The 144,179-nt window shown below is 40.8% G+C and overlaps 2 protein-coding genes across 2 annotated transcripts in view; one reads left to right on the top strand and one right to left on the bottom strand.

The window, feature by feature from the left end:
- LOC136873857 (ankyrin repeat, PH and SEC7 domain containing protein secG) overlaps nucleotides 1–12,294 on the bottom strand; it is a 72,461-nt gene extending 60,167 nt beyond the window's left edge. Inside the window, exons 1-2 of the mRNA XM_067147143.2 lie at nucleotides 12,244–12,294; nucleotides 5,631–5,836 (exon numbers count right to left, since the gene is read on the bottom strand). The gene's annotated coding sequence lies outside the window, so the exon portion shown is untranslated. The remainder of the gene's footprint in view (nucleotides 1–5,630; nucleotides 5,837–12,243) is intronic.
- A 46,387-nt stretch (nucleotides 12,295–58,681) lies between these two features.
- Nucleotides 58,682–114,269, top strand: LOC136874405 (ankyrin-1). Its single transcript, XM_067148038.2, has 3 exons — nucleotides 58,682–58,839; nucleotides 88,087–88,207; nucleotides 112,146–114,269. The coding sequence occupies exons 1-3, from the start codon at nucleotides 58,682–58,684 to the stop codon at nucleotides 113,667–113,669; spliced, it is 1,803 nt and encodes a 600-aa protein (XP_067004139.2). The 3' UTR covers nucleotides 113,670–114,269.
- Nucleotides 114,270–144,179: the final 29,910 nt, after the last annotated feature.

The raw sequence follows: 144,179 nt of genomic DNA, 5'->3' as shown, positions 1-144,179 counted from the left end.
ATCTCAAACTGGGAGAAATTGTTTTGGTTGGCAATGATGACACTAGAAGAATGGATTGGCCATTGGGACGAGTTGTCGAGCTTGTTAAGGGAAAGGATGGCAATGTTAGAGTAGTTCGTGTCGTCACTGCTTCAGGCGAGCTTATAAGGCCAGTTCAAAGAATATACCCACTAGAACTCGAGTTTCAACCACCTGAGGATACCCAGGAAATCCGAAACCACCTAAGGAAAGACTTTGTTCCAAGTGAGGAAAATATAAAGGATAATCACGAGGCCGGAACATGTGACTCTTCTACTCCTGCTGAAGATGGTCCTCAAGTTTCAAAGCAGACAGTGAAAATAACTCGTCTAGGACGATTGATTCACAAGCCAGAAAAGTTAAATTTGTGATATGTGTCAATTAACATATTTATTTGTGTTTATATTATTGAATTTTATCATTTTGTAATTGTTTCAGGACTATTTTATGAAAGTGGCAATTTGTGCATAAAGGGTGTAAGTCAATTCATGTTAACATTCATTTGACTTAGGTGGGAGGATGTTGTGTGAGATCAGTTAGTGTAACCTCTTTGATTCTTGTTACTCCTGAGATTTGTTTACGAGAGCTTTGAAATAAGCAAAGAAACACACTTCAAGTTTTAGTTTGGTATCATTTTTGTAGTTCGCAAGATGGCTTCCATGTATATGTGTGTGTTAAAATAAATGTGTTCGATTATTGTGGAATAGTACCCTTGTTTTATCGTTTTCGAAGTGCATTCCCAACACTGGTATTATACACTGTTGTCTAATAAATGTGTGACAAAAGTTAAATGTTCACCTAAAATTGTGCATAGTACGATCTCAGGTGCACTACACTTCAACAAAGGTATAACTACAATACGATATTTTGTTTCATTTCTCATTACTGTAATTCATTTTCAATAATTTGGTCAAGGTCTTTTTGTGAGGAGCATGTTGCGGTGTTGCGAGTGATGGTGAAGCCAAGCACTGTTTATAGCTGTGCTGTGTTACACTCAGTACAATAAACTTCTGCCTGATGCAACCAAGTGGCAATTCCTCTAGGTACAAATTGTAAAAAACCAACAACTATTTCGACAGATTGTACAAATGATACAGATGTTCATTCCCATAGGGAACCTGAAATATTTGTTCCGAATATCATTTCCGTCCGGAGTGACACTGGGCTAAATATGTTGTGTTCAGCCTGAAGGCTGGTTTGATCCTCCACAGCTCCACCAACAGCGGTCATATATAGGCTAGACGTCACTGAAGAGGCATACTAGGGAAATGAGGAGTGAGGTAGTTTCCTGTTGCTTTCCTCACCGAGCCAGAAGTTGGTATTACATATCAGTCTGCCAAGCCCATTGAAATACGTGCACCAACCGACCCTATGAGCGATATTTTCATATCATTTATAACGGGGACTGGCTCCATACGGAATGGTATTACTGGATTAGCATCGCTCAAACCATGGTCACTTTCATATTTTCAAAGCCAAGGATGAGACTGAGACAGATCAATGAAAGTAACAAATTTATTCTAGCTCATACCAGAAGACAATGAAACAAAATGGTGGATGGCTTTTAGTGCCAGGAGTGTCCGAGGACATGTTCGGCTCGCCAGGTGCAGGTCTTTTAATCTGATGCCCACAGGAAACCTGCATGCCGTGATGAGGATGAAATGATGATGAAGACAGCGAAATTAACCAATGATGGTTAAAATTCCCGATCCTGGCGGGAATCGAACCCACGACCCCTCTGACCAAAGGCCAACACGCTAACCATTTAGCCATGGAGCCAGACCCAGAAGGCACAGTGCAAGGTAAACACTATATCTCACCAGCAATATTTTTTTCCCGATAAGTCTGTGGGCCCCCTTAAAGGCCCAGTCCCGCCTGCATTGCTGGCCCTAAAGCCCCCAACGTTACGCCCCTGCAAATGGGTCAAACGTGTATAACATGTTCTTGTGTTGTAAGTAAGCCTAATTCAGTGCTGTCGTTTGAAGATCAACCTAAGTTAAATAGTTTAGGCTGGGCTGAGTGGCTCAGACAGTTGAGGCACTGGCCTTCTGACTCCAACTCGGCAGGTTTGATCCTGGCTCCGTCCGGTGGTAATTGAAGGTGGTCAAATACGTCAACCTCGATTGGTAGATTTACTGACATGTGAAAGAACTCCTGTGGAACTAAGCTCTGGCACTTTAGCGTCTCCAGAAACCATAAAAGTAGTTAGTTGGGCATTAAAGCAAATAACAAGAGTATTATTAAAAACCTAGGAAGGCGTACACCTGACTGAAATAAACTTTACCATCAGAAAGGTAGCAAAGAGGTGCAAAACGTTTCATAAACAGTGATATACTCAGAGAAAAAATTCGCAGAAGTGACTGAATTACTGGCATGTGCAGCAATTTTGTTTGATAATCAGCAATGGTGGCTGATAATTTGGAAATGTGGTGGTGCATGATGTTGAATATACTTTGTACCTGAGAACTTAGTAACTACAAGCATATCGGTACCTGTTCATCATGCACTATCACTCTAAAGCACCAAAATGTTTGGCTCAACAGCTCTGTATTGTGGAAATGGAGGAGCAAGTCCCCAACGTCAGCTGTCCTGAGGATGATTTTTCCGTGGTTTTCCATTCTCCTGCACTTAGCCGAATGTCGGGATACTTCCTTTATAGGCCTTTCACCTTCCTCTCCACCTACCGGCATGAAAGAGGCCGACCCAGTCTGGGTACGGAATGAAAGCTTTTACCCACCTACCAGGGAAAACGCTAATTAGGGCGTACTGGAGATGTGAGGGATTCTTCGAACCTGTCCCCTATCTCTTGAACTATTTTTAACGAAATATTAGCTTATAGGTTTCAACATGCTTATTGCAGCTGTAGACTTCCATCGTTGAGTAGCTTTCATTGTTATGAGCGCGCTTGCTTATGACTTGGAGTTTATTGAGACAACTAAAGGCAAGCCTTGCCTATATATAAAATAAGAGTTTTGTCTCTACATTGCTCAAAATTTTAAAAGAATGGTATTTTTGTATTGGTTGTGTACACAGCAACAAGGAAATGGACTTTTTAATTTTCCATAATTTTCAACATCACGTAGGCTTGTCAACTTATCCATCCTTAGTGATAAGACGTCCGACTCGTTGGCTGAATGGTCAGCGTACTGGCCTTCGGTTCAGAGGGTCCCGGGTTTGATTCCCGGCCGGGTCAGGGATTTTAACCTTCATTGGTTAATTCCAATGGCCTGCGGGCTGGGTGTTTGTGCTGTCCCCAACATCCCTGCAACTCACACACCACACATAACATTATCCTCCACCACAATAACACGCAGTTACCTAAAAATGACAGATGCCGCCAACCCTCATCGGAGGGTCTGCCTTACAAGGTCTGCACTTGGCTAGAAATACCCACACAAAATTAATTAGTGACAAGAACATTGGGGTGGATTTGTTAGGTTCGGGGAGTGACAAGCCCATTGGGCTGGATTGGTTAGGTTTAGCTAGTGACTAGACCATTGGCTTGGAGTCAAGCATAGGTGGTCTGGGGGTGTAAGCTCCCAAGTTAGAGCCGTGAAGCGGCTCTTAGGCCTCTAGTATCCCACGTGACACCACCATTGGTCTGGACAGGTTAGGGTAGGTTAATGACAAAAGAATTGGTCTGGATAAGTTAGGGTAGGTTAGTGACAAAACAATTGGTTTGGATAGGTTAGGGTAGGTTAGTGACAAAACCATTGGTCTGGATAGGTTAGGGTAGGTTAGTGACAAAACCATTGCTCTGGATATGGTTCTCTTTTAGCGAATATGGCAGCCCAGTATGTGCACACGATGCGAGCTCTGTCAGAGACAATACGAAGCTTGTCAGGCAAAATAGGAACACATCGTGAACATTGGCCCGCCAATAGGAACAAAGCACATGGTTGCATTCAGCTGATTTACACAGTCTGTTTTAATTCTGCTATATAAGTAATAATACTTCTTGCAGCAGGATGGTGGGTTTGTAGCAAGCATAAAGGAAGGATCTCACCTTTCTGCTACTTAAAGTATCGTTGCACATCATTTTTATATGATTTTTATCATCCCTAAGTCTGCACACCGGGTACGGAAGTGGCACCAACACTACTACCCCGAGACAAGGACAATGGCTTGTTTCATCACCTTTAAATAGCTGGACCTAGCAGCAGCAGACATTACAATGAGAGTCTACCGACAATAACAAAGTGGCAGGGAGCTGTGACAGAAAATGACATACGGTATTTCCCCGTTAATATTAGTCGTGTTGAAAAATCTGTTGAGCAAAACATTATTTACAATTTTTTTTGTCTACTAACGGTAGAAATTCAGTATGACTTACCACACTTTTATAGCATGATAAGGATGCAATATGTTAGAAATCTTAACTGGAATACCTTGTAGAGCAGAGATGTGTTCAGTGCGACAACCAAGAACCCACCCGCCATCCCCCAGAAATAATTTTGCTTTTATAACAACTTATCACGCGCCATACTCCATTGCCTAACTACGTACCAGCATTTCCATTGGGTGAGACACAATGTGATATGACGTCACTCCCAGCAATGAAGTAAAATGAATTCCGTTACCAGCCCGCGCACAAGAAATACACAACTGCACAATAAACACCCGAGTGAATGCAAACTGTCATGAGGAATACTAGAGGCCTAGGGTCGCTTCGCGGCATTTAACCTGGGGGCTTAAGGGCTTGGCTTAAGCCCCCAGATCCCTTTGCTTGATCAAGACCATTGGTCTAACCAATCCAGACCAATGGCTTTGTCACTAACCTACCCTAACCAATCCAGACTTACGCTCCCAGATCCCTTATGCTTGATCAAGACCAATGGCTTTGTCACTAATGTAGGTGTCACGCAGGATACTAGAGGCCTAGGGCCGCTTCGCGGCTTCTAACCTGGGGGCTTATGCCCCAGATCCCCTTTGCTTGATCCAGACCAATGGTCTAACCAATCCAGACCAATGGCTTTGTCACTAACCTACCCTAACCAATCCAGACTTACGCTCCCAGATCCCTTATGCTTGATCAAAATCAATGGCTTTGTCACTAATGGAGGTGTCACGCAGGATACTAGAGGCCTAGGGCCGCTTCTGACATGGGGTCTTACGCCCCCACACTCCCTTTGCTTGATCCAGACCAATGGTCTAACCAATTCAGACCAATGGCTTTGTCACTAACCTATCCTAACCAATCCAGATCATGGAGGTGTCACTCGGGATACCAGATGCCTAGGGCCGCTTCACGGCTTCTAACCTGGGGGCTCACGCTCCCAGACCCCCTTTGCTTGATCCAGATTAATGGCCTAAGCAATCCAGACCAACGGCTTTGTCACGAGATTCGTAAATTCAAAAGTAGCGCCTTTATATGAACAATTGGCAACTCTGTCCACCGCATGAGGAAGCGCTTCGCAAGACGCGAGCGAGAGAGAAACAAATGACTGTGCAATCGCGCCTAGATGCGTGCGCTGGAAAACGGTAAGTTATTCTGAACTTTTGCCGATCTCGGTCCTAACAGAACAAGTAGCCTAACCGCTTGCAGTGGAGATGACTCCAAAAGAAATCATACATATATTTGTGCACACCTCTCTAATTAAAAATACACTTACCTCGTTCCTCCTGTCAAGATGCCCAGAGCTGGAATGATTCCACTGGCAGCAGGAAGTGATGGTTGATAACACAGTGGTGGTTGAATCTGACCTGGCCACAATTTACAGCAAATCACTTCTCTCGCACTACCTGTTGTATTCAAAAGTACCTTGTGTATGTCCGAGTTCCAGCCTCAAATAAGACTGAAGGGGTATCAGCATCAAACCTTAAGCAAACATGTCCCCAGCAGAAAATTACATTTTTATTCCATTTTAGGCAGCTGAAACTAGGAAGTATAGAAATTATTCTAACAAGCAATTTGTGCAAGCCCTGTTGTCTTATCATCACTTAATTATTTCCTTTATTTTCTTTAATTATTAGCGAACATAAGCACAAAATGTTGTTTGTCGTGGCTAGCTGATTAGTATAGGACCACAGCAAGTAGTGGAGACTTGGCATGAGGAGTGAGAGGTACATTTTTTTGCCAAGGTCATGGACACTGAGGTATGATTCACCCACTTGCTGAGCGCATTGGTCAGTCTGGCAGTCCCTTTAGTGTGTGTTGTTTCTTAGTGTGTAGTAAAATACTAAATGATTTTAAATTGTTTAATCATGCCATAATTCTGTTTAATTAATACATATGTAATATCGTTCCTTTGGTAAAACTTTTATTGTATAGTATTGAATCAAAATTTCAAAAAACTATTATTACTGCACTTAAATTGGTAAAATGTCAACATTTACCTCTCTGTTGAAATTTGTTCACAGAGCATCAACTTATCATTTTGCAGCTTTTTTTCTTTTGGTTTTGGTGTATTTAATCCTCCTTCCCCCCGGTATTACCCACAAACACAGGTGCATTTTATTGCCTGTACATCTTTATGCGTGCCCCCCCTTCTAACTCCCAATCGCCACTACTGGACCTACTCATACTAATAGTAGAAGCAGTGAGGAGCGTAGTATCGTCCTTGATTTGAGTTACAAAACTTTACATTAAAAGGTTTATACAAAGGGCACTAGGATAGTTTAGCAATGTGAGTGAACGCTTTAGACTTCTTCAAAATAATTTCCACCACACTCAATACACTTCTCCATACGTCGAAACCAGTCACTGAACCAACTCTGCCATTTTTCTTCGGTTACATTTTCACACTCTTGATCCCATGCTGCCAGAAGCTCCTCGTCGGATGCAAAATGCCGCCCTTTCAACTTCACTTCACTTCTGCGAAGAGTGCGAAGTCACATGGGACAAGATCAGGACTGCATGGAGGGTGATCAAGCACAGTCAACCCTGATCTGGCAAGAAAATCCATTGTTACATTAGCACGATGTGCTGGAATATTGTCATGATGCAAGAGCCAAGTGTTGAGCCGTGAACTTGGACGGAGCTGCTTGAGAGCCTGGATGACCTGAGGCAGACAAGTCTCACTGTACCACTTAGCAGTAACTGTCCTTTGTGTTTCTAGCACAACCCGAGTCAGGATGCCCTGTTTAGTGAAGAATACTGCAATCATCCTTTTCTTCAGTGACCTTGACTTTCGCACTGTCACAGGAGTACCCTCTTCTTCAAACAGCCACACCTTGTGGGATTTTGTTGGGACATAGTAATAATAAAGCCAAATTTCATCACCTGTAATGATGCTATTGACGTTATGCGAAGTCCCATTTTCAAACTGTTTTAGCATTTTTGGCACCATTTCACTCGATGTGCCCTTTGTTCCTCTGAAAGTGAATGGGCCACCCAAAGGGAACAAACCTTTCTAACATGGAGATGGTCATGTAGAATTCAATGAATAGCTGGTGTAGGGATGTGGAGGATCTCTTCTACCTGCCGATATGCCAAACCGCCTCTCTTGCTGCAACATTTTCCTCACAGCTTCAATGTTTCCCTCAGTCACTGATTCAGACGGTTGCCCAGAACGAGGATCGTCTTCAACCCCCAAAATTTCCTCTCTTGAACTCTTTGTACCAGCAGAAAATTGTTATCCGATGCGGACAGTCTCTCCCCAGCACAGGAGTCATTTCCTCCAGGCACTGGTCAACAGTTAATCCACGAGCAAAATTGTAGCGGATAATTCACCTTCAGACCATACTGACATCTTAACTTGCTTTCAATCCCACAGCTTGGTAATAACTGGTGTGAAGGTCGATCCTTACTGTCTTCTAGACCGGTTTTCACCCCTCTTTCCATCCCTCACCATAACAGGGGTGCCCAGCCAACCATTTTTGCATACTGCAAAACTTTCCTAGTGCCCTTTGTATATTTATAGCCATTCCCATCATTTTTCAATCAGATTAAAATCATTCTACTCAAGTAAACAATTTATGACCAAAAATTCTCACAGCTGCAGTATTAAAATGCAGGCAGCTTAAATGGGGTGAAATGAAAATGCATGCACACAGTAGCCGAGCCCATCCAATTGCTGAAGAAGTGAACAACTGTCGCTCATTCCATGTTAATTTTTTTTTTTTTTTTTTGCTAGTGGCTTTATGTCGCACCAACACAGACAGGTCTTATGGCGATGATGGGATAGCAAAGAGCTAGAAGTGGGAAAGAAGCGGTCATGGCCTTAATTAAGGTACAGCCCCAGCATTTGCCTGGTGTGAAAATGAGAAACCATGGAAAACCATCTTCTGGGCTGCCAACAGTGGGATTTGAACCCACTATCTCCTGGATGCAAGCTCACAGCTGCACACCTCTAACCGCACGGCCAACTCGCCCGGTATTCCATGTTAAGAAAAGAGTATTGCTCTTATGACAACAGTGTAGCTATATCGAACGGTTCTGATCAACACCATCACGGGAAAACGGTGGCACATAAATTTGTGAAATTCAGTATTTAAGTTCAAGACAAGAAGCTGAAGATCATTACTTCAGCCCGATCGACAAGACTTTCACACACGCTCGCGGCCTCCTCGGGGAGGATGTTGTCAAGCGGTGCTCAAAGCTGCTAACCTCTGTACTTAGGAACTAAGTGAGTGGTGCTTCGGTAGCTGGTGGTGGTGATTATCGTTACATGATTGGTGAGTTGTTCTTGCCGTGCGGACGTTAGGATAGGACCTGGGAAAAACCAGTGATATAGGGACAAGTAAACGGGGTGTGGGGGCGTAAGCCCCCAGGTTAGAAGCCGCAAGGTGGCCCTAGGTCTCTAGTTTCCTGTGGAAATACGAATGTTACATTTTCTTGCGCTTTTATTATGCTGGGGTTGGTAAGGAATCATAATTAACATTATCGACAGGAACGACATCACATGCAACTTTACATTGGCCAATATGAATGCAAGTAGCTACTTCAGAAATGAAAATGGCATGTAATATTCTTCAATAGGTTATAAAAGTAAATGTGCTTCGTGGGTCAGGATGGTGGGTTCCTGGACATCACAATGAACACATCTCTCCTCTGAGATGCTCTCGAAGTAAGATTTCATTAATTTCCACTTACTTATAATATTAGAAATATGATGTCGACCGGGCTGAATTAATACCTTGCTTTGTACAGAATCAGAGGTAAACTGTGGCACATAAAAACCTCGGCATTGAAGTGTAAGGTAAACTGGGAAAGAAATAATTTTTATGGGTTCAAAGGGCGAGGGATGCATTCAATTGCATTTAATAAATTTATCCAGACAATAAAGGCTAGAAAACAGACGCTACAAATAAATACTGCAGATGATTCTACAAATGATCACAGTATTAATGTTAAAGAAAGAAATCACACATCGGCTTTTCGCATAACTCTCACTTAACATAACACAATCACGCACTGATTTAAAGCCTAAAACACACACACGCAACAAATAAATACTGTAGTTTACTACAGAAGTGAGCTGCCGGCGGTTCACAGAGTGAGGCACTAAACGAGGCTTGTACTAGAGCAACACAGAAGGAAGCAACGCAACGAAGGCTTCCTGCCTACGAATGTATTTATGAAAAAGAAAATGTTATAAAGTTATTTTAACAATTCACGGGCAAAAATGTCACATCCTTTTTATCTATTTTTCATAATACCCTTAAACATGAGAAATTATGGGTGTCTAAGATAGGGTGTGTTCTCTCCTTGAAGGTCAGTAAGAGCAATACTGTTTTCTTAATGGGGAATGAGCTATAGGCTACTTAAAACCTACCTACAGCCCAGAACATCAGAACATACTGTCATAAAAGGACACAATTCCATCTTCACTGGTACTACATGGCATTTTACAATGCAGGAACTTACAGGAAGTCTAGTTGTAATACAAATAAAACTAACAAATTTCCATGAAATCTGGGATAAGAAAGAATGTAATTAGGTAAAGTTCGAGGTTCACCTGTCAAAAGGGGAATCAAGATTCCAATTTACCTCTAATTATAAGGACTAATACTACTAGTCTAAACCTTTTCAGTCTGGGAATTGTATTCAGTGAACTTCTTAACCAAAAAGGACCATCATTGTAGCAACCCTCTGGCAGTCAAAGTGTGCTGGTGCTATGCAACTCTTGATACGATGATTATAGCCACGGAACCAAATTTTAGGTGGAATCAAGACAAGGACGTGGCTTTTTATTTCGCAACTCACGCATACATTGGCAGGGATATGAACTACAGTCTCTTTGGTGAGACATAAGCAGGGGTGTAGCCAGGGAGGGCTTTACTGGGGTTGGATACCACCCCACCCCCACATGGAATTTTTACAAAAGAAAATAAATCCCCCTGTGGGTGGGGGCAGTAGAATAACACCCACGGTATCCCCTGCCTGTCGTAAGAGGTGACTGAAATGGGCCTCAGGGGCTCTGAACTATGGAGCGTGGGTTGGCGACCATGGGGCCCTCAGCTGAGTCCTGGCATTGCTTCCACTTACTTGTGTCAGGCTCCTCACTTTCATCTATACTATCCGACCTCTCTTGGTCAACTCTTGTTCTTTTCCGACACCGACACTATTAGGTTTGCGAGGGCTAGGGAGACTTTCATTTTCACGCCCTTCGTGGCCCTTGTCTTCCTTTGGGTGATACCTTCATTTTTCGAAGTGTCGGACCCCTTCTATTTTTTCTCTGTGATTAGTGTTATATAGAGGATGGTTGCCCAGTTGTACTTCCTCTTAAAACAATAATCACCACCACCACCACCACCACCAAAAGAAAATAAACAGAAAACGGCAATAAACAAGTGAAAGTTGAATCAATAGGTTGGGTCTTTAGAATATTCACAGAGATATAACTGTACAACCAACAGATCTCTTGAATGTATTTCCTCAGAAAGCTCAAAAGTTGGATTTTAGATTGTAATGTGAACATACCACTCGATGTAAAACTTTTCACCTTGATCATATTGTTCTTGTTCTGTATTTTAATGTAAGATTTTGTGATGCATTTGTACTGCAATCTGAATATCAACAAGATTTATTTGTATCAGTGACCTTATAATGACAGTCGTGACATGCACAAGCACTTCAATTCTGCTCATAATTTTGTAACTACTTTCTTGCCCCATTGCTCGATCCTGCATTCGGTAGCGGATGCCAGCGAGTATAAAATAACATCAGGCAAACTTAACACAAGCCTTGTTCTATGAAAGATGAAAGCATTTAAAGGTAGCTTGTACACCATTGTGCAGTTCAGATCACTGTAAGCTCACAGAAGACTCCATGGATGCCGAAACTGGTTAAGCTTACAGGTAGTAGGGAAACACCTTTCGAATTCAACTCAGAACAAGATCGGTAGGTTAGAGAGTCCTTATATCAACGGAAACAATTACCCATGGTTACAACGGTCGCAGAAAAGACAAATTTCAACATTTTTAAGGGTCAATCTCCAGGTGGACAAGGGCGGTGAGATGCCTTCACGAGGATCTGAAATTTCTACTAGCGAAACCACGGTAGGTACATCTCAAGGACATTTGATTTGAATTTAGGAGTCAGTGTGGTGTAGTGGTTAGTGTGATTAGCTGCCACCTCCAGACGCCCGGGTTTGATTCCCGGCTCTGCCAAAAAATTTGAAAAGTGGTACAAGGACTGGAACAGGGTCCACTCAGCCTTGGAAGGTCAACCGAGTAAAGGTGGGTTCGATTCCCACCTCTGCCATCCTGGAAGTGGTTTTCCGTGGTTTCCCACTTCTCCAGGCAAATGCCAGGATGGTGCCTAACTTAAGGCCACGGCCGCTTCCTTCCCTCTTCCTTGTCTATCCCTTCCAATCTTCCCATCCCCCCGCAAGGCCCCTGTTCATCATAGCAGGTGAGGCCGGCTGGGCGAGGTCCTGCTCATCCTCCCCAGTTGTATCCCCCGACCCAGAGTCTGAAGCTCCAGGACACTGCCCTTGAGGCGGTAGAGGTGGGATCCCTCGCTGAGTCCGAGGGAAAAACCGACCCTGGAGGTAAACAGATTAAGAAAGGAAGAAATTTACAGTCAGTAAAAATTGGGACTAAGTTACCGTACTTTAACACAGGGTCCTCGTACCTGCCATCGTAAGTTCAATATCATGATCATCATCAGCATAAATAATAATAATAATAATAATAATAATAATAATAATAATAATAATAATAATAATAATAATAACCTCGTCACGGCTCCGAACGTAACCCGTGTTTTTCCAAATGAGAATCACCTCTCCTTTTGACTTAAAGCATTGTGTGTAGATAAGACAGTGGAAGCAAACGTACCTTATTACAGGCCCAAGTCGGAGACGACTCTAACTAACTAGCAAAGGGGATGAGTGGAGAGGACTGTGCCAGCAGGAACAAAGAGAATAAGCAGGAAGGAAGTGTGCCGTGAAGTAAGCGCGAAGCGAATTACGCTTGTTCACGTGTCACAGCTTATCGGGCAGCGTTGCCAAAGACTCCGCTCTAGAAAACCACCAGAACTGAATAATTCCTTCGGATATTAATATTAAATAAATCCAAGTTTGACAGTAAATACTATTTCTTGAAGTATCATTGCTATAAACTGATTGCTCAAATCTCAGAAAACGTAATCGTATTAACATCCTTGAGCGAGGGGTATTCCCCGTGATCGTTTCTCACTTCTCAGTGTTGCGCAATGGAAAGTTATCTACAGTTCTCGCTCTCATACTTGGGAGAAGTCCTACTTCAACAGTTCAATTAAATAATAATAATAATAATAATAATAATAATAATAATAATAATAATAATAATAATAATAATTCTTTCTTTCTTTCTTTTTCTTTCTTTCTTAATCTGTTTACCCTCCACTGTTGTTGTTTTTTCATCGGACTCAGCGAAGGATCCCACCTCTACCGCCTCAAGGGCAGTGTCATGGGGCGGGAGACTTTGGGTCGGGGTATACAACAGGAGAAGAGGATCAGTACCTCGCCCAGGCTGCCTCGCCTGCTATGCTGAACAGGGGCCTTGTGAGGGGGATGGGAGGATTGGAAGGGATAGACAAGGAAGAGGTAACGAGGCGACCGTGGCCTGAAGTTTGATACCATCCACGGCATTTGCCTGGAGGAGAAGCGGGAAACCACGGAAAACCACTTTCAGGCTGGCTGAGGTGGGAATCGAACCCACCTCTATTCAACTGACCTCCCGAGGCTAAGTACAGTAGACCCCGTTCAACCTCTCGTACCACTTTTCAAATTTGGTAGCAGAACCGGTAATCGAACCCGGGCCTCCGTGGGTGGCAACTAATCACACTAACCACTACACCACAGAGGTGAATAATAATAATAATAATAATAATAATAATAATAATAATAATAATAATAATAATAATAATAATAATAATCTGCTGTCACTTTTCCCTTGCCCTGGTGGGATCGCGAGTGCCACACATGAGAACTGCGCCCTGTTTTACGGCCGAATGCCCTTCCTGACACCACTCCTATGTGGAAGTATGTATTGTGGTGTGCTGTGTGGAGTAAGATGAGAGTGTTGGGACAAATATAAACACCCAGTCTGCGAATCAGATGAATTAATCAGACTGATTAAATACTCGACCGGTCGGGAATCGAAGACGGGACTACGGAATCTGAACCGAAGGCCTCGATGCTGACCATTCAGCCAAGGAGCCGGACGATAATACACTGACTGACAGAGCAAATGCAACACCAAGAAGGAGTGGTCAGAACTTTATGCCAATTGCAGGGTAGACTGACGTCACTGAGGTATGCTCATGATGTGAAATGCGCCGCTGTGCTGCGCACGTAGCGAACGATAAATGGGACACGGCGTTGGCGAATGGCCCACTTCGTACTGTGATTTCTCAGCCGACAGTCATTGTAGAACGTGTTGTCGTGTGCCACAGGACACGTGTATAGCTAAGAATGCCAGGCCGCCGTCAACGGAGGCATTTTCAGCAGACAGACGACTTTACGAGGGGTATGGTGATCGGGCTGAGAAGGGCAGGTTGGTCGCTTCGTCAAATCGCAGCCGATACCCATAGGGATGTGTCCACGGTGCAGCGCCTGTGGCGAAGATGGTTGGCGCAGGGACATGTGGCAAGTGCGAGGGGTCCAGGCGCAGCCCGAGTGACGTCAGCACGCGAGGATCGGCGCATCCGCCGCCAAGCGGTGGCAGCCCCGCACGCCACGTCAACCGCCATTCTTCAGCATGTGCAAGACACCCTGGCTGTTCTAATATCGACCAGAACAATTTCCCGTCGATTGGTTGAAGGAGGCCTGCACTCCCGGCGTCCGCTCAGAACACTACCATTGACTCCACAGCATAGACGTGCACGCCTGGCATGGTGCCGGGCTAGAGCGACTTGGATGAGGGAATGGCGGAACGTCGTGTTCTCCGATGAGTCACGCTTCTGTTCTGTCAGTGATAGTCACCGCAGACGAGTGTGGCGTCGGCGTGGAGAAAGGTCAAATCCGGCAGTAACTGTGGAGCGCCCTACCGCTAGACAACGCGGCATCATGATTTGGGGCGCTATTGCGTATGATTCCACGTCACCTCTAGTGCGTATTCAAGGCACGTTAAATGCCCACCGCTACGTGCAGCATGTGCAGCGGCCGGTGGCACTCCCGTACCTTCAGGGGCTGCCCAGTGCTCTGTTTCAGCAGGATAATGCCCGCCCACACACTGCTCGCATCTCCCAACAGGCTCTACGAGGTGTACAGATGCTTCCGTGGCCAGCGTACTCTCCGGATCTCTCACCAATCGAACACGTGTGGGATCTCATTGGACGCCGTTTGCAAACTCTGCCCCAGCCTCGTACGGACGACCAACTGTGGCAAATGGTTGACAGAGAATGGAGAACCATCCCTCAGGACACCATCCGCACTCTTATTGACTCTGTACCTCGACGTGTTTCTGCGTGCATCGCCGCTCGCGGTGGTCCTACATCCTACTGAGTCGATGCCGTGCGCATTGTGTAACCTGCATATCGGTTTGAAATAAACATCAATTATTCGTCCGTGCCGTCTCTGTTTTTTCCCCAACTTTCATCCCTTTCGAACCACTCCTCCTTGGTGTTGCATTGTCACTGTCAGTCAGTGTAATAATAATAATAATAATAATAATAATAATAATAATAATAATAATAATAATAATAATAATAATAATAATAATAATAATAATAATAATAATAATCATCATCATCATCATGAAAAATGGAAACTTACGGAACCTGTTTTCCAGTCAGTGACCGGGTCAGGGATGGATAGAATGAAGTCCCCATCCTGCGGCGAGGATAGGAATTGTGTCGGCTGCCGAAACCTGTCTTACTCCTCTGGGACAATGAATTAATGACTGACAGATGAAATGAAATGGTAGTGGAGAGTATTACTGGAATTAAAGGAAAAGCGGAGTACCCGGAGAAAAACCTGTCCCACCGTCGCTTCGTCCAGCACAAATCTCGCATGGAGTGACCGGGATTTGAACGACGGAACCCAGCGGTGAGAGGCCGACGCGCTGCCGCCTGAGCCACGGAGGCTTCATTAATAATAATAATAATAATAATAATAATAATAATAATAATAATAATAATAATAATCGGGCGTATAACAATCAAATACTCCGCTAAATTGATCTGTGTATTGATTTTAACGCAAATGTCATTCTACGAAAGATGAAAGGTGGCTTATACTGTAGTTCAGACCCCTGTAAGCTCACATAAGACCAGATGGGTGCTGAAACGGGGTAGACTTACAGGTAGTAGGGAAACACCTTGCGGATTCACTCTTAGAACAAGACTTCGCCCGGTTCCTTGTCTAAATGGTTAGCGATTTAGCGAATTATTTCTTGGCATCACGCTGATGAGTTTAGTTTGCCGCACATTACGAGTGATCAGAGGTGTAACGAATGCTATACGGGCCCGCATGCCGGACACCGGGCGAGTTGGCCGTGCGCTTAGGGGCACGCAGCTGTGAGTTTGCATGCGGGAGATACTGGGTTTGAACCCCACTGTCGGCAGCCCTGAAGATGGTTTTCCGTAGTTTCCCATTTTCACAGCAGGCAATGCTGGGGCTGTACCTTATTTAAGGCCACGACCGCTCCCTTCCCATTCCTAAGCCTTTCCTATCACATCGTCGCCATAAGACCTATCTGTGTCAGGCCCTGGCCTGCCCGCATTGCTGGCCCTAAAGACTCCAACGTTGCGCCCCTGCAAATGGGTTGAACGAGTTATTAGCGGCGCAGTGAATTACCTTCAACAGTGCTTTATGTGGTAAGTAAGAAAGCCTTTTTCAGTGCTGTCGTATGAAGACCAACCTAAGTTATAGTTAGGCCAGGCTGATTGGTTCAGAAGGTCGAGGCGCTGGCCTTCTGACCCCAACTTGGCAGGTTCGATCCTGGCTCCGTCCCATGGTAATTGAAGGTGCTCAAATACGTCGACCACGCTCGGTACTCGGTAGATTTACTGGCACATAGAAGTATTATAATTGGATGGTTCTGCGGCCGCCACCGCCACCGGGCTCCCAGAGGCCACCTCCACCACCACCAAAGCCAGAGGCCTCCCAGATGCCTCCTCCACCACCACAGCCAGAGGCCTCCCAGAGGTCTCCTCCACCACCCGCGGGAAATTTGAATTTGTAAACAAAGCCACGTGCTTTTCGACGGCTGTCATCGACAACAACGCATCGCTAACCTCAGTACTGCCATCTTGACGGGCCTAAACCTCAGTAGTACCAACTTAACCTAACTAGCGCGAGGTAAACAAAGCCACGTGTTTTTTGACAGCCACGTGCTTTTGACAGACAACAACGCATCGCTAACCTCAGTACTGCCATCTTGACGGGCCTAAACCTCAGTAGTACCAACTTAACCTCACTAGCGCGTGGTAAACAAAGCCACATGCTTTTTTGACAGCTGTCATCCACCATCTTTAAACTACAGAGCACTGTGCTGCCCTCTTTATCGCAGTAGCTGCAAATTCGTCACCTGTCATCGGCAGTGCTGCCATCTTGGCGGACCTAAACCTTAGTGCTACCAACTTGACCTCACTAGCGTGAGATAAACAAATCCACGTGCTTTTTGGACAGCTGTCATCCGCCATCTTGAATCCAGAGAGCCCCGTGCTGCCCTCTTTAGCTACTTACCTTTGAAATGTGGTACGTCACAGCTGTCATCCGCCATCTTGCATCCGAAACCTCAGTGCTGCACTGTTTAGCTAGATACCTTTGAAATGTAGTGGTGGCAAATTCCACGTGCTCTTGTTTGGAAACAAATCAACATGCTTTTTTGACAGCTGTCATCCGCCATCTTTAATCACCGTGCTGCCCTCCCCCCTCTTTAGCTACTCACCTTTGAAATGTGGTGGCGCTAAATTCCACGTGCTTTACAAACCTATATGCTTTTCTGACAGCTGTCATCCGCCATCTTTAATAAAGAGAGAACAGTGCTGCAATCTTTAGTTGAAATGTGGTGGCGGCAAATTCCACGTGCTCTTGTTTGGAAACAAATCAACATGCTTTTTTGACAGCTGTCATCCGCCATCTTTAATCACCGTGCTGCCCCCTCTTTAGCTACGCTTTGAAATGTGGTGGCGGTAAATTCCACGTGCTTTACAAACATATATGCTTTTCTGACAGCTGTCATCCGCCATCTTTAATCAACTGAGAACAGTGCTGCAATCTTTAGTTGAAATGTGGTGGCGGCAAATTCTACGTGCTCTTGTTTGGAAACAAACCTATGCGCTTTTCTGACAGCTGTCATCCGCCATCTTTAATCCAGAGAGAACAGTGCCGCACTCTTTAGTTGAAATGTGGTAGCGGCAAATTCCACGTGCTCTTGTTTGGAAACAAATCAACATGCTCTTTTGACAGCTGTCATCCGCTATCTTTAATCACCGTGCTGCCCCCCTCTTTAGCTACTCACCTTTGAAATGTGGTGGCGGTAAATTCCACGTGCTTTACAAACCTATATGCTTTTCTGACAGCTGTCATCCGCCATCTTTAATCCAGAGAGAACAGTGCTGCAATCTTTAGTTGAAATGTGGTGGCGGCAAATTCCACGTGCTCTTGTTTGGAAACAAATCAACATGCTTTTTTGACAGCTGTCAACCGCTATCTTTTAACTACAGAGCACCGTACTGCACTCTTGCGTTAGCTGTCATCCGCCCAGCAATTCTCTTTCCATATAATAATTTCGTGTGGCTATTTCTAGCTAAGTGCAGTCTAAAAAAATAAATCCTAGTCTTGTTGTATCAGGAAGGGTAACTGGCTAAATCCTGGTCTTTCAGCGTCAGGAAGGGCAACCGGCCATACCGTGAAACAATAGTGCATGATGTAAGAGGCTAGATACTGCTTTTTAAAATCTAAGAAGAGCATCTAGCTGTAAAACCCCGATTCTCGTGTTAAAAAGAGCATCTAGTTGTAAAACAGATTCTTAATCCCAGTTCTTTGACGTCAGGAAGGGCAACCGGTCGAAAACAATAGTGTATGATGTAAGAGGCTAGATACTGCTAGTTTTGTGTCAGGGAGGGCAACTAGTCTTAAAACAAATTCTTGCGAATTAAAATCTTAGTTTTGCGTCAGGAAGGGCATCCGACTGTAAAACAATAGTTCGTGATACAGCGATTTAAAATCTAAGAAGAGCATCTAGCTGTAAATCCCCGATTCTCGTGTTAAAAAGAGCATCTAGTTGTAAAACAGATTCTTAATCCGAGTTCTTTGACGTCAGGAAGGGCAACCGGTCGAAAACAATAGTGTATGATGTAACAGGCGAGATACTACCAGTTTTGCATCAGGAATGACATCTAGTCTTAAAACAAATTCTTGCGATTTAAAATCTTAGTTTTGCGTTAGGAAGGGCATCCGGCTGTAAAACAATAGTTCGTGATACAGCGATTTAAAATCTAAGAAGTGCATCTAGCTGTAAAACCCCGATTCTCGTGTTAAAAAGAGCATCTAGTTGTAAAACAGATTCTTAATCCGAGTTCTTTGACGTCAGGAAGGGCAACCGGTCGAAAACAATAGTGTATGATGTAAGAGGCTGGATACTGCCAGTTTTGCATCAGGAAGGGTAACTAGTCTTAAAACAAATTCTTGCGATTTAAAATCTTAGTTTTGCGTCAGGAAGGGCATCCGGCTGTAAAACAATAGTTCGTGATACAACGATTTAAAATCTAAGAAGTGCATCTAGCTGTAAAACCCCGATTCTCGTGTTAAAAAGAGCATCTAGTTGTAAAACAGATTCTTAATCCTAGTTCTTTGACGTCAGGAAGGGCAACCGGTCTAAAACAATAGTGTATGATGTAAGAGGCTAGATACTGCCAGTTTTGCGTCAGGAAGGGCAACTAGTCTTAAAACAAATTCTTGCGATTTAAAATCTGTAAAACATATTTTTAATCCCAAGAGAATCGAACCCGAGACTGCCGGGTGAGAGGCATGCACACTAAACCAAACTGTAGGCTATAGGTTACATTTTTTTGTTCCACAGTCTTTGAAGCTGTATCGGCGCAGTCATTCAGAGCGTGTGTTGGCTGAAATTGTACACTCATCTTCCGGCTGTAGTAACCTTGAACGAAGACACTGCGTGGTGATAAGCTACTTGTAACTCGCGGAACGTCTTGTTAGCTGAGTAGCATTCAGCCCGTGTAAGCTCCTAACATAAAATATCATGATTGTATGGAGAGGTTAAAACACAGTGCCAGCATATAGCCCACTCCTATCGAAAGAGCCTGCACGGCGCCGGCATGTAGACTACTCCTGTTGAAGGAGCCTGTACAAGGTTTAACACCCCTCTATCAACAGCCCTTACTTAATGCTGGCTTTTTTTTGCACGCCCCCGAAACTACCTAATAATGTAATATACAATAGTAGGGAAAGGGTAAAACCCAGTGCCGGCACATAGCCTACTCCTACCGAAGAAGCCTGCACACAGCTTAACGCCTCCATCCGACAAATGAATCACCATCAAGGTCTTGTACTCAAAATCATTTTCGAAGGAGTCTGCACAAGGTTTAACGCCCCCTATCAACAGCCCTTACTTAATGCTGGCTTTTTTGCACACCCCGCCTCTTAGATCATACACCATAGTTTTACGACCGGTTACCCTTCCTGACTAGGATTTTAAATCGCAGTATACGCGATAAATTTGTTGTAGCGGGTTTTATAACTAGATGGCCCGGTACCGGCACATAGCCTACTCCTCCCGAAGAAGCCTGCACACAGCTTAACGCCTCCATCCGACAAATGAATCACCCTCAAACATTCCAGTACTCGCAATCATTCTCGCTACTTCGGAAGATAGCGGGTTCGAACTCCTACTGTTGGAAGCCGTAAAAAATAGCAAATCCTAGGCGAGGGACCTGCGCGATTGTCATAACGTGTAATTACATGATCTCGCTAAATGTAGTTTTAGCTCAATACCTCTAAGTGCCTACAGATAAGGAATACCGCGGATGTAGCTTAGTACCCTCCTGTTTAAGTCCAGAGGTCGAGGATCGCGCGCTAACTTTCCAAGGCTCGATCCGCGGCAGAACTCTTAAATTCTGACACCTCGGCATCAACAGCAGGTTCGATCCCGGCTTAAATATGTTAGCCTGCGGGACTCAGTGTAAGACCTTCAGGAGAGCTCTTGTTGCATAAATATTTAGTTCCGACTGTACTGCAGTTGTCAGCGATTTTCACATCCGCTTGGTAACAAGCAGCATATTGACTCGCTGCAGTCTGCGTGAAGCGCTCACAGTTCTCTGTATGCGTTTATTACGTACACATCTCCCGTCTAAGTACTGTCTGCTGTGAATAATATTCTTCAGCCTTTATCTTAAGGTAAGCTAGAACTGTTAGTTACTGTTTGCAAAGCAACTTCTACGCTAGGTAATAGACATCTACATTCATTTATGTTTGTTCTTTTCTTTTTTTAGGTACCGTTCGAGTTACAGGCTTGAAAGTACGCATTTTATTCATCCGAGTAACAGTCTGCAGCACGTGCATTTTTTTAAGGTATATTTTCGAACTTTGAGTTGTAAAGATAGCTAGGCTAGCTGATACTCCCTACACTACATTCATATATGTTTGTTCTTTTCTTTTTAGATTCGACCAGAATATTATCATTCGAGTTTCAGGCTTGAATGTACGCATTTTATTTATCCGAGTAACATTCTGCAGCACATGCATTTTTAAGGTATGTTTTCGAACTTTAGTTGTAAAGATAGCTAGGCTAACTGATGTACCCTACACTACATTCATATATGTTTGTTCTTTTCTTTTAGGTACGACCAGAATATTATCATTCGAGTTTCAGGCTTGAACGCACGCATTTTATTCATCCGAGTAACAGTTTGCAGCGCGAAGATTTTAAGGTATGTCTGACCTCTATTCGTTGAAACTTGGTTTCTTCCGAACATCGTAACTTTAAGCTAATCATAAATAGTTGTTCTCTTCAATCCTCATGCTATAGACGAGGTTAAATTTATAATTTCAAACACACACATAGCTATGTCTGTCCTCAACAGGCTAAAACTTGGTTTCTTCTAAAACATCGTAACTTTAGTCTATTGATAAATAGTCGTTCTCTTCAATCCTCATGCTATAGACGAGGTTAATTTTATAATTTCAAACACACACATAGCTATGTCTGAGCTCAACAGGCTGAACCTTGGTTTCTTCTAAAACATCGTAACTTTAGTCTATTGATAAATAGTTGTTCTCTTCAATCCTCATGCTATAGACAAGGTTAATCTTATAATTTCAAACTCACAGCAATGTCCGACCTCTATACGTTGAAACTTGGTTTCTTCCGAACATCTTAACTTTAAGCTAATCATAAATAGTTGTTCTCTTCAATCCTCATGCTATAGACGAGGTTAATCTTATAATTTCAAACTCACAGCAATGTCCGTCCTCTATACGTTGAAACTTGGTTTCTTCCGAACATCGAAGTAGTAGTAGTAGTAGTATTTATTTATTCATTCATCATGTCGTTTACATATTTACAGGACTCTGTTTTATATATACATAACTCTTCTAATAACATTATTACTTGAGAAATATTAATCTTATAACTAAACCACATATATTACAGAAGTAGTAGTATTATTATCAACATATTAATACTTAAAATAAATTGAACTTCTAACTATCTCTTGCACACATTAAATATATTATTATTATTATTATTATTATTATTATTATTATTATTATTATTATTATTATTATTATTATTATTATTATTATTATTATTATACAAAATCACACCAACCTCAACAGAGTCGAGTAGATATCAGTAAAATACCACGTAAGGTGAAACCTTGTGTGTGGTAATTTAGAATATTAATTACATAGTGAGAAATATATTTTAAATGATGCCTGAAATACGAGTATGGGTATGAGTGAATGACGGATATGATCAACAGCACATGGTGGAGCATTGAATAGAAATTGGATATGGTGACGTGATATTCTCATTTAGTTATTTCTTCCATAACAGTTTTATTATCCCTGACAAAAGATTTAAGACACTTCAGACTCATTTTCTGACCTAAGAAAGTAGTTTGTAAAGAACCGGGAAGGACATTAAAGAATTTTGGAATGAAGTACAAGAAATTGCGCTTTGTTATGCTAAGTTTGGGTTTGTATAACATACAACGGTGGTTCATCTTACTGCGTGTTGAATATTCATGTTTAATGTTCTCAATTATATTTTTGTTTTTGTTAATATATTTGTATATTTCAAGGGCATAGAGCTGTTTTACATTAAATATATTTGCTTCAGCATATAATTGACTACTTGGGTATAATCTTCCTTTCTGGTACATTATTCGTAATATAAGGTTTTGAACAACCTGTATTTTATTGATTACATTTTTGTAGGCTCCTCCCCATGCCAAAATTCCGTAGCTAAGAATAGACTGAACTAAAGCGTAATAAACCTCTCTTAACAATTTTATACTGGATATGTATTTTAAGTTATGAAATATATAAACAGTTCTTCTGATTTTCTTTCTTAAATCGGTAATGTGACTTTTCCATTTCATGTTCGAATCAATTAATAATCCCAAATACTTAACATTATTTACTTTATAAATTTTGTAGCAGTTACAATTAAATTTACAGTTGATGTTGTGTACAATTAATTCATTAAAATCGTTTCGTGTATCTGTTACAGAAAAATTCATAAATTTTGTCTTTTTAATGTTTAGAAATAATTCATTATTATCTAACCATGCTTGAACTTTAAGCAGTGCTCGAGTTGCTCTCTGTCTGACGAGATTCCAGCTATCACCCTCAACATAAATGACTGTATCATCTGCATATGTTACGACGTGCGTATGTTCGGCATTTGCTATTGTTTTCTCTAGATCATTAATAAATATAATAAACAATAAAGGACCTAATACTGTGCCTTGTGGGACACCCTTTATTATCCTCATTGGTGTGCTTAGATGTTGATTAATTTTGACATACTGTACTCGATCTGTCAAGTAACTCTCAAGCAAATCCAGCACATTACCCCTAAAGCCGTATTTTTCCAATTTCTGGAGGAGCAAGCGGTGTGACACACTATCGAATGCCTTTTCAAGGTCGAGAAATATCCCTGTGGAGAGCAGAGAAGAATTAAGATTTTCGTATATTCTCTTTGTTAAGGGGATATAGCATCAGTCGTTCCGAGATTTTTAATGAATCCAAACTGTCTGGGCGAAAGTATTTGGTGTTTTTCTAAAAATTGGTAAATATTGTTCTTTAAGCATTTCTCGAATATTTTTGATATTGTTGTAGTTATCGAAATGGGTCTGTAATTTCTAATGTCACAAATATTTCCAGACTTGTGAAGAGGTTTTACTATTGTTGTTTTAAGCTGTTTTGGAAAGTAACCTAAGGTGAAGGAATCATTGATAATATTCAGCAACGGTTCCTTTAATGACTCTATATTTTCTTTAATAATTCGAGCCGAAATATTGTCTATTCCTACAGCTTTGTTTTCATGTACTTCACTCAAACATCTCTTCAGATCGTATTCTGTTACCGGTGCAAGGAAGCAAGTATGAGGGTTGCGAGCGATATTTAATGTGGAGTCGGAAATCTGTCTGTGATGCTTTGCTTTCTCAGTGGTTTCGTTAATGAAATAATTGTTAAATTTATTAGAAATATTTATGTCATCTTTCCAGATTTCACCTTTATATCTGATTTCCTTGATCTCTTCTTTTCTAACTGACCTTTGTGTTATTTCATTGACTATGCCCCAGACCTTACCCCGGTTATTTGAATTGCGATTGATCAGATTCCTATAGTACTCAGTTTTCGTTTTCATAATTAGATCATTTAGTTTGTTCCTATATTTCCTGTACTGTTCTTTAATTTCCAAGTTATCCTTATTTTTTAAATATTGTTGATAAAGTCGGTCTCTTGTGTGAATAGATTTTACCAAACCGTAAGAAATCCATTCTGTTCTTTTGACTTCCTTTGATTTCAATTTAACAGTGGACAGGCTCATGCAGCTTTTAATTGTATTCACGAATTTATCAAGTTTGATATCTAAATCACTGCTGTTTAAGATGTCTCCCCAATTTATTTTGCTTAACCCTTTATAGGGCAAAAGACTGGGGGTATTAAAAAATATATTTTATGGTTAATTTGTACATGAAATGTATGTAAGACTATGGATGTACAACTAGTTTATGGATTTACACCTTATTTCGTAAAATATGGGGTGGGAAATTATTATCCCACTGACCGTTCCAGATAGGTAACGTCTGTATGTGGGCAGTGGGATAATAATTTCCCACTTAAAAATATTTATGATAATGCTCTCATTACGTAGTAATTACTTTATTGACATCAATATAATACAATAACATTACATACTACATGGCCTATGGATTAAAAAATGATAATGAAATCTCTCAAACCTAATTTACTTTGGTTATAGAAAAATTTGAAAATACTGTCTATGATTTGTGAAATGGTTCCAAGCATGATTTACATAATGCAACATTACATTTCATGTTACTTCTCTTACTCGATATTACACTGTGCAAAGCGACGATATGCTTTTATTAGCTCAGGTAGATGGCTACCGATATCTGATTATCTCGCCGTATTTTCGATGGTTGCTTGTCCATCGGACCTGTTTCTCTTCCTTCTACGCCGTTCGCTAAGGTATAGCCAGGGCGTTTCTTGCTCGAAAATGACTGTATCAGTTCGTTCACTAGTTGTGACCTTACCTTCAGGCGTGATGTACCTTTTGTCTTCTTTCATTTCCGCTTTGTACACTGTGTATGAATTGACAATCACAATATCCAGGAAGTAATAAAAATCTTGAGCCACCATCTTCTTGACTTCTTGACCTGCCAATAAAAGATAACATGAACCTATACGACACTATGTATAGGAATTCCAATCGTAGTAGGTTGCGTGGGTTGAACATTGTTTTTTCTTACCTACCAGAGTACTGGACACGATCTTCAGCATCAGAATTTCCACCTTCCTCCGAGTCCACAGCTTGTTCTTCCGATATTTCATCCAGCCAGACTTCAATCTTTGCTTCCATATTCAGAGCAGTAGTAATCACCCTACAAATAGTTCCAAGATAATACTGTATTAACATTATTATTATTATTATTATTATTATTATTATTATTATTATTATTATTATTATTATTATTATTATTATTATTACCAAGCTACTATTAGAGGAAACATGCTTTACCTATGTTCATGATTTGAAACCACTTATTAGAAGAACTAAATAACACAAATACAGTCCAAGCAAAATTAGGCCTAGATCTTGCATAAAATCCAAGTACTGACTAAGTGCAAATGACAATAACATCTTTGTCCGTCGTCATAAGGGGAAACTTAAAACAGTTTTAGAATAAGGAATTATAGTAAGTTTGAAAAATATGTAAATAATTTTGAAGTAGCATCTTACTAAGTTGCTGAGAAACTATGAAATTATCATTGATTCTGTTAGTAGTATTCCAAATGACACAACGGATGGATCATTATGATATTCATGGCACAAATACATTTGCTCCTTGAATAAAACATGATAAACTGAATCTCTGAAGTATATACTAACCTTTAGAAATCTTCTGTCTTGAGTATTCCACACCTTCTTACTACAAACACCGTTTCACTGCAACTGAACACAAAGTGACAGCCACTGTACACGCACTAGGAACCACTGGGATATATACTTCCCACCTAGTGATTTAGGTCACAGTAGCGATCAGGTTATTAAGTTTGAAATGAAACTGTGCAGCCCTCTTACATTAGCAAGTGGAACTGCATGCTCTGAAACAACTTGGAAGATAATCTCCCTAAACCCGTTACGTATATACGAGGTGGGAAGATAATATCCCAAAGACCTATAAAGAGTTAAATGATTTTTAAGCTCAAAATGATCTATTTTAAAACAGTTACGTCGAAAATTTGGTATATTACTAGGGACCGAGGCATTTTGAATGTTGAGACTTACTATTATAGGATAATGATCTGAAATTTTACTTTGAGAGATGATAGACAGAATGTCGTCATTTCTCAACCTACTTTTAATCAAAGCATGATCAATACAGGATTTACTAGTACCAGATACTCTAGTAGGATTGTTTATTAAGGACTGAAAATTTCTTTCTTGTACCATGTTGAGATATTCGTCACAGTCGTGTTCATTTAAAAGGTCTATATTTGTGTCCCCTATTATCAGTTCGGTTTCAACATGACATCTTTCTTGGATATAATGGTCTAACGCATTGAGAAACCGCTGTTTGTGATATTCATGTGACCGATATACTCCTGTAATAGCTACTTTCTTGTTGTCATAGTTAATTACTACTCTGAGAAATTTAAAGTCATCGTACTCAATAATTTCCATTTCGTGCTCCAAACCATTTTTTACCATTAATACAACACCATCACATTTGTTAACTGAACCCTCATTGTAATAAGATTTATACAAGGCATGGTTGCTTATATTTACATTACTCAGTGACCAACTTTCTGTTAAAATTACGACATCAAACCTATGATCATATGCTTTCAAAACAACGTCTAAAATGTTCTTATTTTTCCTTATGCTTCTAATATTAGTATGAAAAATTTGTAATGTACTTTTCCCTTCCGCATGCTTCTGCAATCTACTCGTGCAATCTTTGATGCCCCTTCTCGTCTCTGAAAGAGGTTGGTATGTTACATAATCATCTTCTAGGTCTATTCTGACTATTTACAGGAAAAGGTTAAAGTCAGCTGTTAGTTATTACTAAGAAGGAAGTTACTGTAAGTACGGAGTTTGTACAGAGGGTTGGGACAAGGTCAGTGTCCAGTGGAGAACCGTAATTAACGAGCTAGTGAAGGTCAAGCAGGTAGACTATAGCCGTTCAGCCAAGCAGGGTGGAATGCAAGAGCAGTGAAGGGGAGAGAGAGAGAGAGAGAGAGATAGCGAGAGGAAGATGTGTCCTAGAAGAGGAAACAAAACTTAATACAAAGGGTTACCAACTTATGGGTTAGTAAACTAAACACAGGTTAGATATGAGTAAGCTCATGGAATGTCACTCATCTGCGTAGCGCGGTGCATGCTGCCATCAGCGGTCTTAAACAGGATAACTCCATCACTGGTCCAGACATTTCTGACGCCGAACTTGGAGATAGCCGCCTTCAGAACCGTCAGTCTGGCAGACGTAAGGTCCTCCCGGATCGTGACACGAGATCCTTTTAAATGCCTTTTCTTTGCGAATATCTCCTTCCTGCTGCGATAACTTGTCATCTTCACGATAATAGGCCGGGGTTTATTACCGATTTTAAGCCCGACTCTGTGGCTCCTGTCGATATCAGTCAATTTTATGTCGGCACCAATGTCACGTGCAACATTTAATACTAAATTGTCCGTGTCCTCATTCGACTCTTCCGGAATGCCAAATATGCGGAGGTTATTTCTACGCTGATATTGTTCCAAATTATCATAATTTGACTTCACTTCCGCTTTAAGTTCTGCGAGTTCCTTGTCTCTCTTGGCAATCTGATTCTTTAGGTCCTCACATGCATTTATATTGAACTGAACAGATTCCTCTAGTCTCTTTAACACACACTCCGTAATTTTGTCCACTATGGTACTCACAATTAATTCCACGAATACCTTAGACTGAAGTGTCTCTTCTATTATTTTCCTCAAGTCTGTTGATAAATAGTTGTTCTCTTCAATCCTCATGCTATGTCTGTTAGGTCATCAGCCCAGAGGCTGGTTGGATCCTCAAATAGCACCACCAAAGGTTATGCGGTTATAAGGAAACCCCAAAAACCAATGGCAGCGCCAAAATGAGGCGTACTAGGCAATATGAGGAGTGAGGTAGTTTGCCATTGCTTTCCTCACTGGGTCAGAAAGTACTATTGCAGCACGACTGACCCTATGAGCAGCACCTTTCACAACACTCAGATGCACTAGTCATGCTCTGAATGTCATTACTCAGCACTACCCATACTCCAGCAACTTCCATATTGTCACAGCCATGGATGTTGACTGGGACTTTGGTGGAAGCTACACTTTACTCTGGCCTGTGCCAAGAGATGGATGCAAAAGTACTGTATCCGTCAAGAAATGACAGCAGGCAGCCTCATGCTATAGACGAGGTTAATTTTATAGTTTCAAACACACACATAGCTATGTCTGACCTCAACAAGCTGAAACTTGGTTTCTTCTAAAACATCGTAACTTTAGTCTATTGATAAATAGTCGTTCTCTTCAATCCTCATGCTATAGAAGAGGTTAATTTTATAATTTCAAACACATACATAGCTATGTCTGACCTCAACAAGCTGAAACTTGGTTTCTTCTAAAACATCGTAACTTTAGTCTATTGATAAATAGTTATTTTCTTTAATCCGCATGCCATAGAAGAGGTTAATCGTATAATTTCAAACTCACAATCATGTCCGACCTCTATAGGTTGAACATCCTAACTTTAGGCTAATCTCTATTGGTTGTTCTCTTTTCAGATGTTCCCCTGCTCGCAGTGCGATGTAACTTTTACAAGACGAGATACCCTCACGCGTCATGTAAAATCGAAACATCGTGAGGTGTCTGATACGTTCACTTGCGAGCAGTGTGAGGCATCGTTTACGAGGGTAGATGCCCTTACGCGACATAAAAAAGTAAAACACCCTAGCATAACATCCGCTTTTTGTGAAGTTTGTGGGGTGTATTTCGCTAATGTAGAGCAATACCAGGCTCACTTAGCAGAGGTACATCAAATATCTACTTGCCCTCAGGTAATAGTAGGGAAAAAGCGTGCAGCTACCGATGTAGCTGTAGAAAGTACTAGTAGTAAAAAACCTAGGAAAAATGAACTTCAGACTATTCACTGCGAGCACTGTAACACCGATGTACCATCTTCGCATTTTCAGGGACACTTACGGAGTAATGCGCATAAAAAATGCGTGTAGAAGTGGTAGTAACGCGAACATCGAGGAAATTAATACAGCATTTAAAAGTAGGATTGCTAGTTACCGAATTCGCACCAGTCAAAAGTTTCAGAGCACTTCAAATTTTTTAAATTGTGTTCAACCAGATGTACAACAGCTTCTTGTTAAATCTTTGTCCAATCATAATTTATTTAAAGTTAATTTTGAACTTTTCGCCTTGTACATTAAAAGCACGGATGAATCCGAAATAACGGACATTAAATCATTTAATACGAAGAATTTTGTCATAAGTGAGTCGACTAATTTTGGTGATGTACTTAGGGATGTCTCTAACATTATTTCAACTAAGAGCGAGGAATTTCAGGAAAAGGAATCAGGGTGGGCTTTAGTTGAAATAATGTATCTAGAAGTTAACATCAATAAGTACAATCCTATGCGTGGATCTTCGCACATCGAGCTGCCGACATGGATTCAGCAAAGAAAAGCTGTTGTAAACATCCAAAACAATGACGAAGCATGTTTTGCATGGGCGGTGATGTCGGCTTTAAATCCTGCTAAATCAGACGTAGCTAAGAGAACATCATCGTATCCACACTATTCAACGCAACTAAATTTTGATAGTATAGAATTTCCTGTGCAGATAAAGGATATTAAGCGCTTTGAGGAACTAAATAACATTAGCATTAATGTGTATAGTGTAGAGAAAAGTCTGTAGTAGGTCCTCTGTATTATACATGTCATAAGAAGAGTACTCATGTTAACTTACTCTATATTGAAAACAGTGAGAATAGCCACTTTTGCTGGATTAAAAATCTGAGTAGACTTGTTGGCAGTCAGTTGTCAAACAGGTGTAACAAAAAGTGGCTATGTGATGGATGCTTGCAGTATTTTAGAACTGAAGATCAGTTAACGAAGCATTCCAAGAATGACTGCAATCATGTACGTACAGAGATACCTACTACAGGCAATAATGTTTTAAAATTTACAAATTTTCACAAGCAGATGTGGGTACCGTTCGTGATTTATGCAGACTTTGAAGCCATCCTCATGCCATGCAACACATGCTTACCTAATCCTGACAACTCTTTCACTAATACTACGCACATGCATGTCCCGTATAGCTTCGCGTATTACATCAAGTGTAGTTACGATAGTACGCTTAACAAGTTAGAGCTGTATCGAGGACATGATGCTGCTAAAGTATTTTTAGAAAGACTTGAAAGTGATGCAGTTCGTCTTGGTCGTATTCTAAATAGTAATATTCCTACGAAGCCACACACCGAAATTCAGTTAAATGATCATGAACGTGCTACAAAGTGTAGCATTTGTGATGGGGAATTTTCCGAAAATGACCCTAAAGTTTTTGATCATGATCATTTAACTGGTTTCTACAGATGTGCCGCTCATTATAGCTGTAATCTTAAGTATAGAGTTCCTAAATTTATCCCTGTAATTTTTCATAACTTATCTGGTTACGACTCTCATTTCATCATTTCACAATTTGGAGCTTCAGATGAAAAAGTAGATATAATCCCTCAGAATAAAGAGCCGTACATTGCGTTTGCAAAGTCTGTAAAAGTAGATGCTGAGCATTCTATAAAACTGAGATTCCTTGACTCGTTTCGCTTTATGGCGAGTAGCCTCGATAAACTTTCTAGTCATTTACAGCCTGAACAATTTACGAAAATTCGACGCATTTTTCCCGAAGAAGCGCAGTTTTATTTACTTCGGCGTAAGGGTGTTTTTGTTATGAATATCTTGACTGCTTAGAACGCCTCGAAGAACGTGCCTTACCATCGAAACAATCCTTTTACAGCTCGCTGAATTCAGCGGATATTAGTGATGATGACTATTTACATGCACAACATATCTTGGAGCAGTTCCACATTCAAACGCTAGGTGAATACTCCGATTTATATTTAAAGACAGATGTACTTTTGTTAGCTGATGTTTTTGAAAATTTTCGCTGTGTTTGTAAGAAAACCTACAGCCTTGACCCATGCCAGTATTTTACTGCGCCTGGGTTAAATTGGGACGCGATGTTAAAATACACGCAGGTGAATTTGGAACTGCTAACCGATATTGATATGGAGCACTTTATAAAATCATCTATTCGAGGCGGTCTAAGTCAGTGCAGCGGGCGGTATTCCAAGGCAAATAATAAGTACATGCCGAGTTTCGATTCTAGTCAGGAATCTCAGTATATCGTTTATCTCGATGCTAATAATCAGTATGGGTGGGCGATGAGTCAGCATCTACCGGTGAGTGGTTTCCGCTGGCTAACGCAGTGCGAAATTGATGCTTTACAGCTGCACGCCCCAGGCGATGAAGCTGATAAAGGCTATTTCCTCGAAGTTGACTTACAGTATCCTAAAGAGTAACACACTTCTCATAATGACCTACCGTTCTGCCCTGAAAATATGAAGCCCCCGTACATCGCATCAACGACGATAATGCTAATTGCTAATTTGTGCGATAAATCTAAGTATATCATTCATTACCGAAATTTAAAACAGTGTTTGCAGCATGGTTTGAAGTTATCCAAAATTCATCGCGTACTAGAATTTAATCAGTCACCGTGGCTAAAGCCATATATCGATCTGAACAATAATTTAAGAACGAATGCGGTTAACGAGTTTGAAAAAGATTTCTACAAGCTCATGAATAACAGTGTGTTTGGTAAGACTATGGAAAATGTTGACAAACGCGTTGATGTAAAATTGATTACAAACTGGGAGAATATTAAGAAAAGGTATGGTGCTAACTATTTAATAAGTAAACCAAATTTCCACAGCTGCACCATCATACATGAGAATTTAGTTGTTATACAGATGAATCGTGTTAAGGTTAAGTATGACAAGCCTACCTACGTCGGCTTCGCAGTACTTGAATTAGCTAAAACACTCATGTATGAATTCCATTACGATTATATGATGAAGAAGTACGCGCATAATGCGCAATTGCTCTACACAGATACCGATTCGTTTATTTATCAAATCAAAACTGATGACTATTACAATGATATAAAGCCAGACTTGGGTAGGTTTGATACAAGTAACTATCCTGTAAATAATCAATATCATCTACCGTTAGTGAACAAAAAGGTTCTAGGTAAAATGAAAGATGAATGTGCTGGGAATATTATCGATTCATTTGTAGGTACTAAATCCAAGTCATATTGCATAAAACTCTTAAATGAATTACAAATAAAGAGATTGAAGGGGGTTAAAAAGAATGTCGTTCAGAATCAGCTAAGTTTTGAAAACTATAACAATTGCATTAAAAGTAATCCACCTGTTTTGCATAAGCAAATGTCTGTCATTAGAAGCAAGAAGCACCAGTTGTACACTCATTTAATTAGTAAGGTAGCCCTTAATAGCGATGATTGCAAACGGTTTGTCATTCCAAATTCTACCAACACTCTAGCCTGGGGGCATAGTAGTATTGATCAGTACTACTTTACATAAAGCAGATGTGTGTGTGTGTGTGTGTGTGTGTGTGTAAACATTATGCTAGAGGTGTGTACTTACGTTACGCTCTCTTACATCACAATTCACTGTACATATTGTAGGGAGAGGTACGCTGAGAGCGTAGTACGGCAAGTTTAAACTTGTACATACAAGAATTGCATCGAGAAGTACGCAAACATCACTAGGGTAAAATGATTCGAGATAAAACTTGTACATACAAGATGTAAATAAATAATGTAGAATTGGCATATTCTTTTATTTTAGGTTAGGTATTACCTTCCTCCCGCTCCTTATTTGCAAGATAGAGTTTTTGTTTATTACTCATAGAAGGAAAGCAAGAAAGAAGGTGTTGAGCAGATTCGTAAGTATGTTATTGTCTAGCTCATGTTGAGAAGAGAATTCTTTTTCTTTTTCTAAACAGTGTTTGATTGCAATACAGTGTTCAACAACATCGAACTATAAACGGTAGTATGTGTTCAAGTCTAAACTTGCAATCCTCTTGCTTTTGCAATGCACGTTCGATAGGGATGTAGCTTGATAGAGGAAGAAGAGCAGTTAGTAAGTATGTTGAGAAGATATTTTGTTTTTCTTTCTAAACAGTGCTCAATTCTAGTTATACAATGCAGTGTTCAACAACATCGAACACTAGTATGCAGTTCAAGTTGTAATAAGTTTTGAACAGTAGTATGTATGTGTTCAAGTCTAAACATGCATCACTGCGGGTATGCGAGCGGATGACAGCTAACGAAATTACCCCGCATGAGGGCAGCACGGTGCTCTGTTCATTAAAGATGGTGGATGACAGCTAACGAAATTGCCGGTTTGTTTCCAAACAAGAGCGCGTACAATTTACCACCACCACATTTCAAAGGTAAGTAGCTAAAGAGGGCAGCACGGTGCTCAAAGATGGCTGCTGTCAAAAAGCATTTTTCAAATTATCCGCCACCACATCTCAACTAAAGATTGCAGCACTGTTCTCCCTGGATTAAAGATGGCGGATGACAGCTGTCAGAAAAGCATATAGGTTTGTAAAGCACGTGGAATTTACCGCCACCACATTTCAAAGGTGAGTAGCTAAAGAGGGGGCAGCACGGTGATTAAAGATGGCGGATGACAGCTGTCAAAAAAGCATGTTGATTTGTTTCCAAACAAGAGCACGTGGAATTTGCCGCCACCACATTTCAACTGAAGATTGCAGCACTGTTCTCTCTGGATTAAAGATGGCGGATGACAGCTGTCAGAAGAGCATATAGGTTTGTAAAGCACGTGGAATTTACCGCCACCACATTTCAAAGGTGAGTAGCTAAAGAGGGGGTGATTAAAGATGGCGGATGACAGCTGTCAAAAAAGCATGTTGATTTGTTTCCAAACAAGAGCACGTGGAATTTGCCACCACTACATTTCAACGGTATCTAGCTAAAGAGTGTAGCACTGAGGTTTCGGATGCAAGATGGCGGATGACAGCTGTGACGTACCACATTTCAAAGGTAAGTAGCCAAAGAGGGCAGCACGGTGCTCTCTGGATTAAAGATGGCGGATGACAGCTGTCAAAAAAGCACGTGGATTTGTTTATCTCACGCTAGTGAGGTTAAGTTGGTAGCACTAAGGTTTAGGTCCGCCAAGATGGCAGCACTGCCGATGACAGGTGACGAATTTGCAGCTACTGCGATAAAGAGGGCAGCACAGTGCTCTGTAGTTTAAAGATGGTGGATGACAGCTGTCAAAAAAGCATGTGGCTTTGTTTACCTCGCGCTAGTTAGGTTAAGTTGGTACTACTGAGGTTTAGGCCTGTCAAGATGGCAGTACTGAGGTTAGCGATGCGTTGTTGTCGATGACAGCTGTCAAAAAGCACGTGGCTTTGTTTACAAATTCAAATTTCCCGCGGGTGGTGGAGGAGACCTCTGGGAGGCCTCTGGCTGTGGTGGTGGTGGAGGAGGCATCTGGGAGGCCTCTGGCTGTGGTGGTGGTGGTGGAGGTGGCCTCTGGGAGCCCGGTGGCGGTGGCGGCCGCAGAACCATCCAATTATACTACTCATAGAAGAACTCCTGTGGCACTAAATTCTGGCACGTCGGCAACTGTGTCGTAAAGCTAATGCAGTGAGCTCGCAGTTGCGATCAACAGTATTCTGTAAAAAGGAAGTCAGCTCCCAGACAAAACTATCTTTACATCGGTCTGTTTTCAGACCAACTTTGCTTTACGGGAGCGAAAGCTGGGTAAACTCAGGATATCTTATTCGTAAGTTAGAAGTAACAGACATGAAAGTACCGAGCTCGATAGCTGCAGTCGCTTAAGTGCGGCCAGTATTCGGGATATAGTGGGTTCGAGTCCCACTGTCGGCATCCTTGAAGATGGTTTTCCGTGGTTTCCCATTTTTACACCAGGCAAATGCCGGGGCTGTACCATAATTAAGGCCACGGCCGCTTCCTTCCAACTCCTCGGCCTTTCCTATCCCATCGTCGCCGTAAGACCTATCTGTATCAGTGCGACGTAAAGCAAATAGCAAAAAAGACATGGAAGTAGCAAGAATGATTGCTGGTACAAACAGGTGGGAACAATGGCAGGAGGGTACTCGGAATGAGGAGATAAAAGCTAATTTAGGAATGAACTCGATGGATGAAGCTGTACGCATAAACCGGCTTCGGTGGCGGGGTCATGTGAGGTGAATGGAGAAGGATAGGTTACCTAGGAGAATAATGGACTCTATTATGGAGGGTAAGAGAAGTAGAGGTAGACCAAGACGACGATGGTTAGACTCGGTTTCTAACGATTTGAAGGTAAGAAGTATAGAACTAAATGAGGCCACAACACTAGTTGCAAATCGAGGATTGTGGCGACGTTTAATAAGTTCACAGAGGCTTGCAGACTGAACGCTGAAAGGCATAACAGTCTATAATGTATGTATGTATGTATGTATGTATGTATGTATGTATGTATGTATGTATGTATGTATGTATGTATGTATACATCTTACATGTATCAGGAAGTTTACGAATGGAGAAATGTATGCAAAAAAAAAAAAAAGTCAAACAAACAGTGATACCGTAATTAAAGAATTGATACTTACCAGGTAAACGCAGTTCTTTTCCTATTTCATCCCACAACAGAACTTTCTTCCTTACATTCTTGTAATCTTCATTGCTCATGTCGTAAAGCATTTGATGTTTCTTAACGCACTCTATCGACAGTTCTGTCGCCATTGCTACTGTCACAATGATTGCAAGACGCGGAAATACGGTGCATGCAGCGAACTGAAAATAGTTCGCAGCAATCCCGCCATGTAGGCGGCAGAGTGACGCCCTGGTGTGAATGAATCCATATCCCGCTGTACTCATAATAGTTCACGACGGGATCCTTCCTGCTCCCGCGTCCCGCATTGGTGTGTGCAGACCATTATTGGGGAGTGAAGCATTTTTGTTTGATATTCAGCAATGGCGGCTGATGGTTTGGAAATGTGGTGGTGCACGACGTTGAGGACTTAGTAACTATAAGCATATCGGTGCCTGTTCATCGTGCACTTTCACTCTAAAGCAGCAAAGTGTTTGGCTCGACAGCTCTGTATTCTGGAGATGAAGGAGCAAGTCCCCAACGTCAGCTGTTCTGAGAATGATTTTCCGTGGTTTTCCATTCTCCTGCACTTAGGCGAATGTCGGGACATTTCCTTTATAGTCCTTTCACCTTCCTCCACAGAAAGGCGGATCCAGAATTCCCTGAAGGTAGGGGCTAACTGTAAAAAATACCACAAAACAGAAAACAAGGAGTAATTGGGACATTTTACTTCCGTAGTGATTACATTTTCCAAGTTTATTTTGAGCAAGTTGTTATAGTACACTAAACTCTAGTGAAGGTAATTTGATATTTATTTCACCACAAAATTCCCGTACATAATGTTTAATGTATTACCGGCACCTCAACGTTGCTATACACGGCTTACGTATTAGCTTTTCACATCGTTAAACATTTGACCAGTTATAAATATGCAATGCCTTTAAGCTGGTTCTCTCCCATTGTACTCGTAAGTTTTTTTTTGTTTTTTTTTTTTGCTAGGGGCTTTACGTCGCACCGACACAGATAGGTCTTATGGCGACGATGGGATAGGAAAGGCCTAGGAGTTGGAAGGAAGCGGCCGTGGCCTTAATTAAGGTACAGCCCCAGCATTTGCCTGGTGTGAAAACGGGAAACCACGGAAAACCATCTTCAGGGCTGCCGATAGTGGGATTCGAACCTACTATCTCCCGGATGCAAGCTCACAGCCGCGCGCCTCTACGCGCACGGCCAACTCGCCCGGTCGTAAGTTTTTAGCGCTTACGTAGAGCCGAGATATTTCTCTCTGTAGAGGCAGTTGTGACTGGTAGAGTGGCAAACATTTGTAGCAATAGTCTAATATTGCAAAAGAAATCTCATTTACATGAAGCTAATATGTACAAATTTTGGCCTTCTATTTTCTTCTGGATCAGACATTGTCCAATTACCTCTCTATAGTGAAGCACTTGTTGCTGTGCATACAGCCCCGCTGCTTTAATAATTCTGTCTCCTGAAAACTTACAAAAATGACTGAGAATAAGCCCTTCTGAAGGGGTCACCTTGTTAACATTAGTAATCATGTCAACGCCACTAGAAGAAGCAATGCCTTTATCTACAAAATTTTGATGTTTTATTTTATCTCTCTCTCTCTCTCTCTCTCTCTCTCTCTGTGTGTGTGTGTGTGTTGTGTTCAAAGAGCGATAAAATTGAAACACTAGAAAATTAAAGTTTGCTATTCATTGCATGGAAAATAGTATACTTTCAGCTAATATTTCAAGTATTGCTTGTGAAGTATGAAGCATTCTCTGAGAATGTTAATGCACCGTATCCACAAGCTCGCCGTAACTTGTGAAGCCCTGGATTCGGCAGTCGCTGCCAACATGCAGAATATTGTGGCCAGTCCTCCGACCACTGCTATAGGACGAGTTCGAGTTAATATTTACTATCCTAGTCACTGTACTACTATACTACTCATGCCTAGTGATTTTTAGTGACAGCCTACGTATTTAATGGAAGAACAAAACAACTTTTTAAACTTCTAAATTACACAAGGAGGGGAGAGGTTGGGGCCTAAATCCCCCCTTCCCCTAACCCATCCCTCTCTCTGAACTATTTTTGGGGTAATACTAGTCTATAGGTTTATTTCAACATGCTTTTTCCAGCTGTAGACCTCCATCGTTGAGTAGCCTTCGTTGTTATGTGCGCGCTGGAGTTTATTGAGACGACTAAGGGCAAGCCTTGACCTTTATATAAAGGATACTGTAACATAAAGCTGCGGGAAGTCAAATATGTTGGGTGGTTGATAGCCGAGCACTGAACACTAGTATCCCGAGACAAGGACAATGGCTTGTTTTATTATCTTAAAGTAGCTGGACCTAGCAGCAGTAGACATCAAAATGGTAGTCTACCAACAATAACAAAGTGGTAGAGAGCCAAAACAGAACGTTACATACAGATATGGACAAAAGTATTCATGCCCCTACCCATCCAATACAAAATGCTTTATTGTTGGACCAATACGGAGTACAGGTCAAAATTGCAAATCCAAACGTATACCTTGTACAACAGTTGTCATTACAAAGCACGAAATAAACTGGAAATAACTAACAGTACGTGACAAAGTAACAAATGCGTACTCCATGGCACTATTTGTCTGGACATAAGTATTCATACCTTACGTGTAAAAATGGGGTTTGAACGAGTAAACAGAAACCTGTGTTGTTCCGTGACATTAGTTGTGTAGTAGATGCAGACAGAGACGGACTGATTAGCAAGTCAGAGACGGTACTAGTCCAATGGCGAGGAAAACTAGGGAAACATCTGTTGAAGAGAGACGACTTATTCTGCGCCTTCACCACCAAGGAAAATCGTATTCTGAGATCGGAAACATCACAGGAAGAAGTAAACCAACTGTGCAAAGCATCATGCAAAGGTTAAGAAAAGAGTATGTTCTTATAAGCAAGAAAAGACATGGACATCCGAAGAAACTGGCCGCACGATAAGAAAGGTTCATAGTAACCACAATTAAAAAACAACCACACACTACATCTTCGGCAATAGTATCGCAGCTGGCAGAATATTTCCATCATGCAGTGTCACACAAAACAGTAAGGAGGGCCTTTCACTCCCTGGGTATCGATCTGGGGTCCCAAGAAAGAAACCGCACATAACGAAAGTGAATCGACGGAAGAGACTACAATTTGCAAAGGAAGATGTGGCCAAAGATAATGCGTTTTGGTCGACAGTGATGTTTACAAATGAGAAAAAATGTAATATTTTCCAAAGCGATGGACGCATTTTAGTGTGGAGACGCCCCAACACAAAGCTCAGTGAGCAGAACCTCGTTACCACTATGAAGCACGGCGGGGGGTAGGGTTATGGTGTGGGGCTCAATGGCCGCTTCAGGTGTTGAGAAGTTGGTATTTATCGAGGAGACCATGGACAGATTTCAATATCTGAATATCCGGAAAGAAAACTTTCGCAAAAGCGCCGAAAAGCTTGGGATTCCCAATGAGTTTTATTTCCAACATGACAATGACCCCAAACATACGGCGGAAATTGTTCGTTTGTGGGTACTCTACAACACGCCAAACACATTAAAAGCACCTCCCCAATCGCCGGATTCCAACCCCATCGAACATCTATGGAGAGAATTGGAGTCCAAACTAAGAAAATATCACATAGCAAGTAGAGCACACTTGAAACAGTTACTACAACAAGAATGGGGGAACATTTCATCTGAACTAACACGGAAACTGGTGTTCTCAATGCCCAGCAGGTTAAAAGAAATGAAATGAAATGTCGTATGGCTTTTAGTGCCGGGATATCCCAGGACGGGTTCGGCTCGCCAGGTGCAGGTCTTTCTACTTGACGCCCGTAGGCTACCTGCGCGTCGTGATGAGGATGAAATGATGAAGACAACACATACACCCAGCCCCCGTGCCATTGGAATTCACCAATTAAGGTTAAAATCCCCGACCCGGCCGGGAATCGAACCCGGGACCCTCTGAACCGAAGGCCAGTACGCTGACCGTTCAGCCAACGAGTCGGACGTTAAAAGAAATAATATACAGGAAAGGCAAACAAACGCGCTACTGATCGAGTTGGTAATATCTGTTTCTTCATTGAGTTGTGAACTCTTCTGGGATACGGTATGAATACTTATGTCCAGACAAGTAGTGCCATGGAGAACGAATTTGTTGCTTTGATAAGTACTGTTATTTAGTTCCAGGTTATTTTGTGCTTTTTAATGTACACTACGGTACAAGGTATACGTTTGGTTTTGTGATTTTGACCTGTACTCCGTATTGGTCCAGCAATCAAGCATTTTGTATTAGATGGGTAGGGGTATGAATACTTTTGTCCATGTCTGTATTTCTCCGTTAATAGTAGCCGTGTCGAAAACCTGTTGCGAAAAAAAATCATTTACAATCTTTTGTGTCTAATAACTTGTTATTGAACGAGGAGTAATATCGGACATATTCCCCAGTTCATATGTTTCACTAACTTTGCAAACACTTTGGAAATATTACTCTATCTAATCGCGAAAAAAATAAAAAATTAGAGAAACAAATGTTCAATATTCTATATCTAGTTCATTCTTACCATGTGAGTTATGATAGTGGATCATTTCACATATTTTATTATTATTATTATTATTATTATTATTATTATTATTATTCCGGGCTTTTCCGTGGAACGCAGAGGTGAAAGAAGGTGCCGGGGTGAATGGGTCTAACTACAATGTCAAGAATTGAATTAAAACTTAATCTGAAGGTTATATTTTCAGAACTTCAAAACAATTTTTTATGTCAATATTACAAGTACACATAACAATTCTTAAACAAGATTAGGAAAAAATCCAAGATTCAGAACCTTAACACTTTGGGCTTTAAGCCCCTAGTTTAACAATTTCCTGAGCTACAAGCTCAAAATTACAAAAGAGCACAAATTATTCAGGGGCACAAATCCCCTAATTCAATAGCACTTTGCTCTCCAAAATCTGAATATCCAGCCTTCCAGAGGCACTGTTTACAGTTACAAAATTTTGGAAAAGAGCTAACAGGCTCTCAGTTTCTTCTAGCCTATTCAAGGCAAAATCAGAGAATTACAATCACTCGCCTATCAAGACACAACTTACAAATTGAAAGGTAATGTTATACAGGGGTATCTAGTACCCAACCTACAAGGCCTTTGCGAAAAAGAACAGGTTAAGTAAATGGCCCGAAACACAAACTGAATGGAGGCATATGCTTGCACTCCTAGATATGAACACTAAAACAACCTAAGGGGCTCTAGGCCGATGAAACAGGGGCTATTCCCAAACTACTGAGGTGACTCGTATAGAATTTACTTTACCACATTACAGAATGAAAACCAGTTATAAAAACGTAGTCACCTCAAACCAAGATGAAGGGGAGCTCGAGAGGGTAATTCACTCTCTATCCCCGCTTTACAGTTAAAGAGTTTACGAAGTTTTTACATTAGCCGAAAGAAGATTTACATTTTAGAAAAGTTGGTTACGTAGTTAAAGATTCGGACCTTTCCCTCGGTTTAAACTGCGGAGGTAGCAAGAAAGAAAAGTTATGTGGCCATTACCTTGTAGAAGTTCTAGCAGCTGACAAAAGAGGCCACCCGCCTCCCGCTTTGACACACGCACTCAGTAAGATTAAGATAACGATCAATTGGCCAAGATACGTGAAAAGCCGCAGTTTATAAACCCTAAGGGAAGGTTCGATATCTTTCACGACTAAACCACCCACGCCCTCTCAATTTTAATGGTCCATTTCAAAGTTACACTCAGAATCGAAGAAGAAGCCTGTGATAGGTTGAAAATTAATTACATAAATATTTGATTGGCTAGATTCAAAATTGGCGGAAGTAAAAGGGAATATTGCCAACCCAAAAATAAATGAGCATCAATCAGTTACAAAAACTTAGAAATACAAAACTTCTTTAAATTATAAGTTCTTGAACTTTGCACCAGGGTGCATTATCATAGTTTCTTGGTAGTGTCATCTGTGGAGAAATGTCCATACTTCTTGATGAATGTCAAACAAAACAAGTAGAAATTCACTCAGGTTAGGAAACTGCAAAATACCAAAATTACAACATATTCGTGTGGTGACATCTTCTGAGTAAAGTTCTAAGTTGGTGTAGTTTCAGTTTCACTGTTTTGCCACTAGAAGAGTTTGTTTAGGCGCTGAATTTAAATGCGCGGCATTGGGGTGTACCTCCCTGTACAATTGTGACGTACCCACTTGGCCCACAGATGTGTGACAAATTTATAACGTTGCGGGTCACTTTAATATTAAAATAAATAAATGATATGTCATTGTTTCTCCAGAAACAGTATCCCAAGGGCGCCAGTCTTCAAGCTTATGGCTTGAAAACAAAAGTAGATAATTAATAATAATAATAATAATGCGTAATGAGACTCAAAAAACTCCCAGGGGTGAGATGAACGGAACACAAATCATTAAGTACACTAATTTGGAATTTAAGGATCATTAATAATCATTTCATAAAATACAAATTAAAACAGCTATTTATTAAGATGAAAAACGTGACGTAACGGCGTTTTAACGACATCTGAACTCACGGAAGCAAAAGAAAAATTGAATGAAATTAATTTTAAAAATGAACTGTTGCGCGAAGACTTGCAGTAACTTACGCCATAAGCTCACCATATGTAGACTCTGTTGTCTTGAAGCTGATGATATGTGGATCTCGTACCGGCTGCCTTCTCTCTTGTTGGATTCCAGTCCTACTTCTACATTTCCTGTCCTTAACACTTCCTACTGTACTCCTTACATAAAGTCGTAATGAGTCCTAATTTTAAGTGCAAAACCACCATGGGTTATGTTCATGGAGAGAATACATTCGTATTCTTCCGTATTACGGAACAGTAGCGTAGCTAAATTCATAATAAAAGCTCTCCTGCCCTATACTAGTCAAAGCCGGTCTCCCGTTGACTACTTCTCGTCATTGAGATAACAAGTCCCAATGAGAGTAACTTTTGAGTAGAATATGCTCAGATGCGAAGTGAACTAAGTTAAAATCTTCTCCGATGTGTAGACGTAGAATCGTAGTAAGAGTATCTTCCAAGAGTGAGAATCAGAATGTCCGAAAGTCCGAATGTCCTCTCCAGCTCCTGTCGGTGGTATATATCGGTTCAAAAGTCTCCTTCCATCAGCCATATCACATGGTCCAGTAAGATTCGAGGTCTCATCCCTTCTCCAATGTATTTCTGTGAATCCATCACGTTGCTTCATTACGTTCATTCACATAGGCTGAACTTTCCCGCTGAAATAAAGCGTCCCGAAGCGGAGTTTGAAAAGTGGGTGTTAATAATGTATCAACTGTCTCTTCATGAGGTAGAGAGGGTAAGGTCTCTCGTAACCTAGATGACGTATTTTTCCTGGAATTGGGCTGAAATTAGCCTGCTGACTCTGGTCACCTCACAACGGCTATTGGAAAATTTACTGCAAGTTATAAATATGCATGATGTTGAAATACTTTACCGAATAATTTGTTCGTTCAGAATACGTTATAGCCGCGATACAAAGAAATGAAATGATGATTGAAATGGATGATAAAAACCCTATATATACATACATATTAATTTAAAAATGACCTATCAGTGATTAAATATATACATCTTATCAATTAAATATATAGTTCAATAATTAAAAACATTCAGTGATGTCCCAAACATCACACAATTATTATTATTATTATTATTATTATTATTATTATTATTATTATTATTATTATTATTATTTCATTTCGTCCTTCTGTGTAGAGCCACGTTACCTTACAACGTAACGGTCCATCATCATATTTCCTTGTTTTGAAATGTTCCTGCAAAAAGGAAGTTAATAGTGTTACAAATCTCCTTTGATTAAAACTGTTACGGAGTTTCCCGTGGAAGGCAAAGGTGAAAGAAGGTGCGGGCTGGAATGGGTCTAGCTACAAAGCTGAGATATTAATTAACATTTCAATAAAGGTTATATTTTCACAAATAGAAAAACTTAACAAATTTCACATAGAATTTCAACAAATAACAACAACTCAACCACTATCCACTAATCAGGTACAAGGTATAATTTTACAAACGAAAGCGCGAGTTTCGGGGTCTTTACAAGTTCTGGGCTTCGAGCCCCAACTACACAATCCTTGAGCAACTAGCCCAACTTTAAGAAGGTACACTCATTTGTTCAAAGGGCAGAAAACCCCTTCATTCAAGGAGCACTTGCTCCCAACTTTTAACTTCAAGCCTCCCAGAGACACTTTTCAAACACAAGAAAGAGCTGACCCGCTCTCAATTTTTCAAGCCTATTAAAGGCAATACCAGACTATTACACTAAATTGCCATCAAGGCACCGTTTACATCAAATGAAACGGGGGTATCTCGTACCCAACCTACTGGGCCTCAGTGAAAAAGAACAGATTAAGTAAATGGCCCAAAATACCAAGATGAATGGAGGCGTTGTTTGCACTCCTACATGAAATCTTTTAAAACCTAAGGGGCACTAGGCCGAAGAAACAGGGGCTAATCCCAAACTATGGAGATGAATAGTATGAGAAAACTTTAAAAACATTACGAAAGGGAAGAAACAGTTACAAAACGTAGTCACCCCAAACCAAAACTGAAGGGGAGCTCAAGAGGGTAAAGCACTCTCTATCCCCGTTTTACAGTTAAAGATATGTGAAGTTTTACAAAAGCGACGGCAAATTACATGTTTCAAGATAGGTTACATAGTAAAGGTTTCGGATCTTCCCCGCGGTTTAGACTGCTGAGCTAGCGAGAAATAAAGATGTTAAGTGGCCATTACCTTGTAGAAGAGCTGCTGCCGGATGAAAGAGGCGCTTCCCGCCTCCTGCTACACTTCCATACACTAGGCTAGATGTTGTTCGAGTGGCCTAGAGACAAGAAAATCAGCAGTTTTTATACTCTCGGGGAAGATTCGAGACCTTTCATGAATAAAACAGCCACACCCACAGGTTTGTATTGGCTAGCTAAAAGTTACACATCAAAATTGAAGAAGAAGGACACGATTGGTCAAAAGTTAATTACAGAAATTCTCGATTGGCTAAGTTCAAAACTGGCGGAAAGAAAAGATTCATATTGCCAACCCACAAATGAAAAAACGAAATTTAGTTATAGGAAAACTTATGAATACAAAATTTCTTCAAATAAAGTTCTTCCACTTCGCACCAGGGTGCATAGTCATAGTTTTTTGTAGACATCTATCAGAGAAAGTCCACACTTCTTGATCATTAGAAAACAAAACAAGTTGACTCCACACAGTACTGACAACTTCCTAATCACAAAATTTACAGTTGTGACATCTTCTGAGAAAACTTATAAGTTGATACAGTTGTTAAAGTTCAGAGTTTCTCCTGTAGAGGAGTACTTAACGGCGCAAAATTCAAATGTGCGGCGTATAGGCGTACCAGCCGGTACAAAAACAAGTAGCGATAAATTAATCAAACTGAGACAAACACGTTGTGTATACGTATCAGAAGTCTCAAAAGAAAAACAAGAGCTGTTGATCGACCTCTACAATCTCATCTTCCTAATCTGGCTGCCACGGTTTGAAAATGCACAAAAGTCACGCATGGTTGAAATACCTCGTAACTTTTGTACAAAGGGCACTAGGAAAGTTCTGCAATGTGAGTGAACGCTTTAGACTTTTTCAAAATAATTTCCACCACACTCAATACACTTCTCCATTCGTCGAAACCAGTCACTGAACCAATTCTGCCACTTTTCTTCGGTTACATTTTCACACGCTTGATCCCTTGCTGCCAGAAGCTCCTCGTCGGATGCAAAACGCCGCCCTTTCAGCTTCATCTTCACTTCTGGGAAGAGTGCGAAGTGACATCGGGCAAGATCAGGACTGTATGGAGAGTGATCAAGCACAGTGAACCCTGATCTGGCAAGAAAATCCACTGTTATATTAGCACGATATGCTGGAGCATTGTCGTGATACAAGAGCCAAGTGTTGAGCCGTGAACTTGGACGGAGCTGCTTGAGAGACTGGTTGACCTGAGGCAGACAAGTCTCACTGTACCACTTCGCAGTAACTGTCCTCTGTGTTTCTAGCGCAACCCGAGTCAGGATGCCCTGTTTATTGAAGAATACTGCAATCATCCTTTTCTTCACTGACCTTGACTTTCGCACAGTCACAGGAGTACCCTCATCTTCAAACAGCCACACCTTGTTGTGGGATTTTGTTGGGGCATCGTAATAATAAAGCTAAGTTTCGTCACCTGTAACGATGCTATTGACGTTACGCGAAGTCCCATATTCAAACTGTTTTAGCATTTTCGGCACCATTTCACTCGATCTGCCCTTTGCTCCTCTAAAAGTGAATGGGACACCCAATGGGAACAAACCTTTCTAACATGGAGATGGTCGTGTAGAATTGAATGATTAGCTGGTGCAGGGATGTGGAGGATCTCTTCTACTTGCCAATATGTCAACCGCCTTTCTTGCTGCAACATTTTCCTCACAGCTTCAATGTTTTCCTCAGTCACTGATTCAGACGGTCGCCCAGAACGAGGATCGTCTTCAACCCCAAAATTTCCCCTCTGGAACTCTTTGTACCAGCGGAAAATTGTTGTCCGATGTGGACAGCCTTTCCCCAGTACAGGAGTCATTTCCTTCAGGCACTGGTCACCAGTTAATCCACGAGCAAAATTGTAGCGGATAATTGCGCGATATTCACCTTTAGACCACACTGCTTTCAGTCCCACTGCTTGGTATCAGCTGGTGTGAAGGTCGCGGCTTGCTGTCTTCTAGACCGGTTTTCACCCCTCTTTTCATCCCTCACCATAATAGGGGTGTCCAGCCAACCGTTTATGCGTATTGCAAAACTTTCCTAGTGCTTTTTGTAGTTTTAATGAAATTATGAAATTATCTTTTCTTTTGCAGTTTTCTATAGGCCACTCAGGAAATGGTAAACTTATTAAATCAGAAGGAATAGTTTTCAGTTTGTAAAGATGAAGTTAGGTCAGCCTGTCTTTCGATTGTGAGGGAGTGAAAGCTAGGTGGGCTCATAAGCTACAGGTTAATATTGAGTACAGGTGGAGGGCACTCGCCATAGAATGTTTAGGATGAAGCTGTACGTATGGTGGGTGCCAAATGAGGTGTGAACATAATACCGGGCTGAGTAGCCATGCTCAGTATTTGCATGACCTCGTATCGGTAGATTTACTGTCTCCTAAAACACCTCGTGTGGATCAAAATTAGCATTTCCATGACTAAAGTGATGTCAGCTGGAAAACTTCAAGTATTTAGGATGAGTATTCTCCCAGGATTGTAGAACACTAACCGAAACTGACCCACAGTGCAGCAAAGCTAATGCAGTGAGCCCACATGCCAGCAACAGTATTCTGTAACACTGTTGTCAGACCGACCTCGTACTTTGTGGAGAAATTATCACGTTTGTATTCCATTTTAGCCGCCTCAAACTAGGAATTATAGGAATGATTAAAGAAAGCAATTTTTATAACCACTGTTATCTTATCAGCTAATTCTTTATTTTATTTAATTATTAACAAAATTGCTAGCGGGTTGTGCACAAATTGTCGTTTGTCGCGACTATAAATTATTTTTAATTATAGATTCACACCGTACTTCTATTTAATTGTAATACGTGCGTAATATTGTTCCTTTGGTGAAAGTTTCATTGCATAGTATTGAATCAAAATCTCAAAAAGCTATTATCCCAAAATCCCGGGCACTTCTTCTTGTCTGTACATTATTGCCCCACCCCCACTTCTGATACCCAAGCGCCGCTACTGTCGTTATACGGACTGAAGAACGGAGGATACCTTATTCCTTAGAAGTAGAAGTAAGAGACGTGAAGGTAGCGAGTAGAAACAGGTGGAACAATGGCAGGAGTGATTCAGAGGTCAATGTAAATTAGGAATAATTGGTGGTGGTGATTATTGTTTTAAGAGGAAGTACAACATGATAACCATGCTCTATATAACACTAATCAGAGAGGAAAAATGGATGAGATCCGACACTTCGAAGAATGAAGGTATCGGTCAAAGAAAGAAAAGGGCCATGAAGGGCGTGAAAATGAAAGACTCCCTAAGTCTCGGAATCTAAAAGCGTCGGGGCCGGAAAAGGACAAGAGTTAACGAAAGGAGGACGGATAGGACAGATGAAAGTGAGGAGCCTAGTATAAGCAATGCCAGGACTCAGCTAAGGGTTCCGTGATCGCCAACCCACGCTTCCAAGTTAAGAGCCGCTGAGGCCCCTTTTAGAAGCCTCTTACGACAAGCAAGGGCTACCATTGGGTGTTACTGTACGGCCTCCACTCACAGGGGATAAGTTAGGAATAAACTCGAAGGCTGAAACCGTAGGCATGAATTGGCTGCGACGCTGGGGTCGTGTGAGACTAATGGAGGAGAATACGCTCTCTAGAAGCAGAATGGACTCGGCAATGGAGTTTACGAGAGGTAGAGGGGCACCTGGGTTGATTTTTTAATAATGTAAAAACAGGAAACGTGGAACTAAACGAGGGCACGGACTAGTTCTTTAATTAATTCACTGATGCTTGCTGACTGAACGCTGAAATGCATAACTGTACATAATGAAACTGTATGAATGATATATTTTGATCAATACTCATAGAAGGTGTTGGGTGCTCATATAAAACACAAATTACGAATCACAATTCCTTCTTCCATGACGCACTAATGACGCACTTCTCTGTCGAAGAATATTTATTATGCACCTTTCGAAAGTCTCATGAAATTTCAAGTCAGACAAATTAGGGTGATTTTACTTGAAGGTCACGACTGTAAGCACAGCGTGCGGGAAAATCAAAAGGAAACACACTCCCTTCGCTGCCTGTTTGATTGGATCCGTACTCCTGCAAGGTGTGATAAAAGCAAACGGAGATTCTGTTCTGTAATTCAGTAAGCATTCGATACCAGATTCTACCACGGGTCCGCAGTTGCTGAGAGCAATAACGGCAAAATGGGGGGGGGGGAGCGTCGAGGGGGGATCACCCCCTACTTCGAGGAGAAAAAATAAATTTTTATTCCATTTTAGCCACCTGCCTTTTTTTAGTTTCGACTGACTGAAGAACTTAAGACTTTCTAAAAATTGCTTGAAACAAGAAGTTACAAAAAAAAAAAGCAATTTGTACAATTCTTGTTTTTACAGATAATTCCTTTCTTTCATTTTTTTTTCTTTGCGTTTAGGCCATCTGTGGACCACGGTGCTTGTCTAGCTGGGTTTTTGTCGTCGTTTGCCCCTTTTAGCGTACTGGATTGTGTTCTTAGTGGCCTCTTGAGCCTTCCTGTTGGCCCAGTATTCCTTCATTTTATTTCTGAATTCTTTCCTGCGCTCCTCTGACCAATTCCCGGCTCCTTTGTGGCTAGCTGATGTAAGGGATGTTAGGAAAGGTTTAGTTTTGACCATTAAACGGTATGCATTTCTGTCAGTAATGGCGGCTTGATTAATATTAAGCTCTGCAAGATCTTTGTCCACTTGTTTGGTCCAGGGGAATCCAGCAGCTTTGCCTTTGTTAGCAACCTTGAAGATCCTATGGGATAATCTATTAGGATCCATTCTGTATAGGTGTCCATACAAAATCAGACGTTTTCTTCTGATGGCATCTATGAGGTTTTCTTGATGCTGGTAGAGCTCATTGTTAGGTTTGTATCATCGCCTTCCATCTGGTAGGATCCTTGCCCCTATTACTCTTCTCAGGAATTTCCGTTCTTTTAATTTATTTAATTATTAGGAAAAATACTTAGCGGAAATACGAAAAAAAGTCGTTCGTTGCGGCTAATAACAACGCAGTAGCGTGTAGTATGTGCTGTGAGGAAGGGTAGCAGGGGTATATTCTTGCTGAGACATGATCCACCCTCTTACCGCGCGCATTCGTCAGTCTCACTCGGTCACTGTGTGTGTGTGTCCGGCTCCATAGCTAAATGGTTAGCTTTGGTCACAGGGGTCCCGGGTCCGCTAGGGTCTGGAATTTTAACCATCATTGGTTAATTTCGCTGGGTGTATGCGTCGTCTTCATCATCATTTCATCCTCAAAACGACGTGCAGGTCGCCTACGGGGGTCAAATCAAAAGACCTGCATCTGGCGAGCCGAACATGTCCTCGGACACTCCCGGCAATAAAAGCCATACGCCATTTATTTTTACTGTGTCTGTGTAGTTGTATCTAGTGCCTGTTACTTTCTTACCGTGTAGTCAAGTACTAAAAGACATTTTAAATGTAAAATCACCTCGAACTTCTATTTAATTGTAATGCATGTGTAATTATTGTCCCTTTGGTGAAAGTTTTATTGTGTAGTACTATTATTACCGCACTAAATTTTCTAGACTCAACCTTTACTTCGCTGTAAAAATTTGCTCAGACAGCATTTAAAAACTTACAATTTTGTAGCTTTTTTGAAATTAATTTTTATGTCCTCCCCCCCCCCTCCCCAACTGCTATAGCCCTCAAACCCGGGTACTTTTTGTTGTCTATAAATTTTTGTGCCCCCCCCCCCCATTTCTAACTTCCAATCGCTGCTACTTGCTGAGAGCTCCTCTTCTGACGGGTACTACGAACAAAACAAGTCACAATGTCATAATAAAATCACTGGAGCGATCAGTTCACTCAAATATTTGGTTCACCTGTTGCTCGTGTATCATCGTCATCATCATCATCATCATCATCATCATCATCATCCTTTCTTTTAAACAAGTAAACCCATTAGAACTTCCACGTTCCGCAGATATATTGGCACGAAGAAAAACTTTCGCGATTGAATATTCCGGCACCTCGGCGTGACTGAATACCGTATAAGTAAATAGTGAGACCCAAACCAGTAACAAAAACTAACCTCATTTTATTACACTATCGTGTAGGAGTAGGGACTTGCTTTAGTCGCTAGAGTCGGTTATGAAGTAAGACTAGACTATGAGGTTTTCTTGATGCTGGTAGAGCTCATTGTTGGGTTTGTACCATCGCCTTCTATCTGGTAGGATCCTTGCCCCTATTCATAGCGAGTGTTTATTTATTGGCAGGAGTGAGTGGGAGAAAACCACACTCAGAATACTGTAGCTGCTGAAATGAGTGCACCACATGACGTGCAGTTATAGCAATCTATTTTCGAACTTCCAATAGGGCCTGGTGTAGAGAGTAGGGCGCGACTTCGATTCTCGACTCGTCCAATGATTTCAGTCCTGTAATACGCTTTGGTACGGGCCTCGTGAGGTGAAGTGAGGAGCTATCTCGTATTAGACTGTGGCAGAACGGTCGTCTTACCAGGTCACAGAACAGAGCAGCTGGCTATAATATCCCCTGCCTTTCGTAAGGGGCGACTGAAAGGCGCCCCAGGGGCTCTAAACTTGGGAGCGTGGGTTGTTAATCACGGGGCCCTTAGCTGAGTCCTGGCATTGCTTCCAATTTACCTGTGCCAGGCTCCTCACTTTCATCCATTATATCCGACCTCCGTTGGTCAACCCTCTTGTTCTTTTCCGACTCCGACATTATTAGAACACTCAAGGCCTAGGGAGTCCTTCATTTTCACGCCCTTCGTGGCCCTTGCCTTTCTTTGGCCGATAATTTCAGTTTTCGAATTGTCGGACCCCTTCCATTTTTCTCTCTGGTTATTATATACGTAGAGGATGGTTGCCCAGTTGGACTTCCTCTTGAACAATAATCACCACCACCACCACCACCACCACCACCACCACCATCACCATCACCATTACATGGCACACTCATTTCAGCAACCATTCTGAAAAGGGAAATATCCATACGGTCATATTGAAATCGACAATGAGGATAAAGAGGTCATAAAATAGCGATGTATAAACAAATAGCTGTTATTTTCAACTGGAAGGTGTCGAAATCTCGACACAAAGTTCGTGTAACAACGCGGTTATGTGAACGAATTGGATCCACGATAAGATTTGTCCCAACTGGAAGATAATAATTGCTTTTACTCAAATAAAGTGTAAAATCTGCGGTAAATTAAGAAATACCGTCGTTACTAGAGAAATATGTATACGTACTTACGGGCTTTAGACAGAACTCCCTTGTGTTTCATTCCGCTGCTCGTGCCGTCTTTTGTTCCTTTCTTGAGGTCCAGGGCTAGCACCGACGAATGGGAGTGCTATGTCTGTGAATTCTCATTATATTTGTCCATATATTACTAGGGCGGGCAGTTCAAATAGCAAAATAACTGGACCAATAAATATATCACTTAATGAATGAGTTATGGCACAGAACGAATGAGCAGAATGAAGAAAACGACACCTAATTAATTCAAACAACTTCAGTGAGCAAAGACATCACACACGAAAGTGTTCGACAAACAAAACACATACGGAAGCGCTGCGACGTAGCAGAAGAAATCCTTGTAAGGTAGTAAAGTATGTATCCATACTATTCTCTACCAGTAAAATATTTCGTAGTATGTCTTAATTTACCGCAGATTTTATACTTTATTCGAGTAAAAGCAATTATTATCTTCCATTTGGGATAAATATTACAGTGATATTTCGTGGATCCAATTCGTTCACGTAACCTGACAACGCAGCTATTGGACAACCCTTGCAGCTTGCTAGCTCGCGTGGCGCACTGCGGAGTGGAGTTGCGGTTGTGCCGGAGAGAGAGAGAACGAACTGGTAAGCTATCACGCGCCTCGGGGGCTGTGTATTTGTGCCGTCTTCAGCATTAGATCCTCATAGACGCGCAGGTCGCCAATAGGGAATCAAGTCGGAAGACCTGCACCAGGCCTCTTCGGAGGCGACACGCCATATTATTGCCTCAAAAATAGTTCGAGAGAGAGCGGACAGGTTGACAGAACCCCTCACATCCCCAGTACGCCCATTCCTCCTGGCGGGTGGGTAAAAGCTTTCATTCTGCACGCAGACAGTGTGGGCCCTCTCTCAGACAAGTTGGTATGTGGGATGGTGAAACGCCTACAAAGGACCTCTCCCGATATTCGCCTAAGTGCAGGAGAATGAAAAGCAACGGAAAATCATTCTGAGGACACCTGACGTTGGGGACTTGCTCCTCTGTCTCCAGAATACAGAGCTGTGGACCCAAACACTTTCGCTGCTAAAGAAAATGTGCAAGATCGCTAAATAGTTGCTTTACATCGCACCGACACAGATAGGTCTTATGGCGACAATGGGACAGGGAAGGGCTAGGACTGGGAATGAAGCGGCCGTGGCCTTAATTAAGGTACAGCCCCAGCATGTGCCTGGTGTGAAAATGGGAAACCACGGAAAACCATTTTCAAGGCTGCCGACAGTGGGGTTCGAACCTACTATCTCCCGAATACTGGATACTGGCCGCACTTAAGCGACTGCGGCTATCGAGCTCGGTAAATGTGCAAGATCAGCTATCTCTATAAACAGGTCCTCAGGTACAAAGGATATTCAACTCCCCCCCCCCCTCCAGACCATCAGCCGCCATTGCAGAATGTCAAACAAAACTCGCCGATAATGCAGTCACTCCTCCGCAGCGGTTTGTTCTTTGGATATAACTGTTTATCAAACTTTCTGCACCTCATAACATGGGCGCCCGCAGGATCTTTTCCAGGGGGGGGGGCACATTAACAATTTTCTTGAATATAAAAACCAATATAACGTCAGCAACATTAAATTGTTTACAGAAACTTCCAGTTATAACATATGCTAGATGACTGTCAGTAATTTCAGTTTATGAAATAATCTGGTATGATATTAAACAATTGAACATCAACATCTTTAGAATTCCAGGAGGGGGCAAGTGCCCCCCCCCCTTGCCCCCCCTTGCGGGCGCCCATGCCTCGTAACTTGGTTGATGGTAATAAGTCAGGCGTAGGTCAAACTATGTTTGTCTTCATATGATAGCGCTAAATAATAATAATCGTATGGCCTCAGCTACCGTGTGCAGACATTTCAAGTTGACGCCATCTGGCTGTCTGCTCGTCAATATACGATAGCGATGAAATAAGGCTACTTACTTCCTACATAAAGTACTTCACTATTCACGGTTATTCACTGCTGTCCTAAGAACTATCGACACGCGTTCAACCCATTGCAACGGCAAACTAAATTCATCAGGCGTGTTGCCAAGAAATAATTCGCTAATCATCCATCCAATGAGCCGGGCGAAGTCAAACTGGAATCGTAAATAGAGTGCCATTGCCCCCCCCCCCCACGCCCCCCTCCAAAAAAAAAAATTATCCTCCTAGTAGATGTTAAGTCCCCTAGGTAGTCTTCGGAGGCTGCTAAGGCGCTAAATCTGGAGAAGGTGGTAGATAGTTTTGTATAGAGAAATTAAATTACGAAGTTGGCATTCCTTCAGAGAACTACATTTCCCAACGGGGACTCTTCAGGCGGCACATCTGGGGGTAGAGCTTTTCACATTTCGTATCATGAAATTCATAATATACAGTACGATAATAGGATATTTATTAAGGAAATGTATTTATGAAGCAAGTTCTATTTTTTTTTTACTTGTGATTATTTTTGATAGCTTCGTACATAAAACAAAATACCGTATTTATGAATCAAGTTCTATTTTTTTTTGTTTACTTGTAAATATTAGTCTTTTGAAAACTGCGTACAGACTCATTTAAAACTCTAGTTGTGAAACGAGCTCTATTATTGTTCTGTTTGTTTGTGAATATTGTTACTGTATATGAATGTTTGCGTTAATAGTTGTTCATCATTTGACATGCCTGTATTCATGTTAATCATGCTCCCCCCCCCCCCCTCCCCAGTAACTACCCGAAGTTGGCGCGCCTGATTTTTTACTCGGCTGTGACAATATAAGTGACTGAGGTGTTATTGATGCTAGTAGTACCATTCCTTTACAGCCAGTCTCTGCTATGAATGGTGTGAAAATGTGCGTGCATTTCGGTGGGCTTGGCAGACTGAGCAACTTCTGGCTCGGTGAGGAAAGCAACGGGAAACTTCCTCACACCTCATTTCCCTAGTATGCCTCTTCAGTGACGTCTAGACTTTCTATGGCAGCTTATGGGGATCAAACCAGCCTTCGGGCTTAAAACTCAACGTACATTGAAGGAACAGTTAGACAATTGTTATCTTAAGTTACAGCACGCACTGCCGTCACTGTAGTTGAACGTGTAACCAATTAATTTTAATAATTATATTCATTTTTTATCCACAAGTTGCTTTACGTCGCACCGACACAGATAGGTCATATGGCAACGATGGGACAGGAAAGGGCTAGGAGTAGGAAGGAAGCGGCCGTGGCTTTACAACCCCAGCATTTGCCTGGTGTGAAGATCGGAAACCACGGGAAACCATCTTCAGGGCTGCGGACAATGGTGTTCGAACCCACTATCTACTGAATACCGGATACTGGCCGCACTAAAGCGACTGCAGCTACCGAGCTCGGTCCCGATTAATAATAATAATAATAATAATAATAATAATAATAATAATAATAATAATAATAATATCATCGCCCGATTCAGCGTCGAGGCCTTCCTTTCAGTCAATGCCGGGTTCGATTCCCGACCGGGTCAATCAGTCTGATTAATTATTCTGATTCGGGGAGTGGGTGTTTGTCCCAACACTCTCACCTTCGTCCACACAACACTACCAACCACAGTACATCCCTCCACTTAGGGTTGGTGTCAGGAAGAGCATCCGTCCGTAGAAAAGGGCGCAGTTGCCTTGTGTGCATGTGTGGCACAGATCGCACCCGCGAGCCCACCAGGGTGAGAGATAAGTGACAGATTATTATTATTATTATTATTATTATTATTATTATTATTATTATTATTATTATTATTATTATTATTATTATTATTATTATTATTATTGATGATGCTGATGATGCTTGTTGTTAAAGGGGCCTAACATCGAGGTCATCGGCCCCATTATTATTATTATTATTATTATTATTATTATTATCATTATTATTATTATTTCAGCTGCTAATCAGAAAGACAGTTTACCAACTTATGTGGGATAATAATAGTTTTTTTTTTAGGTTTTTCATGCAATACTATACAATAAAACTTTCACCAAAGGAATAATATTACACATGTATTGTACAGTTAAATAGAAGCAGTGATGTAGTTGGAACAAAATATTTACAGGAACTCAACTTATTAATTCAGCAATTTCCAAATGGACTCTTATTAGGTGTCAAAATCAGCGGCCTTATGTTTCCGACAAGTCGTTTCATCAGCTGAACGTTTCCCCTTTCGTAGCCATGACTTGACATATGGTTGTGGGTTAAATATATGCACAGGGGGCCCAACGCTGCTTATGAAAATAAGTCCGCTTGATCTTGCAACCAGCAGCCTGTTTCTCTTTTCGGCGTGGATCTCATTGTACACCCATGACGTTTCAGTGCTATGTATAGATTATAAGATATTCTTACTGAATGTAAAAATGTTACGTCATTCTAAAGTGGCAAAGTATTTTCCGGAACGGCGTTCCGGCCCGTTCCGGTCCAACTAAATCACTGAATAGAAGTACGGCGTGATTGTACAATTAACAATAATTTAATATTTGACTACACACTAAGAAACGAACATACACTAAAGAGACTGCCAGATTGACGAATGCGCGCAGCAAGCGTGTGAATCATACCTGTGTCCATGACCTTGACAAAAATATACCCCTGCTACCCTTCCTAAGTCCGCCTCCGCAGCGTAACGGTTAGTCTTATTAGCTGCCGTCCTGGGGGACCCTGGTTCGATTCCTGGTACTGGCAGAAATTTAAGAATGGTAGCAGGGCTGGTATGTGGTTAAATGGTACATGCAGCTTACATCCATTGGAGGTGTGCGTGAAAAGAGCTGCACCACCTCGGGATGAGGACACAAGTTTGCATTACCCCAGGGGCGTATTCTCCTTGAATGCAAGGCATTCATTGCATGCGTTATGATAACACAAAGAACTGTCTGATTTACGATTTTAGGTTGTTTCAGGTCAAATATTAACGATTTCATCTCTCAGAAGTTCAAAAGGTCCGCGCAACTGTACTAGTTCCGTTGCTTGATTACGTGTGGTGCTGGTGTAGTCTCGCCGTCTACTCCACTCTCGGAAGAAAGAGACAGCAAATGTAGGAGTTACGGACGTAAGGCATTCAATCTTAAAATTGCATTCAGTGGCAGACGTAGTTCTGAAACCCTCCGAACGATTTCGCTGCAATTGAAACTTGGTCAGAATTTGTCACCCCATACCCGTGCTACCCTCTGCCATCTGTTAGCAACTTGGAGAAGTCGACATGTTTACAGCGAACGGGACACACAGATTACCCCCCAGCGAGAACCCAACGTGACGAAACTGACCAATGCCACTGGGGTGACTTACCTCCAGTGCTTGAGTTGTGGCTAAACTAGTGAGTTAATTCATTGTGTGTTTTGCTGATTAGTGAGTTCATTCTGTGTGTGCTGTTCCTATGCTATTCGTCGTTTTCGGAGTTTTATTATATTTTGCGCACATGTGGTATTAACGATGGATGAGTCTAAAACGGATATAATTGTAAATCAGTTTGAAAAGCCATTTACTGGCCGTTCGTTTGATGAAAAGATGCAAATAGTTAAAGCCGCGAGACCTCTACCTTCCCTCGTAAATTTCTTCTTCTTCTTCTTCTTCTTAATGTGCTTACTCTCTAGGGTTGGCTTTTCCCTCGGACTCAGCGAGGGATCCCTCCTCTACCGCCTCAAGGGCAGTGTCCTGGAGCTTCAGACTCTGGGTGGGGGGATACAACTGGGGAGGATGACCAGTACCTCGCCCAGGCTGCCTCACCTGCTATGCTGAACAGGGACCTTGCGGGGGATGGGAAGATTGGAAGGGATAGACAAGGAAGAGGGAAGGAAGCGGCCGTGGCCTGAAGTTAGGTACCATCGCGGCATTTGCCTAGAGGAGAAGTGGGAAACCACGGAAAACCACTTCGAGGATGGCTGAGGTGGGAATCGAACCCACCTCTACTCAGTTGACTTCCCGAGGCTGAGTGGACCCCGTTCCAGCCCTCGTACCACTTTTCAAATTTCGTGGCAGAGCCGGGAAGCGAACCCGGGCCTCCGGGGGTGGCAGCTAATTACACTAACTACTACACCACAGAGGCGGACCCTCGTAAATTTAAAAACAGAAAACAAGAATTGTGTACGCACGTTCAATCCAGAAACTTACAGTAAAACTGTTTGGCTCGAGTTCACCTACATGTAATTAGGGTGAGTAGAATTGAAATTTACTTAATACATTGTGTTAACTGCATGGTTACTAGTTGCATGCCTCAGTGGAGATTCCAGGATACGCCACTGCATTACCCGTCCTAAAGCACGTGCAAAGTCTCCGCTACTTGACGTAACGCTATACAAAACGGTGAGCCACGACGAACGACATATTTTACGTATTTCCGCTAATAATTTTGTTAAGAATTAAAGAAACTAAAGGAAAGAATTAGCTGATAAGACAACATCGATTGCACAAATGGTTTTTTTTAAATAATTCCTGTAATCCCCAGTTTCATTTGCAAAAACGAAATGAACATCTCATGTTTTCTCCACAAAGTGGGTGGCCACTGCTTCCCCCCCCCCCCCCTAGCACCACCCTAAATCACCGCTACTGCGTACGAGAGCGAAACTGATAGGAAACTTTCCATTCCATTGCGCAACATTGAGAAACGATCAGGGGTCAGGGGAATTCCCCTCCTTGAACGATATAATAAGATTGCGTTCTCTGAGATATGAGTAATGAATTTATAGAAATATTACCGCTAGAAATAGTATCTGCTATCAAAATTGTATTTCTTTGATATGAATATCCGAGGGGATGATTCAATTTTGGTGGTTTTCTGGTGCGATATGTTTGGCAACTCGGGGCGATAAGCTATGACGCATGAACAAGCGCAATCCTCTTTGGTCCCGAGTTCCGACCGACTTCACTTTCCTGCTGGCCTGCTGTGCTGTAGTTTGGTGTTTGGTTTAGCGTCATTCCAGAATTCTCTGTCTCCGATTCTAGGTGTGGCCCTGTTGAGAGAAGGAAGAAGGTAAGTGTGCTTCCAGTACGTCAATATGTCCAAAATCTTTTAAGTCAAAAGGAGGGAGTGATTCTACTTAGCGAAAACGCAGAATACATTCGTAGCCGCCAGGAGTTCTGCATGACGAGGTGATTTATTATTATTATTATTATTATTATTATTATTATTATTATTATTATTATTATTATTATTATTATTATTATTATTATTATTTATTACTATTATTATTAGGGTTCGGAAGTTTATGACCTAAAAGAGTATGAAATATGCCCCCAAAACTGGCTAAATATGACTTAAAAAAGTAAAATATGACTTTGGCATCTACCGTGCCAAAAGGTTATTAGCGATAATATAGCACACACATTTCATATGCAAACTGACAAGAGCTGCTGTAGGTAGGCCTACATTAAAACTTTATCCTTTCATTCAGTAGCATTAGCATAACCCTGTTCTCCTAGAGAAGGACCAAAACAATGAAGTACAGTGACTCGCATAATTATTCGGCCAGACATGATTTATTACATTTTCCTTTGTATTAGTGATTTCAGTAATAATAAATCACTGATATAAATTGAATTCAAGTTTCTGTAAGCAATATAAAAACTGAACGTCCATCGTTCTTCTAATTACCACTGTCAATGAAAATATAATAATTAAAAAACAAAATAAAACCAAAATCAATATTGCACAAAATTATTCGGACACTTTCCTTCCATTTTAATTACCTCCCTGAGTAGATTTGGCATGCTCTCCACTAATTTTCGGGTGTAATCGGGAGATATCTTCTGCCACTCTTCCTGAAGTCGGTTTTTCAGCTGTTAAGGTTCTCAGTCACATTCAAGTCTGGTGATTAACCCTTCTTTAGTCACGCGAAAATTATTACGGTATGTACGTTATTAGTCGCGCACGGAGGTAACCTCCGGGGCTAAAAATGCGCGTAATTTTCGTCCTTTGAGATGTTGTTTTAGCATGTTCGTTTGCAGTATTCTTCGGTATAATTAAAAAGAAACCCTTCAAGTATTATTAGGTTATTCTTACATAGTTTGTTTTATCTAAAATCAGAATATTGTAGACCTTAACTGTGACGAATGGTCTTATGATATTAACCTACGACGATCACATCATATGAAATATGAAATATTTTTCTAAAATACGTTTAGAAGAACAGAACAACAAAGTCATCGACCTAGAAAATAAATAATATGCACTAAAATATAAGGTTTTTTTGCTTATTTGCACACGGAGGAAACGTCCAGGTGATGTCACTTGGGACATCAATGATCCCACACTCGCTCACAGGATGCACGACCGCGCCGAAATGTTGACAGGATGAGTCCAAATAGACAAGGAGGAAGGTATAGGGGTGGAGAGACCAACAGTTCAACTGAGAAGTTCAGTACCGTGCAAAATGTAATCAGCCCGTAGGAAATCTCCGTGAGCGACTAAAGGAGGGTTAAGGGGGAGGATGAAGCACCTCTGGGCAATTAAACAATAACCACATCCTTACATTCCAGGTCATTTAAAATGTTCACCAATCCCCATCTTTTCGGCACTCTTTTTCATATTGTTCCTCTGTATTCTAAGGTATTGAAAGTGATCAATTTTGTCCTCAATAAAAACCAGTTCACCAACTCCATTCGTCGACATGCAGCTCGACACTATTACAAGCCCACCGCCATCCTTCACAGTTGCTTTCAGATTTTTCTCTTAAAGCTGACTATTAGGACGCCGCCAAACTGTTATCCTCTCATAAGACTGAAATATGTTAAATCTACTCTCATCAGCAAACATAACGTCATTCCACCACTCATTGTCCTCTCTAACATGCTCTTTGACAAATAGCATTCTCTTTCTTCGATTTATTTGATTTATGAAGGGCATCCTTCTTGCAATATGACCGTGAAAGTTACCTCTTCTGTGCACTCTCCGTATTGTTTAGGGATGCACTTTCTTTCTGGTGTCTGCGGCAATCTGCGTAACGAGTTTTGGAGCATTTGACTTGAGTTCCTTTTTTGTCTTTCTGGTTATATAACTCTCTTCTCTCACAGAGAAATTTCTCGGACGTCCCGTATGCGGTAGATGTTCAATCCTATCTTCTTCCCGGAATCTTGTGATAATATCAGAGACTGTACTTTTCTTCATTTGTAACATATCAGCAATTTGACGACAACTTTTACCTTTGGCGTGGTGGAAAAATTACTAGCTGCCGCTGTTCGATTGTGCTCTCTCTTCCTCTGCGGCCCATTTTCTCTTAAGTTGTACACAGTACTCTAACTCACTGAATGTTTATGTTCATACTGTCCATGGCTCTTCTGTACACGACCTCAGCATGGCAACTGACTTGTGTCCGAATAATTTTGTTGAAGCACATTAACTGCGTTCTGAGGTTCCAGGGTCACTGGTTCTCTCTTGTTAACTAAAAGTACACATTTCAACACCGTGTTGAATCTGTCAAACTGGGTTCTGTCAGAAACTAGTTTGCGTGTACAATATTTTCTCTGAAATATAGGGACAGTGTGTAGCAAAGACTATAATTACTAATGTGTCCAAATAACTATGTGAGTCACTGTATTAGCATGCTTTTTAGTATCAGTCGGCATACATTCGTACAGCATCAAGTCTTCTATCTCCTACTTACCTATCTGTTTCGGGAAAAGAGAGAAAGAAAGAAAAATATGTCTACTACAGTACCGGTACTGTATTTTGAAATCCTTTGTTTGAAACTCGACGCAGATAATAAGTACCTTGGTAAAAGTGATGCCTAATTTAAACAAAAGTGCTGAAAATATAACCAAATATGAGTCGTCCAGTTGCAAAACCTGTTATGTGCAGACATACAAAAAATTTTCAGGAAGCGCAAAAAACTGTAATTTCTTATGCAACAAAGATAGGAGGTTGAAATTTTGTAATTAAACAGTAAGCGTTCTTGGACATAATGAGTTTTGCAGCAGTTTTGTGGAGATAAAAGATATGTGCAGCAGTATATGGAATAGAGTGTGGAGATTTATGGTGAAAGTGTTTCAGTAGCTACGTTTGAAAGTATTACGCTATGAAAATAGCATGAATGGAAAGAATTTAGGTTAGGATATAATGTTTTGATATCTAATCCCTGCTCTTTGATTTAATGATTACATCAAGAAATCATCGCTCTCTGGCATTTCACTGTTTAAATTTTGCCGCTGGTCAAACAGTGTCTTGTAGAACGTGCGGTCATCGTTCCTTATCCACTGTTTCCCGTAATGTTTGGTCAGCAAGGTGTTCTTTCTTAAGATGAACCCCTTCCTCCACTGGTAGTGGCACAATAGCAGAAAAGGGTGTCCCATTGTTCAGTATGCTTTTTGCTTCCACCACAATCGCTGTTATAGTTTACTTCACTTCTTATCACAAAGTTGCCTGATTTTGTTTGTGTACGTATGATCCTCTTACAGGGGGTTCTGTGACATAACGAGCTTTGCTGCATAACACACGCTGGACATAATGACTTTTGCAACAGTTCTGTAATTTGTCTCCTTTAAACGTATAGATTAAATGGCCTTTGCTCACGTAATACATTACTGGATTGTGTATTTTGATGAGCTGCATACAATGGCGGTGATAACTCATTTTGAGAAAAAAATGCACATAACGGGTTTTGCAACTGGACGACTCATATGACCTTATACAGCAGGGACGGCAAACCTCTACTGACCAGCACGTCGATTACTGTCTAGTGTGCCCTTGTGTTATTTTCCTTCAAAATCATCATGAAACGCAAAATTTGACTTAATTTAGGTATTATATTGCATCACACTGAGGAAAGCAATGGGAAGCTACCTCACTCCTTATTTCCCTAGTATGCCTCTTCAGTGATGCCTAGGCTATTTATGACAGCTGTTGGCAGAGCTGTGGAGGATCAAACCAGCCTTCGGGCTGAATACCCATCATACAGTGTATTCGACTGAATGTCCCACGATTTTATTTTGCAAGCATCACCGAAAATTACGTTTTAAAAAAAACAGGTAATTTTAAGTATAATGTATTTTTTTTTGTTGCAACATAATAAAGTTTGTAAAAAATATAACCATAGAAATATGTTATGGTGGTAGATTTTGACCTCTTTATTACATGTTGAAAACATTTAAAAATGTCAGTATACTGTATAGTGTGCCACAGATGTGTTCGTGTGTCTCCTTGCGGCACTCTTGTCACAGTATACGGTATCACTAAAATGATCAAAACGGCAAAAGTTCAGTAAGACTTACCATTTCCCAGCGCACTCACCTAGGTGTGATTGCACTGTCATTTGTTTCTCTCTTGCTCACTTCTCACGATGATCGTGATCGTGCGGAGGACAGGGCTGCCAACTGTTCATCTAAAGAAATAGTCCTAGTGTAACGGCACTACTTTTGAATTTACAAATCTTGTACGGTGACAAAGCCATTGGTCTGGATACGTTATGGTAGGTTAGTGACAAAGCTATTGGTCTGGATCAAGCAAAGGGGATCTGGGGGCATAAGCCCCCAGGTTAGAAGCTGCGAAGAGGCCCTAGGCCTCTAGTATCCTGCGTGACACCTCCATTGGTCTGGATATGTTAGGGTAGGTTAGTGACAAAGCCATTGGTCTGGATTGGTTAGGGTCAGTTAGTGACAAAGCTATTGGTCTGGATCAAGCAAAGGGGATCTGCGGGCATAAGCCCACAGGTTAGAAGCCGCGAAGCGGCCCTAGGCCTCTAGTATCCTGTGTGACACCTCAATTGGTCTGAATACGTTAGGATAGGTTAGTGACAAAGTTGTGTATTTCTTGTGCGCGGGGTGGTAATGGAATTCATTTTACTTCATTGCTGGGAGTGACATCACATCCCATTGTGTCTTGCCCAATGGAAATGCTGGTACGTAGTTAGGCGATGGACAGTGGCGCATGATTAATTGCATTAGGTTATAAAAGCAAAATTACTTCTGGGGGATGGTGGGTGGATTCTTGGCTGTCGCAGTGAACACATCTCTCCTCTACAAGGTATTCCACTTAAGATTTCTAACATATTACATCCTTATCATGCTATGAAAGTATGGATGCAAAATCAGATAGAGATGGTACAGGGGGTGGGAGGGGCGATCATAGGGCTTAACTACTAGTGTTTATTTCAGGCAGTACGCGGTGGGGGAGGGGAATACAATTTCCCCGTAAGTAAATTACCTCCTCTACCAGGAAAATAATGTAAATTTTAAATCTATTTGTTTCATTTCTTTTTTAATTTGTTTTTACGTCGCACTGACGCAGATATAGGTCTTATGGCAATGATGGGATAGGGGTAGCAATAGGATGGGAAATCAGAAAGAGATGGTACTGGGGGCGGAAGGGGCGATCATAGGGCTTAACTACTAGTGTTTATTTCAGGCAGTACCTGGTGGGGGGAGGGGTATATAATTTCCCTGTAAGTAAGCTACTACCTCCTCCACCAGGAAAATAATGTAAATTTTAAATCTCTTTGTTTCATTTTTTTAAAATTTGTTTTTACGTCACACCAACACAGATAGGTCTTATGGCAACGATGGGATAGGGAAGTCTTAGGATGGGCAAGGAAGCGGGCATGGCCTTAAAGTACCTGGTGTGAAAACAGGAAACCATGGAAAATCATCTTCAGAGATGCCAACTGGGGCTTGCATTTGGGAGATTGTGGGTTCGAGCCCCACTGTCGGCAGTCATTCTATTACAGTATTTCTATATTATGTGTTCTACATTTTCCTCATTATTTTATAATGAACGAATACCCCCCGAGCAATTTTAGTGGGGAGGTAGGTACCTTTGAGATAAAATCATTATTGGTGGGGGGAACCCTCCCTTCTCCCCTCCTGTGATTTCGCACCCTGGTCGTAAGCAAGGGCATGGGTTTCCGTTGATATAACCTCCTCGGGCCCACGGTTCAAGTAAAAGTGTTTTACCATAAGACCTATCTGTGTCGGTGTGACGTAAAACAAAAGTGTTTTAAATTCAATTTTTAGTTTTTTGGGATGCAAGACAAATAGGTTTTATGAAAAAAATATGACATTCAGTTTGAAGCTAGTTACTGCCCCAATACCATACGTAACCTATAGGTTACGATGGGTCTTAATGTTTATGATGGAAAAGTATGGGATTTTTCTTTGAAATACTGTTGGTTACTTAAAACACACTGAAGTTCATCAGTTCATTTTAGTTCTACCTCAAAATAAACAGATTAAAAAATTACTTACATACAAATTTATTACAGATTTGGGGTAAAGGCTCTGTCAAACAGGAAGCAGACTGTCCATGTGGACGAAATGACCACAGGCAGTCGCGGACTGCGATAGTCAAATAGAATGCAGACAAGTCAGGGCGAACCAGTGTGAAAGCAGTTGCGATGAAGTGTGTACCGACTCATTTTTTTTCTTTCTTGAACTTGTGTTATCATTTTGTTATTTTAGGGCCGGTTCTACCACCTTCTGGTAAAGTAGCGCGTAACTTGCCCTCCGCGTAAAAGGATGATTCCGTTCGACCTCTCCCAGGTAGCATTATCGGCAGCATAAATGAATCGGTTATTTGAGAAAGCACACATGTCCACTACTACAAGTTTTGAGAAAAGTGGAAAAAACTGCCTACAGCTTCGAATGTTTGGAATTTGTGTCTAGTTTGTATACCGATTATATATCACATCTCTTGTAATAATTCTCGTCATTTTTGATTAAAAAAAGTTTTCAAACAAGAGTGATATGGGGACTCAAAGTCACTGGACATGTGTGATTTCTCAAATAAAAAAAAGTTTTCAAACAAGTGTGATATGGGGACTGAAAGTCACTGGACATGTGTGATTTCTTAAATAAAAAAACTCTTGCTTGCAAAAACATACCAAAATGAGGTTATTTAATGCTTACAAACATTTAAGCACACTACATATCACACTTTTATTATATAACTAGCAAGTCTACCCGTGCTTCGCTATGGTATTCTACATTGTATTCGAATCGAAGTAAATACTGTACATGCAGTAAATAAGATTGTTTTAAAATTGCATATCTCTTAGCGTTATCCGAGAAACAACATGGGGAGGTCCCCATACGCTGTTTCCAATGTGAAGTCTTTGTTACGGATTTGTGATATAACGGCAGGCTCATTTGCCTACTGCGCGGTCACAATCGATTTGGGGAGTTTTCGTTACAATGACAGCCCCCTTTCCTACTTCTAGCCAGCTTACTGCCAGTCATACCAAGATGGTGAGTTTCTATCAAAATAGCAGGCCACTATGCCTAATGCCAGTCACATTTTATTATTATTATTATTATTATTATTATTATTATTATTATTATTATTATTATTGTTATTATTATTATTATTATTATTATTATTATTATTATTATTATTGTTATTATTATTATTATTATTATTATTTATTTTCCTTAAATTGTACATGTACAATTTAGGGGTGGTAGATGGAGAAAGGGCAAGCCCCACATACACGGAAGTGCCTCCATCTCCACATGTGTACATAAGCTCTACTGAATATTTACATACAAACTTATGTAGACAATTTTAAATTTACATATTTACACTACAAACACTGTACCCTTAGAATAATAATTATCTTGATTTATCCTGAAAATATTAGAGTAAGAACACCCAGCCATTTATACTCTCACTCAGACCCCTGTGTACACACTCATTCACAACCACTCACACACGCGCACGCATACACATTCACCCACATACACCTGTACTTGCACCCATCCTTCTTGCAATTCTAATTTATACAAGTTATATACATCACATATAGGTTTATATTTACATATACATTTTCTTTACTTCGCGGAGGAAGTGAGGAAGAGGAAGTAGCTTTACCTCAGATGGTATAAGGTTCCATGTACGAGCAGCCCTTGAGTAAAACCCATTTAAATATGAGGTTGTTCAAGCGAAGGGAGGGACAAGAGTAACTCCTTGGCCTCTTTTAACAGAGCGGTAATTGAGCTGCAGGCGGTGAAAAGGAGAGAGGTGTGTGTTGTCTCTCAGGGATTTCCTAAGGAAGGCTACATCTATTTGTGTACATAACGAGTTCACTGGTGGCAATGACCTGGCTGTGTTTAAGGGGATGTGTTTGTTAATTAAACGTTCTGCTCGTCGATGGATACCTTCTAGTTTCCTCATATTTTCCGTTGTAGTTGGATGCCAGGAAGGAAGGCCATATAATAGTATGGGCCGCACAAGGGAAATATAAGCCGTTCGTAGGGCTTTACTTCTTCCTCCCGAGAGACATCTATGGACGAAACCTAGCGCCCGGTATGCCTTACACCTCACTTCCTCCACGTGTTTATTCCATTTCAGATTGTCCGTAATGTGAATACCGAGCAGTCTGATGGAGTTAGAAGTCGGCAGTTGGATTCCACATAGAGTAGGTTGGTTCTGGAGTGGTTGTTTAGCTCTGCTTAGTCTTATATATTTACGCTTCTTAATATTTATATACAATCTATTTACCTCACACCACAGAGCTATACTATCCAGATCCGATTGGAATTGTACAATATCATCACTGTTTTCCATGGCTCTGTGTATGACTGTGTCATCGGCATACTGCGCCATGGTCGAATTTACACAATCCGGTAAGTCGAGAGCATAAATCGCGTACAGGAGGGGCCCTATCACACTGCCCTGAATTACTCCAGAAGTATAATTGTGGTTTGGTCTGATTTGGCTCCTCCGTACACAACACATTGCGTTCGACCCACCAAAAATGACCTCAACCATGACAGCAGTTTACCCTGAATGCCGTAGTTGCTAAGTTTTAACAGAAGTCTTTGATGTGACACCTGGTCAAAAGCTTTGCTCCAGTCCAGAGTCACACAGTCTATTTGTGAGACATCAGTCTGCTCCAAAGAGAACTGCCAGTCATCAATGACATTTGTTAGAAGTGTTGTGCAGGATTTTCCCAGAATGAAGCCGTGCTGGTTTGAGTTCAGCAGGTTTCTCTCCCTGAGAAAATCCAACATACATTTAGCAACTAGACGTTCCATACATTTACAGACCCCTGATGTTATAGAAACTGGGCGGTAATCATCTACGTTTTCCTTATCTCCATCTTTGAAAACTGGCACTACGTTGGCTTCTTTCCACTCCAAAGGTACAGACCCGGTATTAATGGAATAGTTGAAGAGAGCGCAAAGCGAGGGCACCAAGGCGACTGCACAATTCTTGAGAATTCTTGCTGGCACTCGGTCCGGCCCGGTCGCGGCATGAGGTCTTGTTTTCGGAAGGCTCTCCTTTACTTCATTCGTTGAGAAATACAGGTTGGTTAGAGGGAAGAGAGGGGTAGATGTTGACCTTGAATATAGCATGTTCTCTTCCTCAGTAGGGACGGAAAAGTTACTTTTAAATTTCCTGTTGAAGGTGTCTGCAATTTCTTGTGGTGTGGAGACTGCCGTACCGTTATGTTTAAATACAGATGGAGCTCTGTTGCAACCTTTACTTCTGAGAAGAGCCCAGAGTTCCTTGGAGTTGGTGTTGAGACTGTGGATGTAAGAATCGTAGGAATCTCTGATAGATTGTTTAGCCTTGTTCCTAGCCAGCCTGTATTTCTCCCACTCATAATCGGTTGGATTTCTTTTCCATTTCTGGTACAGGCGGTCCCTTCTTCGAATTTCTCGCACTATCTCCTTGGTAATCCATGGAGATTTCCATCTGCTGGTTATATTTACTGTTGGTGTGGTTTCTTCTACGCATTGAAAGAAAATTTTCTTCCAGTCGTTCCATATCTTGTTTATGTCAGTACTGCCGGTGAAATCTGAGGTGAGAACGGGGAGGCGGTTGGATAGTAAAGTGGATAGATCATTCCAGTTTGTTCGGGAAAAATTATAAACTGTTCTGGTATGGAGTTTGGGGGATGGTTTTATATGGGTCAGTGTTGCGAGGATTGCCTGATGGTCACAGAATCCAGGAATAGTATTAAGAGATTGGACGGACTGTGGTAAATTACTTAGGAAAAGATCAAGGGTTGAACGTGTTGTTTGTGTAATACGCATGGCTTCGAACATTAATTGATGAAGGAATAAATCCTAGAAAGCGGAAAGGAATTTATTGGCGAGGGGGTTATTTGGAACAGGTGCAGCATTTCTGGACCACGTAATTTCTAAGTTGAAATCACCGACAATATAAATGGCATCGTAATTTTGTTGTACATGTTGCACACGCTCGAGAGAGAGGATTAGTTCATCGTTCATTTCCGGCGACGACTTAGGGGCGCGATAAATTGATCCAATAAGGAATTTGCGTTTGTTGCACGTCACTTCCACCCACAGTGCTTCGGCTGCTGTCTCCAGGTGATGAACTCGAGTTACATTCTGGCTTGGCTGCAATTAGAACTCCCCCTGCAGAGCGGTGGGTTCAGTCCTTACGGAACAATATCAGCGAGTCGGGGAACACTTCTGAGTCATTAATTTAGCTGGACAACCACATCTCATTGACACATACGATGGTTGGGTCAAGGCTTTCAAGCGATGCGTGGATATTTTGTAACCGTCCAGGTCGCATAATACTGCGCGCATTGAAGGCAAAAAGTGATATTTTTATTTACATATGTACATTTAGAATTATTCACTAAGTCACTGGGCGTATCACTGGTAACTGTAAAGAACGAGTCTGATAACAGCGGCATTTCACACTTCCAGCATAACCATGTACGGGAACCATTCTTTATTTTTCTGAATTCAGACACTGAGACTTTTGCGCAGGTTCTATGGCCTTTTAGCGAGCAATTATTACAGTGGACAAATAATTGATTCCTCCTACCACTATTGCCGCAAATTGTGCACTGTTGTGGACCCGGGTTTAGTTCGATGTCCCCACTTAGGGCAAGTGCCAAGCACAGCAGTGGCTGATTATCTACAGGCAGTCTGACAACACCGTCCCTTCGCCGAGGCTGACCTATGGCTGCCATCCCCAGACTTTCAGCACTGCACCACGTCAAACCGTTAAGACTACATTTTTCACTCACCAATAGTTTTTCCAATAGAATTATGTTTTCCAGGTATCCAGGAGGGTTATCTGAAGCGATTGTAGCACTTTTGGAGTATTGCACTGCACTCTTTACCACCAAAAATATAATAATACTGCGCATAACACTCAGCGTCACTTCTGCACACGCCGCCATCTTGTGCGTGTTTTTTAGATGAGGACATTTGTTTATAATTGCGAGCACCATTGCCTACTGCCAAACACAATCGGGTAGGGGAGTTTTAAACAAAACTGCATGCTCCCTTGCCTTCTGCAAGTCAAATCGAGGAGTGAACTATTCATTACAATGGTAGGCCTTCCTTACTACTACCTGTTACACAGGAGTTGGAGAAGGACCCCATTTCTACTGCCAGTCAAAGTCAGTATGGGGAGTACTGATTACAATAGCAGACACACCCTTTCTCGGTCGCTACAAATCGACATCAGTGAATATATATACACTCATGCTCATAAATTAAGGATAATTGCATATTGTGGTGCCGCACAATGCGGCACTACACAATACTGGTGCTAATAGCATAGGCACATAGTGAGCACAAACGAAACATATCTGTAAGTCCATGGTATTGGTGATAAGTTGAGAAAACCGTCCCAAAACACATGTGCTACAAAATGCCACTATTTCCTGCACATGTATCCCGACATCAATATAGGATATGATAACCATGCACACATAGACAGGCCGCACAACGGGTTGGCATACTCTTGATCAGGTGGTCGAGCAACTACTGGGGTATAGCCTCCCATTCTTGCACCAATGCCTGTCGGAGCTCCTGAAGTGTCTTAGGGGTTTGAAGACGTGCAGCGATACGTCGACCGAGAGCATCCTAGACGTGCCCGATGGGGTTTAAGTCTGGAGAACAGGCAGGCCACTCCATTCGCCCGATATCTTCTGTTTCACGGTACTCCTCCACGATGGCAGCTAGAGCCGTGCGTTATCACCCATCAGGAGGAAGGTGGGACGCAGTGCACCCCTGAAAAGGCAGACATACTGGTGCAAAATGACGTTCCGATACACCTGACCTGTTACAGTTCCTCTGTCAAAGACATGCAGGGGTGTACGTGCACCAATCATAATCCCACCCCACACCATCAAACCACTACCTCCATACAGGTCCCTTTCAAGGATATTATGGGGTTTGTATCTGGTTCCTGGTTCATGCCAGATGAGAATCCGGCGAGAATCACTGTTCAGACCTTACCTGGACTCGTCCGTGAACATAACCTGGGACCACTGTTCCAATGACCATGTACTGTGTTCTTGACACCAGGCTTTACAGGCTCTCCTGTGAACAGGGGTCAGTGGAATGCACCTTGCAGGTCTCTGGGAGAATAAACCATGTCTGTTCAGTCGTCTGTAGACTGTGTGTCTGGAGACAAGTGTTCCAGTGGCTGTGGCAAGGTCCCGAGAGAGGCTACCTGCAGTAATCTGTGGCCGTCTGCGGGCACTGATGGTGAGATATCGGTCTTCTTGTGGTGTTGTACACTGCAGACATCCCATACTGTAGCGCCTGGACACGTTTCCTGTCTGCTGGAATCGTTGCCATACAATATTTAAAAATTAAGAAGGTTCCTACTATTCAATACAAAGATATTTATTAATGTGAAAGAATCACATATCGTTCAAATGAGGTACTAGTTTCGGCACCAGATATGTGCCATCATCAGCCACAAAGTCAAATCGGGCAAACACAGTAAAACCCTAAAACAACTTTACACACACTATAACATCTGCATGGATGAATGTGAAATATGACTTTAAAACAACTTTAAAAACACACTATAACATTTGCACAGATGCATATAAAATAAAATATGGTAGATGATGTTGCATTCCATTTTAAAATCCGTTAAAATGATGATTCCCTTGTTGTATACCCATGGCGGTTTGTCCAGCTTATATATAACTTTAGTTTTCTAAAACTGTTAAATTATGCTGTGAGGTTTATTGTCATATGAAGTTGACACTATGTGTGTTCTGTACTTGGTTCCGGAAAATAAACGTAAACATGAACTTGGTAAGATCCAAAGAATTAATTCCCACTTCAATATGGGTTGAGGAACCTGGGGAAGAAATTAGAAGTCGAATTAGGCAAAAGATCGGAAGGAAAGATCAAAAAGAAAAGTCTAGAAAAACCCAGAGAATACTAGAAACGAACTCACCTTGAGCAGCCTGAGTGATCGGCGGACAGAGCTGGACTGATGGATGCAATTATAAGATTAAGGGGCGAGGCGTAAGGGAGGAGGCGGAGCAACTGTCACGGAGCTAAGGTAGAGCGGAAGGATGTGGTAGTGGAGGTAAATGATGTGGATATGTACTGCGTATGGTTTGAAAGATCGACTTGTTTTTAGGTGGTCTGATATTTCTTAGCCATTTAATTAAGAGATCGTAAAGAATATTAGTTTTCTCAGAAATTTCATTTAAATTATAGTTAGGGTTGAAATATTGATCGCAATGAATGAAACAATTTTCGACGATGTTCATAATTGGCCCTTTGTTTGCTATTTGAAGTATTTCAAAATCATGTTCTATATCAGTAAACTTATGATTAGAGTCGTGAATGTGTTGGCCTATAGCAGAAAACTTGTTATATCTTCCCGCGTTGACATGCTCTGAATATCTGGTTATGAAGTTGCGTCCAGTTTGTCCCACGTAGGAGGCGCTGCAGTCAATACACTTGAATCTATAGATTCCAGATTTGGAAAATCTGTTAGAGGTGTTGACTGATGTTGAATTATGTATAATTTCTGAGGTCCTATTATTAGTTCTGAAGAAGATTTTTATGTTATGTTTTCGAAAAACATTGGTGATTTGATGGATACCGTTGTTGAATGTAAAAGTAGATGAAACGTTAGTTATAGGTTTTTCTATAGTGAGAGTAGTCTTGGGCCGGTGTCTAAATTTATTGATTATCTGTTCTATAAATGATCTGCTGTAACCATTGAATTTGGCGATTGCTCTTATAGTGTTGAGTTCGCTATTGAGGTCTTTTTTAGACATAGGTATCGTGAATGCACGATGAACCATGCTATTATACGCTGCACGTTTGTGTGTTTGAGGGTGTATGGAATCTTGACGAATAGTATTGGCAGTTTGTGTCTGTTTTCTGAAAATTCTATATGAAAGAGCAGATGGATTTCTGAGAATAGTTAAATCCAGAAAATTAATTAATTTTCGGACTCAAGTGTAAATTTGATGTGGGGGTCAATATTGTTTAGTTCTTGCAGGGTAGAGGTCGCATTCTTGATTTCTTCATCCATTATAACAAATGTGTCGTCAACATATCTGGCCCACATGAGGATGTTTGGAAAAGTATTGCTATTTATTTTTGTATATTCCAGAAAATCTAAATAAATGTCCGCTAGAATTCCCGAAGCGGGTGATCCCATAGTCAGTCCATTTTGTTGATAGATGGTTTCATCGAATTTAAAGAAATTATTGTTGATGACCAGTTTCAGAAGAGAAATAAAATCTTGTATTTCTAATTTGCTGAGAGAGCTCTGTTTGTTAAAGTTATCTTCAATAATGGAGAAAAGTTTGGTTGTGGGTATGCTTGGATACATATTTACTATGTCGAAAGAATGAAGGGTATGGTTGGGTTGTACATTAAATGACTTCATTTTTTCAACTAGTTCAGTAGTGTTCTTGATGAATTTTTTTGAGAGAAATTGATAGTTCTTAGTTAAAAATCGTTGAACAAATTGCGCAATTTTATATAGGGGGCTGGGTTTATAGTTAATAATAGGCCGGATAGGGACGTCAATTTTATGTATTTTATGGAGGGCTTTAACTGTGGGTAGACCTGGATTCATATTTAATAGTTTTGTTTTTCTTGATCTGTAAAAAGAAAAGATATATTCTTTAATGTTTGTTTTAACTGTCTCTGTATTTTCTATGTAGGATCTTTATTGATTATTGTAAACGTGCTGTTGTTAAAAAGTTCTTTGGTTTTAGATATGTAATTAGTTTTGTCCATGATAACTGTAGTATTTCCTTTATCCGCTTTTGTGACAATCAGATCGTTATTTTTAATTTTCTTTTTGAGTTCCGCGATTTGTTTATGTTCGGAAGTAAAATTATTGGCATTAGAATTGATAGGGGGATTCTTTTATTTCCTTTATTAGAACTGAACATCTTATCTAATTTTCTTTTTACTTCAAATCTAATTTCGTCTTGATCTTCTAGCGGCATTTTATTGATTGTAGCTTCCGACTCAATCATTAAGTTAGTGACTGCGTTTATTTCGTTCATATTAGGCCAATTATGCTTCGGACCCTTCGCTAAAATGGCAGTTTCTTCCGTGCTTAAAATTACGTTCGAAAGATTGACAACAGGAGGATGGAAGTTCTTGATTGAGTTTCTTTGCAAACTAATTTCTTTGGGCTGCGTTTTTGATGCATTTCTGTTCATTTTTAATGTAGCTAATTTCTTCTCTAACGTAAACTGTTTTTGTGAAAGTATGTCAAACATTTTATTATTAACCTGATTTAGAAATAAATTTTATTGAATGCCAGGAAGCAGATTGGCTGCTTCAAGGTGAGTCTCGTAAAGTTTACTGTTTAAAAACGATTTTTTCTTATATAAAAAACAAAGTTCGTGTTTCAACCAAATTTTGTTCGTTTTTTGTTGGGCTTGGATGGAATGTGGTGCGGTACGATGTTTTTTGAGCGTTCCTTTCAGAAAGTTTGGTGTTAAATTGTGCATAATACATTGCTTCAAGAAGCGAATATCTTTGCCCAATTTGGCGACTTTAATTTTTAAACCCATATACTGATAGGCTTTTCTTTTTTTATTAATATTTAGAAATTTCATGATCCGTATTGAAGTGGGATTACAATATTTAAAAATTATTTAAAAATTAAGAAGGTTCCTCCTATTCAATACAAAGATATTTATTAATGTGAAAGAATCGCATATCGTTCAAATGAGGTACTAGTTTCGGCACAAGATATGTGCCATCATCAGCCACAAAGTCAAATCGGGCAAACACAGTAAAACCCTAAAACAACTTTACACACACTATAACATCTGCATGGATGAATATGAAATATGACTTTATTATTATTATTATTATTATTATTATTATTATTATTATTATTATTATTATTTATTATTTATTATTATTTATTATGACTTTATTATGAACATCTTCGAAAATTATTTCATTCATTGCGATCAATATTTCAACCCTAACTATAATTTAAATGAAATGTCCGAGAAAACGAATATTCTTTACGATCTCTTAATTAAATGGCTAAGAAATATCAGACCACCTAAAAACAAGTCGATCATTCAAACCATACGCAGTACATATCCACATCATTTACCCCCACTACCACATCCTTCCGCTCCACCTAAGCTACGTGACAGTTGCTCCGCCTCTACCCCTCCCCTCTCCTCCCTTACGCCTCGCCCCTTAATCTTATAATTGCATCCATCAGTCCAGCTCTGTCCGCCGATCACTCAGGCTGCTCAAGGTGAGTTCGTTTCTAGTATTCTCTGGGTTTTTCTAGACTTTTCTTTTTGATCTTTCCTTCCGATCTTTTGCCTAATTCGACTTCTAATTTCTTCCCCAAGTTCCTCAACCCATATTGAAGTGGGAATTAATTCTTTGGATCTTACCAAGTTCATGTTTACGTTTATTTTCCGGAACCGAGTACAGAACACACATAGTGTCAACTTCATATGACAATAAACCTCACAGCATAATTTAACAGTTTTAGAAAACTAAAGTCATATATAAGCTGGACAAACCGCCATGGGTATACAACAAGGGAATCATCATTTTAACGGATTTTAAAATGGAATGCAACATCATCTACCATATTTTATTTTATATGCATCTGTGCAAATGTTATAGTGTGTTTTTAAAGTTGTTTTAAAGTCATATTTCACATTCATCCATGCAGATGTTATAGTGTGTGTAAAGTTGTTTTAGGGTTTTACTGTGTTTGCCCGATTTGACTTTGTGGCTGATGATGGCACATATCTGGTGCCGAAACTAGTACCTCATTTGAACGATATGTGATTCTTTCACATTAATAAATATCTTTGTATTGAATAGTAGGAACCTTCTTAATTTTTAAATATTGTAATCCCACTTCAATACTGATCATGAAAATTTCTAAATATGAATCGTTGCCATAGTCTTGAGATCGCACTTTGTGAAACATGACCTGCTGTGTTTGACCAGCCTCCAGTCGCCCTATTATTCTACCCCTTATAACGTCATCAATATGTGTTCGTTGAGCCATTTTCACCACACAGTCACCATTAGCACGTCTGAAAACATCTGCACACTTACTCGCTGCACCGTACTCTGACATGCACCAACACACCTCTGCGTATTTGGACTGCTGCCAGCGCCACCGTGCGACGACCGCAGGTCATATGCACCACATGGTCATACCCCGAGGTATTTTAAACCGCAAACCACCCAAGATAGCGTTGTTTCACCCTGTATCAGAATTATCCTTAATTTGTGAGCGTGAGTGTGGATCGACATACGAAAGTATATGCTTGTTTACAATATTGCAGACCTTCATTTACAGATAACTGCTCCTAAACGCACGTCATATCGACAAAGGATTGTACCATAAGACGCCAGATTTAGTGGCCTAAATGGCTGGTCCTATGATATCTCATATATTCTAGGGCCAGATTGTGTTAGAAACGTTGAACAGGGTAAAGTTCTTGTAAGATTATCTCACCTTGCATTACTTTTCGGATAATTATGTGACAGCTACATACATAGCATTTGGCTCACATATGGCTACTGGGTGGGCCAATTTTCGTGAAGAGTTTGATGATTCTGTATTTCCTATAAGTGATTGAAAGTATGAATTATGCATGTGAAAAGTCCGAATTTACTTAACATCAATTAACAGAGAAATATCAGACGTAAAAAGGATACAGATACGACAAAAAGGTCATAAGACCAAGGTTGTAGATCATTCCAAATTGAACAGAGATTGTGCAATCTGTTATGTGATAGGACTTCCCGAAGGTCTGCACCATCATTAAAATTGCCTCCATATTTCGATATTCATTTCGGATAAAATGTGAAAAATTTAAAGATCTTGGAAGTTTTCCATCCCTTACGGGCTAAAACGTATAATTTCGTATAATTTTGTCAAATTTCCACTTTCTTTTTCGTCTGGCAGATTATGTCGCAATGTGGATTTTGGGCAAGGAGGGTAAAAATTAGGACTTTCAGGAAACTAAAACAAAAAAATATGCAGTTGGCTGTTATTACCCCTTAAACAGGTAGCTGTGCGAAAATTTCACCAAAATAGTCAATGTACAGGTGCACAGTCATTACGATTTTATTTATATAGATAGATAAGGAATCTGCTCCACGTACAACACCTTTTGGGCTATGTCCGCTGGACTTAACCTGCAAAACTGACCATTCATGATATCTCCCTTATTAATCCTCCTGACGAAAAATAGCACATGAAAAAAAGTTTTAGAGATGGAATTCCATCACGTTTGGTCTATTTCCAGTCAGATTGGTTTTGTACTGTATATATTGTGAAAGAATCACCATTTCAGTTCCCTATAAACCACCAGTCAATTCCGGGAACATGTAATGTTATAGACCTTTAAAAACCTACCTTTGGACAGGTGGATGCTAAATATAAATTTTGGTTCGAATATCTTCAGTAGTTTTCAAGTTGTAAGAAATACGCTTTACATTTACCCGATCTTGAGTTAAGTCCGATGGGACTTGTACCGAAAAACGGTCCGTTAATGATATCTCCCTTATTAATCCTCGTATCGAAATGATGCACATGAGAAAAAAGGCTTAGAAATTAATTTCCATTAAGGCAGGTAGATTTCCATTAAGTTTGGTTGTGTATATTTTGTGGGAGTGAATCACGGTTTTGGTTTCATATAAACCCCCAGATAGTTCAGGGATTTAGAAACAATATTTGCCCTAAGACCTATCGAAGGACAGGTGGATTCTAAATATGAAGTTTGGTGGAAATATATCCAGTAGATTCTAGCACTCGCGTACATGCGGAGTAATTAAGGAAAAAATAATACAGTTAAGAAAGTTGAAAATTAATAGAAAATGGATTATAACTGAGGACAGCTGTATAACGACAAATATGTAAATGCCAAGTGAATGTATTGGAAAATCAAATGCCCCTCCATAAATTATGCTGGTGTGTGTTATGGATATAATAAAGCGGTAACAGAGGAGAAATTTAGGCGCAGTGATTCTTAGGTAAACAGATAAGAAGATGACTAATGGTGTTATTACTTAATCTATTCAAGGGTGGTTATAACCTCCAACGATATTCCGCCAATATCCCGCAGATAGGCCGATTGACGCCTCTCTTGCCTTCTACCCAAGGAACAACCACGAATTTAAAAGCATGATGAGGAAAATGGCAATACTTACTTCCCAGCTGGCAAGCAGTCAGATACGTTGCCATGGTAACCTGTAGGTTCGTTGTCAGTCTGTCGGTCACTAAATGCAGAGCATGATACCCGCATGAAATAGTAAATTTCTCCGTCATGTGAAGAGTAAGGTAAATTATGAACATAACGAAAGTTGTTTATAATGAAGAGACGTTTCTCGTACAGTCCACGGAGTTTACAGAAAATCAATAGTATAAGACAAAATGGAGGAAAACCGTTCTGCTTTTCTGATAACCCCCCGTCTATTCAAAGATTTTAAAATGATATGCATATTGAAACCTTCCCCGGGATGCGTATACTCTAAATATGAAGTTTGGTTGAGATCTATCCAGCCGTTTCAACGTGATGGTGGAACAGACAAACAGACACGAAAAGTAAAAACCACCGATTCTGTCTTGAGTTGACCCAAAACGGATAAATATCTGAAAAATTGGCAAAACAAACGAAATTACAGACAGCGGACCCCCTACAACTTTATTTATATAGATAAAGTTACATCTTTAAATCTCCCTTCATACAACAACTTTAATTCAAAAATTCAGAACATTTTCTAACATTGTCCGTCTTAACAAAAAAACTTATTATAGTTACTTAGGGACATCTTCCCTGTTAACAACAACGGCAAGAGAATGTCTTGTCATGCCTTTTATTCAAGGTCCTCAGATGCGTCCTGCCTATTAACAGTAGACCAGGAGAAAATCTTGTCGTAGAAGCTGTTGATTTCATCCTCGTTGGGTAAATATCTATGTAACTTCTTCACATCTTCGATTTTTTGCTCATTGATTGGGAGATGGCCTTCTGGATATGCTTTCACAGTGGGTAATGATGGCACTAAAGATGTTGCAGACAGCCGAAATGTATAACTTACCACACTGTCAATGTAGGGCCTTGCAATTACTGATCCATTCATGTCACTGATGAAGGTAAAATGGTTAAATTTGCTTATTTGGTAAGGTACTTTGTGTTCTCTATCTAAATGCTTACCACACGATTCTATAGAAATAGTATTTTTCTTGTAGAACTGGAGCCACCATGTTTTGAACTGCAGTATATTATGAGAGGTTTCCACCATAATTACTGTAAATTGATTTTTTTTGCTCGATGTTATTATTAGTTCAACATAATCCTTCGACAAATAAATTCTGTCGGTCCTCCTCATCTTCCTTTTGATGACACTGAAATCTCGGTCGCAGGACATGAACGAGTGACCTCGTGTAGGGAAATAGTGGTGTATGACATTGACCTGTCAGTGTTGGCCACATTCGTAGGACTGTGTGGTCTTTTATTTTGTACACCACAAGCATCAGAAAACACATGTAATTTCCTCACGTCATGTGGAACACTTTCAAGGTATTGTATAATAAATGAACAAACCTCGTTTGGGCCTTTGGTTCTGACACTTTCATGGTACATGAAAAACGTTGCTTTTCCTGTTCTGTGATCATGTATACAAAAAACATTAAGTATGAGCTGCCGAAGGTAAAATGACTCCTGAACAGGAATGGTGGGTAGGTGGAGATTCTGCATGTAATCAATACTGATAGCTGCTATATCATTGCTTGTCTGCATTAACACTTCCACGTCTTTCACTTTCCCATAAAACTTTTTAGCTCTACACTTGTGAATCTGGAGCTCAGCTAGTGCCACACGCTTAGCATTTGCATTAAGACTGTTTTTTTTTTTTTTTTTTGCTAGGGGCTTTACGTCGCGCCGACACAGATAGGTCTTATGGCGACGATGGGATAGGAAAGGCCTAGGAGTTGGAAGGAAGCGGCCGTGGCCTTAATTAAGGTACAGCCCCAGCATTTGCCTGGTGTGAAAATGGGAAACCACGGAAAACCATCTTCAGGGCTGCCGATAGTGGGATTCGAACCTACTATCTCCCGGATGCAAGCTCACAGCCGCGCGCCTCTATGCGCACGGCCAACTCGCCCGGTCATTAAGACTTTTACTTTTAATCTTAATATAATATTTAATCCTTCACAATCACCATAGACGTCAACTTGAGGTTGTCCGAATGACAGAGAGAACCATTCTAGGAACACTTTGCGATAATAGTGATACTTAACTTTTGTATCGGGATGCATATCCTTGAAAAGTTCAAACATCTGCTTGACATTAAGTTTCTCATCTAGATACTTATAGTCTTTCCTGGAGTAGCGGGCTTCCTTATATGGAAAAGAAGCTATATGGTCCATGACTGCACTTGTTATCTCTCCACTGATAGCATTACCAGGTACACATTTTCCGCATTTATCAATAGGGGATTTTCCTGCAGCTAGTAGGTTAGCCAGTCTACGGACTTGATTTGGAGTGATACCGTGTATACCAATAAATGCAGACTTACATACTACATACTGTCCTGAAGATGACGTTGATATCCTATATTTGAATCCTTGACTTTTTGATTTACCTCCATCCATAACACATGGCCTTCTTCTCTGTATTGGGACAACTTCCATCAGGTTCTGTAAATATGCGTCCTGCTCATTCTTGGTGTCAAAACTTCTGAATTTGTTGAACACTTCCCATTGTTGCTACTCAGTAATCCTCCTGCAGCACTGATTTGCACATCTGTTGAATCATAGACCAAAATAAACGTCAATAAACACATCTAGAAGCTGAGACAGTCAAACATTTAAGTTAATATTTTAGGTTATGTTGTATACACTTACTTGCATGCTTCCCCACAATGCCTTTCTTGCACTATTTTCTCTTTCCAGTTTTCATATTGTAAGCCCCTAACGCGAGCTCTCTTTATAATTTCATACTTGTACTCTACTTGTTTATGTCCCTTTTTCCTTCCCTTAACGTCCATATCAATATTAGCTTCTTCCATGATGAACTTCAACAACAGCTGTCTAACAGCGACAATTATAGAGACCAGTGTCATTAGTTCATATGGTTGCCACCAGATGTGTTTAATTGAGAAACAACTCATGTCCTGGACATGTGTGCTTACTCAAATAAACACGATTTTCAAGGTCCCAGTAAAACCCTTAAAATTAGGTGGACGTGTATGTATGATTTCTCTATGAAAGATGCGAATACATATAATGTTCACATATGTGCATTAAACCCATTTTGTCCATAAAATGGACATGTGTGGTTTCTCAAATAACATTATTAGCTGTATTTCTGTTGACATACAACTTAAATTAGTTCAGTATACTGAAAAATGCATGATACTATAACAGTGATCAATATTGTATTGCAGGATTTTGAACATTAATGCTTCCTTAGAATTGCAACGGTCACAACAGCCTCTCACATTTGTAGCGTAGGGAACACATTTTATATGTCAAGCTTTCGCAAAGAAACTCAAAAAGATATATAAAATCAAGACCTATTTGGAAATCATTTCAAATGGGCCTTAATTTTCTACTTTTTCAGTTGTCAAACACCAGGTATAACTGGTATAACTTAGTGCATGTATCCTAATTACACCAAGCTTTCTCATAGCATAATGGCTAACATGCTCGCTTCATAATATGAGGTATGCAGGTTTGAGTTTTCACCTTGACGAATTTTTATATTTTCATTATTAGTGTTGTACTAATCTGTATGCCTCTTTTTATACGTTCTTTTGTTAACAATATGTTTAATCACAATATTATGTCTGCTAGGAAAATGCTTTATATGTGTGCTACTTATAGAAAGTGATGTTATGATTAATATAGCATACAGGACTGTCGCCCAGGTAGCAGATTCCCTATCAGTTGTTTACAGTCTTCTTGTAAATCATTTCAAAGAAATTGGAAAATATTCCATTCCCAAATTCCTCTTCCTATGAATGGATATTTACCCTGATTAGTTCTTTGCACTTACAGTACCTCAATTAAAATTGAAATAATTGATAAGGAGATTCCACCTATTCAATACCAAAGAATAAGAAATGTAGTGAATTACATTCTACTTTAATAATAATTAGAAATGGTACCGGTTTCGACCCTAGTCCAGGTCATCATCAGCCGATTAAGAAATGGAAAACAATGCATAGGATCAGTAGAAGAGGCAATATGAAAAGGAAATGAATGAGGGTAGACACTGTAAAACTTAGAAGAAGTAAAATACAAGTCATTCAAAAGAAAAACAGTGCGCAATTCGTAATCATTGTGGGACTTTGCCTAGCGCTGCGTATGCCTTGCTGCCGCTAAGAGAATTGCGCACTGTTTTTTTTTTGAATGACTTGTATTTTACTTCTTCTAAGTTTTACAGTGTCTACCCCCATTCATTTCCTTTTCATATTGCCTCTTTTACTGATCCTATGCATTGTTTTCCATTTCTTAATCGGCTGATGATGACCTGGACTAGGGTCGAAACCGGTACCATTTCTAATTATTATTAAAGTAGAATGTAATTCACTACATTTCTTATTCTTTGGTATTGAATAGGTGGAATCTCCTTATCAATTATTTCAATTTTAACTGTGATATTCTTCAATACGGAACAATGAAATTTTTAACTTTAAATTTACAGTACCTTCCAACTTTATCTTCATAAAGTTAAACATTAGAATGATATGTATTATCAATAACTGGAAGCATGTGTAATAATGTTATTCATTTTACGTCCTACTAACTACTCTTTTACGGTTTTCGGAGACGCCGAGGTGTCGGAATTTTGTCCCGGAGGAGTTCTTTTACGTGCCAGTAAATCTACCGACACGAGGCTGACGTATTTGAGCACCTTCAAATACCACCGGACTGAGCCAGGATCGAACCTGCCAAGTTGGGGTCAGAAGGCCAGCGTCTTAACCGTCTGAGCCACTCAGCCCGGCAGGAAGCATGTGGAACTAAACGAGGTCACAGAGCTAGTTGCAAATAGAGGATCGTGGAGATACTTAATCAATTCAATTCACAGAAGCCTGCAGATAGAATGCTCAAAGGCAATGTCCGTAAGGAAGATGTGTGTGTATTTACGTATATGGAAGTGCGTAAAAGAGAGTTAAGACCAACGGCAGGGAACGAAAATAAATTTTTAAGTGTATATTAGAAAGACGAAGAAAACCTGCGTACCTTCTATTACGGAGCGAGTGACTTGACCAATCTACTACGAGAATACTTTCCAAAAAAACGCTGCCTTACATGACAGGTTCTAACTGGCGTAAGAAAATGTAATCTCAAGAGTTTAATCCCAATTAAGTATTGATTTTGAAGCTCTTATATTAAAATCATGAAAGCTTGACATAAATCGTTGTCCATAACTCTTGAGACTCCCCTTATTACGCTTTTTGGTGATAATCAGCAGATGCAAACACAGGAAAATAACATAATCGAAATGAGCTTCGTACATCTAATGATAGATAGCACCACACTCAAAAGTGAGAAGTCGCTGAAAATCAGTCTAACTCCGTATATCGGTGTCTAGCTCTGGGTAGCTACCTAGCACTTGTGCGAAGGTGGTTGCACGCAAGCCAAAGTACCAGCTGATTTACACCCCCAGGTAGTTTACCTCCCGGGCAGCTGCCAGCCGCTTTACCAGCAGATGGTTGAACCGGCCCTTAATCAAATGTCCAGCATCCCCTGTCGGTGGGGGACGCAGACGAATAATACACCCACGATATCCCCTGCCTGTCGTAAGAGGCGACTGAAAGAGGTGACCAAGGTATGATGACATTTGAACCATATGCCTAATTGTGATCTTTGTAATCGACGTGCCATATGTCGTACAGGTGTTCATGACCACGCACTACATCAATTAATTACTCTGTATCTTCTGGAGACGTTCAGTGTTGGCCATGCAAACCGTGAAAATTTACAACTGTCCGCTGCGGTAAGCTGCCTTCTGTTTGACCAGGATGATGTAATGTCATGGTGTACATTTTCAGCGCGGACGCAAACAGTCAGTCCGCGCACACAGTCCGCACCCTATTTGACGGAGCCTTGAAATAGCTGGCCATACACGGGAAGATTTTTTAGCAGGCCTCGTCTTTGGGGCAAGATCCGACGGGCTGCCTGTCAGGCGTGACCTTCAGAGACCAGGCCTGCTGCTTATCATCAACTGTGACGCCAAGCCTGTTGTGTTGTGCAACATGATCTGTGCACAGTCCAGACCCGTTCATTGAGTGATCCGTGAGGACTCGGCAGGCCAAGCCTCATCCGTTGGCCTTTCAAACTACAAAAGAACCTTATACGCGTCGATGCTATCATGCATGGAACAAGTTATCAGCGCCCATGGAGGACCCAGTACCTACTAGGCAACAGGACACATGCTGAACCTAAGTGACTAAAATGCTAATCGTTTCTGCAGAACGTCAGGAGACAATGATTTAGGTGCCTTTTGAAGACTGTTCATGAAGATTAATGACGGCTGACTCGGTTGTGCTGACCATGCAGAACACTTTCATCGACGGAGAACAATTGTTTCCATAGCATGTATGTAAAGGGAATGATAGAGTTCAGTATTTTTAGAGTGTGCATAATATTTATTGGTGATGGTGAGAAACGAATGATGGAGTAACCATGTTCAGATTGCGGTTTTTAAACAACCATGCTTGAAAATTCTGATAGCGATTGGTCGTTTTTATTGTGCACGGAATACACTCTACAGCACATACCAGTGTTACTGAAGTGCCTGCAGTAGTCGATTGTGTTGATAAACAGTGTTTTGTAATTGATAGAAACCAAACCCCATGGCACAACAGCCCCGAAGGGCCATGGACTACCAAGCGACCGCTGCTCAGCCCAAAGGCCTGCAGATTATGAGGTGGTATGCGGTCAGCACAATGGATCCTCTTGGGCATTATTCTTGGCTTTCTAGACCGGGCCCGCTATCTCACCATCGGATAGCCCCTCAGTTGTAATCACGTAGGTCGAGTGGACCTTGAACCAGCCCTCAGATGCAGGTAAAAATCTCTGACCTGGCCGCGAATTGAATCCGGGTGCTCCGGATAAGAAGCAGGCACGCTCTACCCCTACACCGCAGGGCCGGCTAAATGAGAAACCATGGAAAATCCATTTTCGGGGCTGCCGACAGTGGGGGTTCAAAACCCACTATGTCCCGAATGCAAGCTTACTGCTGCGCGCCCCTAATTGCATGGCCAACTCGCTCAGTTGTAATTGATAGAAGTAAGTCGAAATATTGAAGCTAAAAAGCAGGTTTTCTGAAATAGTAATAAAATATTTGTGACCTTTTGTTTTACTAGTAAAAATTTCATTTCCAATTTTAAGTTGTTGTGATAGCTGTTTGTGGTACCTCTTTTGATGGTACGAGCTTCCTCTGTGGATCAGTGGAAGGGTGCCGGCCTCCCAATTACTAGATTGTTGTTTCAAACCAGGCAAATGTAGTCAGATTTTTGTGGGAGGAAAAAAAACGAGTTCATTTTGCACACCATGTCATATGATGTTGGCTCATAAAAGATCTCTGGTGACAAATTTGATATTCGGCCATCAAAATTATTATTAGTAGCAAATTCTCCCAATATTGGAGGATGTGAAGCAAATAACACAATCATTTCTTCTGTGGGTTGTTGTTTTTCCAGTAGGTTTTCGTTCTTTCCGAGAAGGCTTGTTTACGTTCTGCTGACTACTTTGGTCTATACTGTTTTTGTTGTGGTTGCTCTGATGTAGCTTCCCAATTGTTTACTTTGAGCTTAAAGATGTCTCTTTCTAGGATGTCTGTTCAACTTTAAGTTTCTGAGGTCTTTTCAAAGTTCGTTGAGCCAGGGTGTTGAGTTCTTAAGCGAGGTTACACAATCTATTATCCTTTTTGTCAATCGATTTTCTGGTGATCTAGTCAGATGGACGAAGTATTTCAGTTGTCTTTTCCTAATGTCAAATTCAATGTTTGAGAAATTTTCTGTTGTTTTAATCTGCTCCTACGATTTTCCTAATGATCTTCCTCTCTTCTTTTTTTATTTCTCCAAGTTCTTGCTTTCTGTTCAGTGCCAATGTTTCATTTGCATAAACGACTGTTGGTTTTATGAACGTGTTGTATGTTTTGACATGGATTTTTTGTTGTAGATGTTTTGGACTAACCCTAATGCTCTTTTAATTTTTGGAGACGAGTTTTTTGTTAGATCTTTTCAAGGCCTGTCAGTTAGATAAATTCTCCTAGGTATTTAAAGTAAGGGACTCTGTCAATTGTACCATATTTTGTTCTCAGCCTCTTGATATCCATCTTTGAACATAAGAATTTAGTTTTCCCGAATGATATGTGTAGTCCCACCTTTTCTGTACTTTCTTTAAGTATCTCGAGCTGTTTTAACGCCAGTCTCATTATTATTATTATTATTATTATTATTATTATTATCATTCTTATTTTTATTAATGCATATAACTTTATGGTCATGGATATACACTGACTGACAGAGCAAATGCAACACCAAGAAGGAGTGGTCAGAACTTTATGCCAATTGCAGGGTAGACTGACGTCACTGAGGTATGCTCATGATGTGAAATGCGCCGCTGTGCTGCGCACGTAGCGAACGATAAATGGGACACGGCGTTGGCGAATGGCCCACTTCGTACCGTGATTTCTCAGCCGACAGTCATTGTAGAACGTGTTGTCGTGTGCCACAGGACACGTGTATAGCTAAGAATGCCAGGCCGCCGTCAACGGAGGCATTTCCAGCAGACAGACGACTTTACGAGGGGTATGGTGATCGGGCTAAGAAGGGCAGGTTGGTCGCTTCGTCAAATCGCAGCCGATACCCATAGGGATGTGTCCACGATGCAGCGCCTGTGGCGAAGATGGTTGGCGCAGGGACATGTGGCACGTGCGAGGGGTCCAGGCGCAGCCCGAGTGACGTCAGCACGCGAGGATCGGCGCATCCGCCGCCAAGCGGTGGCAGCCCCGCACGCCACGTCAACCGCCATTCTTCAGCATGTGCAAGACACCCTGGCTGTTCCAATATCGACCAGAACAATTTCCCGTCGATTGGTTGAAGGAGGCCTGCACTCCCGGCGTCCGCTCAGAAGACTACCATTGACTCCACAGCATAGACGTGCACGCCTGGCATGGTGCCGGGCTAGAGCGACTTGGATGAGGGAGTGGCGGAACGTCGTGTTCTCCGATGAGTCACGCTTCTGTTCTGTCAGTGATAGTCAGCGCAGACGAGTGTGGCGTCGGCGTGGAGAAAGGTCAAATCCGGCAGTAACTGTGGAGCGCCCTACCGCTAGACAACGCGGCATCATGGTTTGGGGCGCTATTGCGTATGATTCCACGTCACCTCTAGTGCGTATTCAAGGCACGTTAAATGCCCACCGCTACGTGCAGCATGTTCTGCGGCCGGTGGCACTCCCGTACCTTCAGGGGCTGCCCAATGCTCTGTTTCAGCAGGATAATGCCCGCCCACACACTGCTCGCATCTCCCAACAGGCTCTACGAGGTGTACAGATGCTTCCATGGCCAGCGTACTCTCCAGATCTCTCACCAATCGAACACGTGTGGGATCTCATTGGACGCCGTTTGCAAACTCTGCCCCAGCCTCATACGGACGACCAACTGTGGCAAATGGTTGACAGAGAATGGAGAACCATCCCTCAGGACACCATCCGCACTCTTATTGACTCTGTACCTCGACGTGTTTCTGCGTGCATCGCCGCTCGCGGTGGTCCTACATCCTACTGAGTCGATGCCGTGCGCATTGTGTAACCTGCATATCGGTTTGAAATAAACATCAATTATTCGTCCGTGCCGTCTCTGTTTTTTCCCCAACTTTCATCCCTTTCGAACCACTCCTCCTTGGTGTTGCATTTGCTCTGTCAGTCAGTGTACTTTGCATGAAAGCCTTACTCTTGGTTTTTGTTATAAAAAGTAGGAAAAAATTGCATCCATTACCCAGATTTTTTGTGTCATTTCACTGCTATGTTCTCCTGTTTGTGTTTCAGAATGAGTCAGTCCATTGGGAAAAACCTTTCCACCAATGAGACTTCTAGAGGCCTTTATGCAGTAATATCCATGTTACTGCTCATAGGAGGCGTTGAACAAAATCCTGGGCCTGTCTCTGAGGTAAATGAAATAATCATAAAAGCCTCATGGTTGAAGTCTGCAGCATATGGCTGCTTTATTGTTTTATGATTCTTTACTCTTTGAAATAATCAAGTATTGCCCCAGATTTACATTGACTTAATGTACAGTATACAGCATGCAGAATGAAGCTTCAGAATTTGTGAAATCTGTTGCATTTCACAAGATATAAATTTCACAATTCATCTCTCAAGTTCAGTACAAGTTCAGTGTCAAATGAATAGATTTTTATATTTTAATAATAATAATCAGCTACTACAGAGGTCATCCTCCGCCAATGATGGAAGTGAAATAGACAAATTGCCAAGATTTAGGCTAGTGAAAACGTATGAGTAAAGGAAAGGAACTGAATTATGGAGTTGTTCTAAACACTTAAAACAGCTGATACATTAATCTTATGGAGATTGTACATTGATATAATTTGAATATGAAGATATTAACACTTTCAACACTACTATGTTTTAACATGAACGCTGGCAGTTGGGTCTTTTACCTGAATTTTAATACATTATTACACAACCGGAGAACTTAGTACATACCTGACTTTTGTATCATATGAAGGTGTCAGCCATACAAAATAAAGATGATAATCAGGAAGTACATATCAAAAGTAATTTAATTATACTAGTCTTTTGAAAAATGTCTGGGATAAAAAATTTACATTCAAGTTATACCAATAAGCCTGCTCAAACAAAAATGAATAATTTAATGTGGCTACTTAAGCCACACGTAAACACAATTACATTTCAAATACAAAATTTACCTGTTTAGGAATAGTTTGTTTTGGTGTAGTAGCCCTGAAAACATTGGACGGAAGTGAAATAGACCTTCCACTCCTTGCACCATCATCACTTTCTTTTCGCGGTGCAGGTGAATAATCAGCCTGTGTCTAACTTCGTCTAAACGAAAAAATAAGCCAACATTTCTGGAGACTTGAAGTATTTATATCGTTTGTATTTGGAGTAAAATAATGACAGCTACTGGGCGAGTTGGCCATGCGGTTAGGGGTGTGCAGCTGTGAGCTCGCATCCGGGAGATAGTGGGTTCGAATCTCACTGTCGGCAGCCCTGAAGATGGTTTTCCGTGGTTTCCCATTTTCAAACCAGACAAATGCTAGGACTGTACCTAAATTAAGGCCACAGTCACTTCCTTCCTATCCCTAGGCCTTTCCTGTCCCATCATCGCTTTAAGACCTATCTGTGACGTAAAGCAAATAGCAAACAAAAATGCAGCTAAAAAATGTGCACTCGAAACTGATGTAACAAATAAAAATCTTGCATGAACTATCACTTTATATGTTATCTGGTTCATAAGTAGGGTATTTATCATTGTCGTCTATTTCTGAACCTGCTTCTCCCGGTAAAACTATAATTGAGCCGGAGTGAGGACATGTTAGTACAGTAACACAGCTGACAGTGCGACATATTTGGTGCACTCAGCACCTGGCACATCGAGTGCTTCGGCAGAGGTCACAGCAAGAAGAAACTACATCATTTCAATTTGAACTTCCCGATAACAGCTCTATTCTACCGATAACAGCTCTATTCTAGTGGACACATGATAAACCACTACCTCCAAGCAGGGGACAGGAACAGTACGGAATACGTGCATATGCCTGTAAATACACTTGAAAATCAAACCTGTACAGGATATGGGCGCCGTCCACAGCTAGGAAAGCTGTGCGTTTATCCAATATAATATCCAATGTGTGTGGCCAAATTTAATTTTGTTAAAACAAGTACCTGATGATGATTTAAATATAAAATCTATTAATTTGGAGGATGTAAAATACCGGTAATAATTTTTTAAAATAAATTATCAAAATCAATGATTTTTTATTTAAATCAGATTTTTCTTCAATTTTACAATTTTACAAATCATTTGATACTATTTTCAAATTGATGTAGGCCTATGCTTTATTTGTTTATTAAGTACCTAAGGTGAATAATGAAGGATTAATCTAAATTTTGTGTTTTAACAATATTTTGAAATGAGCTAATATATTACAGCATATTTTTAAACTAGTTTTTCTTTCTCATGACTTATTGTTTTAGATAAAAACACACATTAGAAAATTTGTTTACACCAAACCTGTTTCTAAATTAGTTCTTTATCTTCAGGCACTTTTATAGTTTTCTTATTTAAGTGCTTGTACAAAAACACAAGCTTGGAAGCTTTGTCTACACCAAGCCTGTTCCTTAAATTTGAATGAACAATACCAAACATTGAAAACGCATGTTCTACACCAGCAGATGATGCTCCAGCTGTTAAGAGTTGCATTACGTTTTCTATTACCAACTTTCCAATGACATTTTCTTGAGATTTCCACCACTGCAAAGCAGACACACCTTGCGCGATTTCATCGGTGAACATAGTTGGAATGAAGAGTTGAGATTTTGCGTGGTATTTCACAAGTATTAACAGGAATGAAGTTCCCATGTACTTTTCCTGTGCAAATTGAAATTCACATTCATGCTTGGATGAATGTAAAACATATTCTGAGTTGTTTAATTCTGGGTGAATAATGAAAGCCAGAAAGTGTGGTGCAGCTAATGCTCGATTATAACGTTTTTCAAACTTCTTAAGACATTTAAAACGTCTTCAGCACTTCAGTTTATCTGAAGGTCACTAACCTTTCTCTTAATGGAATCTTGAATCTTGTCTCTATTTTCTTTACAAATCTTCACAAGTAGTGGCCAGTTTTTAATGTAAGGTAATCAGACAACATATTCCATTGAATTTCTTGAGGTAAGATTAATGATTGCTCTCTTCTCTCCTAAATTTTGCATTGGCAAAACAATTATTGCAGAAGTATTTCTCAAATTCTTCTACATGTTCCGTTTTGTTTGAAATGTCCTTGGTGGAATCCTGGGGGAAGGTATTCAAAATATGAGCAGAGCAGCCATATGTAATTACATCAATATCTTCCCTTTCTTTGAGAGCAATGCTCATTTTTGCCATGTTGATTGCATTGTCTGTAATGAAACTTCTCATATTACACTGTAATTCGCTCTCACAACTTTTCAGTGAATTGATTGTACGTTCAATTAAATAGTCGTGTGTATAGGGATGCTTAGATTTATCAACTGTGTTAAACAGCTGTATGTACCTGTTTTCACTGGTCACTGTAATGCATACAGTGGGCTCATTATGCTCATTTGGCTATCCATCTAAGCTCACACAAACTGTATGCCCAAATAAATCCTTGAAACAAGTACAGTAAAACCTCGTTAATTCAAAGTTGTTGGGACTAAAAAATCAGACTTCGAATGACGTGATTTTGAATTAACCGCCAGTTCGAAATTCAGAAGTGCCAACCCTTACCGCGTTACAAAATGTTCTAAGGCCCGTTACTGCATGCAGTTAACCTTGACTCGCAGTTTAAACCTTTCAAATGCCATGAAGGTGCATTTAGAGTATTCAAATAATGCACTTGGATAACTCACTGACAAGCATAACTTCATGCAACGAAACAAAGGAAAAAAAAAAAAAAAAAGCACGATTCAAAGGCGAGGAGTTTGCTGGCTCCCATGTGTAAGTGCTTTATTAATTGGATTACTGTGCTGTATGTGGTTTAGAAGCATTGTACTTACACAGAAAGAACCCGATGCCCTTAAAACATTGTGGCTAATCGAACTTTCCTATGACAATCCTTATACGATTTCCCGCCATGGCACTTCTCTCGTACTTCAGAAATGTAAAAACTTGCCATGTCACAAAGTATTCTAAGACCCATTAGTGCATGCAATCACCTCGATTCACAGTTTAAACCTTTCAAATGCCATGGACAAAACTATTTCCGAAATGTATCCAACAAGAAGCATTTACAATGTTCAAATAATGCACTTGGATAAATCACTGACAAACATAACCTCACACAACGAAAGAAAGAAAGGGAAAACAATCACACAATTCAAAGAAGAGGATAAATTATGCTGGTTCTCCTGTGAAAATGCATTATTTTTTGAATTATTGTTCTGTTTGCATTTTTAGATGCTTCGTACTTGTACGGAAAGTGCCAGACGCCCTTAGAACATTGTGGCTTATTGAACTTTCCTATGACGAGGGGTAAAGGTTCTTGCTTCTGTGTGAATTGCAACACAGTACAATGAGCTCTCCCTTGTACGATTCCCCGGTTGGCACTTCCTCCTTTAAAACCATAAGACCGTTTGGGCTCGGCAGTAAAAAAAAAAAAAAAAAAAAAAAAAAGCAGTGCAGTTTCATTGGCGATGACAATATTGTTCGGTGCTTATGAATTGCTTATATTAGCCATGCTTTTTCGTCAACTGTCGGCATCGCCAGTGTTCGCGGATTCTGTTTTCCCGCACACTGCCTGCTGCGTGATATTACGGCGTTCCTTAAAAGGTTGAATACAAAAGAATTCCAATTTCATTCAACTTAGTGCGGAATGCTACCCCTCCCCGTTATGGAACATGCATTCTATCATGACGTGGAAAACATTTTGAATTTAAATTGCTCTGTAACGTACTGTTGTTTTAAAATGTAAAGGCTGTTTTGAATTAAAAGTCTGAACTGTTAGGTTTTCAGTCTGCCAAAACTAATTTTGAATAAATAAATTTATAAACTGTCTGAAAAAGAAAACATACGGTAGCAATTACCAAATATATGGCTTCCGAATGAGATAGCTAAATAACATTCAGGAAACTCAATTGTCAAAAATTATCAGTGTTTCGCCCCAGTGCGGCATGGGCTCATCACTTGGACACCGCACCTTCCCAAGACACTGCCTGGCTAGCATGCCAGTAGTGACACTACTGCAAGCTATACATGTGTTAAGCACTGAGGTAAAACACTGGTAGTTTTTGTGGTTGAGTTTCCTGAATGTTACATGGTAGCAGTATTATACTTGAAAAAGAATTCAGTTATTTCTCAGTTATAAATTAACTGAGTTGAAACTGTAAGAGATCACTGCAGATTCTACACCCCCGCCCCCCCCCCCCCCCACCAGCAAAAAAGGCATTTCTTCCTTGCAACAACAATTTATGCATCCGAGACTCATTTTTTAACTGGTGGCTCATTAAGTTTATCGTTCTACCATTGTTGTAAATATCATTACAGAGTTGTGCAATGATTCTAATGATTCCATCATCCAACTGCTTCAAAAGTTCACCATTGCATCCTGGTGCCTTTCCATCCTTATCAAGTTTTTTGCTCTCATAACCCCTTCCTTGAGAATGCTAGGTCTGCATTCAGAATTGATATCATCTACTGTGTCATGTCTACCTCCATCAATGTGGTTGCACGCCATGCTGACCCTCTCTCCCCCATTCTGATGTAGAAGTCCCACATTATAAGTTGATATATTCCAGCAGCTTCCATAACCCTTCTGTAAAAATTAATGCAATCATGTTTTTTCTCTTGAAACTCTTCATATTTTGATTTCAACCAGTCTTCTTGCCCTTTTATTTTCCTATTTACTAACTGTTTTTGGAACTAGCTTGGTAATATTCTTAATCTCTTGTCTCTTTTTCATTATTGGGAGATTTTTCAGTTATATGTTCCTCTTTCTTGTGCCTCGTATTTGTGCTTGATCTTCCCTGTTGTGTAACCGCACACATGGCACAATATGCAGATGACACTGACCTATATAAAAATATAAAGAACATGAAAGATAGTTGAAACTTTGCAATCAGACTTGCAAAATTTATGTGTGGTGTTCTGGGAATGGGCTAAACATGAATGTAAATAAATGTAAATATGTTAGGATAAGTAAGTTTGGTACAAATTAGGTAAAATCAGAAAAACCCAGTAAGGTTAGTTGCAAAATTTGAGCTTCAAGCTCCCAATTTGCAAAAGTCCCTACATCACTACTGTTGCATTTAGTTAGATAGTGAAGGAGACGAGTCTCCCAATTTCTTTTACAGGATATTTAAATCGCACACTTTTCACAAGCACTTTTTGCTCCAAAGGTTACAAGTTATGGCTTTCAAGGCACCATTCAATATTTACACAAAAATCTTTTACATTACGAGGATGAGCCTCTATGCTCCATAATTCTACCAGGGAGACAGCGCTCCCAAACCCTAACAACCTTTAACTTTTACACTTGTGATTAGAGCATCTTGCTCAATAAAATTTACACCTTCAGGCCTCTCTAGGTGACCGTGTTAGTTGTCTTTTAAGTTTACATGGAAGAAATAATACAGGGGTATCAAGTACCCATTCTACCGGGCCTTTGCAGAAAATAACAGGTTCAGTTACTGGCCCAAAACTCAAAAAATGTATGGAGGCGGAACATGCACTCCTTGAAATCAAAGCTTAAGACCATACTTGGGCTTGTGGTCTGATGACACAGAGGCTAATCCCAAACTACTGAGGTGGCTAGATGGACAGGTTAGGTTACAATTTACAATAGTGAAAACAGTTTCAAAATCGTAGTCACCTCAAGATTAAATTGAAGGGGAATTCGAGAGGGTAACGCACTCTCTATACCTGGTTTTTAGTTAAGTACTATAGACTAGTTGAACTTTTACATGAGTGGAAAGAAGAATTTACATTTTCAGAATTTTACAGTTACATTATTAAAGATTGGAAACCTTCCTCTCGAGTTAGCTGGCTAGAGATACCTACAGAGTTAAAAAAAATGGTGGCCAATATCTTAGCTGATGTTCTGCTTGCTAATGGATGAGGCCTCCGCCTCCTGTCTTAAAAAACACACACCCACGACGATCAATAAGACAAGTTAGCTCGAAATGGCGTCAGCTTTTATACTCGAGAGGAAGGTTCGAGAAGGCTCTGGACTAAGTCCAGACACACCCTGTACTTTTTTTGGACAATCAAAAAGTTACTAGAAGCATGTGATTGGCTGAAAATTAAATACACAAAATTTCTGATTGGCCAGACTCCAAAGCTGGCGGGATAAGTTAGAAGTGTAGTAAACTTTGAAATATCAAAAACAAAGAATAATGGATTCAGTTTAGAAAACCTATAAATAAAAAAATTCTTTAAATTTTTAGTAGTTCAACTTCACACCAGAGTGCATGACATTAGTTTTTTAATAGAGACATCTATGGAGAAAAGTCAGAATTTCTTGAAATAGTTAATGCAAACTTTGTGTTGGATAGCGTTCTTCAAGGCGCTTCATTTAAATGCATGGGGTTGAGGTGTACCTCCCGGTACAGACCTTCCCCTCAGAAGTCCTTCTCTGGGGTGACGCTGTAGAAATTTGCTTAAAGAAAATTTTATGTTGGAATTACACAGATGAAAAATTTCTTGCCGAAAGTTCATTTTAGAGAAATTATTTTGAAAACCCGTTTTGAAGTCTTCCAGAAATTGTCTACGTCCGTGATGCCTGGTTCAAGTTTGACGGCAAGAGCGGCCGCCGCTGCCGATACCCGGGTGGGGTCCCCCGGAGCCCCCAAGTACACTCAGATACACCTCTCCCACTAACTTGAGAGGGGTAGCCATGGTGATGGTCGCCACAGGCCAGATACAGTTATGCTGCTCCAAGATGGGTAGGCGGTTGAGTTACCGCACCTCAGTCCTTGCCGGAAAGGATGGAGCTCCGGCGCGCTGTTCAGAAGGAGACTGGACCAAAGTAGAGTGGGCCCTTATCCCACTCCGGCATTACTCGCTAGATGTTGAGACCCGGCCGCCGATGGCAGAGGGCACTGAAACAGTAATTAATTTGGCAACAGAGGTTGTTTGATGGAGATACGGAGTTATTTGGTTTTTCTGTAGGTTGAGGATGAGTGTGTGTTTAATTTGCATGGTTTAGGAGATGGGGGGGTAGGTAGTGGCCACCAGACCATGGGTAAAACGTAACCCTTAGTAGAGGGGAAGGTGGTACAAATTTTAATACCTATAGGATATGATTCCCTTATGGTCGGGGCAGAAGGCCTCAATATTTCAAATACTCTTTATCTAATTAATTTTAAGATTCAGGACCTCACTGCCAAGATATAGTGGCCTATGTACTGAAACAAGGAATTTATACTGGTTTCACCGGAGAAAGGTGAACTCTAAATATCCTCTCCATGGCTGGGTTGCTGACCAGTAGAGTGACAAGGGTTAAGAAATCCAAAATAATACATAGCCCATGAAATCTGGGAACAAGCTTGCCTGCAGGTACGAAATTTTTAATCATAACCTGATCTTCGACTTTTAAATTGGTAGTCCTCCGTCCACGATCATATCTTCCTCACTGCTTTTCATGAGAAGCTTTAAGGTTACTCTTAGCCTTCTTCCATAGATCTCTACTATTACCAGGATCTATTGTCTCTGGCAATATGTCATTAAGTGACCAAAGATTAGAGAGCGGCGTGTTGGGAACAAACTTAAACATGAGAGATGCCAGATTGAACTTGTGGGACTCATGAACAGCCGAATTTAGGGCAAATGATAACCAATGCAAGGAAGTATCCCACCTGGAATGATCTTCATGATGAAAGGCAATCAAAGCAGATCGGAAGATTACGATTGACCCGCTCAGCCAGAGATGGTTGAGGATAATAAGCGAAAGTAGTTACATGAGATACGGACAGATCAAAACAGAATTTTCAAAATAAGTTAGAGGTGGAAACCTTTGCATTATCCAAAACTATATAATGACAGGGACCAAAAGAAGCAAAGATATGAAGCGTGTTTTTTTAAGTAAGGTCTGTTTTGTTATTGTACCGGCATGCCTCGGGAACGATTGTGCTCAGTTTCAGCTCTGTAGCTAACATGTACGGTTCTGTTCTGTGCTTTCAAAATGTGTAAGACTATCAACTCGCCCGCCCCATGTGAGGTTTGGTCAGTGATACGGTTTTCTTCAGCAAGGAACCTTTCTGCTGCAGGAATTCATCGACAGATTTGCAAAGTGTTGTAACTGTACAAATGTACGATCCCCAAATTTTTAGGCTAGGAAATTGTCGTAATATAGTTCGTAATATTGAAGCCATGAAAATCGTGTAATTTTGTCCATTTATAATGTAAAAACATAACATTATAAGAAGAATTTGTAGTAGGGAATTTTGTATATGTTTAACGTTAATTTGTGTAAGTGTCTGCACTTGGCATGGCAGTGTAGGTTGCTCAATAATTATGCAACACAGAAAACAGTGGCTATGTCGGGAGAGACGGTTGAAGTCAGTTGAAAGTGTTGTAACAAAGTGGCTGGGAAATCCGGGTTACGGTAGGTAGTATAGGCTGTAGATTAGAGTGGATCAATGTGGATGTACGTGAGTGGACATTCCATGTCACATCAGACGCATGATAGCCAATACGAGGGCTTTGTTTTAAGCGAGGTTGGGTTGAATGAGTGATGCATGAAGATGTGCCTGTGAGAGCGTTGCTATCAGTAAACTTTTCAGTACGCTATAACCATGTGTAGCAAGCCTATATAAGTATGTACGCGTGTGCGGCAAGTCATTCTAATTCTGATTCTGATGCTGACTCTTGTGTGTTTCTCATTCGGACCGGTGCGCGGGAACTACATACGTTGCGCATTTTCCTATGCGATCTTCTGTTGTTCGTGAGTATCTTTTACAGAGTGAGCATGGTATAATCACAGATGCTAACGAGTTTCCGGCTTCGCGGTGGACATTCTGTAAAAGATGCTACTAAGTGTTTGATACTCAAACTCTGTATAATAATTAGGCCTATACTACAAGTCTTCTATAAGATAATGTACAGTGGATGTGGTGGTGCATACTGAATCTGCATTACAATTGTATGCCCTCGCGGACAATTTTGTAGAGCTTGAACAGCTCTACATTTCTTGAGAAAGGATTTCATTGTCGGCCGAGCATGCAGTTTCAGTTGGAGAGACATGAGGCGTCACACTAACCTGTGCAGCAATCGGGAAGGACTCAAGAAGTCGATGTAGAAGTGTGCAAATAAGGTTAGGGATGCTCTTCGTAAAGAACGTTGCATCCGTACGTAGAGAAAGTCGTCATACTTTTCTTTACCAGATTAGGATTTTCTTCTGTAACAGTAGAGAGTGCAGTGAGACTCTTTCTTACCTGGAGGTATGTTAAGGAATGTATATAGTGAAAATAATTTTTATTGACGGTTTGTGGATGTTTGTAATTTGCCTTTGTAAACAGCAAACACGAGTGGGTCTCGTCAAGTAATGATTTTGTTGGTCGTAGTTGTTTGTAATTTGCCTTTGTTAACGGCAAACATCAGTAGGTCTCGTCAAGTAATTATTTTGTTGGTTTATAGTTGTCTGTATATTTGTCCTTTGTAATCGGCAAACGCGAGTTGGTCTCGTCAACTGATTCCTTTTGTTGGTGGTTTTTAGTTGTCTGTATATTTGCCCTTTATGAACGGCGAACAGGTGTTGAGTCTCATCAAGTGATCATTATTGTGGCATTTGTTATATATTTTTTATTATTTTGGGAGTAAAGTCATGGAATGAAACTTGCACTAAATCTTTTATCAGTGGAGTAAGGGTGAACCTGGCATGCTACCTAACTTCAATTTCAGGGGTAAATAGGAACAGGTAAGGTTATAAAGTAAGTCTGGAGCTTCGTCAGCCTGATGACCGTCGCCTTGGGAGAGGGAGTTGCTCGTTGCTCTACAGAGTTAATTATTCCTGCAATTGTTTTGCAGGTGGCGCCCATTCTTGTTATTTATACTTATTTTAGTCACCGTTTATTCATTTCATATTTTCAATAGCTTGCAGATGTTACAATGTACGGTGATACTGTTATGAGTGAAAGCAAAGTGCGTAAGTGGGTACGACAATTCAAAGATGGCCGTGACAACATCCATGATGAAGACCGCTCCAGTCGCCCTTCTTTGATTACAGATGATTTGGTGGCTTCAGTTGAAGCGAAGAATTGTGAGAACAGGCGCTTCACAGCAACAGGTCTCTGAAACGAATTTCCTGGTGTGTCGAGATCAGTGCTTTATAACATTGTTTCTGAACACCTAAAGTTTAGGAAACTGCTCCCGTTGGGTGCCGAAACTCCTAACAGAGTACCACAAAAAAAAAAAAAATTGAGTGTGCGATGAAGTTCTTGACTCGTTATGACGAAAAAGGTGACAGCTTCTTGAGTCAGATCGCAACTGGAGACGAAACATGAGTTTCGCATATCACGCCCGAATCGAAGCAACAGAGCATGGAATGGAGAAACACACACTCACTTGTTAAGGTGAAGGCCAAACAGACTCTGTCCCAGTGCAAAATCATGGCGTCGGTGTTTTGGGATAGGCATGCTGTTTTGTTGGTTGACTTCATGCAACAAGGAACCACTATCAATGCAGAAGCATACTGCCAAGCCCTGGGAAAGCTATGCAGAGTGATTCAAAACAAAAGACGCGGCATGCTGACAAAGAGAATTGTCCTTCTCCATGACAATGCAAGACCTCACACTGCAGGTCAGACCCACGATTTATTGGACAGTTTTGGCTGGGAAATTTTAGACTACCCACCCTACAGTCCTGATCTTGTGCCGAGCGATTACCATCTGTTCCTCTACCTCAAACATCACCTCAGTGGCAACCATTACAATGATGACGACGGCGTGAAAACGGCAGTGAACTCTTGGTTATCAGAGCAGGCGGCACGTTTCTATGAAGAGGGTATTTTAAAATTGGTTACGAGGTATGATTAGTGTGTGAACAAACTTGGCAACTATGTTGAAAAATAGAGTGAAGTGTGTACTTTCTGAAAATAAATGTACTTTTTTGAAATAATCTTTCGTTGTGTACTTATTTTCAAATAGACTCTTACTTATAAAACATGCCTCATAGTATTAAGGTAAAAGATGGTAGACTGAGCGTTAGTGAGCTTAGTCGGAAATAACAATGAAAATCTAGTGAAGTCGTCCACATATACAAGAATGAATTTATTCCCGTTCTCCTTTGATTGGGGGAAGGGTCCAACATAGTCTTATGTACAAACGCTCCATGGGGCGAGAAGCTTGATGAGATGACAGTCCTAGCTTAGTAGACAAGGTGGGCTTACTAAGCAAGCAAGTTTTACAAGCTTTAACCATTTCTCAAATTTCACTGTTCATACTCTTCCAAATAAACATTTCTCTGATCTTTTCCCGAGTTTTGAAGATGCCTTAATGCCCCCTTAATGGGGTCTCATGATAGTATTTGAAGATACTGGGTACAAGCACAGCTGGAACCACTACTTTCATCTTCTGATCGTGCCTCGAAGGGCATCACAAAACCCCGTTCCTCAATATATTAGGGAGCACATGTTCCCCAGAAGAAAAAGTTTACATTATAGGAGCCAGCACTGGATCTTCATGTTGATATTTATCAATATCCCAAAATAACATAGGGGCATCAGTCAGAATAGCATTAATACACTAAAGTATGGGTGTGGGAAGAAACGAACTATCTTCCATTTCACTGGTCTCAACCTCATTGGAAAACATGCGGCTTAGTCCATCAGCAATTACATTTGCTGATCCTCTAATGTGTCACACATCAAATCAGAATGCTGAGATCCTGATAGTCCAATGGGCGATGATGAGGCCTAGCTAATACCCACCTGAAGGCTTGGTTATCAGTCTCTAATTCGAATCTGACGTTCCAGATAAAGGCGGAACTTCTCTAGGGCAAACAATACTGCCAAACCCTCTAGTTCATAGATGGAATATTTGGCTTATTGAGCCAATAAGGTCCTAGAAGCATAGGCGATGGGCCGCCTTCCAAGTTCCGTTTCCTGAAGAAGGACAGCGGCAACAGCAGATGAAAAAGCGTCCATTTGGACTATGAATTTCTTAGAGAAATTGGGCATGGCTAATACAGGGGTGTTACAAAGAGCTAATTTCAGGTCTTCAACAGCGGCTTGCTGCGACGGTCTCCCATTCAAATTTGACACATTTCCTATGAAGTAGGTTCAGGTGCGCTGCCCTATTAGCGAAGTTAGGAATAATCTTTCTGAAGAAATTCACTATACCTATGAACCTTTGATGTCCTTAGGAGGCTTGAAGTCACGAATAGCCTGTGTTCTTGAATGGTCTTTAGAAACACCATTGGGTGACACAATATGCCCTAAGAATACAAAACAATAAGTTAAATTGTACAAGATCTACCTTTTCAATACAAGATATTTACACAGATTGTATTGAAAAGGTGGATCTTGTACAATTTAAGTTATTGTTTTGTGATCTCTATTCAATATGGACCAAACATGAAATTCTTGACTAAATAAAATGGCCTACCAGGCAAAATCTAAAGCTCAATATTATATGAACTTAAGAATCAAAATAGGGATATTGGGCAAAGATATACCCTTCATCAAGAAATGTATAATGCATAGATTGACCCCAAACTTTTGAAAGGGTATTAATAATAAACATCATGTTCTTTTCCATCAACAAATAGTTCAACAAAAAAAACCAACAAACTTTGGCTTCAGAATGAACTGAAATTTCTTCATAAGAAAAAGTCTTTTTTAAATAACCGTTTATACGAGGCTCACCTCGAGGTCTCTTTTTTACTTACTGACGCTCAATGGAACATCTTTTAGGACAAAGTTTATTACAGACTTGTCAATGAACTATCCCGTAAGCATTCTACCCTTGAGAAAAAGTTTGATTCACTCATGAGTAAATTAAAACCACATTATGCTCCTTCAATAAGATCTAAAGACTCTGGTACTTCTGAAAACCTCATCGCTCAATTTCATCTGCCACTCATCAATTTATCCAACACATACTAGATGCTGATGAAATCTCAATTCTTTCCAAAGGCCCGAAACACAACTGGCCTAATTCTAATGTACCTAATATTGCTTCTAAGCTCATCATTGAAACTGAGGCTGCCATCAACAAAATGCCATCTTACAAGCTGAAGTAAAGTTGGACACTAAAAGACAATTAAACAAGATTTTTATTTCTCCTGAACTCAAAAAAACCAATGTACAATTTGCGGAAAGAAACAACGTCATCAATTTAAAAAAGAAGATTAAGGATAACCAGTTGATCTTTACTAAAGCTGACAAGGGTTATACTACCGTCAAAAAAATTAAAAAAGTAAATATCTTGTATTGAAAAGGTGGATCTTGTACAATTTAACTTATTGTTTTGTAATCTCTATTCAATTCGGACCAAACATAAAATTCTTGACTTTAAATGCCTTAAGAATGACATAGAAGGCCTGGCAAAAACTACCTTAGATAATTTAACTGTCAACTTGGCCTTGTAAAGGTGACTGAGTACTTCCTTTGGATGATCTAGGTGCTCTTCGAAGGTCTCCAAAAACACATCATCATCAAGGTAATGGTAAAGGTATTCAAATTTGATATCAGAGAAGACTTGTCGAGCAATCTAGTAAGTAGAAAGGCACGCGGTTCATACAAGTTCCAATCCGTGGTGAAAGCCGTTAGATGTTTCGATTCTTCCTCTAGAGGAATTTGATTATATGCCTGGTTAAGGTCTAAGATGGTATGGAACTTCGCTTTGCAAAACCATGAAGAACAAGAATGAAGATCCAGAAGGGGCACAGATTGAAGTACGACCTTATGGTTTAAAGCCCTGTAATCAATCACAGGCCTGAAACCACCTTGGGGTTTAGGTACCAGAAAAATGGGCGAGGAATATGCCGACTTTGAAGGTCAAATGATACCATCCCTTAACATCTGATCGATGATTTCCTTCAGAGCCTTCATTTTAGGTGGTGATAGTCTATACAGAGGAAACCTAACGAATAGAATCTGTTAGCTCAATCTTATATTCAATAAGGTCAGTAACGCCAAGTGTATCTGAAAATACATCAGGCAAAGACTGACACAACCTTCTAATACTTTCAGCATGCTCCTCAGGTAGATGCCTTAGATCTAATGACATCTCACTCTGAGTAGACAAAACAGATGAACATGAGACAGAATTACATTTCAAAAGGGGAATATTACAGTTAATACCAAACTTGAAGGTGCACGACTTGCTCTGAATGTCGAGCACAAGAGCAGTAATAGGCATGAAATCGGCCCCTAATATTACAGGGCAAGACAATTGTTTAGCTATAAACAACTTAACTTTCCAGGTAAACTTCGAAATGCCAACTTTAGCAAAAATGAAACCTAAAATTTCTAACGGAGATGAGTTAGCCGAAACACATTTAACAGCAAAGGAACAATAGTTTGGAAATTTACAACAGGTTTTTAATTTAGAATACCATTCTTCAGAAATAATGGAACCCACACTTCCTAGTCTAATAGAGCTGTGATTGGTCGTTATTTACTTCAATTTTCAGAAATGGTACGAATCCTGGGGGGTCTGCTGCAATTCTGAGGCATTCCCTAGGGCCTTCAAATGATAGATTAGATGAAGTCTTATCCTTGAATGATTCGTTCCCTGATCTAACGGGGCTGAGCCTAGGAAAGGTGAACATTGTGACTCAGCCAAGGACGCTAGTCACTTCCTATCACTTGGATTCGTGGAGGCAGCACCAGAAGTCGAACAAGATGGTGTGCTGTTACTTGAAGGGCAATTCTTTGCCAGATGGGAAAATGTCCCGCACTTGAAGCAACCTTGAGACGGACCAGCTCCATTCCTATTTCTGCTTGATTTGACAAAGGGACACTTAATCCTAAGGTGTTCAGTTGATCCACTTGCAAAACACTTGCGTGTAGGAAAGGTTTGGCGAGGTGGTGGCCGAGAACTATTATATGATGGAGGGGGCTCCTTGGCGACTCATAAGGTATTGGCGTACCTTACACCTTCTGCTGACACTGCCATTGCCTTAAATTCCGAGAAGGTTTGAGGCCGAGATGCAAAACATGTATGACCTATAGGGCGGAGAAATACCTTCAACAACCGTCTGCACAAATTGATCTTCAGCGAAATGAAGGGCGAATACCCTGGTGTAAAACTTAATATCTTGAATGAAGTCTGCCATGTTCTCATCCAAACTCTGTACTCTAAAATAGAACTTCTGAATTAACGAAGACATAGCTCTAGCCGCAATAAAGTTCGCCAAGAGTTGGGCGTGGAAGTCTTCTATCGATGATCTATCAGCTATTGCTTTTACTATTTTGTTCGAGAGGACACCTACAGAATATGGGTAAATAACTTGAAGTATTTGGGAGTGAGAGAGAGCAAACACTAAAGTATGATCTTAGAATTCAACTAAAAATCTTAAGAAACTTGGAAATGCCTTTAAGCAACATGGCCAATGGGTGAGGCAAACTGCAGAAACTGGGTGACATAATAGGTGATGTCATAGGAGGTTGGGAAGGTTCCAACATGGCATTAGTCATTAAGAAAGGTGGAAGTTGTCTTGGAAGACTAAACTCGGTTTCCGATGGGGCAGATGTTTGCTGGGTAGCAACTGATTTTCTACTCTCAATCACTCTACTAGATTCCTCCTCCGTAGACGAGTTTACCATATAAACTTGGTCACTTTTAGGAGTAGCAGCCCCGGACAACAATTGACTAACTCTATTCGACATATCCGAGAGGTGTTCCAATAGATTGCTTGCTTCCTTAGCATGATCCTCCTTCAATTTTAGAGTTAGAGACAATAGGTCCCTAGCCCTATTGTAGAAATGAAATAGCCTATCCTGAACTGTTTTAAGTTGGTTAGCAGATGGATCACTTACTTAAAAAAAACTAACAACAGAAGCTAGCTCGGTGGTATTATGTGATAGTGGATAGAGCCTCATCAATTTCTTTCTCCCCAAATACCGAGATACAGATGGGAAGTTCTAAAGATTCCTTGAGTTTGGCAATATCTGCCACATTACAAGTCATGTATGTATTGAATAAGTGATTAATAAATGTATACTTTGTGAATTGAATATAATATCTGCCGCAACCGTGCCTTAGATTGGACCTTCCTAATTAGGAGCTCATAGAATAATTCCTCCTTGTGCAAGTACCTGGGTGCAAGGACTTCACAAGGACCAAACATGTTCACAGAAAAATGCAACAATTTTGAAAATTTCCAACAGCCGAGAAAATTTTTAGAGTTCGGAGCGAATGCTACTTTTAGCTGTCGAAATGGGGTTTTATTCAGACCCATTCAACCACGCTCTGCTACCACTTGTTATCGTGTTTGCGTGGAACAGAGAGGTGAAAGAAGGTGCTGGCTAAATGGGTTTATCTACGACAGTCAAAGATTAATTTCAAACTTTAAAAATAAAGGTTATATTTCTTTTCAGATATTAAATTTTAACAAAACTATTCGCATGGTGAAAGAACAGGATTTCAGGTACAGAGCAAGTTAGGTACAAATTAGGAAAAAACAGAAAAACCCAGTAAGGTTAGTTACAAAATTTGAGCTTCAAGCTCCCAATTTGCAAAAGTCCCTACATCACTACTGTTGCGTTTAGTTAGATAGTGAAGGAGACGAGTCTCCCAATTTCTTTTACAGGATATTTAAATCACACAATTTTCACGAGCACCCTTTACAGCAAAGGTTACAAGTTACGGCCTTCCAAAGGCACCGTTCAGTATTTACACAAATATCTTTTACATTACAAGAAAGAGTCTCTATGCTCTATAATTCTACCAAGGAGACAGCGCTCCCGAACCCTAACAGCCTTTAACTTTTACACTTGTGATTAGAGCATCTTGCTCAATAAAATTTACACCTTCAGGCCTCTCTAAGTACAACCTACAGTTTACAAGACCGTGTTAGTTGTCTTTTAAGTTTACGTGGAAGAAATAATACAGGGGTATCGAGTACCCATTCTACTGGGCCTTTGCGGAAAATAACAGGTTCAGTTACTGACCCAAAACACAAAAAATTTATGGAGGCGGAACATGCACTCCTTGAAATCAAAGCTTAAAACCCTACTTGGGCTTGTTACCCGACAACACAGAGGCTAATCCCAACCTACTGAGGTGGCTAGATGGACAGTTTAGGTTACAATTTACAATAGTGAAAACAGTTACAAAATTGTAGTCACCTCAAGATTAATTTGAAGGGGAATTCGAGAGGGTAACGCACTCTTCATTCCTTGGTTTTTAGTTAAGTGCTATAGACTAGTTGAACTTTTACATGGGAAGCAAGAAAAATTTACTTTTTTGGAATTTTACAGTTACATTATTATAGATTGGAAACCTTCCCCTAGAGTTAGCTGGCAGAGATACGTACAGAGTTAGAAAAATGCTGGCCATTACCTTAGCCCCCTATGTCCATCAAACTGCACAATGGAAGACTTGGTGCTGGCCAATCCAAATGCCCTAGAAGTGGCCAAATTTTGGACCGAATCGGTGTGACATCTGTATGGCATATATTGTTGAAGGCCTTTTACTTGTATATATCTGTGTATATACTTTGTTTCTTTTAAATGTAATATTATTCTATTGTACTTCTGATTTGAGTAAAGAAAGTACCTTAGCTGATGGTCTGCTTGCCGATGGATGAGGCCCCTGCCTCCTGTCTTAAAAAAACACACACACGAGTTGTTGAGTTTGTAACATATTTGAAATTAAATTTGATATGATGGGGTTGGCAGTAGAGAGAGATTCTGGGTTAGAGAGTGTGTGTAAAAAAAAATGTGAATGGCTGACATATAGAAGTGCTTGTTTTTTCTTCTGAATAAATAGTAAAAATATATTATTTCAGCGGGGTGTTTTCTGATTTTTAATTGGTGAACCTAACATTTATTGGCGACCATGACAGGACATCAATAAAGGAAGACCCCCGTGAAAAAAAAAATGGAAAACCTCACGAAAGCAAGGACCGTAAAGCGGCGGTTATTTACACGAGTATACAATGAGGTTATGTCATCGTTACAAGACGGTGAACCAGACACAGAAGAAATTCAGGTACAACTAGAAATCCTTCAAGAAAGGTATGATACTATCATTAATTTAGATGGATTGGTATTTCAACAGATAATTGTGAGGTTGATCAAATAGCAGATGAGGAAGAATCAACTGATGAATATAGACGTAAATTCTTGAGCTGTAGGGCTAAAGCAACAAGATTTTTGTAGTAAAGTAAGTGTAGTAAATGAAAATATAGCTGAAAGAAAGAAATATAGGCTTCCAAAAATAGAATTGAAGAAGTTTTCTGGGGAAATAATTAACTGGTTATATTTTTGGAGTCAGTTCCGTAAAATACACCAAGATGAGGACATGGGTGAGGAAGATAAATTCCAGTATCTCATTCAAGCTATGATAGAAGGTTCTAGAGTGTATGAGTTAGTCACAAGTTTCCTCCCGACTGCCGACAATTATCATAAAGCGATAGACAGTCTTCAAGCTCGATTTGGTAGGGAGGACTTAACAGGTAGAAGTTTACATTCGTTTTAACCAATGCAGTAAATTCTACCAAGAATGAGTTAGCTGGAAAATTTATAATGTCCAATGAAGGACCATTATATTGGTATTATTGAGGTGTACCTCTCGGTACCAAAATGATGGGTTTTCTTAGCATTAACCTAAAAGGCTTCACATCAGGGGCCCTATGAACAGCCTATCTCAGTGTGCTGAGACCAGTATTAACCTCTGGTTTTCTTGCCTGGAGTTCCACCGTAGTCGCAAATCTTAGTGGGTTCGAGCCCGATTGTTGGCAGCCCTGAAGATGGTTTTCCATGGTTTGCTTAAAGTAAATACAAAATTTTAATATTCCACCTTCTCAATACTAAAAAATAATTTGGGAAACATCGAAATGATTTTTTAGTATTGAGAAGGTGGAATATTAAAATTTTGTATTTACTTTAAGCATAGTCTCAACTCAATACGGAACGTAACACAGTTCACAAAACGGGTAAAAAGAATGTGGTAAATCTCTGTGTGTTTGTGAATGGGAGTGAAAAGTAGTGTAAGTGTTGTTGAGTGAATGAATGACTGTACAAGTGTAAAGATGTAATTATTGTAAATATTATCTTAGTGGGTCTGTAAAGCAGCTATTGTACATGGTGCTTGCCATTTTTCACTAGGCCATCCATAAAATCTGTATAATTTATGGTAAATAAATAATAATAATAATAATAATAATAATAATAATAATAATAATAATAATGTCCTTGTGCAACATTTTGTAGTATAGTTCCTAGCTTCCTTGATACTGTCTGAATTTCTGGGGAATTTGGCTCCCTACTCTGAAGTAACTGATTATTAATACTGTATCTTCAGTAACTTTGATTATAATTTCAGCATCCTTCAGTAAACGGGTCTCTACTTTCTTATCGATACCAGTAAATTTTATCTTTAAACTTCATTTTATCTGTAGCAACAACTAGCACATGCCCAGGACTTATATCATCACCAGGATTCGTCGGTGTTCAGACAGAAGTGACTAAGTCCAATTTTTAAAAATTTGAGTTAATTGCACTACTGAGGTAATAAAAACACGTCCTACATGATGGCATGGCCATTATTTTGATACAATGAACCATTTTGGGGTACAGGTACCCTACCCTCTAATGTGAGGTCCATTTTTGAAGATTGACATCCAGGCAAAAGTGACCAGGTGGACTTAATCACTTCTGCTCATTTATATTCTTGTCATTCTGGTGAATAATATGAACATTGTACATTGAGTCGTGTAATTACGTTATCTTATAATGTCTTCACGATTGAGTTATTTACTTATTTCTTTAAAATTCAGGAACTTTCTGGTTGTTCGACATTATGAAATGGAGTAAAAGTACTTAAAATTTGGTGTTAGTATGAGTACTGAATAGAAAAATAAGGGTTATGACTCAAATTAAATGGATTATTGTGAAAAATGCATTCTCCTGTATCTCTCTAGACCATAGACATCCTAAGTATGAACAGAAATTAACTGAAATAAGACCTGATAAAAATAACCAAGTCCAAGATATGGGACTTGATTATTTTTGCTGGATGCAAACCGCGTGACATTTTTAAACCCTCGCCAAGCAGAAGTTACAAAGTCCATTTCAGACCCTTTTTACAGACCAAGTAATGATAAAGGATTAAATTAATACTTGGCCACATACATGTAACATACTAGCACTGCAAAAAGAACTGGCCCAAAAGGTACGGTAGCCTTGTAGTAATATAGAATCAGATATCACTGATTTCTTAAAACCCATTTATCTCAGAACTTCTGCCAGAATGCCGACAATATTTTTTAAGGGAGAGGAAACCATTGCAAAACCTTTCATTTACCAAAATAAAGTTGATTTGGTTCCCTATAATATTATCGTGCCTGTTGCCATTTCTTGATGATGATTTTTGTATCCATCTCTTGGCACAGGCCAGAGCAAAGTGTAGCTTCCACCGAAGTCCCAGTTTCATCCATGGCTGTGACAATATGGAAGTTGCTGGGGTATGAGTGGTGCTGAGTAATGACATTTGGAGCACAAATAGTGTCCGAATGTTATGAAAGGTGTTGCTCATAGGATCAGTCGTGCTGCAGTAGCACCTTCTGGTACAGTGAGGAAAGCAATGGCAAACTACCTCACTCCTCATCTTGCCTAGTACACCTCATTTGGGCTCTGCCATTGGTTTTTGTGGTTTTCTTATAACTGCATAGCCTTTGGCGGTGCGATCTGATGATCCAACCAGCCTCTGGGCTGATGACCTAACAGACAGACAGACAGACAGACAGACATAATATTATCCTTGGTATCAACTGATGATCTCCACAAATACTGCCAACAAAAAGGGAGCACGAAGAATATGTTTGTTGATAGGCATCACAAGACTCGTATCAAGTGACCACCAACACCAACCACCTATGGGAATCAACATCTACATCATCGAGTGACCACTTCTGCCATTCCCCTTGCCCAATCCATAAGGACCAGCTAGGTCTGTGTATTTTCCATGGCCAACTTTAGCAATAGGAACGAGTTTGATAAGAGAATGTAGAAGTTGATTGGTTGATTGGTACAGGTTGTGTAGTGTTTTGAAGATAAGTGTTGCCAATGATTTTCAATGATTTCTCGTTTTCACGCTAATAAATTGCCAGGACTTGTGCTCACTTAAAGCAAAAGCTACTACCTTCCCAGTTGTAGCCTAGTACCTTTTCACCCCTTTGTTGCTGAAAATCTTTTGGAATTAATGCGATATACACAAAAGGAAAAGGAAACATTAAATTATACTTTCGTAAATTAATGCTCATGAAGCACCAGTGTCCTGTGACATTAAATTGCATACATGTCCTTCATACATGGCAGCACATAGTGATCCTTCTGTTTTCAGCGAGGGTACCACTACGTCAGTAGTATATGGCAGCAATGGCGAACCTATGCCACGTGTGTCACTAAGTGACACGCAAACATAATTTCGGCGGCAACACCAAATGCACATATTAATGTCTTTATGTACGTCTTGTACTAGGGACTACACATGTCTTATGCATTGTATAGTCATAATGTTTCAGGTTTAAGAAATAAATACTGAAAATCTAAATTCTAGTTTCATTCGCACATGCATTATGGCAACACTGCAATGATGATCGGTCCAGAAGTCATGTGAGATCAATGTCAGATGCGTTCTGCGAGCCTTTCGCTCACTCACATCTGTCAATTAATGTGAGGTTGCCAGGAGTGCGTAATTTATTCTTAGTGTGTAACTGTTTATTGTTTTGAATTTTCTAAGATAAATAGTTACCAAGAAATTATCCCAATTTCGAGATTTGGAGAAACTATCACACTTTATTTCAAAACCTCATATTTCACAAATGAGTGATATTAAGGTTAATTTTTGAGTGGTTAGATATTGACAGTTTGGAAATGGAGTTGAATGAATTTCAAGAACAAATTCGTACAACTTGGTGAATCATTGATGAAAATCGAGTGTGCTGTTGATGTTGTACTCTCTCTCCAGAAGCCAGAGAACTTAGCACGTGAACAGTGGAACAGCCTCCCACAAATGTTTTCGGCCATGAAGGAACTTGCTACAGCACTACTTCTTTTGTTTGGGTCATCATACACCTGCGAACAGCTATTTTCTACAGTGAACGTTGTGAAGTCAACAGTTAGAACCGTCTTGGTTTAGATCTTAAGTGCTTCTCATGTGTTGTTGAAGACAAGTTATGGACCTAATATAAATGACGTGGCTACTAAGATTCAGCAACGAGTTTCACACCAAATGTGAGAACGATATTTCACTTGAAGTCCTTTGGCAATATTAGTATTTTGTATTTCTATGTCCAATAATACTTAATGACGAAGTGTGTTACAATGGGTGGTTATTATATAAATACTTTTTACAAATAATGTTAGGTATTCTTAAAAATTACATAATTAAAAATGTATTTTTACAGTATTGGGTAAATACGACCATGGAAAATGCAATTTTTTTTTGCTTTACATCACACCAATACAGGTAGTTCTTATGGTGACGATGGGATAGGAAAGGCCTAGGAATGGGAAGGAAGCGGCTGTGACCTTGCCTGTGTGAAAATGGGAAACCACGGAAAACCATCTTCAGGGCTGCCGACAGTGGGGTTCAAACCCACTATCTCCCGATTACTGGATACTAGCTGCACTTGAGCGACTGCAGCTATCGAGCTCGGTAAACATGCAATCAATTGTATTATTATACAATATATATGTAATAACATATTATGAAACATAATTTGGAATTAGGGATGGAAGTCGAGGTGAGGAGGTGGGGGGTTGTAACTATTTCAAAGGAAAATAATAAGTGGCACAGTAGACAGTTCAGAACAATAAACCGGGCTTAAAATGGCACACTAGTTGGAAAAGGTTCACCATCCCTGTACACTAACATTTAGTATAAACCTTGGGTGCTGGAGAGTTCCAAATGACATGTTAGGCCACTCTGCTACAAATTTCTTCAGTATTTAATTCATCAACTGAACATACCATCCTTTCTTTCTTTGTTCGCAACCTGGCTCCGGTACTACTGAGCTGACCTAGTACTGTAGGTTTCTAAAGGAGTCATAAAATGGCTGCTGTATCTATGGCACTGTGTAACTGCACCAATTTCCCTCTAGGTAATTCTAAAAGTGGCCAGTGTCTGTGGTGCGCACTGAGCACTAAAAGTGATCTCGCGTAAACTAGCTCTTAGGAGGATTAATTGTTATTTTGTGGTGTTATTTTTTGTTGCAGACTCGTTGTGAACTGTGTGCGTCACTCTATGGATCGCTGGCGGAACATGTGGAGATAAGGGAGATGCAGCTGAGAGAAGACAGGAGAGTGATGGGAGAATTGGAGAGAAGTCTTAAAGAGAGAGAGAATAACTTGAGGATGTTTGAAGACATACTGAAAGAGAGAGAGACGGTGATAGAACAACGGGAAGAGGCATTACAGAAGGTAGAGAAGATTGTTGAGCAGCGAGAGCTGGCGTGTGAGAAGAGAGAGATCCTTTCCCGCCAGAGAGAGAAGGAATGGCGGGACAGGGAGGAAGGACCACGATGGCAGGAACTGCTCTCCCGCTTTGATCCAGCTCATGTGATGCTTCAGCAAACTCTAAATTGGGCAGCTGAAGAGGGATATATCAGTGTGGTGAAATTCCTCCTTGAGAAAAATCCATGTGTGGACTGGAAACACGCCGCATTGCACCATGCGGCTGAGAGAGGGCAGCTGAACATAGTGAAGGCTCTGTTAGAGGTGAAGTACCTGGTGGATGAGGGAGGTAAGAGTGGGGAGGTTTTCGGTAGTGCTATTCTAGCAGCTGCTCAGGGGGGGCACCTCGGTGTGGTGAGGTACCTGGTGGAGGAGGGAGGTAGGAGTGGGGAGTTGCTGGGCAGTGCTCTTGTGGCAGCTGCTAGGTGCGGGCACTTGGAGGTAGTGAGGTACCTGGTGGAGGAGGGAGGTACAGTTAGAGAGTTTATTGGAAGAGCTCTTTTACCAGCTGCTCAGTGTGGGCACATCGATATAGTTAGGTTCCTGAGCACTCTAGACCACACTAGTCTCAGTTTTAAGACTAGTGATGGTCAGACTCCACTCCAGTTGGCTTCACAGTGGGGTCACCTTGAGGTAGTGAAGCACCTCACCACTATACACCACACTAGTCTCAATGTTGAGACTAGTGGTTGTGGCACTGCACTACTCCTGGCTATAACGGATGGTCACCTTGAGGTAGTGAAGCACCTGACTACTCTGGACCTGACTAGTCTTCATCTTAAGACTAGTGGTGGTGACACTCCACTCTGCCTGGCTATAAGAAAGGGTCACCTTGAGATAGTGAAGCACCTCATCACACAAGACAACACTAGTCTCAATGTTAGGGTGTGGTATAATCGCTATACTCCACTCCACCTGGCTATAATGAATGGTCACCTTGAGATTGTGAAGTACCTCTCCACTCTGGACCAGACTAGGCTAGATGTTAAGACTAGTAAAGATGATACTCTACTCCATTTGGCTATAATAAACGGTCACATTGAGATAGTGAAGCACCTCATCACACTAGACAACACTAGTCTCAATGTTAGAGCTACACAGGGTAATACTCCACTCCACCTGGCTGCAGAACTCGGTCACCTTGAGGTTGTGAAGTACCTCTTCACTCTAGACCACACTAGTGTTAATGTTAAGAATCACATTTCTGAAACTCCACTGGATGTGGCTAAAAGGCGTTCTCACCACAAAGTGGTACACTTCCTAGAGCAGTGCTCCCCAATAAAGTAATTTACTTGTGACAGATAATTTCACATGACACCAATGATGTAGTGTGGCTCCCTCTGACTGCAGTAAAAACTACTTTCTATTTTCTGAAGTGAGTCAGGGCCCTTAACTTCTCGGTCTTGTGTGATACGACAGTGAGCGATTGCAGAGTGGAATGACGCTGTTAACAAGCACTTGGTGTTGTATTGTGACCTGGAAGTGGATGGTTGGTTGTCTGTGCTAATGTTTGTAAAAAATATAGTAAGTTAATGAAAATGAAAAATGTAAGTTTGTTTTGGCCCCAGCACCCATCTTCCTTGTGATGAAAGTAGCAACTAGTATCTGCTTTTTTCTTGATGAGTTTGGATACACACCACTTTCTAGCATTAGGAGTTGAGTACAGTAACTGATGTCTGTAATTACATAGTAGTTGCTTAGAGTCGTCCAAGTAAAGTGCTTGAAGCAGCTATGAAATGTGGAAGCAGTCACTACTGTTGCACATTCTACTGCATGGACAGTGGACTGAATTTCACCGCCTTTAGAACAACATCCAGTAAGTGGACTTAAGAGGAGACGCTTGAAATCAGTTCCTTATCTTGTCTGTCACACAGTCGACATCCAGGTAAGTCTGACGAGACAATTGAAATACTGTATGTAAGTCATCCATCACACTCAAGGCATTCATGTAATTCAGCCTCCTTCCATTAATTTGCATGTTTTGCTACTTCACCACTACATTCTCACTTTCACTAGGTTGTAATAAAATTCCTGAGAGTTACACAGAACTATTGTGTCTGGTCTATTGATTCAGTTCCTGCTTTGATCCTCCCACAAGGTTTAGGAAGGTTTTTGAATTACTTCTTAAGTAGGGTTGAAAGCGCAGATGAAAGCAGTGAATGAGACAGACCAAGATCTACTTGTCCCAGTGTGTAATTTGTTATTCTACCTGAGCATAAAATCACCTTGAAATTAGAAACCCTGGTTTTGAGATTAATCACATATTTATCAAAGTCATTTAATAATTGCCTCAAGAATCTTTATAAGAGTGCCCTTTGAGTAACTAATTTGCTTGTATAGTTTTAAGGGTTATAAAGGGCTTAGAGAAAGATAAGAATTGGTTTAAACGTCTCACAGGAAGAAGGAGAGGTATGAGACTTATTACTGAGCTACAGTATGAACAGGTGTAAAATGACCAATGTCGTGTACAAAGAATCATAACAGGCTTGTTGCCACAATGTGCATTTTATTCCCATATGAAGCTTAGGTGTGTCATTAATTGCACTTCTAGGAAACTTCGGTCCCTATGCAAAAGTGTTGTAAATACGCAACGATCATTCGCGTTACATGATCTACAGTAATCTAGCATTTTAAGACTGCTTGCTACAAATAATTGCTTTGTTAGTCATCCCCTAAGAAATGCCTAATTTGATTCTTTGATGCAGTTAGGAGCACTTTTGTCTGCAGTACAGGAGTGCACCACGTTGTGCGAGATTACATTAACCAGGCGGCAATATATGTACAGTGTATTTACAATTTCTTTTACATTGCAGCGACACCAACAGGTTATATGGCGACGATGAGATAGCCTGGGGAAGGAAGTGACCGTGGTGTTAATTGAGGTACATCCCTAACATTTGCGTGGTGTGAAAATGAGAAACTAAGGGAAACTATCTTCAGGAGTGCGGACATCGTTGTTCGAACCCACTACTTGACTCAAACTGCGTAACCACTCTCTTGGTGGCAATGTTTTGTTACTCCATTCGTGCTCATGTCGCAGATGGGATAGATGAAAGAGAGGAGCCGTCTGAACCAATCAGAGAGACCCTGGTGTTCCCTTTTCAGTCACCTTTTATGGAAATTGGGCCCCAGGGGCTCTTAACTTGGGAGAGTGGGTTTGCAACCATGGGGCCCTTAGCTGAGTCCTGGCATTACTTCTGCTTACTTGTACCAGGCTCCTGACTTTCATCTATCCTATCCGACCTCCCTTTGTCAACCCTTGTTATTTTCCAACCCTGATGGTATTAGTTTTGCGAATACTAGGGAGTCTTATTTTCATGCTCTTCGTGGCCCACATCTTTCTTTGGACGATACCTTCAGTTTCTTCCATTTTCTCAGTGATTAGTGTTAATAGAGGACAATAGTCACTACCTTACTAAAGTTGGGAGATATTATGGACGTATTCTGGACGCGCCCTTAATATAAGAGTGGCATGGAGAAGGGCATTTGACCGTTAAACTGGGCATAATCATCTTGTACTTGGAAACTCAAGTAGCAAAAGTTTTTTTTTGTTTTTTTTGTTTGCTAGTTGCTTTACGTTGCACCGACACAGATAAGTCTTGTGGCGACGATGGGACAGGGAAGGGCTAGGAGTGGGAAGGAAGCGGCCGTGGCCTTAATTAAAGTACAGCCCCAGCATTTGTCTGGTGTGAAAATGGGAAACCACGGAAAACCATTTTCAGGGCTGCTGACTGGGGTTCGAACCTACTATCTCCTGAATACTGGATACTGGCCGCACTTAAGCGACTGCAGCTATCGAGCTCGGTAGTAGCAAAAGAAGAATGACTCACTTATGTACGTATGTCTACCCGTTGGTCCCGTTCCCGATTCAGGATTGGGAACGAGGTAAGATGAAATTGTATAGCATGTTTTTACAGACGGATGCCCTTCCCGATGCCAACCTCCGCTGAGGAGTTAATGGAGATCAAGTGAATGATGAATGAAAGTGGGTAAGGAGGTGGAAGGAAGCAGCCGGGGCCTATGAATAGGAATTGACCTGGCATTTGTCTGGATGTGAAAATTGGAAACCATGGAAAGCCATTCTCATGACTGCCGTTGGTGGGGTTCGAACCTGCTCATCTCCCGAATGCAGAGCTTGGCTACATAGCTTTAGTAGCGCATTAACATTTGCGGCCACTTCACTCGATATCCTTACCTCTCTAATATCTCAACAAAAAAAAAACACTTTTATGCTTTATTTGGACTTCCAGGACCTGCAGTGCAGGCAGGCCTGGTCTATAAGTGGCCCTGTAGACTTCTTAAGGTGCGTACACACTTGCGAGCATCTTGCGAGCCGAGCGGCTCACGAGCCGCTCATGAGCCGCTCGTGAAAAAATTAAATGTCCGAGCGGCTCACGAGCACTGCTTGAGCCATTTGCTCGCCGATTGCTCGCCATTTGGAAGCAGGATCAGTCTGTGAATTCCATGCAAAGATGTCTTCTGAGCATGAAACTCTGCTTGCTGTGATGGTAGCAAGTGGCGCAGCTATGATTATAGCCTATTTAAATAAGCAAAAGAAACCTCGTCGGTATCGGCGCACTGAGCTGTACAAAAAGCGAATTAATGTTGGACATGAAGTTCCAGAGCCGGGAATCGAACCCGGGCCTCCGGGGGTAGCAGCTAATCACACAAATCACTACACCACAGAAGCGGACATAAGGCCAATGGCAAAAAATAATGTATTAATAATTATTAATGAGAAAATAATAATAGCTCGTAGCACGTTACCTGAGAATTCATTCCCCTAACTTATACACACCACCCGGTTCACTAGACCATGAAGCGAACGGAGAAATAATTGAAGGAACATGGAGACACAATGAAGAGATGACTTCCATGAGACGGCTACGAAATGTTCCTAGGAGATCTTCTGCTTACGTAAACAAAATTAGAGATGAAATAGCTGATTACTGCATGAAAGAAGGAGCTCTGCCATGGCAAAATACGTACGCTTAAACGAGATAAAGAAAAGGAAAAATACTCTCTGTGTTTAGCGTCTGTCTTGGTTTATATCTTTCATTGAGGAACCCCAAAGTTTCATACGCAAACCATCGGCTTTTGTAAATTTCCGTAGCTCCTTTAAAAGAAAAAGATAATTGTACAAAATATTATTGAATACGGTATTGTATAGGTACTACCTATTGAATTGCAACCTGTGTTCACTTTTGATATTTATTGATTATTATATCATTACTTGTTTCCTACAGTTGTTATTTTAAACAGATAATAAATGAATACATCATGTACAAAATGGAAGTTCAAGCTTCATTTTATTTAAACACGAGAACTTACCTTTTCCAGTAGTGCGACTGCTTTTCTCTTTGCTCCTTTCCCTCCGGAGTGATGCCAACAAAGAAATAATTTTCTTTTTACATTCATCCGCGGGTCGTCCAATTGTTGTGCCAATATCACGCCATGCATCCTCTTTCACATTCTTTTTAAAGTGATGGCCATTTTTCGGGTCCCACAAAACAGAATGTGTCCGATAAGTGTCTATTAAAGTAAGCACATCTTCATCCGACCAGGCCGCCATGCTCGCGGGATGCTCACTGTAGCCGTACACACTTGCGAGCACGTTCCTTGGCCGTCCACACTGAACGCGAGCATCCCTTTGTGCTCGCCTAGAAAACCGACTCCAGTCGGCTCGCAGCGAGCGGCTCAAAACATGCTCGCTTTACGCTCGTTACCCCGTACACACTTGCGAGCATCGTAGTGTGAGCGGCTCGCGAGCCGCTCGGCTCGCAAGTGTGTACGCGCCTTTACAAAAAGTAATATACCATAGCCTAATGTCACTCTGCACATAAATGGTCTGGGCGGTTTTAAACAATCAATCCAAATAGTTTTTCTTCTTTTCGTTTTTTAAAAATCAACAGTTTATTGTGTTAAGTGTAACAGCATTGCTGTAAAAAAAAAAAACTTGACCTTACCGCCTCTCGCAACTCCATGATACGTTCTTGAGAACTAAAATATGATACTTTGGTATCAATTTTCATTGCTGTAATTATTTTTAAATGATTGGGTATAGGGCTTTCCTGGAGAATGTTGCGAGAAACGGCAAGGGCAAGTATTTTTTACAGCTGTGCTGTGACACACTCGATGCAATAAACTGCTGCTAGATGCAAGTGGCAATTCCTGTACATGAAAAAAAAAAGAAAAGAGGTACTTTCTTGATGTGAAGTGCAGAAAATTTGCATAACATTTAATTATTTTCACATTTATTTGACAACAGTGTATGTCGGTAAGAAGATAGGGTAGCAGATAAGAGATCTGCACTCAGATGACCTTCACTTTAAACCGCAATGGCATGTATAAGTTAGGAAATTTATTTAGAAGGGTTATAGGGAGGTACATTCAGGGAAACGGTGGTCTAGGGAGCGGTGATAAAGGTACAGAGATCTGGAAGTCAAGTAGGGATGACATAAAGATGTTAGTGTTGAACTGTATAAGTATTGAAAAGAAAGGAATAGAATTAAGTACTGGTAATTCAATAGATATATACTTACCAGTTATTGTAATAGGAGTTGAATCATGGCTGAGAAATGATATAACGGATGCAGAAATTTTCTCATGGAACTGGAGTGGGTATCGTAGACATGGAATAGGAATGGAAGGAGGGGGAATATTCATTCTTGTGAAAGAAGAATTTGTTAGCTATGAAAAAGTTAACACACATGAAATTCTAGGTGTCAGGCTCACTTCTAAAGATAATAAGCAACTTGATGTCTTAGGGGTGTACAGACCAGGAAAGGGTAGCACGGATGCTGATTCAGAATTATTTGATAAGATAATTATCTATGTGGGAAATGACATGGAAAGGAATGTGATTGTAGCGGGAGACCTGAATTATCCGAATGCCAGTTGGGAAGGCAATGCGAACGACAGAAAGTATGAGGGACAAATAGAAAATAAGTTAATATGGGAAGGACAGTTGATTCAGAAAGTGATGGAACCAACTAGAGGGAAGAATATTCCAGATGTGGTGCTGGTAAAACCAGAAGAGCTCTATAGGGAAACTGAAGTAATGGTATTAGTGTACATGAAGCTGTTTTTGTCGTAGTTAAAAATAAATGTGAGAGAAAGGAGGACTATTAGGCAGTAGGTACCTTATCGGCAGAAAATAGTAAATGAAAATGTAAACTGTCACTGGGATGGGTTTAAAGCAATTGTTGAGGAATGTGAAAACAGGTTTGTACCCTTAAAGGTGGTGCAGGGAATGGTAAAGACCCGCTTTATTATACAGTAAAATAGATACTAAGAAGGAGGTACAGATTGGAAAGAAAGAAAAGTTGTGTTTTTTTGCTATTGGCTTTACATCGCATTGACACGGATATGTCTTATGGCGATGATGGGACAGGAAAGGGGTAGGACTCGGAAGGAAGCGGCCATGGCCTTAATTAAGGTACAGCCCCAGCCTTTGCCTGGTGGGAAAATGGGAAACCACAGAAAACCATCTTCAGGGCTGCTGACAGTGGGGTTCGAACCTACTATCTCCTGAATACTGGCCGCACTTAAGCGACTGCAGCTATCGAGCTTGGTGTAATAAGTTAGAAATGGCAGTGGCAGTAAGGAGAAATTGAAGGAACTTACTAGGAAATTAAATCTAGCAAAGAAGTCAGCTAAGGATAACATGATGAATTAAGAGTAGGCGAAGCTTTATCTGATCCCGTAATAATTAATAGGGGAGAAATATATTCATTGGGGTAATGACATAAATGGGATTGTAATTAAAGGGTACAGATCTTTGCACATAGTGACGAGGGTGTTAAGGCGCAGTAGTAAAGATTTAATGGAGAGGGCATACAAGTCTGGTAAGACCCCAAATAGAGTAGGCCTATGGTTCCAGTGTAAGGTACCCTCACTAGGATTACTTGAATAAAGAACTGGAAAAATTCTAAAGAGAAGCAGCTCATTTTGTTCTGGGTTACTTCCGATAAAAGAGTAGCGTGTCAAAAATGTTGCTAAGTTTGGGCTGGGAAGACTTGGAGAAAGAAGATGAGCTGCTCGACTAAGTGGTATGTATGGAATAATATCAATTAGTTAATTTATTGAATTTACCACCTAATCAATACAAAATGTCATACTTTAATTGGTTTACTTTGGTATATTAATTAAAATGGTACGTTTCGCCTTGAATTCAGGCATCATCAGCCATTATCTTAACTTTAAAATAGAAACAGGCATCTGATTTATATATACATGAAATAAAATTTAAAAACCTTGGAGAGACTAAAATTACAATTAACATATAGTAAAAGAATTAAAGTTAAGTTGGTTATAAAGATATTACAATGAGTCAGTAAAATTACAATTGGTGAAAGTAATGGTGATATGACATTAGAAGGTTTCTATTATAATTAAAAAGAGGAGCGCTGGTTTCAAAAATATCTGAAGACTCTCCTCATTATTTTTTGTTGCCAGCCGGGTGGCTCTACATCTTTAACTCAGCTCCCCGCCGGACTCTAAAGCATGTAGGCCTGACACCGAGTTGGAAGTCAGCCGTCCCCACACCATGTGCACCTGTGTCATGGGTATGTGGGAAACTAGGAGTGAAATTTCTAGATCCTAATGGGTGGGTAGGAGATAGGGATCTGCGCTCGGATGGCCTTCATTTAAACCGCAGTGGTACGTATAAGTTAGGAAATTTGTTTGGAAGGGTAATAGGGAGGTACATTCAGGGAAACGGGATGGCCTAGGGAGCGGTGATAAGGGAACAGGGAACTGGAAATCAAGTAGGGATGACATAAAATTGTTAGTGTTGAACTGTAGAAGTATTGTAAAGAAAGGAATAGAATTAAGTAATTTAATAGATATATATTTACCAGATATTGTAATAGGAGTTGAATCATGGCTGAGAAATGATATAATGGATGCAGAAATTTTCTCACGGCACTGGAGTGTGTATCGTAGAGATAGGATAGGAAAGGTGGGAGGGGGGAGTTTTCATTCTGGTGAAAGAAGAATTTGTAAGCTACGAAAAAGTTAAAGATGAGACACATGAAATTCTAGGTGTAAGGCTCATTTCTAAAGATAATAGGCAACTTGATATATTTGGAGTGTACAGATCGGGAAAGGGTAGCACTGATGCGGATTTGGAATTATTTGATAGGATAGTCAGCTATGTGGGAAACGACATGGAAAGAAATGTGATTGTAGCGAGAGATCTGAATTTGCCAGATGTCAATTGGGAAGGAAATGCGAACGACAGGAAGCATGACCAACAAATGGCAAATAAGTTAATATGGGAAGGACAGCTGATTCAGAAAGTGATGGAACCAACCAGAGGGAAAAATATCCTGGATGTGGTGCTGATAAAACCAGATGAGCTCTATAGGGAAACTGAAGTAATAGATGGTATTAGTGATCATGAAGCTGTTTTTGTGGTAGTTAAAAATAAATGCGATAGAAAGGAAGGTCTTAAAAGTAGGACTGTTAGGCAGTACCATATGGCTGATAAAGCAGGTATGAGGCAGTTTCTAAAAAGTAACTATGATCGGTGGAAAACGGTAAATAAAAATGTAAACAGACTCTGGGATGGGTTTAAAGAAATTGTTGAGGAATGCGAAAACAGGTTTGTACCTTTAAGGGTGGTAAGAAATGGTAAAGACCCACCTTATTATTATAGAGAAAAAAAGAGACTAAGAAGGAGGTGCGGACTGGAAAGAAATAGAGTTAGAAATGGCTGTGGAAGTAAGGAGAAATTGAAGGAACTTGCTAGAAAATTGAATCTAGCAAAGAAGGCAGCTAAGGATAACATGATGGCAAGCATAATTGGCAGTCATACAAATTTTAGTGAAAAATGGAAGGGTATGTATAGGTATTTTAAGGCAGAAACAGGTTCCAAGAAGGACATTCCAGGAATAATTAATGAACAAGGGGAGTGTGTATGTGAGGATCTTCAAAAGGCAGAAGTATTCAGTCAGCAGTATGTAAAGATTTTTGGTTACAAGGATAATGTCGAGATAGAGGAAGAGACTAAGGCCAAAGAAGTAATAAAATTTACATATGATAACAATGACATTTACAATAAAATACGAAAGTTGAAAACTAGAAAAGCGGCTGGAATTGATCAGATTTCTGGGGATATAATAAAGACAATGGGTTGGGATATAGTACCATATCTGAAGTACTTATTTGATTATTGTTTGGCCAAAGGAGCTATACCAGATGAATGGAGAGTTGCTATAGTAGCCCCTGTGTATAAAGGAAAGGGTGATAGACATAAAGCTGAAAATTACAGGCCAGTAAGTTTGACATGCATTGTATGTAAGCTTTGGGAAGGCATTCTTTCTGACTATATTAGACATGTTTGTGAAATTAATAACTGGTTCGATAGAAGGCAATTCGGTTTTAGGAAAGGTTGTTCCACTGAAGCTCAACTTGTAGGATTCCAGCAAGATATAGCAGATATCTTGGATTCTGGAGGTCAAATGGACTGTATCGCGATTGACGTGTCTAAAGCATTTGATAGGATGGATCATGGGAGACTACTGGCAAAAATGAGTGCAATTGGACTAGACAAAAGAGTAACTGAATGGGTTGCTATATTTCTAGAAAATAGATCTCAGAGAGTTAGAGTAGGTGAAGCTTTGTCTGACCCTGTAATAGTTGAGAGGGAAGTTCCTCAGGGCAGTGTTATCGGACCTTTATGTTTTCTTATATATATAAATGATATGAGTAAATGAGTGGAATCGGAGGTAAGGCTTTTTGCGGATGATGTTATTCTCTATAGAGTGATAAATAAGTTACAAGATTGTGAGCAACTGCAACGTGACCTCGAAAATATTGTGAGATGGACAGCAGGCAATGGTATGTTGATAAACGGGGTTAAAAGTCAGGTTGTGAGTTTCACAAATAGGAAAAGTCCTCTCAGTTTTAATTACTGCGTTGATGGGGTGAAAGTTCCTTTTGGGGATCATTGTAAGTATCTAGGTGTTAATATAAGGAAAGATCTTCACTGGGGTAATCACATAAATGGGATTGTAAATAAAGGGTACCGATCTCTGCACATGGTTATGAGGGTGTTTAGGGTTTGTAGTAAGGATGTAAAGGAGAGGGCATATAAGTCTCTGGTAAGACCCCAACTAGAGTATGGTTCCTGTGTATGGGACCCTCACCAGGATTACCTGATTCAAGAACTGGAAAAAATCCAAAGAAAAGCAGCTCGATTTGTTCTGGGTGATTTCCGACAAAAGAGTAGCGTTACAAAAATGTTGCAATGTTTGGGTTGGGAAGAATTGAGAGAAAGAAGAAGAGCTGCTCGACTAAGTGGTCTGTTCCGAGCTGTCAGCGGAGAGATGGCGTGGAATGACATCAGTAGACGAATAGGTTTGAATTGCGTCTATAAAAGTAGGAAAGATCACAATATGAAGATAAAGTTGGAATTCAAGAGGACAAACTGGGGCAAATATTCATTTATAGGAAGGGGAGTTAGGGATTGGAATAACTTACCAAGGGAGATGTTCAATAAATTTCCACTTTCTTTGAAATCATTTCGGAAAAGGCTAGGAAAGCAACAGATACCGGTAGGGAATCTGCCACCTGGGCGACTGCCCTAAATGCAGATCGGTATTGATTGATTGAAGAAAGAACAAAGCAACAGTCTGTCATAAACGAGTGATAGGATTGCTAAAAATTATGTTGGCCGACCAGCGGTTACAACGAAAATGACAATGATTGTCGTATTTAATAAAAATGTAGCATAAAATAATAGTGAAATGCGGTCATGTGACCGTCATTACTTGTTGACTGGAGATAAATCGAAAGTCAATGGCATATGGTGATATGGTTCAGTTTAATAAAAATACAAAGTTGAATAACGATGTTTAAATAGGGCCTTTATGGACCATCTCAATTTGTTGCAAATACAGATATGTTCTTAAGAATGTGTGGATGATTGACATTCGAGTCGATACAGAAGTGTTACAGTTGAATCTATAAAAAGAAACATAAAACGTGGTGTTAATTGAGTGAGAAATCGTAATTGAATGTTAAAGTGAAGATTGTATACACTTACCATTAGACTAAGAGAGGGTAGTTTGTTACGTTATTAGGCCCTACGTTATTAACTGAACGTTATTGTCGACTGTCTGCTTCTTACCCTCTCTTAGTCTAATGGTAAGTGTATACAATCTTCACTTTAACATTCAATTACGATTTTTCACTCAATTAACACCACGTTTTTTGTTTCCTTTTACAGATTCAACCGTAACACTTCTGTATCGACTCGAATGTCAATCATCCACACATTCTTAAGAACATATCTGTATTTGCAACAAAGTGAGATGGTCCATAAAGGCCCTATTTAAACATCGTTATTCAACTTCGTATTTTTATTAAACTGAACCATATCACCATATGCCATTGACTTTCGATTTATCTCCAGTCAACAAGTAATGACGGTCACATGACCGCATTTCACTATTATTTTATGCTACATTTTGATTAAGTACGACCATCATTGTCATTTTCGTTGTAACCGCTGGTCGGCCAACATAATTTTTAGCAATCCTATCACTCGTTTATGACAGACTGTTGCTTTGTTCTTTCTTTTTAATTATAATAGAAACCTTCTAATGTCATATCACCATTACTTTCACCAATTGTAATTTTACTGACTCATTGTAATATCTTTATAACCAACTTAACTTTAATTCTTTTACTATAGGCCTATGTTAATTGTAATTTTAGTCTCTCCAAGGTTTTTAAATTTTATTTCATGTATATATAAATCAGATGCCTGTTTCTATTTTAAAGTTAAGATAATGGCTGATGATGCCTGAATTCAAGGCGAAACATGTACCATTTTAGTTAATATACCAAAGTAAACCAACTAAAGTATGACATTTTGTATTGATTAGGTGGTAAATTCAATAAATTAACTAATTGATAATATTCCATTCAAGTATCATCATTACCGGTACTTATCAAGAATGATATTTATCACATGTAAGTGGTATGTTCCGAGCTGTCGGCAGAGAGATGGTGTGCAGTGACATTAGTAGATGAATAAGTTTGAGTGGTATCTTTCAAAGTAGGAAAGATCACAATATAGAGATAAAGCTGGTATTCAAGAGGGCAAATTGGGGCAAATACTCGTTTATAGTAAGGGGAGTTAGGGATTCGATTGGAATAACTTACCAAGGGAGATGTTCAATAAATTTCCAATTTTTTGAAATCATTTGAGAAAAGGCTAGGAAAAAAACAAATAGGGAATCTGCCATCTGGACGACTGGCCCAAATGCAGATCAGTAGTGGTTGATTGATTGATTGATTGATTGATTGATTGATTGATTGATTGATTGATTGATTGATTGATTGATTGATTGATTGATTGATTGATTGAATTTGTAGCAACTGTACCAGGAGGTACACCCCAAAGCCGCGCACTTAAATCTAGCGCCTAAAAGAACTCCTCTACTGGTGAAACAGTGAAATTGAAACTATACCTACTTTAAACTTTACTCAGAAGATGTCAACACTAAAATCTGAAGTCCTGAACTGACTATCTTTCTACTTGTTTTGTTTGCCATTCATCAAGAAGTTTGGACATTCTTCAAAGATGTCACTACAAAAAACTATGATCATGCACCCTGGTGCGAGGTATAAGAACGTTTAATTCAAAGAAGTTTTGTATTCATAAGTTTTTTTGCTGATTGATGTTCATTTATTTTTGGGTTGGCAATACTATCTTTTCTTTCCACCAGTTTGGAATCCAACCAATCAATAATTTCTGTAATTAATTTTCTACCAATCACCGTCTTCTGCGATTTTGAGTGTAACTTTTTAATTAACCAATAACATTGAGAGGGTGTGGCTAGTTTAATCTGGAATGGTCTCGAACTTTCCTCGAGGGTTTATAAACGGCGGATTTTCACGTCTCTAGGCCAATTGATCGTCATCTTACTGAGTGTGTATGTCAAAGCAGGAGGCGGGCGGCCTCCTCGTCTGCTGCCAGAACATCTACAAGGTAATGGCCACATAACATTTTTATATCTTGCTAGCTCCGCAGTTTAACCCGAGGGAAAGGTCCGAATTATCTACTATGTAACCACTTTTCTAAAAATGTAACTTCTGCTGGCTAATGTAATAAATTCATAAAATCCTTAACTGTAAATCGGGGATAGAGAGTGAAATACCCTCTCGAGCTCCCATTCATCTTGGTTTGAGGTGCCACGTTTTTATAACCTTTCGTTTCTGCAATGTGTTAAAATTATTTCCATGCGAGCAACCTCAGTAGTTTGGGAATAGCCCCTGTTTCGTCGGCCAAGTGCCCTATAGGTTTCAAATTTTTGGAGCTCTGTCTTCGACTCCATTCAAATTGCACTCGGGCCGTTTATTTAACCTGTTCTTTTTCACTACGGCCCTGTAGGTTGGGTACTAGATACCTCTGTGTAATATAACTTCTATTTGTAAATAGTGCCTTGTAAGGCCAGAGATTATTAGAGTTTCATGCTATGTTGCCTTGAGTAGGCTTGGGAAACTGATAGCACGTTAGCTCTTTTTCTAGTGTTTAGTGCCCCTGGGAGGCTTGATATTGTAACAAGGAGCAAGTGCTCCATGTATTAGGGGATTTCTGCCCTTTAATACATTTTTGCTCTTTTGTAAATTTGAGCTAGGATCTCAAGGAAAGTGACTCGAGGGCTTGAAGCCCATGATCTGTTAAAACTACTAATCCTGGATTTTTCCCAATCTTGTGTAATGTTTGCTACTTGTACCTGTAAAAATGGTTAAGTTCAACATTTTTCAAAATATAACCTTCAGTTTACGTTTTAATTTTAATTCTTGACATTGTAGTTAGACCCATTCACCCCGGCACCTTCTTTCACCTCTGCGATCCACGATAAAACCACGGAACAAGTGGTAGCAGAGCGTGGTTGAATGGGTCTCAATTAAGCCACTTGTGACGGCTGATCATAATATCCGTTTCGAACTCTAAGAATTTTCTCGGTTGCTGGAAATTTTCCAAAGTTGTAAATTTTCTTTCATCATGTCCGATCCTCGCTAAGTCCTCCATCCTGGCTACTTGCGCAAGGAGGAATAGATTTATGAATTACTTATTAGGAATGTTCAATCTGGAGGCACGGTTGCAGCAGACACTGCCAAACTTAAAAGAGTCTTTAGAATTACCCATTAGTATCCCAACTTTGGGAGAGAAAGAAATTGATGAGGCTCTCTCCACTATCACCGACAATACCACTGAGTTAGCATCCGTAGTAAGTTTTTTTTTAAGTGAGTGATACTTCGGCTAACCAACTTAAAAGAGTACAGGCTAGATTGTTCTATTTTAACAATAGAGTAAGGGACCTATTGTCTCTTGAACTAAAAGAAGACCATGCTAAGGAGGCTAGTATAATCTTGTTGAATATCTGTCCGAAATGTCAAATAAAGTTCTTCAATTGTTGACTGGGGCAGCTACTCCCAAAACCGACCAAGCCACTGTCGTAAACATTGTAAATAAGGAGGATTCTTCCAAGAATGTAGAAAGCAGAAAATCTGCAGCTACTCAACAAAGACCTGCCCCATCGGAAACCGAGTTTGATCGTCGCGCATCAATTCCTCCCTTCTTTTTAAAGAATGCTGTCTCTGAAGCGTCTTCACCCCCTAGGCCGTTACCTACTATGCCACCTGGGTTCAGTAGTTTGCCTCATCCTTTGGCTAAGTTGCTTAGGGGAATCTCAAAGTTTTCGGTCAATTCTACTAACGACGTCATTACCTTTTTAAGATTCTTAGTTGAATTTCAAGATCACGCTCCAGTGCTTTCTCTCTCTTCTCAAATTCTGCAAATCATTTACCCTTACTCCACAGGTGTCCTCTCGGACAAAATAGTCAGAGCCATAGCTGAACAATCTTCTATAGAAGACTTCCACCCACATCTGCTGGCTAACTTCTTTCCGGTTCGAGCAATGTCATCATTAATTCAAAAGTACTATTACAGAGTACAGAGACTGGATGAAAACCTGGCCGACTTCATCCAGGACATTAAGTTCTACACCAGGGTATTCGCTCTTCATTTCCCTGAAGATCAAATCGTGCAGACCATTGCGGAAGGCATTTCCCCACCCTATAGGTCATATCTGTGTTTCGCGTCGCGTCCTCAAACTTTTGCAGAATTAGAGGCTATGGCGGTCTTAGCAGAAGGAGTTAGGTATGCCGACACCTTACGGGTCGCTAAGGAGTCCCCTCCGTCTCCGAGTACCTTTCGGCCCCAACATCGCCGAACTTTCACCACCCGCAAATGCTATGCTTGTGGGTCGGCAGATCATCTCCGTAACAAGTGCCCTTTGATTAAATCCAGTGGGATAAGAAACGGGGTAGGGTCATCACAAGGATGTTTGAAATGTGGCTCGTTTTCGCATATCGCCAAGAATTGCCCTAACGCCAATAGCACCCCTTCTTGTTCAATTTCTGGTGCAACCTCCGCGAACTCTAATAATAGGAAATGATTAGTGTCATCGGCTGAATCGGCATGTTCATCTTTTCCAGGCTCAGCCCCTGTTAAACCCAGCGAAAGGTAGGGTACGGATCAAGGTTCTTCCAATCTATCATTTGAAGGCCCTAAAGAATGCCTTAGGATTGCAGCGGAGTCCCCCGCACTGGAACCTTTCCTCAAAATTGAGTTGAACAATGAACCGGTCACGGCTCTATTAGACTCCGGGAGTGTTTGTTCTATAATTTCGGCTGAGTGGTAGTCCAGAATAATTACAGAATATATCACAAGCCGTAAGCTTGTTTCGTCCCACGCAGATCCGACAGCATCACAGCAGCTAAGTACTGTGTCGAAGCGACAACACACTGTACGAAAATAACTGTCTCGAAGCGACCATTCACTGTCTCAAAAATCATTAAAGTAGTTGACGTTCTGGTAGTGATGTGAGTGAGTCCGTCTGAGTCGAGGATTGCCGCGCGCTAGATAATATATCCCCGGGCTCTCCCCACTCTTGGTAATAGCTCAATACCAATCTCAATATAACGAAGCATCTGATCCGTAGATCGCATTATCATCTCCCTCTCTTCTTTCTTGACAAGTCCAGTAGGCGTGGCGATGATGTAGTCTGTTAGCCTAGCCTTGCATGCAGGTAGCTGTGTAGTGCCTTGCTCATGAGTTTAACCCAGTGAGTCATGCAACTTCCACGCTTCAAAATAACTTTTCCGTATACACAAGTATGAGATGAAATGACAACTATGTCTCAACATATTGACCATATTTACAGTATATAATGAATTCCTATCCTACAATAATATAATGAGTTAAATAATAAATGATGTTCTAATATATGCAATGTGATACCAAAAGCCTTATTTACAAATGATGGAAATTAAAATAAATGTCATATAAATAATTGCCGATGGCGGATAAACTTGATATCGAGTGATATCGCGTAAACGTATGGCTGGAGAATCCTGGACGGTTACAAGTCGTGCACTTTCAAATTTGCTAGTAACTGTAAAATTCCCTTGCTCAAGTGTAATTCTGTATCATGTTCATCTGTTTTACCTACCCAGGATGAGATGTTGTTAGACCTTAGACATCTACCCGAGGAGCAGTGTTGCCAACCCATAAATCTTTTCTCCGCTAAAGTTTAGTTGAAAATCCGCTAAATTTCGAACTGAAGCAAAATAGCATATACCAGCTGTTTTAATGAAAGAGATTAACTCAAAACTCACCAGTTGCAGAACAGGAGTTCTCATCTGAAGCAGATGTGCTGAGTTCAGGTCCTGTGGTTTCAAATGAAGCCACATGGTACTATTCATTTTCAAAAAATATGCTGGCAGTTCACAGTAGCAAAGACCATACGGAAATTTTCAAATCTATTTCGAATGTATTTTCACTTTCATTACTGTTTTCATTGTTTTTGATAAGTGCAGAAAGAATTAATGTCAAACAATTTCGCATTTATATTGCACTGCCAATAGACGCACCGTCCGTATTTGGGATAACTTGGAAGCTCAACCAACTAGTCGTTCAAAGTTTAATTATTTAACCACTCTTTACGCAATATGTGACTACTTTTTAACCTTTTCTTTCGACGTACCAAAAAGAACCTGATGTCAAAAGAAACACGATATCAAATACGACACTACCCGGCTCATCAAGAGTACAGTAACGATTGCAAGAAATACTGACTGAGGCTGTGAGCCAGACCTGGTCTAGAAAACGAGTAGTAGTATGCAATTAAGTCCAATACAACAGGAATACGCAGACTATTATGCCGTACTTCGTACTATTTATTTCCTCTCCTGGTGATGAAAGGTGACAGTGTTACCGCTGAAAATCGCTAAAAGAAGTTTGAAAATCCGTCAAAAAAATCCGCTGTCCGCTGGAAAATTTATCCGCTGTTCTATTTAAAAATCCGCCAAATTTGGCGGAAAATCCGCTAAGTTGGGAACACTGCTGAGGAGGAGGCTGATAGTATTCGTAAGTTGTGTCAGTCATTTTCTGATGTATTTTCCGATACTCTTGGTGTTACTGACCTTATTGAATACAAGATTGAGGTTACGGATTCGATCCCGGTTAGATTTCCACCTTATAGGCTATCTCCTCCTAAAATGAAGGCTCTCAAGGAGATCATCGATCAGATGTTAAAAGATGGTATTATTCGACCCTCTAAGTCGGCGTGTTCATCGGCCATTTTCCTGGTTCCGAAACACCAAGGTGGCTTCAGGCCTGTGATTAACTACAGGGCTTTAAATCGGAAGGTGGTATTACAATCTGTGCCTCTTCCCGACCTTCACTCTTGTTTTTCATGGTTTCGGAAATCCAAGTTCTTCACCATCTTAGACCTTAATCAGGCGTACAAACAGATCCCTCTAGCCGAAGAATCTAAACATCTAACAGCTTTTGCCACGGATTGGAACTTGTATGAGTACAACCGCGTGCCTTTCGTGGTCCCCACGGGGGCAGCCGTCTCACGAGACTGCTAGATAGAGTCTTCTCCGACATCAAGTTTGAATACTTGTACCATTATCTTGATGATGTCGTCGTATTTTCTGAGACTTTTGAAGAACATGTAGATCATCTAAAAGAGGTCCTTAATCGCCTTCGTATGGCAGGGTTAACTGTGAAGTAATCTAAGGTAGCTTTTGCTAAGCCTTCCATGTCATTCCTAGGGCATATTGTGTCGCCCGATGGGTGTTTCTATTGATCATTCTAGAACACAGGCCATCCGTGATTTCAAACCTCCTAAGGACATCAAAGGTATTGCCAGGTTCATCGGCATGGTAAATTTCGTCAGGAAATGTATTCCCAACTTCGCTAACAGAGCGGCGCCCTTGAACTTACTGCTTAGGAAAGGCGTCAAATTTGAGTGGGGACCTTCTCAACAAGCCGCTTTTGAGTATCTGAAACTATCTTTTTGTAATGCCCCGGTCCTTGCGATGCCTGATTTTTCCAAGAAATTCATTGTCCAAACCTACGCCTCATCATCGGCGGTGGCTGCTGTCCTTCTTCAGGAAACTGAACTCGGAAGACGACCCATAGCTTATGCGTCTAGGACATCTGCTCAAGAAGCTAAGTACTCCATATATGAACTTGAGAGTTTGGCAGTCTTATTTGCATTAGAGAAGTTCCGCCTCTATCTGGAACACGTCAAGTTTGACCTGGAAACAGATAACCAAGCCTTAAGTTGGGTCTTAGCTAGGTCGCGTCGTACTGGTCGCATAGCCCATTGGGGCATCAGGATTTCAGCCTTCCAGGATGGACTAAGCCGCATGTTTGCTCATGATGTGGAGACCTCTGAAGAGGAAGATAGTTCTTCTCTTCCCACGCCCATACCTTCGGGTGTAAATGCCATTCTAACTCATGGGCCCTTGTTGTTTAGGGATATTGAAAAATATCAACGTGAAGATCCTGTGCTGACCCCTATTATGGAAACCCTTTCTTCTGGGGAACGTATCGTCCGTTATGTATTGAGGAACGGGGTTTTGTGTTGCCCGTCGAGGCATGAGCAAAATATGAAAGTAGTGGTTCCAGCCGTGCTTGTACCTATGATCTTCAAGTACTACCATGAGACCCCATTAGGGGGGCATTTATGCATCTTCAAAACTCGAGAAAAGTTCCGAGAGATGTTTATCTGGAAAGGTATGGACGGTGAAATTCGTGAATGGGTAAAAGCTTGTAAATCTTGCTTGCTTAGTAAGCCCACCTTGTCCACTAAGCTAGGTCTAATATCTTCTCATCAAGCATCGCACCCCATGGATCGCCTCTATATAGACTTCGTCGGACCCTTCCCCCAAACAAAGGGGAACGCCAACAAATTCATTCTCGTGTGTGTAGATGGTTTCACTAGGTTATCCTGGTTATTTCCGACTAAGATGGGTACCGCTCAGTCCACCATTTCTTGTTTAAATACCATTTTCGCTTCCTTTGGTCCGTGTCAGTATATCGTTTCTGATAATGCTAAGGCATTTACATACAACCTCTCCCGTAAATTCTGTTTAGATCTATCTTTATCGCATGTAACAACATCGGCGTATTATCCTCAACCATCTCTGGCTGAGCGGGTCAACCGTAATCTTAGATCAGCTCTCATTGCATTTCATCATGAAGATCATTCCAGGTGGGATACGTCCCTGCATTGGTTGGCCTTTGCTTCGAATTCGGCAGTTCATGAGTCCCATAAGTTCACTCCTGCTTCTCTGATGTTTAAATGTGTGCCTAATACGCCACTCTCTAACCTTTGGTCACTTAATATCTTACCAGAGACAATAGATCCCGGTTATATTAGAAATCAATGGAAGAAGGCCAAGGCCAGTCTTAAAGTGTCCCATGAAAAGGTTATGAAAGATATGATCGTGGACGGAGGCACACCAATTTAAAAGTCGGAGATCAAGTCATGGTTAGGAATTTTGTTCCCGCGCGCAATCTTGCCCCCAGATTTCATGGGCCGTGCATCATCTTGGATTTCCTGACTCCCGTTACATTATTAGTGAGCAATCCAGCCACAGAGAGGATCATTAGAGTCAACCTCTCTCAGATTAAACCTGTATAATTAGTTTTCTGATATTCATTGCCGCTAATATTTAGCAGGAGTTTGAAGGTTATATTTTATTAAAAATAATCTCTCGAGGCCTTCTGCCCCGATTATCGTATTATAGTTTGTATATGATCTGTATGTACGATCTTCCCCTCTGGTTTTCCTGCTTTCTATTCCTTTGTGGCCATTACCATTGGCAAACAATCACCTCCCACGCCGCCCGCCCCTCAGCATCACCAATAAAGATCGTACTCTCAAGTCTGCAACTACACATTTCTGTGGCCGAGATCTTACTGTTTCAATGCCCCCGCAGCCGTTCGCCGCCGTGCTACTACAGAAGTGGGGTACGGGCCCACTCCACTCCCATGAAGACCCCTTGTGGACGGCGCGCCGGAGTCCATCTCCCGGCAAAGGCTGATGTGTGGCGCCCATACCGCCAACTCATCTGGGGACTGTATATATACTTCTAATCTGCGGCGTCCTTCACCACGACTACCCCTCTCATAGTACCGGGAGTGGTGTATCTAAGGGTACTTGAGGGGTCCGGGCGACCTCGACTGGATATCGGCACCGGCGGCAGGTCTTGCCGTCAAAAATATTCACATGTATTTAATCTTCTATGTCTACAAGGACACTCAAAAGCTGGAGTTCAGCAAGTTCTACCTATCAACTTCAAAAAAACTTAGAAATGTTCTTCAATTGGAAATTATGTTTTCAAAATTCTGCTGTGTCACCCCTAGGAAGGAAATTTGAGGTGGGGGGGGTCTGTACCGGGAGGTACATCCCAAAGCCGCGCACTTAAATCTAGCGCCTAAAAGAACTCCTCTACTGGTGAAACAGTGAAATTGAAACTATACCTACTTAAAACTTTACTCAGAAGATGTCAACACTAAAATCTGACGTAATTTTGTTATTGTGAAGTTTCCTGAATTGAGTATCTTTCTACTTGTTTGTTTGTTTGCCATTCATCAAGAAGTTTGGACATTCTTCCACAGATGTCACTACAAAAAAGCTATGATCATGCATCCTAATGCGAGGTATAAGAACTTTTAATTCAAAGAAGTTTTGTATTCATAAGTTTTTTTGCTGATGGATGCTCATTTATTTTTGAGTTTGCAATACTATATTTTCTTTCCGCCAGTTTGGAATCCAACCAATCAATAATTTCTGTAATTAATTTTCTACCAATCACCGTCTTCTTCGATTTTGAGTGTAACTTTTTAATTAACCAAAACAATTGAGAGGGTGTGGCTAGTTTAATCTGGAATGTTCTCGAACTTTCCCCGAGGATTTATAAATGGCGGATTTTCACGTCTCTTGGCCAATTGATCGTCATCTTACTGAGTGTGTATGTCAAAGCAGGAGGCGGGCGACCTCCTCGTCTGCTGCTAGAACTTCTACAAGGTAATGGCCACATAAGATCTTTATTTCTTGCTAGCTCCGCAGTTTAACCCGAGGGAAAGGTCCGAATTATCTACTATGTAACCACTTTTCTAAAAATGTAACTTTTGCTGGCTAATGTAATAAATTCATAAAATCTTTAACTGTAAATCGGAGATAGAGAGTGAAATACCCTCTCGAGCTCCCCTTCATCTTGGTTTGAGGTGCCACGTTTTTATAACCTTTCGTTTCTGCAATGTGTTAAAATTATTTCCATGCGAGCAACCTCAATAGTTTGGGAATAGCCCCTGTTTTGTCGGCCAAGTGCCCTATAGGTTTCAAATTTTTGGAGCTCTGTCTTCGACTCCATTCAAATTGTACTCGGGTCGTTGATTTAACCCGTTCTTTTTCACTAAGGCCCTGTAGGTTGGGTACTAGATACCTCTGTGTAATATAACTTCTATTTGTAAATAGTGCCTTGTAAGGCCAGAGATTATTACAGTTTCATGCTATGTTGCCTTGAGTAGGCTTGGGAAACTGAGAGCACGTTAGCTCTTTTTCTAGTGTTGTAAAAGTGCCTCTGGGAGGCTTGATATTGTAACTTAAGGAGCAAGTGCTCCATGTATTAGGGGATTTCTGCCCTTTAATACATTTTTGCTCTTTTGTAAATTTGAACTAGGAGCTCAAGGAAAGTGACTCGAGGGCTTGAAGCCCATGATCTGTTAAAACTACTAATCCTGGATTTTTCCCAATCTTGTGTAATGTTTGCTACTTGTACCTGTAAAAATGGTTAAGTTTAACATTTTTCAAAATATAACCTTCAGTTTAAGTTTTAATTTCAATTCTTGACATTGTAGTTAGACCCATTCACCCCGGCACCTTCTTTCACCTCTGCGATCCACGATAAAACCACGGAACAGTAACAATCAGTGAATTCGGTTTCGAACGCGCTTTCGTTGAACGAAGTTAATAATAAGTTTATCAGCTGTGCAGTTTGATATTTTTGAAACTTCATTTGATCAGTCTTTGATTTAATTTTGTTCGTATATGTTTACGTGTTGTAATCGAATACATTGGGTATAGCCGAGACTTCGGTATCGGTGACAGAGTAAAATTTTGTAGTTACTGTTAAATGAAACCAATTCAAGTTACGTACGAACGCCTACCGTGATCGTCATAATGTCTCGGACATAAAAGATTAATAACAAACATATATAGTTTAATTTTCCTTACTTCAAAATGAATAGTTACACATACAGATACCAAAAATAAATTTGCAATTCATTTCATGATACACAAAATAATTTCAACTTATGAATGTAATTGCAATCATAGAAAATTGCCTGTTCATAAATATTCAGAAAATAGTCGATGTAGGACTAGATGTGCCGAGCCGTTCTGAGCAAGACTGATCAAAAATCGCTTATATGCAATTCAATGGAATCGTTCCCACTTCATGTTCCGAGCCGTGCAAGGAAAGATCAACTGATCATCTCATCGGTCTCCATCCGATCTGAAACCGGAACGGCTCGGCTGGGATCGTCAATGATCGTCTAGTGGGAACGCGTGAAGGGCCAAGGGCGAAGAATCAGCAGGCTGCCGCTCCTCACTTGTGCGATAACCATGGAATTGAGTGCGTGCGTGAGTATCAAGAACTGTATGATTTATCACACAAAAAATACAGCGACATGAACCACACGTTGAAGCTGTGGTCCGAAATCTCCGAGAAATTTGGACAAAGTGGGTAAACAAAAGAGACAATAATTGTTTTTACTTTATTTTGAAATTGCTGAAGGACATACAAATTATGTACAACAAGACGTACGAGCCTATAAGGAAATATATATGTACAGTTCTGTAAAAATGGTATAAACTCAATAAACACATAAAATTGAAATATTTATAAGAGTATGTAAAAAAATTTCGGAGCCAAACACACGTTCTCAACTGATTAAGATCTTTCACTTTGACACTTGACATTGGCTGAAGTTTTTCAATTTGTAATTAATTTAAAATGTTTGTAGATAAACTAAGAAATAAATTTCAAATTATTTATTTAACTGATGCATTTCGAGGGACTTAACTAATTGTATTTCTCTCTGGTGTTAATTAAACGCGGCCTGTTGGACGTTTGCACAGAGACATGGTAAATTAGTCAAAGCACTTGAAATTTCTTCATTTGATGTTGCACTTTCCATGAGATGTAGTAGATCATAGCGCAAATAATTATGGAGGATGCAAGTGGTCAGAATTATATTTTCAACATAACCGGGCTTAGAATTAATCTTTCTTATGTAAATGCGAAACCTCTGAGTTATAATACCAAACGCGTTTTCCACCACTCTTCTCGCACGTCAGTGTTGGTAGTTGAAAATTTTTCCCTCATTATTATCTTGCGCTTGATTCTCGCGGTAGGGCCTCATTAATAAGTTCTTAGCGGAAATGCAGTATCTCCTAAAATCACGTGAGGTGCTGAAATATCAAATCCGGGCAGTACAGAGTCTTCTGAAATGTTAAAGGTCCCGTTTTTAAAAGCATTTCCTAATAGAGAAGACAAAAAATACCACCGTCACTGTTTTTGCCGTATGATCCTATGTCTACTGCTATGAAATTGTAATCAGCATCAACATAAGCAAGCAGAACCACAGAAAAGGTCTTCTTGTAGTTAAAATGATTGAACCACTATTAGAAGGGGCCATTATTTCGACATGCTTTCCATCAAGGCAGCCGATGAAGTTGGGAAAATCCCAGACATTCCGAAATGTGTTCGCGATCCGCTCCCAGTCAGTTCTGCGGGGAGTAGGTATGTAGACTGATAATAAAGTATTTATTAGCGCTTGGCACACCTGACGAACAATCGCATGCATTTTTTAGTGCCCAAGACGGTAACTAAACGCAATGGTTCGGAACGAATCTCCAGTTGCAAGAAACAGTTTCATTACGTGAAACTCTTCACCTCAGGAAAGGCTCACTTTACCATCGTTGCCATAATCTCCCAATCCACAATTCATACCAGCGAGCTACCCACAAAATCAAAACCAAATTTCTGCCCGTTCGGATTCATCTGTGGGGCAACCGCCCGCCCAAGGGGACCTTATCCGTTTTATAGCAACATTTCAAGAGAATCAGTGAAAAGAGGCTACATTTTTCAACAGAAGCTTTATTTCTTTTACTGTAGCCTAATTTTCTGTAATGTGTTCATTAATATTTTTTAATAAAGTTAATTTCTAGAGTTTGCAATGGCGCTTTCCTGAATGTATCCCCAACCATCCCTGTACAACAAACAAACAAAATGGTTAACTTACCCCAAACATACAGCAAGTTTTTCAGCCGGCGTGATGCATTCTCGGAAGGAAGTATTCATCTGTTGAATATCTGCTTCAATGAACCCCAACAATCGCATAAAATCATAATGCGACTTACGGAAGTACTGGTAGAATTTTTATTCATCGTCAACTAACTCTGGAAATAAGGTGAAAAATTCTACTTCTCCTTTTCACTTTGTCAGCATTTGATGCACCCGGAACCTGCAACTGGGCCTATTCTTCTCTTCTTCGTCCAAAATCAAGGCAATTTTAATTAATGATTCGATTGAAAAAGGCATTTTAATTTTTGGCACTGCTGTTTACTAGCGGACCTACTGGGATAGACTGAACAGAACAGGGAGACCGAGCGTGGATCGGCTCCACCAAGGAACGTATAGTGTGAATCGGCCAGGATCGATCAACGCCCGGATCATGACTTGTTCAGAACGGCTCGGCACATCTAGTGTGAACCGGGCTTAATACTTCGTGATTCTTTCCTTCCTGCGAAGCACTTAAGCCTGGCCTCTCGGCATGCTCTCTACGAGTTTTCTTGGTGTGGAATGGGACAAGTTTTCCCACTCTTTCAGTCGTCTCGTCACATCAGCTTTGGAATTATGGGAAGTTTCCGGATGTTGTTTTCCAGTACATCCCACGGATTCTCTATGGGGTTAATGTCAGGACTTTGTGGCGGAGGATTCACAACTTTAGGACAGTTGTACAACCATAGCTGTTCATTATAGGCCGTATGTTTCGGGTCGTCGTCCTGATAAAATTTAAAACAGTCCCCAACTGCCATATTTCCTGCACTTTTCATCACTTTGTTTTTTAAATCTGAAAATACTGGCGGTGGTCCATATTTCCGTCTATAAAAACAACAGCCTCCGGATTGTACATGCATTGATCTTTCCAAACTCGTTCTCAGCTGCAGCAGCAGTAGTGGTTGTAATATGACGTGGATTTACGGTATTTTCACTTTTCTTACTACTACCCTCTCTTCTCTCCTAGTAAAGACACTCGGGCGTCCTGTCTGTGGCAAAGTTTCAATTCTGTCTTGAAATTTGTATCGGCAGATAATATCATTCCCAGTACTTTTCTTCATGTTCAGCAAATCTGCGATTTGTCGACATGTTTTCCCTTTTTCATCATGGAATGTTACTAGTTGCATTTGGTCAAATGTACTGTTCTTTCCTCTGCGTTCCATTTCACTCGTTGCGTCTGCTTTTTGGATGAGGAAGGCACTGACTGGGATCTGCCTACACAGTGCATAACAAATGCAAAGCATGCCTTGAATAGTTAGACATCTCCTGTCCGAAAAATATTGACCAGCAAATTTTCGTATATCGAATAAGTAAAAGGTATTATTACTTTGTAAAGTCATCTACAGTTCGAATTTGATAATTACAGTACCTACAAAGTGCATTAAATTCAGATGTTAGTAATTTCGAATTTATTACCTGTTCTTTCTTTAATAGTAGGGGTACGGTTATATACAGGATGAAGCGTAATTCGCGCACTCGGGCGTCGCAGCGCGACTCCTCACATGCCAGCAATAAAAAAATGTCTCTTACAAATTTTCGTCTTGCGAGTATATCCGACAGAAAAATGACGTTGAAGAGTAGCAATCTGGCAACACTGTAACCAAATGTAGGGTAACTAGCTGTGCCAGCAGCAGTCAGTCGTACTGTACAGTTGGTGTAGTGGATAGAGTTTTGGGTTAGCATGCAGGAGGTCGAGTGGTCGATTCTGGGTTCAGGCGTATGTTTTTTATTTCGTAAATGTAGTCCAGGTGGTATGGCATCTTAATCGTCAACAACGATTGCAGTGGGTCCTCTAAAAACCATTTGCACTTACATACTACGATCCTAGAAATGGACGAACAATCGTTTTCATTGGTCAGCTTTGAAAGGCGCCCTTTCCACGTCGTGGGCGTGAATTTATTCGCACCACTTCATCTACTAGATGTAAAACCTGTTTTCTTTGTACCCCTCCTCCAATGGTCCTATAGATTAGTACTAACTATTATTCTTGCCTCGTTCAGGTCCATTACATTTCGTTAGGGCCTTACGTTACCAGTAGGCCTAGCAACGTGCTCTGCGAATAATGTCCAAACTCGGTTACAATTTGTATGTGTTATCACCATGATCCCAATAATTCTGCCTTTCAACATTGCGTCTGGTAACCGCATGCTGTTTAGTACGTATCTCAATGCATTATTATTATTATTATTATTATTATTATTATTATTATTATTATTATTATTATTATTATTATTATTATATCGATGGGATTGTGGAAACATCATGTCTATTACTGTTAGAGAAACAGTGTAATTCGAAACCGACCATTTCACCATTTCACCATTTCGGGATGAATCATGCAGAACAATATCTGTCAGAGAGGTTATGCGTGTTAGGTGGAACAGCGCGCAGGACTGAAGGCGTGTTTAGTACGTAGTGTATGCGCTGTCCACCAGACAGGGACTAGTGGCGAGCAGAGTAACGCGCCCATGACAGACTCCAATGTACATGCGTACACGTATCGAATGTCCGTCTTATAAACTTATAAACCACTGTGGCAGACGTATGGCATACACAAACGATGAATATGTGGATATGCTTCTGGTCCTTGGTGCATCTGATAACCGGGCTGGTGTTGCAGCTCGTGAATATGCTACTAGATATCCTCGTCGACGCCATCCAGATAAAAATGTGTTTCGTCGTCTGGAGGTGCGCCTTCGGGAGTCAGGTTCTCTCCTTCCACCATCACGTGACAGAGGTCATCCACGGACTCGCCGTACTCCAGCTACTGAGGAAGCTATTCTGGAGGTCATACACCAAGAACCTCAGCGAAGTACACGTAGCGTCGGAAGGCAGCTGCGTGTCTCGCAACGCATGGTCGTTAACGTGCTGCACGAGCATGGGCTGCACCCCTATCATTATTCTTGCACGCAACACCTGCATCCTGCAGATCGCCATTAGCGGGTGCATATGGGTGCAGGAAGCCAACGATGACTTCGTGAACACGGTACTATGGTGAAGCAGCATTCACTCGTGAGGGTGTCTTCAATTTGCACAATGCCCACCATTGGTGTGAGGTTAACCCGCATGTCACTCGCGACCGTGGATATCAAGTTCGCTTTGGTATCAACGTCTGGGCCGGAATATTGGACGACAGGTGTCTGGGCCCCTAGATGTTGCCTCACCGGTTGACTGCACGAAGGTATCATGCATTCCTCTCAAACTATCTGCCTGACGCGCTGGAAGATGTTCCACTACATGTTCGGCAGAGGACATGGTTCCAACATGATGGTGCGCCTTCTTCCTGTGGGGACACCTGAAGGAGCACGTGTACTCTACTCTGCCGACAAATGTGGAAGAATTGGTAGCGCGTGTTCATGCTGCTTTTGTTACTGTGGACACAGGGTCCAGAACTGTATGATCCGGCGGGTTGCGCAATGTTTGGACGTGCAGGGAGGTCGTTTTTAGCATCTGTTGTTCTGAGGACAGTCCGCCTCTGTGGTGTAGTGGTTAGCGTGTATCCCCCGTGATTAGCTGCCACCCCCGGAGGCCCGGGTTCGATTCCCGGCTCTGCCACGAAATTTGAAAAGTGGTACGAGGGCTGGAACGGGGTCCACTCAGCCTCGGGAGGTCAACTGAGTAGAGGTGGGTTCGATTCCCACCTCAGCCATCCTGGAAGTGGTTTTCCGTGGTTTCCCACTTCTCCTCCAGGCGAATGCCGGGATGGTACCTAACTTAAGGCCACGGCCACTTCCTTCCCTCTTCCCTGCCTATACCTTCCAATCTTCCCATCCCTCCACAAGGCCCCTGTTCAGCATAGCAGGTGAGGCCGCCTGGGCGAGGTACTGGTCATACTCCCCAGTTGTATCCCCGACCAAGAGTCTGAAGCTCCAGGACACTGCCCTTGAGGCGGTAGAGGTGGGATCCCTCGCTAAGTCCGAGGGAAAAACCGAACCTGGAGGGTCACCAGATGATGAATGAATGAATGTTCTGAGGACAACGTATTCTGTTGTGAAGGTCATGCGGTCATTAATATGGACAGTATTAGTGCTAATGTGCTACATCTGCGCGATCATATTACATGTAGTATGGTGGCGTCTCCGAAAACCTTAAAAAGTAGTTCGTGGGACGTGAAACAAATAACATTATTATTATACATGTAGTATGTAAATGACAAGTAGATGTTGTGTTATTGTATTGTGCTATCATCTTTAGCATATCGAAAGTGATATTGTTTGTGTAGTTATTCTGTCCTATGACTGGTCATTTGTTTCAGCTGTCTATTTCTTATTAGTCTAACCAGGTATTTGTTGTTTCAGCGTTACAAAATGTTGTGAATGTAGAATACATGTGACCTCAGAAACGGTGTCTTACTGTATTACAGTAGGTAATGTCAGATGGAAATTAGCAAATAAAAATGCGCCTCAACACAGGATCGAACCATCGACCTCCTACATGCCAACCAAAATCTCTACCCACTGCACCAACTGTACAGCACGACGAGAACGTGCTGACAGCAGTAGTTACCCTACATATGGTTACAGTGTTGCCAGATTGCTACTCGTCAACGTCCGTTTTGTACCGGATATACTCGCAAGACGAAAATTTGCAAGGGACATTTTTTTTATTGCTGGCATGTGAGGAGTCGCGCTGCGACGCCCGAGTGCGCGAATTACGCTTCATCCTGTATGTATAGATTATTCTGTCCGAAACGTTCTGACTGTCACTGTTAAGTGATTAACGGTTAGCAGTGCAACAGCTCAGCCCTTAATAGTAGACCAAAGTATGTTCGGGTATTCGAAGATTTACGGAGTCAGCAAAAATGTTTGGTGCATTGTTCCCTAGTCATTATGACGTCACGATGACGTCTTAACCTAACCTGCAACCACGGACGCTAACGTAACCTCATTGGGTTAGGTTAGGGACCGAGATTTCGGGTTTTGGGAGGGTGGAGAGGTCTTCTCCTCTCTCCCTGGGGGCTGTCGCTAAGCCCCCGACCAAAAATAGGGGAAGAATGAGAGAGATTGCTCTCTCTCTCCTAGAGGACCACCTCCCGGTCCTCGACCAAAAATATTGCCAGCTTCTCAACCAGGCATGGTCACCTGCCTTGCGGAAAGTGACAGCAGCCACAATTCTCATCGGTGCCGGGAGGTTCCGCTACCAGTGAGTAATTTTAGCCCGTCGACCCAATTTGGGCCTTGAGTGCTATTTCTTAATAGAATACTAGCTGAAAACTGCATTTTTGTTGGTATGGTTATGGACCTTGAAATTTTAAATCACGCTGACCCTTATTGGGGTGGGGTTAGGAGAATGTCCTTAGGTCATCGGTACCTACAGTGTCTTAGTTGCCTGTGTTCCTGATCAGCAGATGTTTGCTCTCTGTGAGCACGTCATAAAATTTCGCAGCTGTATTTTAAATTCTGCTATGAATGGCGGGGAGTCGGTACCGTTCATGCAGGTCGTCATTTGTATCGTACCAATGAGCACTTGTCAAGCGGCGCAGCGCACGGTTCTGCACGCGCTCTACCTTTAAGAGGTTCATCTTGGCTGCAGTGCCCCGAATAGGGCTGGCCTACTCTAGTATCTGTCTTATAGTCAATTTCTAGAGCACAAGGCTGTTTTCTATTGTTAGCCGATCGTTGGCTCTAATCATCGGAAATAATTTAAATAGGTGCACATTTGCTTGTGCAGTAATATTAGAAATGTGATTTTCGATCCTTTATTCTCTGTCTAGGGTGACGTCTAGGTACTTGGTTTTATTAGGGCCTCAAAACCATCAGGGGCTCTGGGTTGTGGGGACGGCGTTTAGTGAATAGCGTGGCGCTACTCTTGTCAACATTGATTTTAATTCTCAACTTCTCTAGCCAGGGCTCGAGAGTGGAGAGCGCATCTTGAAGGTAATCTTTCAACTTAGGTGCCTGCCACGAGACAGAGGATATCGCCGTACCATCCGCGTATAAATACAATTGCTCATGCGTTGGTTTTGGCATGTCTGGCATGAAGAGATTGAAAATCGTGGGTGAGATAACACTGCCTTACGGTACCCCAGCCTTTTAGGGCGCGGGTCCGACCGAGCCGTGCCAA

This window comes from Anabrus simplex, chromosome 5 (genome assembly GCF_040414725.1).
Source record: "Anabrus simplex isolate iqAnaSimp1 chromosome 5, ASM4041472v1, whole genome shotgun sequence".
In the NCBI taxonomy this organism is placed as follows: domain Eukaryota; kingdom Metazoa; phylum Arthropoda; class Insecta; order Orthoptera; family Tettigoniidae; genus Anabrus; species Anabrus simplex.
Note: the sequence above shows the minus strand (reverse complement) of the source record. Positions and strands in the feature narration are given on the sequence as shown.

Coding starts and splice junctions, on each gene's coding strand:
- LOC136874405 (XM_067148038.2), top strand. CDS start 58,682: ATGACGCATGAACAAGCGCAATCCTCTTTGGTCCCGAGTTCCGACCGA. Junction 58,840..88,086: donor CTGTTGAGAGAAGGAAGAAG/GTAAGTGTGCTT, acceptor TTTGTGTTTCAG/AATGAGTCAGTCCATTGGGA. Junction 88,208..112,145: donor ATCCTGGGCCTGTCTCTGAG/GTAAATGAAATA, acceptor TTTTTGTTGCAG/ACTCGTTGTGAACTGTGTGC.